Source organism: Terrapene carolina, unplaced genomic scaffold (assembly GCF_002925995.2).
Source record: "Terrapene carolina triunguis isolate 2854851 unplaced genomic scaffold, T_m_triunguis-2.0 Scaffold67, whole genome shotgun sequence".
NCBI classification, from domain to species: domain Eukaryota; kingdom Metazoa; phylum Chordata; order Testudines; family Emydidae; genus Terrapene; species Terrapene triunguis.
This window is the reverse complement of record NW_020664418.1, coordinates 17,933,438-18,062,679: the sequence shown is the minus strand read 5'-3', so window position 1 is coordinate 18,062,679 and position 129,242 is coordinate 17,933,438. Positions and strand designations below refer to the sequence as shown.

General features: G+C 42.0%; 2 protein-coding genes across 2 annotated transcripts in view; both read right to left on the bottom strand.

The window, feature by feature from the left end:
• Positions 1 to 17,291: 17,291 nt before the first annotated feature.
• On the bottom strand, positions 17,292 to 90,957 carry DAPK2 (death associated protein kinase 2). Its single transcript, XM_024200575.2, has 10 exons — positions 90,891 to 90,957; positions 81,061 to 81,158; positions 49,450 to 49,671; positions 36,320 to 36,458; positions 30,192 to 30,321; positions 28,941 to 28,989; positions 28,270 to 28,296; positions 21,991 to 22,143; positions 19,719 to 19,764; positions 17,292 to 18,629 (listed from the first exon to the last, which is right to left on the bottom strand). Exons 2-10 carry the CDS (start codon positions 81,135 to 81,137, stop codon positions 17,979 to 17,981), a joined length of 1,494 nt encoding a protein of 497 aa, XP_024056343.1. The 5' UTR covers positions 81,138 to 81,158; positions 90,891 to 90,957; the 3' UTR covers positions 17,292 to 17,978.
• A 13,453-nt stretch (positions 90,958 to 104,410) lies between these two features.
• The window catches only part of TBC1D2B (TBC1 domain family member 2B), a 63,437-nt gene continuing 38,605 nt past the window's right edge, over positions 104,411 to 129,242 (bottom strand). The window contains exons 4-13 of the mRNA XM_024200572.3: positions 124,993 to 125,156; positions 123,702 to 123,928; positions 121,324 to 121,716; positions 118,146 to 118,256; positions 116,440 to 116,633; positions 115,195 to 115,689; positions 110,145 to 110,262; positions 109,644 to 109,829; positions 108,115 to 108,236; positions 104,411 to 104,807 (exon numbers count right to left, since the gene is read on the bottom strand). Of these exons, the coding sequence (XP_024056340.1) occupies positions 104,612 to 104,807; positions 108,115 to 108,236; positions 109,644 to 109,829; positions 110,145 to 110,262; positions 115,195 to 115,689; positions 116,440 to 116,633; positions 118,146 to 118,256; positions 121,324 to 121,716; positions 123,702 to 123,928; positions 124,993 to 125,156 (2,206 nt within the window). The 3' untranslated portion in view covers positions 104,411 to 104,611. The remainder of the gene's footprint in view (positions 104,808 to 108,114; positions 108,237 to 109,643; positions 109,830 to 110,144; positions 110,263 to 115,194; positions 115,690 to 116,439; positions 116,634 to 118,145; positions 118,257 to 121,323; positions 121,717 to 123,701; positions 123,929 to 124,992; positions 125,157 to 129,242) is intronic.

The following is a 129,242-nucleotide window of genomic DNA, read 5'->3' as shown; positions in this document are numbered from 1 at the left end:
ATGCACAAAGCACTGCCATGTCCTTCAAATCACTATCAGCCAATTCTCCTAAAGTTTCCCGGGCATGTGGTTTGAAAGTGGATATATTTAGGGACAGGACTGAGTGCCCAGTTACATATGGCTCAGCATGTGTAACTGCCCTTCAGATTCCCCACAGAATCAAAAGCCATTCATATTAAAATGCCAAACTAGATAAACAGATGTTGCAAGGTGATGCAATTACCTACAATGAAGTAATTTAACTAGAAGAACATTAACTGCAAGCAGTACTTGGAATCAGCAAAACCATTGGGCTTCCTTAAATGTTGTAACAGGACCAGAATGAGAGATCTAAATCAGTTTGTACAGCTCACCCTGGAACCTGTTCAAACATTTCCTATCACTTCAGGCAGATAACTCCATTTGCAATGCAGATTACACTGATTTTGCTTAAGTAGCTGCAGAAGACTGATCTACTGTATAATTCATCTCTCCGGATGTCATGCATGTTAAATCAACTAGGTCAGTAATGCAGACTCTTAGAAGGGCCTCTGAACCAATTCTGACAACTCCCCTCCCCCACACCATTTTGAAAGAACTAGGAAAGGGAACAAGAGGTGGCTTCATCACATACCTAATCTATCCAATACCCGCCACTGACCCATTACTACGATACTGATGGACCAACGGGGAACAGCATAATATTTCGTAGGAAGCAGTGATGGAAATTGAAATGGTTTGTGAAAGAGTGGAAAAAGTAAATATTTAAATATGTAATTAAAACATGCATTACCTCTTCTCTCACATACAGGTGCTGTAGTCATCATGAATAGGTCGGAATATGAACAAGAGGCTGCTAGACAACTCTCTGACACCACATTCTACAGGCCATTACCCTCTGACCCCACTGAGGATTACCAAAAGAAACTATACCATCTGCTCAAGAAACTCCCTAAAGAAGCACAGGAACAAATCTACACTGACACACCCCTAGAGCCCCAACCAGGGGTATTCTACCTGCTACCCAAAATCCATAAATCCGGGAATCCTGGATGCCCCATCATCTCAGGCATTGGCACCCTGACAGCAGGATTATCTGGCTATGTAGACTCTATCCTCAGACCCTACGCTACCAGCACTCCCAGATATCTTCGAGACACCACTGACTTCCTGAGGAAACTATAATCCTTTGGTAATCTTCCAGAAAACACCATCCTAGCCACCCACTATGGATGTAGAAGCTCTCTACACGAACTTTCCACACAAAGATGGACTACAAGCCATCAGGAATAGCATCCCTGATACCATCACAGCAAACCTGGTGGCTGAACTTTGTGACTTTGTCCTCACCCACAACTATTTCAGATTTGGGGACAATTGTCCTCACCCACAACTATTTCAGATTTGGGGACAATTTATACCTTCAAGTCAGCGGGACTGCTATGGGTACCCGCATTGCCCCTTAGTATGCCAACATTTTTATGGCTGACTTAGAACAACACTTCCTCAGCTCTCGCCCCCTTATGCCCCTACTCTACTTGAGCTACATTGATGACATCATCATCATCTGGACCCACGGGAAGGAGGCTCTTGAGGAATTCCACCAAGATTTCAACAATTTCCACCCTACCATCAACCTCAGCTTGGACCAGTCCACACAAGAGGTCCACTTCCTAGACACTACACTGCTAATAAGCGATGGTCACATAAACACCACCCTATACCGGAAACCTACTGACTGCTATACTTACCTACATGCCTCCAGCTTTCATCCAGACCACATCACACGATCGATTGTCTACAGCTAAGCTCTAAGATACAACCGCATTTGCTCCGATCCCTCAGACAGAGACAAACACCTACAAGATCTCTATCAAGCATTCTTAAAACTGCAATACCCACCTGGTGAAGTGAAGAAACAGATTGACAGAGCCAGAAGGGTACCCAGAAGTCACCTACTACAAGACAGGTCCAACAAAGAAAGTAACAGAACCCCACTAGCCGTCACCTACAGCCCCCAACTAAAACCTCTCCAGCACATCATCAAGGATCTACAACCTATCCTGAAGGACGATCCCTTGCTCTCACAGACCTTGAGAGACAGGCCAGTCCTCGCTTACAGACAGCCCCCCAACCTGAAGCAAATACTCACCAGTAACTACACACCACACAACAAAAATACCGACCCAGGAACCAAACCCTGCTACAAACCCCGGTGCCAACTCTGTCCACATATCTATTCAAGGAATACCATCATAGGACCTAACCACATCAGCCACACCATCTGGGGCTCGTTCACCTGCACATCTACCAATGTTATATATGCCATCATATGCCAGCAATGTCCTTCTGCCATGTACATTGGCCAAACCAGACAGTCTCTATGCAAAAGAATAAATGGACACAAATCGGACATCAGGAATCATAACATTCAAAAACCAATAGGAGAGCACTTCAATCTCTCTGGTCACTTAATAACAGACCTAAAAGTGGCAATTCTTCAACAACAAAAACTTCAAAAACAGACTCCAACGTGAAGTAGCAAAACTGGAATTAATTTGCAAACTGGATACCATCAGATTAGGCCTGATTAAAGACTGGGAGTGGTTGGGTCATTACAAAACCTAATTTCCCCAATACTAATTTCTCCCTACTGTTACTCACACCTTCTTGTCAACTGTCTGTAATGGGCCACTCTCTTACCACTTCAATAGTTATTTTTCCTCCCTTGGTATCCTGCTGTTAATTGATTTCTCTCGTTAGACTGACCTCACACTTGGTAAAGCAACCCCATCCTTTCAGGTATTTATACCTGCTCCTGTATTTTCCACTCCATGCATCTGATGAAGTGGGTTCTAGCCCACAAAAGCTTATGCCCAAATAAATTTGTTAATCTCTAAGGTGCCACAAGGACTCCTCGTTGTTTTTGCTGATACAGACCAACACAGCTACCACTCTGAAACCATACACAAAATTAAATAGCTTTCCTGACCCACATCCAAATGTAAACAGTATTAACTTTTGAAAAGTCACTTACACCAAGATATGATCAATGTGTTCATGCAGGGTTCACAGCTAGTAATAATAGAGCTTTCAGTTACTTAAAGGTTGCAGACTGAAAAATGTAACTGAGGATGTGAAGGGTTTGCCTGATGTCCCACAGCTTAGTGGTCACATTCCAGTCCCAGTACCACTCTCTTGCTCCTTGGGTTGGCAGGAGCTAGGTGCATGCTGGAGGGAACATGTGCGGTGCCTGGGAGGAGGCATGCCTTGCATCATGTCACAATGATCCTGCTCTCCAATGTAAGTATCTCTTGTTATCCCCCGCACATGCTAAATGGGGGGAAAAAGTGACTTTACCTTTTTTGTTAGCTTGTTTTTCTGACTCATGCAGCACTGCTGTGCTTTCTCCAACACACTCCCACTTCTGCCTGCTGTCCTCAGTGCCCTAGGTCCCCACAACTCCCCCAGCCAGCCAGCTGCTGGACTGCATTGGTGCCAGGCACCAGCTTTGGGGTGTAACTTTGACAGGTCAGCAGCGCACGTAGAAAAGAGATGAAATTTGTTCCAGGCAAATGTTGAGGCAACTCCTCTAGGAACTGGCACTTGGGTGTCGGGACTTCATATCCTCTGAGCCCTACCCCTCTCCAAATGGCTGCATTCTGCAGCAGACAGAATAATGCACCAGCCTGCAGTGCTGCAACACTTCTGCCACTTACACCTCCAACCTGACTGGCACCCTAAATCAGCTCCTCCAAGGCTGCCAGCAGCCTAAATGCTCTTGCATTCCATGCCACATCTTGAGCCCGGCAGGCTTAGTGGGTCAGCCTCCTCCTGCGCTGTTGCTATTTTGTCGCCTGTCTGCTGGCATTGCTATGTTTGATATCATAGGACCTGTGTAACACTTGCTTCTGAGACCCTTAGGATCAGCTTCATTTCCTTGCTGCATAAACATCCGGCCCCCAGGTTTGCAAAATGGACAAACTCCATCAGCTTTACACAGCTCTCTTCAGCATTTACCCTCAGGTACAAATCTGACCGACTGCAGAGGAAGAGCGTCTGATAGCATTTCTAATATGGCAGCAGCACAGTAGAAAATTTCTTAAATTCTCTCTCAGGTATTTATATGGCCCCCATTACTCTAATATCTGAACACCTCACCATCTTTAATTTATTTATCCTTGCAGCACTCCTGTGATGTACAGAAGTGCTATAATCCCCATTCTACAGATGTGGAACTGTGGCACAGTGAGGATAAGTGAGTTGCCCAAGGCTTCACAGAAAGCCTGTGGCAGAGCTAAAAACTGAGTCTCCAGCATCCCAGTTAACCACTGGACCATCCTTCCCTCTCTATCCCTAAAAATGCACAGGGAAATAAAGAGATTACACACATTAATATTTTGCAAAGTTTTATTCGCAAATCAGAATGACAAATATATTTAATGCGTTCTGATAGAGTTTGTATTCTTGCCAGGTACTCAATAAAAATCTGAGTATTTCTCCTAAAAAACATAGGTACAGAGGTTAAAAACAGCACGGGTGCGCCAATAATAAAATATCCAATTATGTCAATTGATTTATAATAAAATATTTATTTATTCTTTAGTCAGACTATTGCATCCCTCTTCTTCAAATTCCCAAGGGGCCAGGCATTCATTAAAAATATAGATCTTCTCCCAAAGAGGCAAGTCCTGTAACATGTGCAACCATTATAATGAAGTAAATTCTTACATTCTACTTTCAGTATCAAGGGGAAACTCAAGGCTGTTGTACTAGGACAATTGTATTTAAGATTCCAAATCATTAAGAGTTAAATTCACAACTATGCACAGAGCCAGGACGAGCACTATGAACCACGTAAGTCTTCTAGATAGAGCTTAACTAAGTGGTGCTTATGCCTTGTACTGGCCCTTCTGCACAGGAGTGAATTTCACCCCAACAGAATATATAGGTATAGACTTCAAAGTTACAAATACATTTGGAAGGAAATGTACTAGTAAATCAGTGACTAGAGTTTGCACTGAAACCTCCAAAATATACACAGGCATTGAATTAGTATTTGAAAAAAGATCAGGAAATAGTTTTGCTCAAATATGAGTTTTCTATAATACCCCCTGGTGGTTCCCTTGCACTGAACGCCACATGTGAAGCTACAGGCTCACAGAACATAGTAAGGAAAGGAGGGAAATGCTGTTTTATCTGAGAGTGACAGTACAGTTGTGGTTATTACTGCATACTCATGTCCTTAGTTGCACAGGAGTACAGCCAAAACTAAAGGCCAAAATCCTGAAAAATGCTAACTCATATTGACTTCAGTGGGAGGTGAGGGCATTCAACTCCTCACAGGACTGGGCCCAAAGCAATGTCTGATGTTATAATCCAGGATGTTACTATAACCAGGGCTCAGGGACCTGATTTTCATGCAGACTTCAAATTAGAGGTGTGGGTGCTCAGCACGTCTTTAAATTCTTTCTGATAAACTCAGGCTAATCTGAGCACCATCACGTGGGACAGGACAAAGAGAATCCTGAACTCAGAAACTGGGAGACAAGTGGAGGAACCATTGATTTTTCAAATATATATTTTTAGTGTTCTCTTTATAAATATTCCTCTATAGAATGAAAAGAAAATAGTTTTCCTATGCACTATTCTCTCTTTATGTATCCATTACTACAGTGCAAATTCACTTTTAGTCCAATGTTTAAGTCTACACAAGCTGATATATTCTATTTTTTTTTAAAAAATATAAAAATAGGTAACTGAACAATACACTGAAGACTTGGTCTCCATTAGCTTGTAAACACAGAGGTATTGGGTGAGTGAGTAGAAGAGCAAGTATAATTTAAGATGTGGAACCAGGAAAATAACAATAATATTAAGGCAATGGTACATTAAAATATCAGCACAACAGCTAATAAAGCTATATATATTTATTTGAGTGTGGTATATTATAACATATAGAACCCACTATGGACAGTGTTGGAAGTCCTCAGTATGATTGTACAATATAATTTATCAAAACCTAGGTTTTAATATTGAATTTGTACCATTTATGTTAAAGTAATATTATAATCCCCTTTCATCCTTAATAGTCAATTGGGCTATCTAGAATACTGCATAAAAACAGAATTGATATTTTGCTTGGTCCATGTGATATAGGTGCATTGTAGCCAGTGTTCAGCAATTACTCACTGTCGGGATACCTATTTAGAAAAGTGATAACGGCTCTGGACTTTAGAAGCTGGGAGAGATGAAGAATCAGATATAATGCAAACTGCTGTACAAACAGTGTAAACTAATTAAGGAGGGTTTTAAAGACGTACATATGACCAAGTGGCTCGGATACATGAAACATCCCTCTCCTGAAAGTGAACACAAAAATAAATTCCTTGTACACTGAAATAAACACGAATTCTTAGTGACCTAAACTGTAATCATTAGAAACTTACCTTAATTTGGGAGATATTAAATATTATACACAGAGAACTGTAGAGAGTAAGCAAAGAAGAAAATGGGTAAAAACATTGCTCTGTTGGGTACCTGGCTGACTCTTCAATATAAAAAGTGCAAAGAGAAGTGTTTGTTCTGCAAAGTGATAAAGTAAGCCAAACCCAGCGTTCCTCACAATGCCATTCTGGTGTTCAGATGCTGCTGCAGTACCTGGTCTAGCTACAGAAGGCAGCTGTCCTCAATTAAAAACAAGGCTTAGTACTCAGGGAACAGTTGATCAAAGCAGAATTAAGTTAATTTAAAAAAAAAAAAAAGTAGGCAAGCAACCTCAGATTTTACAATAAACATTCCGAACAAGGCTCAAGTCCATATTTCCAATCACCTACCCTAGACTTTTCTCCAGTGGCCTAGCAGCATAGTATCTAAGTGCTGGTTCAGATTTTTCACGCACAATGTCTGTCTAGCTCTCAGTAATCTAACTTTTACTTCACTATCATCACTGTTGGGAAGCAGGCACTACTGCTGTGATAAGTGAATTTTTGGAAGCAACTTGTAACAAAAACAAAGATGTAGCACTTATTTCTCTGTGGGGAAAGAGAAAAAGGAGCTACCAAGACAATGCCAGTCACTGAGGCTAATGAGAGAGCAAGGAAACAGTAGAAACACTGAGGCAGAGCCTCAGCTGGTCTTAAATAGCCATAGCTCATTAACTTCCATGGAGGTAGGACAAGTTATGCCATCTGAGGCTCCATCTCAAAGAGTTTAGAATCAGACTTCTGAACAAGTAGAACAAGGTAAGGGAAGTCAAGAGCAGCTAAGAACGTATTGTAGAAATCTAGATGAGAGAAAAAGATTGCTGCATAATTCTGATACCCCATAATTGGTCAGTTAGGCATTGTCTTCAATAGGAAAAAAGGTTTGTTCTTAACATGAATTAGCTATCACAAGGCAAAATCCTAGTAAAGACAAGGCACTTGTAGTTTTATCATGAGTTAGCAGATCAAGATAAACCCTCGCCACCCCTGTAATCTTAACCTCAACCAGCTAACGTGTGCAAACAACAAACTGCCTTGTCTTCACTAAGGTTTTACCTTGTGTTTGCTAACTCAAATTTGGAACACACCTTTTTATCCTAGTGAAGACAGGCTTTACAGGCTGAGGATCACCATAGACTTAGCCATGGTCTAGAGCACTGTTGAACATGAGGTAGCCTATTTTTTACATCAGCTGCTTCAGACTGTGGTCTGACATTTGGTGGAAACACTCCTCTTTCCGTCCCTTTCCTTTATAATCCTCTTAACCCTATTTTCCCTTCTCTCCTCCGGTCTTTTCTAACCTCCCCAGTGCTTTATCTATCCACTCCCTTCCTAGCTGTCCCTTTCAGTCATTCCTCCTCACTGATTACTTCCCACCTGCTTACCATTGTGCCTCTTCCCTCACACTTTCCTTTCTGCTTCCACTTATGCTACCTCTTCCTTCTTGGATGCTGGATATTTCCTCCTGATGCATGTACTATGCATGTTTTTATCCCCACTTAAAAAAGGATATAAAGCTATGACTCAAACTTGATTTTTAATGCTTTGCAAAATGTTCACAGTGAAACCTGAAGCCAGGCAAAATTCACCTGGGTTATGTTTCAACACAAACTTGCAATTCTAACCAGTTAAAATCTCAAGCTTGGGATGACTGATACAAAACTGTTCAAATCAGGTGAAATTTTGTAGAACAAACAGTTTGCTTTGTGGTTTTAGCTACATCCAACCCAAAATAAAGGGTTGGTCTCCACATATTTTTGGTATCAATTTAACTATATTGGCTTAGAAACCAATATAGTTAAAGTGGTGCAACCCCCTAGTGTGGATGCAGTTATACTAGTATAGAGCTTATTTTCACAGATTTATAGAGAGTGGTCCCTAGGATAAAGCACAAACAGTCATTGGTCCAGGCAGACAGAGTGTGGGACTGACTCTATAGCCGGTGGCTGAGGCACTCACATGGGAGGTGGAAGACACCAGATCAAAATCCCTGCTCCAATGACTATTTAATTATTTATACACTGTAAAACTGCTTCAACAGGAGAGACTGAGCGAGCTCAACATCAGAATATTCCATAGCCCCGTGGCTAGGGCACTTTTTTGCATTGAGGGAGCCCCAAGTTCAAATCCTTTCTCCATCTCAGGTAGAAGGGGAACTGAATCCGGGTTTGGCATGAGTGCCCTAACCACTAGGCTAAAGCTTATAAGGAAGTGGCGGCACCGCCACTTCTCCAATGGCATCTCAGTCTTTGGAAAACAAATTTTTTGCTGAAACTATTCAGTCCTTTGCGTTGATTCTGTGAATAGTTTCAGTTTGTTGAAAAATGCGTACTGTTTGCTGCAAAAAAATCCACCCAGGTCCACTCCTTACACCATTTCCATGCTATCAGGCTAGTGCCTTCGATGATAAAATGGAAAAATATGATGACTTTTCATCACGACAAGGACAGCGGTATTATTGCAGACAGCTCTCAGACACGTGTATCTGTGTTACTGATAACAACAACAACAACTATTTGTAAAAGTTTGCTTAAGAAGCAATAACAGCTTCACTGCCATAACGGCTGATCCTTTGGTATTAATTCACACATTCTTATATATGGCTCAGAATGTGAATTGCGCTACACTTAAGGGAATGTCAGTGAAAACAATGTTCTGGATACAGGTGATATCACAGTTCACAGATGAATTTGAAGGAGAATGAAAAGCTCTACAAGTAAAATTATTCCGACGGTGTCGGTGCTGCCGCACTTCTCAGGGAATCCGGACTCCCCAGTTTTGTAAGTTTTCACAGATCTTGAATAATATTATGCAGGTGCTCTGTGTAATTTGAAAAGTGAGCAGCACATCATCACTGAATCTGACCATAAACCAGATCTGCTGTTAGGGCTGCGTTTTTAGCCAAGATGAGGTTTTCCTCCCATGTCTCTCTAGTGTGAATACTAGATACACTAAAATATGCTGCTTTTCCTCAGATGAGTGCCATTTTTTTGGGAAAGATCTTCTTCCTGGTCACTTTCGCAATTTCTCTGAAATAAAGAGGCTGTCATGTTTCAGTCTGCTGAATGAGATACAGAGCTCCTACACAGATTAGCAAACACATACTTAATCAGTCACCTATGGGGGGATAAGCAGGAGAGCTAAGAGAAACATCACTGAGGTTCTCTAAGCTGCATTGTGGATATTTTCCCCATCAACTGGAGGCCACAGCAAGACACAGGATTCTAGACGGGTTTGTCCACTTTGGGGTGGCTGTTCCCAGATGAGATTATTGGGCCAAAACTAAAATAAGTGACCTCCCAGCCAAAGTACAGCAGATGGCCTGTAGTGGGGTTGTTGATCTGACCCTAAAGCAGGAGATCCTTGTTCCTATTTTTCTATATTGACTAAAGCTCACAGTCAAAACAGCCTGACAGAAACCCCCACTTTATCTTTGGCTAAACGGAGACTGGGCAAATGCATGTAAACAATAAATCATTAAATAAATAAATAAATAAAAATAAGGCCTACTAAAAAACTATAGATGGTATAAGAAACTATATAGAATAGAATACTTAGACAAAAGTGCACCAGGAGTACATAAGCTTGTTATACTTTCAACCTAATGAATTTTTCGAGTCACGTTTCTGCAAACCTAAAGTTTAAGCAATACAAACCGTCCAGCGATGTGCTCTCATGAGAAGCCATTGAACACAAGGGTTTTCCCATTTTAGATAAGACCTTTTATATTCAAGTGCTTCCTTAGTTCATGTTTGCTCACATAGGGAGCTTCTACTGAAGTCTATTGCAAAATCCCACTGGCATCAGGAGTGCAAGATTGGCCTTTAGCATCAAATTCCCATTCCCTATGCAAAGCCCATTTACTTTGGCTTTGCATGGGGGAAACTACAATACATAGTAGGTTTTGGGATGAAATCCCCCCTTCCCCACCCAGCCCAGAGCAACTGCACCCCTTCGCCTCTCTCAGTTAAGGGTTTGATACCATGCTCATCACTATGGTAGCCATGTACCTAGTGCAACTTTCATACTACTCCCCCATACCATAATTTTGGCCAGTGAATACAGTTTGCAGAGCCACTGGCCACTCCTTGCTCCCCATTTATGCCACAGATAGCACTGTTGGAGCAATGGCCCAGGGTACACAAAAAGTACAGCAGCTCATAGTATGGCTTCTCCTTGGGTTGACTACCCATGGCAGTTCTGATGCTTTTTGGACCGTGGGTGCCCAAGCTAGGGAAGCAAGATTCACGTCGCAGTAAAATGGTTGCTTTTCCCTTCTCTCTTCCCCTTGTTTTTTCAATGTACCTACCAAACTTTCATCCTGCATCAGTGGGACCTTTCTCATCTGTGAGCGAGATAAGTGGTTGCACAGTGAGACAATACTGTAAGAGAGCTGGGGGAGGGGGAGAGATGAGAATTAAGTGACACTTGCAATGTAGAAATCCCTAACATACTTAATACAGCTATAGTGCTTTACAGCTTCAAAGCACTATGCAAACATTAGCTTGCCCTCCAAGCCCCTCAGGATAAGTAAGTATTACCACATCAGTATTAATGTCCCAGTGCCGTACCTTCCATCGCCTTCTGGCATATTGCCTTTTGAAGTTTTCCAAGTTAATGACAGATTCTCGCCTCACCAGGGCCTGCCGCTTGTCCATTGGCTGGAAGACAAGAGATGACAAGTTTATTGCTTAGCTTTCCCTAGGGACAGAAAGTAAACATGACTCTGCTTGTGTCAGTTACACACTGAACTGAGTTAAAAACCAGAGAGAGGAACTCAGCTGAGGGAGAAGTTCTTGACTGTGCTAATTCTTCAGAGTGCTTCCCTCTGCTGACCTGTAGCACCTCTGTCTTATCTGGATTGAGCCTGAGCCCGCTGGCTTTCATACAAGTCCCTTTCTCTGAAAGGCATTGGGAGAGCATGGAAAGGGCTCCATCGGGGCGGTTGAGAAGGAGATAGAGAGCTGTTGTCAGCATACTGATGACATTTTAGCCTGTAGCTTCACAGCCTTCCACAGGGATTTGACAAGTGTCTCTTAGGAATGATGACAGAACAGAACCCTGTGGGGTTCCTTAGTCAAGGCCCTTTAGGGAGGGAAAGAGGTAGCCCAGCTCTACCTCTGACCCCTTTGGAAGGAATGAGCATTTAAAATTAATTCCATCCAGCTGCCATAGTTAAATGCATAAGGAACCCTTACAATCCATGGTGCTGACAGACCAAGTAGTATTAACTTGAACATCTGTCATAGGGAGCTAGGAACTGTCATACCAGCTCAGACCTGTGGTCCATCTACTCCAGTGTCCTGTCTCTGACACGCATCCTGTATCGGTTTAGCTTTTTAAAGCCAAGCCACTGTTTCAACTCCTGAGAGGGTTTAAGGTCCCATCAAAGGCAAAATCTCAGCTCAGCCTTAACGCTAGAGTCACTATTAGTTCCTCCAGAGTAAAGGGGAAACAGAGGAGTGTACTTCTTTCATTGTTCAAGCGGAGTGTGATGCTAAAAGTAAACAGCATAAATTGATTCTCTGATCTAATGTGCACAGCTTTTTCTAGAGATGAGCCTTAGTGACAAAGTTCAGATCCTAGATCTCCAGCTTTGGATGTGTTAATATTTAGGGTTTCCACGTTGGGCCCTTTAGAAAGCTAAGCTTCAGCCAAAGTTCAGAGTGGACCTTTCCCTAATTTCAGATCTCTTCCCCCCCCCCAGCATGTCTTTTTGGTGTGTAAGTTTACTGGGTTTACTATTTACCAGAAGGATTTGATAACCCCACCTCGATAGTGCTGTTTTGTGCTACCAATCGACACAGTAACTTTTTGAGGGCCTTACTAATCCAGTTTTGAAACTGGAGACTGTATACCATATGAACAAGAAATACTGAGAAACTTCAGAGATCTACATGTCCTCTGCTACTCACACATCAAATTGTAATGCACCAACAGTGCTGCTTCTCCGCTGACCCAGGAAGTAGGTCAGTAGAGTACTGAAGCAATGGCAAAGACCTGAATAGGCTACAACTATGAGGGGTTTGCTGAGCAGTGAAACAGGACATAAGAACAAAGTTATAACAAAGATAGCTCTCAACTGGAAGTGATTTACAGTACAAGAGCTGGACAGTTAAGTAAGATGGATTGCAGGAGGTGCTCATTTAGGTTGTGAGACCAATAGGTTTGATTCAGAACTGAACAGGAAAAGTAACCAAATACATAGGTTTCATTTGTATGGGGCCTGTCATGAAGTATCATTTTCATGAAATAGTGCAAACTAAAAATGGGAACTTTTCCCAAACTCCTGATAATAAAATGAGAGAATGTTAGCTGACATTCAATATCAGTTATGGTACACATGCTACATCAGTAAATGGGGCCCAGGGAACTTATGTTGTAAGTAGATGTTATGGTGGTGGGAGACCCAGAAATGCTTAGATTTAATTGGACTAGAATTAAACAAGAAAGGAAATAGAAGCACCAGAGCAGGATGGAAAGTGCACCCTCAAAGATTTAAACATCTTGTCAGGAAACTGGTAATATTGTTGAGCAGACACATTCGCTTTCACACAAGCTATAATGCTGTTAAACAGCCAACACTGTTCTAAACAATACACCTATAACAGGGTACAACACCACATCTTTTCTTGTCAGTTGTTCTGCAATTTGGCTGTAGCCCGTCTGCTGGTGTATTTTACAGAATCTTGATAAGAAAGGGAGAGAGAGCAAGGAGGTGCCATAGGACATCAGCGTCAATGAGGGACTCAGAGTTTTAAAGCTTTATGCACATGTATTCTGAGATACTTGTCAGCCCAAGGGCAACCTCAGAGTCAGCAGCATCTAAGTGCAAGTTGTTCAGCTTTGGCTCAAAGATTTTAACAAACATTTTTATGCAACAGACAAAAAGTATGTAACACCTTGAAGATATGCTGTTAGATAGTCATGGCTTGATCATCAGAAGGGTTGAGGTTTCACAAATCCCTTTCAAATGGAACCTTTTAGCGCTCAGCACTTCTGAAAAATCAGGTAATCAATGTAAAAACGCCAGAGGATTTACCATAGTATAGCAGAGCACGACCTGACCGGTCCTTCAGTCTTGGCCAATACCTGATCCTAGCCCTTCTGGGCCACCAGAGGACAGGGAGGCCATATGAATAGGACCACAAGTTAAATGCATACTTTTTCTATAGAGCAGGATGTGAAAATGTCAATTCTAAGAACACTTTTTGTGGGAAATCCAGGACAATTTTCTCTGTTGCACAGAGAAATGTTTAAAGCCTAATGGCAAACACCTGAACCATTTGCACTGCTTCTGCTTCCCATCATTCTCCGAAGCTGTCCTCAGCTTTGAAACCTGTACAATGAATACAGAGGCTGAGATTTCATCTCCAGTGGCAAAGTATGTCAATACCTCTGAAAGAAAGGACCGGAAATTATCAGCCTGCCCTCCTTCTCCATTAAAGATAGACAACATCTGTGCACAATTGACCCTGGATATTGAAGCATGAGATGTCAGTTCCCCACATTATAAGGGGCTAGGCAGCATGCCACAAATGTGCTAAGTCAAAAGGACTGGTGAGAAATCAGGTAAGACCTACAAAATGTCACTGTTAAATGTCAGTTGTACAATCGTCAAAAACATTTAAGTGCTCGTTCAATGGCAGAACCCTTGAAGCTCCACCAAAATAATTAGTTTTATGATACTCCAGACTGTTGTTAATCAGTTGCCCCATATTGCTAAGTACCTTGCAAAGTCCTGATCTTGTCATTCTCAGCTGGACATGATTCTTTCTCAGGAGTGGTACAGCAGGGACCTTCTTCAACTCATGAAAAAAGCACAGGCCTTGAGGAGTGGGTCATAATTATACTAGCCTCAGGCAGACATGCTAAAGAGCAGAGCACCTGCTCTAATGTCCCTTCTGCTCTGTGCCAGTATATCCATACGCAGAGATAATCCAAATGGACAGAAATATTGGGCCAGGGATGGGGCAGACAGATTCTGTACACTGAGGGTCTTTTCTCCAGATTTTGAATCTTACTCTATTTTCTTATTTTTCAAAATGAGGGGAAGAGAACCTCGATTCTGAAAAAGCTGTCTAGTCCCTCTGGAAGTGTCCTCTTCAACATACCAGGCAGCACTGGGCAGAACTCTAGGTTTGGACTCTCAAAGGAGCCTGACACTCAGTGACAGTTGAGCACCTCCCTCCCTCAGGTTCCCTTGAAAATTACAAGTGAGATATACGATTTATTAGGTCCTTGGTAAAATTTTCATTTAAGCACCCAAGGGTACGTCTACACTTACCTCCGGGTCCGACGGCAGGCAATCGATGTTCTGGGATCGATTTATCGCGTCTCGTCTAGACGCGATAAATCGATCCCGGATCAATCCCGGAAGTGCTCGCCGTCGACGCCGGTACTCCAGCTCAGTGAGAGGAGTACGCGGCATCGACGGGGGAGCCTGCCTGCAGCGTCTGGACCCGCGGTAAGTTCGGACTAAGGTACTTCGAATTCAGCTACGTTATTAACGTAGCTGAATTTGCGTACCTTAGTCTGAAGTGGGGGGGTAGTGTGGACCAGGCCTTAGTGACTTTTGAACCTGAGTCCCTTTTTCAAAGATATTTAGGCACCTTACTCTCATTGATTTCAGTGGGAGTTAGGCACCTAAATATCTTTGAGGATCTGGGCCTTCGGGGGGAGGGATAGCTCAGTGGTTTGAGCATTGGCCTGCTAAACCCAGGGTTGTGAGTTCAATCCTTGAGGGGGCCATTTAGGGAACTGGGGTAAAAAAATCTGTCTGGGGATTGGTCCTGCTTTGAGCAGGGGGTTGGATTAGATGATCTTCTGAGATCCCTTTCAACCCTGATATTCTATGATTCTACTTAGCAGCCTCAGTCTCATTGAAAGACAATGTCACTTATGCCCCTAAGTCACTTAGAAACTTTTGAAAATTCTACTTCCATCCTGTCTAATGTAGAATGTAAGTGTCTCGGGATGGGGTGCGTGTCTATTCTCTGCCCAACACCAGACACAGCTATTGTGCTACAGACAGGTGTAAAACATAAATATATACATGTGTGTGGTTTTTCACTAGTCTCCCAAAGTCACTATGAGAACATGGCACTTTCTGATTCATCATTCTCTGTGAACTGAATGAGAATACATTATTGCTTTGTAGATAAAAATAATAAACAGGATTATTCGTATAATCTTATGACCAGCAGCCCATTACATTTAAATCATTAGCTTTTCCAGAACAGAGGAGTGGGCTTTTTGGGGGAGGGCGGGGCGGACAAAGAGAAAAGTCTGACATATCATTTCTCCCTTTGTCCTCCTCTTTGTTCAGAGCATGATTATCAGAAAAGGGGGATTTCGGCCACTAGGACTGGAGAGTTTGCCTGAAGCTGTACAGAGTGACTCTCACTTTTACCCTTTTAGGGAAAGCAACTGCATCCATTTCCAAATGGGCTGCTAGAAGCAACACCGAGCGAGACATGGTATGGCCATGCCATAGCTTGAGAGCCCAGGGAGGAGGGATTCCTTGCTTGAGCATGTTGTTTGTATTGTGGTAGTGCACAAAGGCCCAATCAACATCAGCCCCATTGCAATAGCCGGCCCTGTACAAATCTATGGGCCTGGCCCCAAGAGACTTCCACTGGATGTATCACAGAACTGGCCATGCAGATATTCTCTGACAATCTGCAATCTTTATGTCAGGTCATTAAAAACATGGGTTTGATTCCTGCATTGGAGCCCTGCTATGGCATGATCAAGTTCCTATTCTTTGATTCTCTGGGCCAACTCTGGATCTGAAGCAAATTAGAGCTGCTTCCAGCTCTAGGTTGCACCACTGGTAATGGTTCCTTTGAAGGACACTATGTCAGTCAAGGACTGCCATGTGAAACACAGATCCACCACACTCCTTCATGGCCCATGACACACCCCTTATGCCTAGGGGGCAGGCAACAGAGGGAAAGAAAGGAGGGGTGTGTGTGTGTGTGTACACGAACTGTGGTACAGATGCCCCAGCAAGGAATTCATTTTCTCTGCAGGGCATTTGCCACTGGATTACAGCCCCTTTGCAGTACCTCAGCCACACAAAGGAGCCATAAACCAGCTAGAGAATCTGGTCCTATAATTACTTCACTAAGTAGATGTTTAAATACCCCATTTCAGTCACAGACTTCCCCATCAGAGACTACAGCATCGTGAATAAGAGACTATTTATTGTGTCCAAAACGTGACATGGTTACATTTGTGCACATAAATACAGCCTGAGCAAATAACCTTTCCTTTGAAACACAGGAAAATGGTGCATTATTCAGTTTAAACATTGACTTTTTTTCCTTTTTCATAAGTTTCTAAAATGACCTTTGGAACAAAAACATGAGTCTCAAGTTCTACCACATTGAGTCAATGAATTGTTTCCTTTGACAAACCTTTCTTATTATGGAATAAAAGTCAAAGGTCTATTGACACTGCCTGATGGATCATCATCCTCATAAATTATCTAATATTTGCACAGCAAAATATACATACACAGTTCTCCAGTCATTCCATTACAGATTTATCATTCTGTCTTTCAAATAAAATATTTCTGGTACATGAAACATAAGGTACCTGTTTTTATAGCAAGAACTTCACATTAAAGGACTAAAAAGTATCTAACACTGGTCCCCAAACTTTTTACTTCGTGCCACCCCTTACCCCTGTCTGTGCCCCTCCTCCCCCAAGCCAGGTCTGAGAGCAGGGCTCCGGCTCTGGGAGGGGGGGACCCGACAGGGTTAAGGGGGCCAAGGCTGGGGCCACAGCTGGGGGTGGTGACAGAGCCTTCCCCCCCCCGGACATTCCTCTGCACCCCCATAGAGGGGGCATGCCCCACAGTTTGGGGACCTTTGTTTTAACATGTGATGACAGTGAAAGAGAGACTGTATCCTGAATAACTAGCCTATAAAATAACCTTAACTTTCCTTCATTAGCTGTGATTTTCATGGTGTGAAATGATAAATCACTGCATCGTTCACTCCATTTTAAAGGGCTGCAATAACCTTCATAAGTGTTTTTAATTATCTGCTGTGCAGAATTATCCCCAGCAAGTCTGCAAGACTATTTCCCCCATCCAAACAAGAATGCTACCAGGTGATTTTATAGTCTTCAAAGCATGTGTAAGCTGGTAAATAAGGAGTGAAATACTATTTCATTTCATGGGAATAATTTTCAGGACCTATATGTCTACATATTATTATAATGTTATTCTGCACTAATTGCAGGGTTGCACATGCCCTAAAACAAAGTGATTTCTAATTCTAAGGGTTCAGGAACTGAGCTGGTCACAACGTCAGCACAAAAACCACTGCAGAGTATAGGCTTTTGGTCAATAGTTTGTGCAACATTTCCATATTTCTGTTTTAATGCATAGGTGGTGGTTTTGTGCTGAAGTTACAAACCGAGATGATTTCTTACAGCTGCACATTGAGACAGACAGACAGCAAGATAGGGGTTCTAATGCAGATTTTTGCCTATTAACCAATATTACTGACTTGATTCTGCAACATCAAGATTCAAGCCCGCAAGGAATTCTTCACAGCAAGATCTATTTAACAGCTCCATTACTGATTCATTAATATCTTTGTTGAAAACAGAGCTAAAGTTTCCATTCACACATGCATCATTTCCATTCTCCAGCTGAAAACTACTCATTAAATCCTGGATCCACCTGAGTTCCTCAGAAAGTTCCTGACTCAGAGATTCATACTGAGACTTTAGATCAATGTATTTCCCAGTGACACTTGCAAGACTAGAACCTACAGTCTTGATGTCATCCTGCAGATGTTTCTTCAGGGATTCAATTTTACGGTGCTCATACTTCAGCTGTGAAAGCTTGTGTCTCACATTTTCATTTTCTTCTTTGTACCAAGCTTCTTTTTCATTATATATGGAAACCAGAGCATCGATGTCCTCCTGCAGGGAGTCGTGGGACATAGCCAGAGTGCTGAAACCACGTTCCGTCAGAGAAATGTCTTCTACCACCCGGGCAAAGCGCTCAAAGTTGATGTAGGTGTTATTTGGTGGCATACTTGAATGGCACTTGATGGTGTACTCTTTCAGACGTTTTGTCTTCAGCTGACTGTTCTCAGCCTTCTTGTTTTCTTGGACTTTTGTTTCTTCTATCAACTGGTGAGTCTTCAGACAGAAGAACCAGTATTATAGATTGTTTATCAAGACTGCAAGATATTGCACAAATTTCAACTCTACACAGCAGACAAGGGATGCAAACTGCATTTCCACAATGCTGGGGAGAAGCGTCGTTTCCAGTCATTCTCCTTCATGCATTTGATTAAAATAAAAGGGGTGATGTGACAAGCACTGAGCATTCATTCCCATGGGACAAGTGTAAATAAATAAAAGGGTCGTGAACTATTTGCATGCTACAGTTTGTGCAGTTAAATTCTCAAAACCATCAACATTTGTGGGGAAAAAATAATCCTGAAAACACTCCACTCAATGTTTTGTACAATACATAACAAAATGAGAACAATCCAGTGTTTAAACATCCGTATTTGCCATGCTGAGATTGCTAAATGTATTTTCACTAAGAGATTTATCTACGGAGGCAAGCTTTGCTTAGAACAAAACAACACACCCACACAATTCCAAATACCAAGCAAATCCAGACAGCTACTAGCTCACTACACCAATGACATTTTGAAGGAGCTGATTTGTTTTCACATTTGGTATGGTCAGCTCTCAACACCCAAAAGCACTACACCAGATGTATGGTTTGTGTCCATGCAAACAGTGATTAGAGATGAAAACAACACAAATGGTGTTCTAATACAGAATACTGTATGCCTGTTTATTTATATTCCAGTCACCCCTCCTTTGGCTTTATTGTAATAACAGAAGTCATGATTAAAGCTTGCAGAAATCCAAGATTTTGGAAGGAATTGCACAGGTTTTTACTACTGTTTGTCTTGCATCCAGGGAGCTCAGAGTGTTTAGTAGCCAATTATTTCTCATAACTTACCTGTGAAGGAGTATTCTCCCTGCTTTGCTCATGGGTGAAAGTGAGACATGGAGAGGTTAAGATTCACTGTCTGATTCAAACTGATTTCTGAAAGCCATAACCATGATGAATTATCTTGCAATTTAGGCACATAGCCTTTAGTGTGGAAATATAAATTCCCATACAAATTCTGTACTAGTTTATCCCGAAGCAAATGTCCATATCCCGAAGCACCACCCATATTCCATCACTATCTTTGGCCTTACCGTTATCCAAGGATGAGTGAGAGCTTCTTGAATTGTGAGCCGTTTCCTGCAATGAAACAGACTTAAATGAGAGCCAAGCTGCTTACCATACATTTCTCTCAGGGTGTTTATGAACCAACATTTTAATATTGTACCTTGTACCTATAACCCTGTCACCAGTAGTGCCAGGATTACTTACAGTGAGGTACAACTTTCCTGGCTACTTTACTCTGTAGGGCAGCAGGGTTCATAACAGTTAGGTTTCTGGCTTCAGTGTTAATACAATGCTACCCCCCAGAAGAGCTGTCAGCTCTACTTAATTTTCATTTACACTCAATCAAAATCTCTCCCTCTCTCATTGTTCTGTTAAAAAGAGGTGAAACGCTGCTAATGTTTCATGATATGATCTGTCTTACTAGTCTAACATGCCTAATGAGTGAATTCTTCCTGCACACACTTGGTCTGACTTTTTCTCTATATCAATTGATATAAGATTAATGTAATCGAAAATGTCTTTAATGCATGAGCTATTAAGTCACTCTGGAGCTCTTGCTTCCTCAAAGCAGTATTCCTGGGTGGGATGCTTCAATACTAATCAGAAAATCTAACTTTCTCCTACCCCCTAGCAGCACTGCGAACAGTACACTATCACCTTCAGGCAGGATGGGCATAAACATGGTATTGCCTTTGCAGCTGGCTACAGCACAGATATCAACATGCCTGATCTGCCCTGCTTGAAAGGCACTTGCTAAACCTGTGCAAAACATTCACATCAGACTCCAACATGCCCCAACATATCCTGGGGTCTGAGGTTCGTAGAAATATTTGCTGATGTGTTTGGACAGATACCCTAGCTGGCATCCTTCTCCCAACAACCCCCACTATCTACCTTCTCCCCCAGATGTCTTTAGACGGCACCCTAGTGACCTGCCTTCCCACATCTTTCTGCAAGTGGCCCCCCACTTTGTTTTCAGGGGACATCCGATGACCACTCCCACTAGTACAAATAGACTCTTCAGAGGGCTCAGCAGCACATAACCCACAAGGATGCCCTTTACTCTCTCCACCCACCCCAACATAGTGCAGGAAATGTGGCAAGGTAGTCCTGCTGCATCCAGCTCATTAAAAACTTCAGGAGCAGAGATCCCTCTCCTATAATCCCTATTGCAGTAGCTAAAGAATCTCTGTTGTTCCCTAATCACCATGAGGTAGGGGAAAAGCCCCATATAGCTGCTAGAGAAGTGCCAGGTGTACCTAGCTGATGCACAAGGGTTAATGGAGCATATTTGACACTAAGACAACTGAAGAGCAAGGAGTCTGCAGCAATAACGGGAAAGGGCTAAGTGCATCTCACTTCCTAGAAGGTTCCTTATGGCTTGGGGTGTGGGAGCAATTACCAACATCCACTACAGACCTGGGATAAGAGCCATCCTGCCTCAAATGATGGACTCCATGAAGACAGCGAAGAGAAAATGGTGGCTTATAGGTGTGAGTAGATAGGGTGTCCCTCTGGAGGTTTGAGATTGATGAACACAATCCTCCAAGTGAACACATAGGAGCTGGTTTCCTGACAATCTCTGCAAGCCAATTTGCAGGCTTTAGCATGTGATTAATAGATTCCCAAGCCAGAAGGAACCATTGTGATCATCTAGTCTGACCTTCTGTGTAGCACACGCCGATAGAACTTCCCCAAAATAATTCCTAGAGCAGATCTCTTAGAAAAACATTCACCCTTGATTTAAAAATTGTCAGTGATGGAGAATCCACCAGGCCCCTTTTATTGTTTCAATGGTTAATTACTCACTGTTTAAAATGTATGCCTTACTTCCAGTCTGAATTTGTCCATGTAGAGCAGCTGTTTTTGAAACACTGAATATAAAATCAACTCTCTCTCTCACACACACACAGACATACCCACCCACCAAGGACACATGGATTGTGAGATGTCATTAGAGGCAATAAAAAAAATTTAAGAATTACCAGACACAAGAACAGCTTCTAAAACCCAATAAACTCCAGTAATTTGCACTTCACAAAAAAAAAAAACCAATCCAACCCTACTGGTGAAAGAAAATGCATGCCAAATTTTGCCACATTTGGTGAATTTTGGCACGGCATATTTTTAGGGCCTCTGTATATAGACATTTACAAGGGACACAGCAATACACCTGTACTTAATGACTCACTCTGGGACAGTGACCTACTCTGAAATGAAACCTCTTAGCTGCTCAGCGTGCTCATTTTTGCCTGGGTGGCATGAAAGGCAGCCAGTCATTTCTGTACATTTACTTACCGCGTGTCTTTCACCAGGAGTTTCCGGATAAAGTCTTTTGCCAGATCACTGGTGTGACTGAAAAATTCCTCATCAAATTCGTAATTCACGGCTGTGATGTTGGCGAGAGTTTCCTGCTTTGTTTCTCCAAGGAAAGGGGATGCGCCGCTGAGCCTGAACAGGTCAGACATGAGGATCATGTTTTGATTGGGGAAAGATAAAGTTACTTTGACGTGATTCTGAGATTGTGAAATGACAACGTTGGAATGTGGGTCTCTCTTTCAGGGCAGCCAAGAAGATTTGGAAATAAAAGGCCCAAATCTGTGTCACCATATACATATGGCTACAAAACAGACTCACAAAAGCAGCATTAATGTGTTTCCATGTGCGACAGCAAAGACTCTATTCACGGACACTCCCATCTCTGAGACACACTCAGGTTATTGCCGCCCAGGGTAAGAATAATCCGCACTGGAGGAGAGGTCCAGTTGCTATGAATATATCGGGGGTACATGCACAAATACCCACAGGCTATGTCAGGGAATGTCCCCCCATAGTTCCCATCAAGGAAGTCCTGTTCAGTGACCTCTCTGTAGGCTTTTTGGAAAAACTCCTGCCCCGTGCTGTTTTTCTGCCTGCAGTTCACTGGCAAGCATCTATGCACAATGTGAACCTAGAGTTAGGCCCAAGAGGTCCACATAAATAGAGACGATTAATTGTGGCCTTGCTCTGATTTCTGCAGGGTGGGAAGAGGACATGGCATTGATTAAAACTAGCCCCCAGGACAAGCCAGAGGACTTACAGTGCAATAAAATTGAACATAAAGAGCTAATTCTGTCGGAGCTCAGCTCCATGATTAAAATTGCAAGGATACAATGCAGTCGTCATCCTCATAAAACACTATTCAGCAATCTTTTAGATGGAAAGGGCTGTGATCCTGGCCTGGCATTTCTCTCAAATGCAATTGACATCCTTCATCTTAGACTCATATTTACCTCAGTCCCACAAAAACCTGGGGTTAAAGCACTTCTATTAGAGTTCCTTTTTTTAAATACCATGAATGCTGAGTCAAGAGAGTTAGTATAAATAACTCTTGCTGGAAATCTAAGTGTTCTTTATACTAAGGAAATTGATCTAATCCCATTAAAATATTACTACTATTCTTGCCTTCCCTGTTTGGAATTTGGTAGTGGAAGTTCTGGATGCAGTGGGCTCAAAACAGAACTGCAGCAAACCCTTCACAGTGACGTTGCTTGGTTAAGTGATTCTGCTCACAATAGGCCTTTATCGTCCAACACTGTCACACTGACCAAGGATCTTTTGCATTACACCTTAATAACGGTGATTATATCTGCCCAGCAAGGATACGAGAAACACAGAGGCACTATGCACAAAAACAGGGAGCTCCCGAACTTTTTCATAGTGTGGACCAAATCTCGACAGAGAAATTGCCACCCCTACTCCCAATCTGCAATCATGTAACAACCCAGAACTGCCACACCTGCTGACTTGGGAAGGTAATATTAGGGGAGTATTTTTAGCTGTCTTTGGTGCTCTATGCATTGCTCTATTTGACTACAGTCAATTGTTCTGACTACGTCCACTCTTCACTCATCCCCGCTTGTCCCTTTGTTCCATTTCACTCAGCCAGAAACAAGAAGGAGAGCAGGCAACACGTGAGAAGCCAGCTCTTTGTGGCCCACCAGTGGTCACAAAACAGCTGGGGAATCCCTGCCCAAATGTCTTCGGCCATATTTTTTACCCTTTTCTCAACATCATACTGTGGGGCGCTTGGCTTCTCTCCTCCCACCCACTGCCCCCTCAATTTGTGTGTCGTATGGTCCTTTGTGACCTGGGCAAGTCACTTCACTTCTCCATGCCTCAGTGTGTACACATGTAGAATGGGGATGATTCTCTCCCAATTTTAAATCACTAAATGATCCTTGAAAGTCACTGTATGAATGCTGCTTTAGCACCTTGGCTCTATGAGAGTAATCATGAGGATGTATAGAAACTGGAAAGGATTCAGAGGCAAGCAACAAAGGTGATCAAGGGGATGGAATGCAAGCCATATGAGTAGAGGCTGAAGGAACTGGGTATGTTTAGTTTGGAAAAGAGGTGATGGGGCATGATAGTGGTCTTCAAATACTTGAAAGACTGCCATTAAAAAGATGGAGAAAAGTTGTTCTCTCTTGCCACAGAGGGCAGGTCAAGAGGCAATGGGTTCAAATGACAGCATAGCAGATTTAGATAAAATCTCAGGAAAAACTTTCTACTTGTAAGAACAGTAGGACAATGGAACTGCCTAGGGAAGTCATGGAAGCTCCTTCACTGGAGGTTTTCAAAAAGAGACAGGATCGCCATCTGTCCTGGATGGTCTTTAGACACAAGAAATCCTGCATCTTGGCAGGGAGTTAGACTAGATGACCCTAGTGGTCCCTTCTAACCCTATGGTTCTATGATTCTATGTCCCCATCAAGAGGCTGGCCCCAGTGATGACAACAGCCTACTACTTAGAACTAAATTAATTATTCCTTTAGCTCCGATGGTAGGGCCTTGTGCTCCTGGGGCTGAAAGACCTGGGTTTGACCCCTGCAGTGATCTTGGTGTCCATAAGAATGTGGTCATGTGTGTTACAGTAGGTGGTATTATATATACACTCTGCGTTTGCTAAGCATTTTGGGACCCCTTACAATGAGAGGCATGTACAGTCTCAACGGAAGTTGGTAGCAATAAAATTAAGAAACAACTCTAGAAAAATACAAAACAGGCTTAAGAGTATTATAGCAAGTGCAGGGTCAAACCCCTCCCATTCAAGGGCTCATCTCCATCCCTTTTTAGAGCGGGATACTATTTTTATGCTAGTTTACTATGCTAACCATTGCTACATGTATTAGCCGTTCTGGAAGCTACTATTGTGTGTGTGGGGGGGAGATATATATTCACAAGAACCAGGTAAGATTTTTTTTGATTTGTAAATGCTGTCAGAGGGTTGGGAATATTTGATCGGGGGCCTTAACACTGATGTGCACCCTGTGATGAAATGGAAATTTTCTGTCATATTTTTATTAAGCCTATGCGTGCCTCAGTTTCCCCCATATGCTGCATTGTTACCCCATTGGATGGGGGAAGGACTATTTGCTCTCAGGGCTTGTCACTTAAAATGCTACAGCAGCACAGTGCCGCTGTAGCGCTTCAGTGTAGACACTACCTGCACCGACAGGAGGGTTTCTCTTGTCTGCATAGTAATCCACCGCCCCAAGAAGTGGTAGCTAGATCACTGGAAGAATCCTTCCATCGACCTAGCACTGTCTACATGGGGACTTAGGTCAGGTAAACTACGCCACTAAGAGATGTGGATTTTTCTCACCCCTGACTGATGTAGTTATAGCGACCTACTTTTCTAGTGTAGACCAGGCCTAAGAGAGACAGATATGAATGTCACCTAGCTGTCTGTGCCTTAGTCCCCATTTCCAATCGCCAGGACATTGACGCTTAGCAACCGAAAACCCAAAGGGAGACAGACGTTCCCACCTCTCAGCAGGGAAGCTGAGCAACATACCCCTGCTCGAGAACAAAGGACTGGGGAACAGTGTTCCCTCTAATTTTTTGTGTCCGTGTGCAGAATGAATTTTGTTATGTGCACCAATAGGGAGGTGATGTGTGGCAAGTCACCTTCCTATTGGTGCACATAACAAAATTCATGTGGTGGGGGTTCGGCATGTGGGAGGGGGCTCAGGGCTGGGGCAGAGGGTTGGCGTGTGGGCGTATGAGGGCTCTGGCTGGGAGTTTGGGCTCTGGGGATAAGGGGTTCAGGGTGCAGGAGTGGGGGCTCAGGGCTGGGGCAGAGGGTTGGGGTGCAGGGGCTCTGGTGTGGGGCCAGGGATGAGGGGTTTGGGGTGCAGGAGGGGGCTCAGGCCTGGGGCAGAGGGTTGGGGGGATGTGGGCTCTGGGGTGGGGCCGGGGATGAGGGGTTTGGGGTGCAGGCTGCCCCCGGGCTGCGGTGGGAAGAGAGAGGACTCCCCCCAGCCCTCTCTCGCCACAGGAGCTTGGGGCCGGGGGAGAGGCACCTCTCCCCGGCCGTGGCAGCTCCGGCAGGGCTGGGCCGGGCTGAGGGATGGGCACCTCTCCCCACCATGGCAGGTCCGCGCTGGGACCGGCAGGGAGGGGCGCCTCTCCCCGCCATGGCCCTGAACCCCTGCACCGGGCTTAATAGGCAGCTGTGCAGCTTAAAGGGAACTTAACTGGGGAGGTATGAGGTGGGGGAAGGGGGTAAGAGTTGGCTGCTGGAAGGAGTCAGGGTTCTCACCTGGTATCTGACCAAAGAAGTCAGACTGAGACACACACACAGCTTGAACAATGGAGTTCACTAGAGCTTGGCTGGGGGCTCTGGGCTGACCAGAATGGTCTTGCTTTAACCTTCCGTTCTCTATGTTAACCTAAGGACTTCCTATGCTATGTTCCAGTTGACTAATAAACCCTACTGTTTTGACAACACTGTTTGAATGTCACTGCAGAGGCTAGCAGATGTGTATTGATCGCTGGAGAACGTACAAGTCTCTACCAGGAATCTATCTCGGTTGGACTCACCAAACAGAGCTCACAGTATGAAGCAGGAGTGCTGCAGACCCAGAAGTCCAGTCTAAGGAGGCGGAGAAGCCAGCTGACTTACTCTGGAGGAAGAGTGAGACCCCTAGCGGGTCTGGCACACTGAAGGGATTCCTCCTAGAGCAGTGGTTCTCAACTTGCGGTCCAATCAGCACACAGGGGCAGCCCATGTGACATCCTCAGGGCCATGGATAGTATTGGATGTGGCCCGCAGTGGTAAATAGGGTGAGAACCACTGTCCTAGAGACTGTTTCAAAGCTGGGGGCATAGCACTTATCTCGTGGATCCGTGACACACCCCAAATACATTGCAATACAACAGAGCCAGGATTAGTGGAAATCTACAGGGACACATTGTTTGCATTTCTCTTTTTTTTTTTCCCCCCAGTGGAGATTTTAGGTATAAGTAGAGATGGGTCGGACAAAACTCCTGTTCTGAACAACCTCCAACTTTGGGGAAATTTGGATCTGGAATTCATGGCGCAAGCCCATCTCTAAATACAAAGTTATTGTTGCAGAAGCTTTCTAGGTCATTTCAACCAGCTGGAGCAATGCAAAAGCAAAATCAATGCTTCTATCTCTCTACAGAGCAAAGTACACAAGTAGAAAAGAACTGCCCTATTGGAACAGAGTACTGCTCCACTCCCTGTATTACCTGCCTCCAGCAAAGGCCTGTGTATGCAACACTTCAGAGGAAGGTGAAGGCCTCTCAGAACACCTGGCTATCTGTGCATTACTGTAATCACAGGGTAAGCATTCTAGCCTGTGTCTTCTCAACATCCAGTCTCCCTTCCCATTCATCTATAAACAGATGTAAATAGCAATTTATGAAGACTGATGTCCTATCAGGTTCAGATGTATTCGCTGATGACATGAAGAGTGCAAATAAGGATCAAGGATCTAGACAATTTTAGAATTGTTCTTTAGATGCTGGTGGGCTGCCTAATGTGTCTCGGACGGTATCCATGTGCCCCTTATTGTACCCCAGGGCATAAAGGACTTCATAGCATTCCGACTATGTTGTCAGCTTGCAGCCCTTTTATAGTGGGCGGGGTCTAAACTCAGGGATCAATCCAAAAGCTTTCAGCATGGCCTGAGTGTGTTTAATTCTGCTCCACTTGGCTTTGCCCATCAGAAAGAGATTCCTTTTTTAAGCCTCTCTATCTTTGTCGGGCCCGATGCTGCAAAGCTTGCTAAAGCAAAATTCCCAACGAGGCTAATGGGAGCACTGGGTAACGTCTGCAGCATGTAGCCCATTGAGCCCAACCAGGAGAACCCCAGGGCTAGAGAGGCTGAGATTTAAGTGGGATTTTCAAAAGTCCTTGGTGTTGGCCTAACTCTGTTCCCACTGAAGCTGATGGGTGTTTGACGTCAATGGCAGCAAAATTCGACCAACATTTGGTGACCACTTTTGAAAATCCCACCCCCAAAAACATAAGAGGCACAGGAGCTTCTGGTGCTACGTCGAGGCATTTGCTGGTCATTGGTCCTATCGCCTCTCTTTTAGTGTCACTTAATTTTCTTTGCTTTCTCTATTTTAAAAGGCCTCTGGATATCACTTGTCCATCAATCCCTTGCCCCATTCCTGCTGTGCAGCTCCTTCCCTAAGGGACTGATGAGAAGAGCTACTTTTCACTAGCTTGCTACAACTTTTACAGCTGTTCCATACAAGTGGATCGAATTCTGTACTTACAGTATGTAGGTGATGACTCCTATGCTCCTAGAAAACAAAAAGAGCAACTAATTGTAGGTTTTATACATGTGTGTGACATCAGTCAATTATAGCTGCTAGATTGGCAGATGAACCATGATATTAGCAGTCAGACAAAACCTATGTAAAAGTCAGTGCTTCATAAAAAGGAATATGAATTTTGGATACAGGCTCAAATGACATGGATATCTGGGGTTTCTTTATATGGGTGTCTTAAGTCATGTTGGGTTCACGGTGGCTAATTAGCTATGGTACATGTCAGAAGCATGGAGGAATATCTGCAAGGATGTTTTAGCCACTACGACCATTTTGGGCAGAACAGCTTGGTATCGAAGCGTGCTCTATTCACAGCGCTTTTATAAAAGAAAGCTATCACAAGGCATTGCAGGGACAATGGTGCCTTTCAAGAGGCTCTCTCTAAAAGGTGGCAGCTAGTGGCAAATTCTTAACTCCTGTTTTATATAATTCAATTTTTTTTATTATCATGAGTAGCAGTTTATTATAAACAGCAGGTAAAAACTGAAGGAGCAAAAGAACAGCTATTTACTGTATGTCAGCATTGTCTGATATGTAGAGAATGGATTTTACACAGAGCACCCTTAAGAAACTAGCAGTATAGCATCTTGGAAGAAAAGTTAATGCCGAGAACTTACCACATATCTGCAGCTAGCCCAAGTGGTTCGTAGTTCACTATTTCTGGAGCTGTAAGAAGCATTTATTCAAACATTAGCAACAGATTGAGTAAATTAATTTTAGCAACATGAATCGAATGCGTAGGTCAAGAATTACATCAGTCCTTGGTAAAAAGCAGACCAGTAGTTATATGAGGTAATTTCTGTTTGAAGTTCTACAACGGTGTGTGCATGTGGCGGTAGGAATTTAAGCTCCCAAACAGAGGGAGAGCTAATTTAGAGTCAATGGAGAATGAAAAGGGATCAAAGAATAAAGGACAGGAAGATATTACCATCCACCTACAGTACTAATTACACCTTCAACAACAAATTATTTCATGTAACAGCATCCCTAAGCAGATGGATCTAAGCATTTTCTCCCAAATTATTTCAGAATGGCAATAAACTGATACCATTAATGCACAGTCTTTATTTAGTAATTGGCCAGTCAGGGACTGCTCTAGCACAACTTGCCCAAGGTTTCTTTCCAGCCAACACACCATTCATTACCATTGTTGTCAGCTGTTACTGTAGCTTCTGTAGAAGAAACACCTTCTGGATGAAAAATATCCATATGGAGGACTGAACAAAGGAAGCGATAAATGGCAATGTATCGAGGCTTGAAGAGGTGTCTATAACAGGGCAGCAGGGATCAGTGTTTATTTAACAGCTTCATTTATTATCCGGAAGAGGAAGTAAATTAAACTGAATAGATCTCTGATTGGCAGGTGTAAAAACCAATATGGACCAAGAGATAATACAAGCAAACCTAGAGGTTAGAAACGTGATCAGGAAGTCACAACATGACAGTCAGCCTGAAGTAACGAAAGGAAGGGAGCTATAATCCAAAACAGGTTCAGTGGGAGGGAGTTATACTTAGAAAGCAGTAACATCAACAGAGACCGATATTACTCTATTTTACAGATGCAGAGTGACTCTGACTTGCCACAGGGAGAGTAAGTAGCAGAGCTGGGATTAGTGCTAGGGGGTTCCTAAATTTCAACCCTGAATTTATCTCTTTAGCTCAACAGCTACAGTTTACAGAAGGCACGACTCGGCTGCTCCTCTGAGAAGTTTCAAGCAGGCCCTCTAGATGCAGTGCACCCAAATGGGGTGGCAATTTTAGGGGGCTGAAAAGGTGGAGGTGTTACTGGCTTCTCCCTGAATTCAGGAAGGTGTTGCTGGCTTCTCCAGTGAAAAGCTGCAACACAAAGGAACTGCTTAAACACTCACCTACAAACTCTGGTGTTCCAAAAATATTCTTAAATTCAACTCCATCTTCTATTTTATGAGCTAGGCCGAAGTCAATGACTTTTATGTGTGGAATGGGAATATTCTTGTCTAGAAGCATAATGTTTTCAGGCTAAAAATAATGAAACAAAGATTAGTTATAAGAGCCCAAGTAGTATCCCTTGAGTCACCTTTTCATACTTGTACATGTTTGCAATACTGCAGAACAGGTTAAAACCACAAACCTACTCCTGGCAATGCAGACTTCACTGTTTTGATAAATGGAACATATTTATGTAATGTGACATTCATTGTCAAATCAGAACTGGACAGCAGCAAAATTAACACTCCTCAGTGTCTGAAGCCTCCTGCTCAAAAGCAATAATTCACTTCACTTATTGCCTTTATTCTTTTCTCACAAAAGCTGCAGCATGTCCAGGTTCCTAATAAGTCAGTACCTTCCTTGTTCTCTTCACCAGTTGCTTTCTCTCTCTGCCTGCCTGTGTTTATTTTGTTAATTATAGTTGTTATGGCAGGATGAAGATAAAATATACCTGGTTTCCAGGGAAATGATGAGACACCAGAGTTATTCACATAACCGTAAATAATTGCATGACTCAAGTAGATGCGTTACAAGATATGTTATGAGACTGACATGCTGAGCATGGTGGTACATCACAGAGGGTGAGCTTACCATGGCTTGGCCTCTTCCACAACACTGGGGTAGGTTCAGATCCTGGGATGAGGATCTGAATGGCCCTGAAATTGGAAGGGGCTAGGATTGGAGATTCTTGCCCACCTCTACTAACAAGCTATTCTAAGAACACATGGAGAATTTCTGACTGTTATGCAACCAAAAGCACCAGGCCAAACCTGATAGAATTGTGAAAAGAGAACTGTTAGCAGTCCGTAAGCAGCAGGTTTGACTCCATACTCTGTGCAGTATCTACTCATTATTTTTCCCAATAACTTTCTTAGCCCGTCATTCCTCCTTTATTTTATAGTTTTTAGAGCAACATGGCTAGCACAATTCAGCTCTGATGAAGAGCTCCAATGCTATTAAATTTTCATGTTTTAATTATAGCCTGGAAGCAACAGTCAGAGAGTTTGATTCCCTGCTGGCAGCTGCCTGACCATTTAAGAACTAATTCTCGTGTGCAAGGAGCTACTGCTAACACACTCTCATTCTGCATTACACTTGCAGACAGGCTACATGAATAATTTATTTTCACAGCCATTGGACTAAGATGTTTTTAGCTCCAGGCTAACTATGCTGGTTTTCATTTGAAGATACACTGCTGGCAGCTGTATGCACTGAATGCTGCTGACATGTGATGCAGACCCATTTAGAACAGACTTGTGCTAGAGGTAGCACAGTATGAAACAAGAAGTTATTCAACAGTCATCTCTGTTCATCGTCTCTGCATCTTGGTGCAGATCCTCACCTGATGTAAATAGGTACAGTTCTGCTCCAAGCAATGGTGCTGTGCCAATTTACACCAGAGAGAGCTGATCCCTGGTGTTCTCAGGCCTGCATCTGGATTTCAGCAAGTGACAAGGTGCAGACTATACCAGCTGGAAGTAGGTCATGAGAACAGACTAGCAGGAAAGGGGGAACAATAGGAAAAGTGGTTGCCTGGCTAATATCAAAGGAATAAAACACTTCACTCTAGTCACATATATGTACATGTCTGCCTTATACACAGTATAATTAACGTTTTCATTATGTCACATTCTCCATCCACCATCTAATCCTCTTACTGCTGCAAAATATCCCGCAGTATGTCCTGCTACTCCACTGATTTCAGCAGAACATTAGCAGAGGCATGACAGTGCTATTATTATTGATATTGCACCAAGCTCTTCAGGGCAGGGTCTAGTTTTATTGTGGGTCTTTGTACAGTGCCAAGCATACATCAGTGCTTGTAAGGAATTAGCAAGAAATGGTTATATATTTAAGCTTCCTTCCCCCCCAGAATCTCCGTGGGGAGTGCTAGGGTTTATGGGCCAGTTGGGAGAAAGGAATTTTCAGTTGTTACAATGGCTATAAAATATTTTAAATGTGATTTCCCTCTTTTACATCCCCCTCCCTCCTTTGGTGTATTGTCCATCTCCAGCTGTTCAGTGGCATTGTGTTTTGAGTTTTGTTGGTTTTTGTTTGTTTGGCTTCAGCAGCCTTTGCTTTTGCAGACACTTCCACAGTCAAATCTTGGCAAGGCGACTAAACAAACAAAAACAAACAAACACACACCTCCCCCACCCCAAAACCCCTTCCAAATTAGTTCCCATTATATGTTCCCCAGCCGCCTTTTTTTTTATGGCAAGATCGAAGAGATTGATAAGAGTGACAAGATAATTATGGATCTCCATTTCCCTAGTTGGATTATTGCTTAAAAATACATGCCTGGCTAAACGCTGCAGACGCTCTAAAAATAGTCCTATAAAAGCCAGATGAGTGATATCTTGAATCCTGCTTTAAATGGCTTGTCAGTGATTTATTTATTGCATTTATGAAATGGTGTCTGTTCAGCCCCACATGCACATTTCTTTTTGCTCTTTTTCCAACATCATTGTTGACCACTGAACTTTACTGACATGGAACATGTGGATTTCAGTAGCCAGAACTCACCCTGGGAAAAGTTTCATTTATGTTCACATAATTATATTCCATCACTGAATGTTAGCATATTTTTCAAATGCACAGTGTAAACCTTTGTTCGTGGGCTATATGGCTTCAGGGTAACCCCAACACACTCACACCCATAAAACAAACAAACATATGGACAGAAGTTTGATGAAGTGTATTGAATTGTTGGGATATATGCAATTGCAACAAGAAGAATATATATTTAAGAAAAGAACTTGGGCATACATCTGTCCATGTAATACTCATCACTGCAGTAACTAGGCATCACACAATTCTAGATCCAAAATGATGACAAACAGCATGTGATCTACTCTAGGCGTCCCCCCCCCTTTTAATCTTCTCAAATTCTGTCTTTCCTCTACCTTCCACCTTGCTCTGAGGAGGGATGGAGCCATGTTTTGTACATAGTCCTGAAAATGGCAACGTTTGTGAAGCGAGTTCCATAGCTGCAGACCTGCTGCTGAGAATGCTCAGTCTCCCAGTCTTGAGTTTCATCCTTGTGGGTGACAGAATCCTAGTTCCAGAGGCACATCATGGTCTGGGCAGATCACAGTCATGGACAGAGACAGAGTCTCCCAGGAAGTTTGGGCCAGTTCCATGAAAGGCTCTGAAGATAAGGACTGAAACTATAAATTCACCTGATAGTACATGGGGAACATTGGGGTGATTTGCTTTCAGTGACCTGGATGACTAAGCAGGCCAGCAGCCATATTCTGAACCAACTGATACTCGGTGTTGGAATGACAGTGCCAACTAAACCAGTGATTCTCAACCAGAGGTATGTGGATGTAAGCAGAGTCAGGATGAGCTCTACCCTGACATCTGGTGGTGAATTATGGTGAGTGTGGAAAAGAACTCCAGGGGCTGATCTTGTTTGCATAGGCACACCCAACCGCCTGGCATGAAACAACAGCAACTGAAAGTGGTTACTTTGGCTGGTGTGGGATCCCCAGTTTCTCTGTTATTGGGGCAGGAAGAATAAAGTTTTGTTACCTTGATTCAGTGAATCAAGGCCAGTGGAACTGTTGTATGACAGAAGGACTCACCATTACCTAAGTAGCACTTGCTTGACAAGGGGCATGGGTTACAAAACGCAGTGAATTGAGAGAGGATGGGAACAGGTATTTGTACCTGATGGTATGGGCCTCCTTTGAGGGTTTGAAACACCAATCGTACCACCTTCTCTCTCCACTGTTGAAGGTCAGAGCTAACTTTGATTCCATTAGGAGTCTAGTTACAGGCTGCTGAGCTGAATTCACTTCGGGCCAATGGTGCACCAGCACTGGGGCTCCCCTACTATGAGCTGAAATCATTAAGAGCTGAAATCACAAATGAGCTAAAGTTATTAAGAGCTGAGATCACTGAGTGCTGTGTTAACTAGTGGGGGAGGCTGAAGCTATATTGCTAAGCAGCTGGCGGAGCAATTTGCGGGGATGACTGGAGGAGCAGCGAGTGGCGCGGAGCCTTGCCGGGACGGTTGGAGCGGCCCAAGGAACGGCGAGCGGAGCTGTTTGTGGGGATGTCTGGAGCGGCTCACAGGTCAGTGAGCGGAGCAGCTCGTAGAGCAGAGCAGTTCGTGGGACGGCAGGAAGTGGACTGGCTCGTGGTGAAGGCTGCGGCGGAACCCCACGGAGAGATGGCTGGCCGGCCTCGGATCACGTAAGGTGCCCCTTAACACCCTGCGTGCCCCCCTTTTACTCGGGCTGCACTGACCAGGGACAGAGACTTTGGGGGTTGCTGGACCCAAGAGACTTTGGGTGATTTTTGGGTTGCTGGATTCAAGAACCAAAGGGAAAGGACACAGCCCAATTTTCTGGGGTGGGTCTTTTGCTCATGGTTTGTGTTATGAATCCTGTTTGTGGTGTTTTTCCAATTTAATGCTGATGTCGTTTACCTCATGTTATTAAACATTTTCTCCTACACTCAGACTCCGTGCTTGCGAGAGGGAAAGTATTGCCTCTTAGAGGCACCCAGGGGGTGGTATGTAATTGTCCCAGGTCACTGGGTGGGGGCTCAAGCCGGTTTTGCATTGTGTTATTGAAACGGAACCCCTAGATACAGAACCCGGCCCTTATTGCTGCCAACTTAGATGGGCAGAAGGGTTAAATGTACACCTGAGGGTACACAGAGGTCTTCCAGGGAGTACATCAACTCTTCTAGGTATTTGCCTAGTTTTACAACATATAAAAAGCACTAGCAAAGTCAGTACAAACTAAAATTTCATACAGACAATGACTTGTTTATACTGATCTATATACTATATGCTGAAATGTAAGTACAATATTTATATTCCAATTGATTTATTTTATAATTATATGATAAAAATCAGTAAGTAAACAATTTTTCAGTACTAGAGTGCTGTGACACTTTTGTATTTTTATGTCTCATTTTGTAAGCAAGTAGTTTTTAAGTGAGGTGTAGCTTGGGGGTATGCAAGACAAATCAGACTCCTGAAAGGGGTACAGTAGTCTGGAAAGGTTGAGAGCCACTGAACTAATCTACCTCTTGTTTCCTGGTCAAACATACATTGCCGAAGCTGTTTGAACTCTGTAGTTTCAGAATAATGTTCCTCATAGAATTCTCAACACAATCACTGTTTTAGTCTGTGCTATGTTTGGTAAAGAAAGGAACTGGACAGGACTAGAAGCAGCATGTAGTACTCACAACACATATACTATAACTTCAACCCAGATTGAGTGGATCTCTACATAGAAAATGCTTGTCAGAAGTGGGAATTAGAGTCTAATATTTACAAGGCAAATGTTATATTGACTGTTATTAATGTTTAAAAGTACACTTAGACTAATTTGCTTTGATGGAGTTAGCGATTTCAAAGGAAAATTACAGTACTTAGAAAAGGACTCATGATGGTGACTAGTTTGTGAGCTCTCTGGGGCAGGTACTGTACATCTTCCTATACGTTTGCAAAAGCATCCATCACGTTGTGGGTGCTATTATATAAACAATAAATAATAGTGGCATTAATTAAAATATCTGACCCCCACAAGATGAAGATTTTGTTGATTTCTCATTCTCATCATTAAAAGAAATACAAGGCTGGACATTAGGAAAAACTTCCTAACAGGGTAGTTAAGCACTGGAATAAACTGCCCAGGGAGGTTGTAGAATCTCCATCATTGGAGATTTTTAAGAGCAGGTTAGACAAACACCTGTCAGGGATCATCTTAATTCTTAGCCCTGCCATGAGTGCAGGGGACTGGACTACATGACCTCTTAAGGTCCCTTTCAGTCCTAGGATTGTATGATTCTAAAATCTTGGGAAATACTATTTCTGCTTACCACCGAGTGCTGTCATGTCCATCCAGCACAACAAGCCTCCGTTCAAAAAGCTAAGCATTTTACTCTTCCACCTTCTCTATTATCAAACATATTTTATATACCATCACATTTAAATGTATCACATATGCTGCATTATAGAATATATGCTATAATTATTTCTTTTAACTAGATCAACGTTTTTTACCTTTAAATCAAAATGAGCAATTTTCTTGGCATGGAGGTAGTTAACACCATCTAAAATCTCCTTAATGAATCTGGTTGCTTCCTCCTCACTCAGAGACTCTTTCTGTGCCAGGAAGTCAAAAAGTTCTCCTCCGGACACTCTGCAAGACATACAGGGAAGCCTTGGGTTAGCTACAGCAGGGCAAGGCACACACACATCAATATACGTGTAGTTAAAATGGCAAACAAACAAAATGTCACCCACTCAGAACAAGCCCACTCTGAAGTGTGAATCAGGAGATCTGGGTTCTAGTCCCAGTTCCGCCACAGATTTCCTCTGGGATACTGAACAAGTCACAACTTCTTTATGTCCCAGCTTCCCCTACTGTAAACTAGGTGCCGAGAGGCTTAATTCATTAACATTTGTAAAGCACTTTGAGTCTCACCTAAAGAGTCCTATAAAATGCACAGCATTAATAATATATAAACACAGATATATGTACATACATACACTACAGCACTGTTAACAAGTTACTTTTTTACTGTCCACTTTAATAGGGATGGAGGAAATTGAACAAACTGTAATATTGTTGTCCTGATGAAAAAATGTTTTCCTTATCTTTCACCATCAGTAGTATGACGCAATGAGATCTGCCAACAGAATCTGCTTCCTTTCCCAGGACCTATTAGTGCTCTTATGAGAATGCTTGTTTGATATGTAACTGACAGAGAAACCTTTATTTTGCGCCAGATTTTAAATAAGCAAATTAAGCCTGGAAGGTATCTTAAGCCGTTTCCCCCAAACAAGGAAATATAAAAATAATAATCTAGTTACTATTATGATCTTTCAGACCAATAGTAAAAAAATACTTACCCCAGACAAGAATTCTGCGGCCATTTTTGTTTTCTTATATTATAAACCTCGGGACTGTTTTCTATATTGCAACATGGCAGAAGATCAAGATAATGACTTAGCCAACATCTCTAGTGTTATTATTTTACAGGGCTGATATTTATGCTATTATCTTCCTAGGGATGGCCCTGCCAATGACTTACAAGTGTTAACTGGCACTGAGCAAGGATGATTATCAGTTGTATTTCACAGCTTCCTCATAGTCAGAATCATAGGCAGTAGGAGGCAGGACATGGAGCATATTGATTTGGGAAGGAGTCACTCAATACTTTTGCTTTTATGAATAAATGGCTGGCAAACAAAACTTAACTTCACATGACCCAGGAGTCTGATACAACTATTGTTTCAAGAGCTGCATTTGCTCCTCCTTCCTACTAGTCTCAATCTCCTCACCATACAGTCTTTTCTCATTTGATCTTCCGTCTTCATTTTAGGTGATGTTTAACAAAGACATCCTAAGCACTGACACCACGCCAGGTAGGTTCTATAACAGACAGTTTTCTTTCTACATTGAACATTTAAGGAGCAAGGGAATGTTGGCAAGTGGTAGCAGATTTTAGGGCCTCATAGATCAGTTTAGAGGTGCTTGGAATGTGCGTAGACGGTGGGAGGAGAAAGCAATGTCAGATATTTTCTTGGAGCAATTTGTTTGTTTACCAAGTGTACACAAGTCCTATTTCCTTGAACAGAGACAAACCGTGCCCAGGCAATGCCGTTTTGCAGGCACCACTGCTCTGTCACCAGGAAGCAGCTGTTTTGGGCCTCTGTCATGAACTCTTCTGGAATTTTACAGTTTGAACACACGTTCTTCCTCAGACGACTTGGGCTGGAAAAGTGAGCGTGGGCATCGGTCCACCTTTGCAGCTGCTTTGTAACAGGGTGCCCTCACCTCTTGTGAGTGCCCCCTTGGCCGAGTGTATGCCTGCACACTCTCTCCCTCTGATCGTCCCTACTCTGGGATAGAGCAGCACCCCAGGGCTCCCTTTCTGGAAACAATGTCTTCACCCTCTTGGGGCTTCCTGGCTACAGCTCTCCAGCTGGGCCACTATAGTTCAGTTCCCCCCTGTGAGATGCCTCACTGTTCAGGCCACTTCCCCCAGTGGCTAATGGGGGGGACCCGGGTCCACCCACTACTCTGGGTCCCAACCCAGGGACCCTGTAGATAGCAGCTGTCTGCTGTGTCCCTTTATCTAAGTTGCGCTGCTGCTCTAATTCCCTGGGCCACTTCCCCGTGGCCCTGTGCCAACTTCACCCTTACCTCAGGGCCTTGTCCTGATGGAGTCTCTGCAACCAGCTCAGGGCTCCTTCTCACTCTCCCTGGCTTCTGTCAGCACTACCGCATTCGAGGTCCTGTAGCTCTGTCAGCCAGCCACACACCATCCACACTCGTACAGCTCCAGCCAGGAACTGAACTCCCTCTGGCTCTGCAGCTCTTCTTATACTAGGCTGCTGGGCCCTGATTGGCTGTGTCCCACACAGCCACTCTAGGCAGCTTGGAGGACCCTCTCCACTGCGCTTTTTTGGGGGCAGGGTGTGGCAGGGCCACAAGGCCTCCAGCAGGTGGCCTCAGAGGGTCAGGTATACCCCACCACAGTAATACAAAGGAATCTTAGAAAAGGGTTGACTGCCTACACAGCGGATACTTTACTCCGCATGATCTCCTTACTAGCTCTCACTGCACCCATCCTGAATGTTTATGCATCAGTGACTTAGAACATGCATGACATTAGCACCTTCTGCACTAACAGGAACATCAATAATATCACGATCCATTAGCAGAACCTTCGTTGACACTGAAGAAACTGCCAAGTTTGTGAGAATGGGAACCATAGATGTATGTTGATTTAATTTCTCTTTTCTGGATTTTCCTTTTTCATTATAATTCACACTGAGCTTGGTTCAGACTGTGACTTTAGGGAATTAGACTGTGGAGAGAAAATTTCTGAGATAGAGCATGCAAAGGCAAAACAAACATGTAAACGGAAGATTTGTGAGGTAGTGAAACTAAAGCCCCTCACAGAGCTAGTTCAACACAAAAAAACACCACAGGAATATAGCATCCTCTAAGAAGCAAAGAGTACTTTATAAACAGTAATGATTTAATCTCCAACACCCTGGTAGGGTAGGAAAGAACTGTCCCCACATTACAGAGAGTTTAAGTAACTTGTCCAGGGTGACTTGGTAAGTCAGTTGCACAGGTGTCACTAGAATCCAAGTCCCCAGACTAACAGACCTGTGTTTTAACCATTTGGTCCATGTTTCTCTAAGGAAAGAACTGTAACTTGAACCCAAATATTTCCGGAAGGGGGAAAATACCTTTGTTAGTTCAGTAAGAGATATATCACCTAACTTGGAGCTCAAAGAGACAAAATGGCAGAAGAACCTACTCCTTCTCAGCTGCACCTGATTTCCCAAACATTTCTGAAAACAGTGCCTTTAGACAGCCACAGGTGAACCCACAGCAAAATGCTCTCAACACTCTTACTCTTTTGTACCACAACACCTAGATACACATTACAACATTTGGATAGCTGTATGATTGTATTTTTTAAAATGGTGCCACACACATCAGACTGTGAGTTCCCTGTCTGCCCTAAAAACCCTAGCCAAGAAGAACATCCCCAGTCTTTCCCTCCACACAGCTTCTTCTCTCCTGCATTTGGCAGCTGGCACCTTATCCTTGTTGTGAAGTATGAGGCTATTCCAGCAAAAGCTAGTAAGAACTGAGTGATGCTATCCTCTTATCCCTTGGAAACAGCTGATCACTTTGTTGTATGTACACAGACTTCAACGCCCACCACAAACACAGACTGTTGTTTCAGGGCTGAGAGCTGGCAGGACCCAAGAGGCCAAGAATGGAGGAAATGGAACAAAGAGCTGCAGCCCCAGGGTGACCCCCAGGTGCAAGGGCAAGTTGTGGAACTGCTGAGCTGCACGTAGAAAGTATCAGCTGCCGACTTAGCAGAGTTCTTCCTGTCCCCTTGTCGTTGATGGAACATATTCTGCAGAGGAGGAATGGCAGCAGTCACATTTGCTATAGGAGGGGGCCATGGCCACAGCAGAGCCAGCAAGTTTTGGTTGGGGATAGGTTCATCTCTCTCCCCAGGGTACTGGAAATCCTCCTGTAAATACCCTGTCAATAAATCAAGTGGGGGGATGGGGTGTGGTGGAATTGGGTGGAGTACAAGGGGGAACAAGGGGAGCTACTGAGACTGGGTGGGGACAGCCGGCTTCAGGCTGGGAATGGGCATCCAGGCAGTTCATACTGACATTCCTATAGCAGTTCCTCAGCAGCTGGTGCCTTGTGGTCCCCTCCCTACTGCTCTGTGCACTGAAGCCCCCTGCCCCTGTGCCAGTGCATTGTTCCTCACCCCATCCCAATGGCCTCTCCAGCCCCTTCTCTGCGTCCCGCTCTCCCCTCCAGCCCCAGTGCACGCACGCGGGGCGGAAACATAGCCAGGCCCTGCTCTTCCCTCCATGAGATATTGTGTGGATGGAAAATATTGTGGGGGCAGAAACATACATCAGATCCCCAACATTTTCATTGGGGAGGGGAGGAGCTAGTCCCCTCCCCCAACCTTTGTCTCTCCCCCTCCATCAAGGATATTGAGTCAGCCTTTGAAGCCAAAGACCCAAAGTCCTTGCCCTGACAAGCTTATAATTTAGGTAAATTTGGGTCATTGTGTCTCAGTGAAAATAAAGCTGAAAATAAATTAGACAAATTACAGTTTTTTCCAAATACTCAATAATTACTCTTAAAGGGGAAAAGGTGTTTGATGAGCCCCTAGCCAGGCACCTACATTCTTACAGTGCCCCCAACAGAGGCAGATGGGTAGGTGGGGGAATGGCCAACTTTTGTTCCTTTTTAATTTTTGTTGCAGTCAATCACGCAGCTCAGAGATGGGAATGATACTAACTTGTCCCCTTGTGCACAGCTGCTCTCTACTGCCATGGACTCCGAGACACAGGAAGCCTCTCTCTCCCACCATGACTTCAATCCAGGACCTTGCAAAGCAGGTGAAATTCACTCCAGGGCAAAGGGCCAGCGCAAGGCCTATGCAATGACCCTGAAGTAATATTCTTTGTGCTAGCCCTCTGCACGTGGTGAATTTCACCCAGCCTCTACCTGTTAAAAGAGCTACTTCCACTCATATCATCCTTCTGGGTCTGACGTGCATGCAAATGCAATTCTTCCACTCTCCGCTTTCCCCTGCTTATCATTTATCAACTTCCCGAGATCAGGAGTGTGGCCAGACACTCATTACAGTTCCCCATTTCCCTGTGGGATAAGGACTCTGCTTCCTCAAAGTGGCACCTTTTAGAATAGATTTAAGGGGCTGGCGTTTGACATACTCCCTTGTTGCTCTATTGAACTCTGATGATTCTGAGGGCTTGTCTACACACACACACCAGCTCTGAAATAACTACATCTGTTTTACCAACTTGAGTTACACTGAAATAAGAGGGGCCACTCAGAGACTTGCACCCAAATAACTAAAGGTCTGAACTCAAACTGATTTAGTTATTATGGAGCCAGTTTGTGTGTAGACAAGCCCAGATGCTTTGAGCATCTCCCACCCCTGTTGTAAAAAAACAGAATTATTTTGGGAATGGGGGATTTCTTCTGGCTCAGTAATCGACAATAAACAGTTGCAAAATTTTCTTGAAAATGACACTGAAACCAGCAAATTGATGGCAAATCTCTTAAATTTGGGGAGAAACAGACATGTTGTTCTGTACTCAGCTCCAACAAAGGCAGCACAACATGGACTTTTCTATGGATCTTTAAGCTGTGATGACTGGCTTGTTCTGAGTCAATGTCATACCAGTTACAGCACGTCAGAGCGGCTGACAAACAGTGCTGAGATGGAACAGACACTCTTGGAAGCCACTAAAATCAGCAGCATGTGACCACTTACTGCTGCTAGTTGTCAGCTTCAGCCTGTGGAGAGTTTCACACCATTATGCGGTGAGCTGTTTGCACAGTTACAGGATGTATCTGAAAAAGGTCACAGTGACACATTTAGGGGATGATTTTCAATAGTTCCCAACACTTACATGCATTTGGTCAGTCAAATTGCTTGATCAGCTACTTATTCTAATACCCTCCCCCTGCTTTGTGCAGTGGGACTATCCTGGACAACACTGTCGCTCCTGTATGCACATAGCTGTGTTGTATGTCTGTCTATGCTTCCTCAGTAGCACTACAAGAACAGTGCTGTGCTCTGCTGGGATGTCATTGGTGGGCCTCCTACCAAACCTCGGCCTATGCTCACCTCCACAGCAAGTGACACAGGGAGAGAGAGTTACTGCTGCTTAGGTCATTTTGCATTACGTGTTACATTGCCCAGATTGGGATGGGGGGGGGGGCAGACATGCTGTGCTGAGTAGTGAATGCCCAAGTCCTCCCCATGTGCTACAAAAAGTGAGCTCTCGTGGTGTGGCTGTGGAAGGACATTTGTCCTGTACGTGGTCTTCCTCACCTCTCTCCCTACCCTGTTTTGTGCTATACAAAGGGAAGGAAATCCCTGATGTTGACATTTATTTGCATGTCTGTGGTGCTCACCTTGAGTTTACTACCAGCTTCACAAACCAAACCACCCACCTACCCAGCCCAAGTATATAACCCAAACAACTTAATCATTCCTGGAGCACTGTAAAATTACCTGGCACCTCACACACACAGAGCGTAAGACAAGTTCCTAGACCTGCAGAGTTTACAATCTAAGGCCAGGAAGCTGAAGCATTTCAGTTTCAAATTGTCACACATACAGTGACAATGGCACTGGGAAGCAGAAATTAATGTGGGCAGAAGAATGTGTGTTATAGAAAGGCATGCAGTACCACCCAATCCACCTACAAAAGGGGGCTATATCAACTATTTGGACTTATTTTCCATTGGTGTAGGAAGGGCAATGCAGTGTTAGAAATAGCTGGCTGGATCCCGCTGTCATTTTGCATCCAGAGATGTTGCCTTGGGAGAAGTATTTCTAGATCAATGGGTAAAGCACCACTAGGAGGACCAGATTGCAAGTGTGAAAAATTGGGACACTTTTTTTTTGGTGGTGGTGAGGGCACAGTTGCATATATAAGATAAAGCCCCTAATATTGGGAAGGTCCTAAGTGCCACCGGATCAGAAGATGTACAGCTAATTTATTGGTTATTTATTGGTTACTGTTGGTACTAGGAATTTTGATACTGTCCTGAACCCCATTAAAATGACAATTCTTTAACGAATAAACTCCCATGAGAGGGATTTTCGCACTCCTTTATTGTCAGCAGTATTAACCTTACATCGAGGGATTGCTGATGACATGATGATTAACCTTACACATAAAGGGAACTCCCTGAATGCAAACTCACAGTTCCAAGTCATGCCACATGAAGGCTTCCTACTCAAGGTTTTGTTAACAGGATTCCCAAGCGCACCACCAGCTTGCCGCTGCTGTATATTGGTAAAGTATACAAACACACAAGTAAAAGTTTGTTGTTATCCAAGCCAAGAAGCAGGTGAAGAAGTCAAATTGTTTTCAGTCCTTTTAAACAGCACAAACTGGTCTGCATTAAAAAGCAAAATCTGAAGCCAGATGATGTTTAGCCTTGTTCTGCAAACCATTCTTTCCTTTTAGGTCACACACTAGATGAAGAGTACGTTCTACACAATCTGTGCAACTGGTTCTTGGGGGAGGAAGTTTTTTGTGTGAGGAAGCTGCAGAACCCCAAGGATCCGCATTTCCCCTCAGCTATTCTGGATATTATCCTTCTGGATAAGGACAGAAACAACCACAACCTCTTTTGCCCATTACCTTCATCCTCACCTGTACCCCTAATCAGACACAGGAGTTTCCCTCCCATTCATTGGCCAGAGACATTCTGGCAGCACTCCCAGCTCCTGCTGACTCAAGGAGAGAAAGTACATGTCACTCTCAGGTCTACCACATGGTGGGGCAGAGCACCACAAAAGGCTAATTAAATGGAGCTCATTGGCAGTTTTCCATTGAAAATGCAATTTCTGCAAAATCAAATTTTTTCCATGGAAAAATCTAAACAAAATATTTTGTTTTGGGTCAGTTCGACATCAAATTGGTGTTTGCTGGAGTTGTTGCAATGAATCATGGGCGCTTTAGTGCAAGTGCCTTATGCCCTACATTCTCCTCTATTGGCCAGGCTCTCTGATGGGACTACAGATGCACTGCAGTCTCTCCTCTAGTTGAATCATCACAGTGCATCATGGGAGACCAGCTTTACTTATTAATAGGATTTCACAGCAATTCTATTGTCCTTGATTCTTCATCAGGTTAAACTTCAGATACATTGCAGCAGTTCACCCAAGGGTTTGACTCCAAAGCCAACATGCATGTGACACACTGGAGGCGATGCAGAATTGGACCCTAAAATAGCTAAGGCATCTAATTTTCTCCTTGAAGATAAGGACAGACATCTTGAACTTGATTCAATATTCTTTGAGAAGTGTCAATATAGAACAGAGGACAGTTTTGAGGTTTTTGTGATCGTCTGAGTTGCTGAGGAGACATGCTGCAGCGTTTTGTACTTGTTGGAGTTTCCTAATTGCTGATGGCTTCATGCCCGGATATATCACATTGCTGTAATCCAGCCAAGAAGTGACGAAGGCATGAATAACTGAGGCTAGGTTGTCATTCTCCAGGATGGGACAGAGGCACTTAGCCAACTAGAGATGGTATTAAGTGTTACTCTCAGATGATGCTATGCAAGAGTTTAGCTTTAGCAAGGAATCCAGGCGCAGTCTTAAACTATGGACTGAATTGACCAATTGTGGGTGTGAACCTTCAGCCAAAGTTGACTGCATTGTGACTGCAAACTCTTCAAAATGCTTTCATATGCCCACCAGTATCACCTCTGTCTTGTTGTGGCTCAGCTTTATATATTTATTTTATTTATTTATTTAGCGGTTCTTCATCAATGAGCTGATCTCATCCAAAGCACGGGGCTATCTTGGTGGCACTGGTGTGGTCATACATGGTGAAAGATAAGGAGCTATAAGCTATCTGCATACTGTTGGCTCTGGAGTGCACATCATCTGATCAGTTCATTTAAGGGATGCATGCAAGCAGGATCTGTTGTAATGACTGGGCCTACCCATTTGCCTAATTGTGAGTTCTACTGTAAGAAGTGAGTGAACTTTTAGTAAATGTCACAATGACTTATAACAATACATTTTGATGGGAAAAAGTACAAAAGGGAGTCAAAAACTTAATTAGTCTATACAAGAAGGCCTATAAATATAATTCAAGGACTGCGTTAATTCCTGGTACTCCAGAGAAGCATGAAACCAGAAACTAATGGATCAAAATTGGTGTGTCAGAAGCTAGGCCTTACTGATGAACAAAACAAGGAGAGGATGGGCTATCCTGCCCATTATTCCCTTTTGGGACCCTCAGAAAGATATTGGAGGGAAAGTTGGCTAACATGACACTGGCTGACTGAAAGAAGGGGAAGGAATGAACGTCACCATCATGGCTGCCACCCTTTAGCGCAGTGACGACTCACTGGTGCAGCGCCTCCTGCTGGTCATCCTGGGAATTAGCTTGCCAGCCTCCGGCGTGCCCTCTGCAGGCCAGTGTCTTGCCTTGCCGCTGGCCCCAGTGTCCCTCCCGGACCCTGGTACCCCTTGTGCCGGGGTTCTGCTCCCTGCAGTACCCCTCCATCTGGGTCTCCCCACTCAGGGGAAACCCCAACCCCCTATCCCCACCTCAGTGGCTACTGCCAGTCACCATCTAGCCCCCACTCACTGGGGCTGACTGCAGTCTGTAAAGGCCACTCATCATTGGCAAGGGGGGTTTGGACCTGCTGCCTCTGCCTAACCTTGGGCTGCCCCTCTGCAGCCCCAGTACCTGCCTTAGGCCTTCAGCTAGGCCCGCAGCCTGGGGATTTTCCAGGCTGGAGCTCCCCAAATCCTCTAACCTTCCCCCAGCCCTGCTCCACTCTCAGTACCCTGCTCAGCTCCCCAGCAGCCAGGCCCTTCTCTCTACAGGGAGAGGAAGAGAGAGAGAGTCTGAGCTCCTGGCCCACAGCCTTTTATAGGGCCAGCTGTGGCCTGATTGGGGCATGGCCCCAGCTGAGGCTGTTTCCCCAATCAGCCTAGGTTTTTTCCTCTCACCCCCAGCCCTCTCCCAGGGCTGGCTGTAACCCTTTCAGGGCTGGAGCAGATGACCACCCCGCTACACACCCCCACCATTTCCTGGGACCCTGGATCTTTGTTCTAATCCTGAGAGATGTTCTGACCACTCCAGGCCAGAGAGAGGGAGCCAGATGACCACTGCTCCAGCTAATTCCTGAATACCGCCTGGGACTGACTCTGACAACAAAGCAAAATAAAAGAACCACTGCAGCAAGTCTCAGAAACCAGGTTAAATGATGTGGGCTTGAGGGGGTCATGCTGCAGAGCTAAAAATATTAGTGTGGATGTTTGGGCTTGGGCTACAGCCCAGGCTCAGAGATCCACCCCCTCACTGGTTTCAAAGCCCAGGCTCCAGGCTGCTTTTTTAGCCTTGTAGCACAAACCCTGAGAGCCTGAGTCAGTTGACCTGGGCTTTGAGACTCACTGCTATGGATTCATAGACTTTAAGGTCAGAAAGGAGCATCATGGTCATCTAATCTGACCTCCTGCATATTGCAGGCCACAGAACCTCACCTGCCCACTCCTGTAATAGACCCCTAACCTCTGGCTGAGTTACTGAAGTTCTCAAATCATGATCCACCTTTTACGCTAGTTTAAACCTGCAAGTGCAGAGGAAGGTGAACCCTCCCCCCAGCCCCCGCCAGGGTCTCTGCCAAACCAGCCCCAGGGCAAAATTCCTTACTGGTCCCAAATATGGCGATCAGTTAGACTCTGAGTATGTGGGCAGGACCCACCAGCCAGAGACCTGGGAAAGAATTCTCTGTAGTAACTCAAAGCCCGCCAATCTAGTGTCCTGTCTCCAGCCGTTGGGGATTTTTGCTACAGGCAGTAGCCAATGGGCTATTTTTGCAATACCCTTTAGTTCCTCATCCCTGACTCTCCTCCCAATGGGGTCTTTTCCTTCCCCAATTTATTTCTTCTCTTTCCTATCCTTCTCCTTCTTCCTATTACGAGTCTAGCTTAGCTGGCCAAGACTGCACATTTTGCAACATTACTGCAAGCCCGTGACCAAAAAGGCAGCTAGAACTAATGTCCTAAACAGTCCAATACCGGTACAAGTTTGCCAGGTCTCGAAGTGCACAATAAGACCGGGTGCTCTGTCTGTGTTTCTCCAGCAGCAAGCTTGCAAGTGAGAGTTAACATCAGAGACAGAAGCTGCATTTTCTGTCTTTGTTGTTCTTTTTGTCTCCCCTTTTGTGTGTGTTTGTCTTATTTTGCCTTCTAGGAAACTGGACTGGACTTTAACAGCAGCAGCAACAGCTCCAGCCCATCTCAATTACCTTCTTTTTTTCCCTCACAAAAGGACAGTTACCACCGTCTTAAACACCACTGTCAGACAAGGGTTTTTCCCCTCTAAAGACTCTCTACAGCTAACAGAGAAAGGAACACGGGGTGGTGTTAAATGAAATCATTCTTTAACGCAGTGGTTCTTAACCTTTACTGCAGCCTGCACCCCTTTGGTTCTCAAAATATGTTCTCACACCCCTTATCGAAAATTGTTGAAGTAGGTCAGTTCTTTAAACCTAGATATATTTTTTGCTTGTATATTACAGTCATTGTTAAAATATGTATAATGTGAATAAATACATAGGTTTGATGAAACAAAGCAGTTGTACTTACGTGCCTGTGCTTAATTTGTGTTTTCGATGATTTACCTTCTAAAAAAATCTGGCATGTCTTGCACCCCCAGAAAGGGCATCTCGCACCCCTAGGGGGTGCGTGCACCCCAGGTTAAGAACCACTGCTTTAATGCTTTACATTTCAAATGCTTTTTCTTTCTTTTCTGTATCTTTAATAAAAGGTTAAAAAGCTTTTGTAATAATGTTTTTGCCATGGTACTAAGCAGGCTGAGGTCTCTGTGTACCAAACCCTGAATCTTATTTAAAACTGTTTAATGTTGGACAATACCAGGATCATGTTAACATTTTTGACTATTTGGGCCCTTTTATTCCATCTAAATTAATACAACAGATCCTTGCTTTACCCCGATCCATTGGGTTCCTTATAACCTTTGAGATTATTTGTTTATTAGACAATTCTGCTTTAAGAAATCTTTGAAGGAGCCATCTAATTAAAAAAAGCCAGATAAGGCAAGTGAGACAGTGCACAGTGCTACCTGGGGCACTACAACAGGCTCAACCTAATCAAACCAGTCAGCAATGGGCTACAAACACAGTACCAAGTGTGCACTGCTGACAGGGTGGGATTCTATTACTACTGTGTAACACCTCAATAAGGGATGGGCTAACAGGTTTGGAGAACATTACAAACTGGTCCAAACTTCTGCCTGTCTCCCTAACAGTTCTGACAGGTTTGGAACATGAGCATTCCTTCATGCTTCAACTCCCACCATACCCACAAATAACTTCCTCCCTCCTTCCCCGCTCCCAACTCTCCAACCAAGGGAGAAGCAGACACATTTGTCTATAATCAGATTCCCATCACCGGCTCACCCATTCTCAGCTGCATGAGTGAAAAGAGCGAAGGCAGAGCTGGTGCTAGGGAGTCGAGAACAGTGCCAGGCGATGCTTAGTGCTCCAGAGCAGTCAGAGCTCTAGGGCTTGGGGCACCAGCTGTAAACTAAAGTTTTCTTTTGTAAAGTAAGAAAAATATGGGCCTGGTGAAAGAGGCAGGAGCCTCAAGAGGATGCAGAGCGTTTGAGGAATGGATGAGCATTGGATGTTTCTTGGGGTGGGCAGAGCAGGAGAGGAACTGAAGAAACTGAGCCCTATTAGAGATACTCGTACTTCCTCTAAATGTACATGTTAGGCCAGCAGAGAGCAAACATTAGACAATCTCTGTGTTCACAAACCAACAGGACTCCCTGGTTCGGCAGCAATGACCTCAGATGACTATCAGGCACATTTGTCTCTAGAGTGTGTGCTGATTTATTAAGGGGAGACTGTTTACTGGCGACCTCATTCTATTTTCCTGTCTAGGTCTGCTGATGGTTTCTCTAGTCCGATGGCCCAGCAGTTCCATTTTAAGAACACGCCTGTGCTCAGGAGGCCTCCACAGCCCTTTCCTGTTCCCATTTGCCTCATCCTATAGCGGAGAATAGGAAATCCCTCTACTCACAGCTCGAGGATAAGGACCACATCTGTCCTGTTCTCGTAGACGTCGTGCAGCTTGATGATGTTGGCATGCAAGATCTGCTGCAGAATGTTCACCTCCCGCTCGATTTCCTCACGTCTCACCCCCCGGCGGCTGGCCCGGCTCTGACGCTTCTTAATGAATTTAGCAGCATATTCCACTCCAGTGCTTTTCTCTCGGCATTTCTTCACTATCGCAAACTGGCCACTGTAAGGACAAAGTTATAACAGCAATTACAATTAAAGCTTTCACAAATTGCATGGGCAATAACATGAAGCTCCCAGAATTAGCTTGCATAGACAGGGTCTGAACCTGTAAATCTTTTGGTGAATAACCCTTATTCTTACCTCTATAGTAACAATTTTCAGGACTGGGTTAATAAATTGCATGCTGTGCATTCCACCATACTTTAATGCAGTGCTTTAGACCATGCAAAACAAAGTAACCTGTCTGAATGGAAGGGAGGATCCTAGATACAAGCATCAAAGAATTTTTTTAAATCAACAAGGTCTGAGAACTCAAGTCATCAAAAACCAGAAAATTTAAAGCGAGTCCAAACTGCCCTTCATTTGCTAAGTGAAGTTCAGGCACGGAAGTACACAAAATATAGAATGCAGTCTGATGCTCTGGAGGGGTAGGTAATACCTACTGCACACATTTGAGTCAGACCTGTAGGGTGTAATTTTCAGAAGGCTCAAAGAGTACACCAGCCTTTGTAACTGGAGAGTTAGACACAAGTGTCCAGTTTGCATGTACAAGTACAGGTTTGTGTGTGTAAGATGCTGGTCCACACACATTATTGCACTCGGCTTGAAAATCTGACTCTCAGCGTTACTTGAAACTATGCCCGTTTCTTAATGTCAGTTTAAACAAAGGAGAAAGTTTCCCTAATACTTAGCAGGACAATGGTCTAATTCACTGCATCAAACTTTTAAACAGCAGGCAATTATTTGCAGTTGCAAGCAGACTTTTCCTGACAACAGCTGCTAGATGTAGAGGTCATCATTCCAGTCCCAATTTTAATATTTTCTCCCATCCCATAAAAAGGAAACACTTGGAGATCAGATCACTAATACAGAGCATAATGTCCTACATGTTTCAGTCTCATTTACGTGATGGGAGCCTTGTGAAATGAGACATTTCCTTTAACAGGAAAGTGCAGGGGAATTCCTCGTTTTAACCTGCATGAGGTCATTATCACTGACTCCGTTCCTCAGTTAGCTCCCCCAAGACGCATTGTTAGACCACAGAGCTGCCACTTTGGGTACACAGCTGATAGCTGTTCCATTTCGTTTCTCTTTATGAGAGGTTCTCATAACTGGACAAAGTGAAAGACCATGTCCGAGGCAGGAAGATTGCACAAGATGGAGGGGTTATTCATGTGACTCTCTGACCAGTTCTTTTTGGTTCTAATAACTTATTCTGGACAAAGAAATCAGTGGTGTGTGAGTATGTGTGTATATATATATATGCTTAGCCATGCAAAAAACATAATAGGTTTACAAAGCAGGATAGGAAGGTAAGGGGATAGCCTTGGACTATGCAGTTAGTCTGTACAGGACATGTACATGAACCACTGATGTTTACTCAAATTTTTTTAATAGAGAAACATGGAAGGAGGATGGTCTTGTGGTTAAGCCAATGGAGGGACTCAAAAGATCCAAGTTCAATTCTTGGCTATATCACAGACTTCCTGTATAACCCTGGTCAAATCACGTAAACTTTCTATGCCTCAGTATCCCCATCAATAAAATGGGAATTACACTTATTTTCTCCTACTTGTCTTCTCTATTTAGATTTTATGTTTTTAATGCAGGAACTCTCTCAATATGTGTTTTTACAGGGCTTAACACAAAGGATCTTGATTTCATTTGGGTGCTACCAAAATATAATTATTATTAATAATCTATATAAGTTTCCAGGAGTGTCACTCCAAAGCCTAGAATGTCTGTTGAATCAGTGTGAACAATGGAAACAGCTACAAGCATGGCTGAGAGCTTTCTGTTTAGAATATTACCATGGTCAATTGTCATTGGGACTCTCAGACTGTTACTTTCCAATTTTTAATTTCTCCGCCGTTTTGGGCTTTTTTTTTACACCCTACAAATTACAACCATACAACATCATGGACTTTCACCTAGCAACAATAATAAATGGACTTTGGCAAGCTAGCAAGATTCCTCTTAAAATCAGCTTCCTTTAATTACTAACACTGCTTGTATATGATGTAGTAGACTGTCACTTCAACTGGATCTGAAAAGCAGACTAAAAAAATGTGCTGTGACAAAAGTGTGTTGCTTTTAATCAAGGATAATTTAGTGGATTTAAATGGAAACACTTATTACTTATTATTTGGCTTGATGGAAATTTGCACTGTTTACATTAAGCAGAGAAAGCAGCAAGCACGTGTATGAGCATATATTAACCTTGTGCACAAAACGTTGGTTGGTAGGTAGAGCCATGAAAAATATTAACAACAAAATCTGAAACCAAGTGAACCTTGCCAGACTTTAGGTTTCATTACAAACTTCAAATTCAGACAGGTTAATCAAAAGGGTCCCTGAATTTCACAAGCCTGGCCAGATTTAAGGCGCCACACAGAATTTGTGCAAAATTGTTTAGTTTGGATACAAATCTCTCATATTTCAAGTTGTTTCACTCAGATTTTTTGAAACCAAAACTCAAAGCTGAACTTGGGGCAGGAGGGGAGAAGAGCGAGCAGGATAAAGCCAGATAAAATGCTGGCATAAACCTTTGCCAACCAAAAGGACCAGGCTTCACACAGCTCTTCTAGCTAGTACCTGCACCGCCTCTGTTTAAATTACAGTGCTGAATAGGTATCATTTCACCAGATTCAGATATACCTCCATATTAGGCTGCAGGGAATTCAGTCACAATTAGAAAGAGGAAGTGGTCAGTCTACTCTACTCATAGTGGGTTTAATTTGTTTACTGGCATCACTCAGTTCAGCAGAGAGTTAAGTTTACTGGTGAAAATGCTGAACTTTTATACAAACAGGCAACACCTAAACAAAGTTATTTTTTAAACTATTAAATAGGCCATCTCAGGGGCTTCTCCAAGGTGATGGTGCTTTCAGGAATATTTATTTATCTTTCCATTATCAGCAACACATTGCGGGAACGTGGAGACCTGGTGAGACAATGCTATCACGTGGAAAGTACAGGATGAAATTCACTTCCCAATATTAGCAGCTACCTTTTGTTACATAATTGCATCCCCACTGGAATTCACAAAATATTAATACTGATTTATGGCTGGGGGGAAAATAGAATGAATGTTTAGAAAAGGTGCTGTTGTATATGTGCTGGGATAGTGACAAATGAACCCCATTATAGGGATACAAAATATTATGCAATCTGAGGCTTGGATCTGTAGTTAACATCAAAGGCTTGGTGTTCCATCCAAGCACAAGAGGTATAAAAAATGGTGACTTGTATAGAAAGCAGAGTGGGTTGGAACATTTTTGGCAAAACTAAGTTTTGCCAAAATATGCTGAATCATGAAAGCCAAAACATTTTGTGTAGATGTATTGGTTTAAACTAAGTTTTCAATGGGAATGGTGGGTGGGTTTTTTTGGGGAGGTGGGGGAGCAGAGGAGAGATACTTTAACATTCTATAGCCTCCTGGTTAAAGCACTGGCCTGGGATGTGTGAGACCTGGATTCACGTCACTGCTCTGCCTGATGCAGATTCATCTGGGATTAAAAACTCTGCTCTGAATCAGGCAGGGTGGGTCTCACGCATCCCAGACGGTGCCCTAAATGCCAAGAGACAGGCAGACTCAGACACACATTTCCAAAAGCTCAAGTTTCAATCTGCAAATGGACATTTCAACATGATTCCGCTTTTGCAGAAACATTTGAAAGGTTTTGTTCCAAAGTGGTACAAAACTTGAAAGTTGCGGCGAAACAGAATTGTCGTCCTCCGGTCCAGTCAGCTCTAATAGAGTGTGCAGGGGGAACCTGATCCTGCATTAATGAGAGCACTTCTGTGAAGACAAAAAAATTACTCATGCTTAATAGCAGGAGTGAGGCCTACAGAGGAGTTCAAAGCTATGGTCTCATTAATAAGAGGAGGATCAAGCTTAAACCTGTATCTCTTCAGAAACTCCCACTCTCTGCTCGTGCCCTGCCCCCTTTTCATACAGTGTACTTGCAAGAGCAGGGATGCAAGATTTCATACTGCACAGAATAAAAGACAATGCCCGGCACTTCACTTTTACCCATGAGCAGCATCCACTCCCCCCTGTGCTGGCACGCTATAATTTTGAGCACCCCACTGAGCATGAATTGGTAGGATCCTTGCCCAAGTGTATTTGTTCAATATCAGGTCTATCCTTGTTCAGGGTACTATACCCCAAGCTTGCAGGTAGTTCCATAGTTTCTACTATGAGCTTATGGACTACGCTCTATGCAGGGGTGGCTGTATGTTTTTTGCCGCCTCAAGCACGGCAGTCAGGCGGCCTACGGCGACACGCCTGCAGGCGGTCTGCGGTCACGCAAATTCGGCGGCGTTTCTGCGGGTGATCTGCCAGTCCCGTGGCTTCGGCGTACCCGCTGCCGAATTGCCACCGAAACCGCGGGACCAGCGGAGCTCCTGTAGGCACACCGCCGAAGGCTGCCTGAGTGCTGCCCTCATACCGACCAGCAGGCTGCCCCCCGCGGCTTGCCGCCCCAGGCACGCGCTTGCTGTGCTGGTGCCTGGAGCAGCCCCTGGCTCTATGCAAGGATCTCTTTATAACAATCAATCACAAACCTACTCATTAAATGCAAACACCTAAGATTACAGGCTTTCACTTGCATTGGAGAAGCTATGAGCTGCAATGATTTTCAACATTATTATATCCTTCGCTGGCTTGTATGCAAGTGCAGTTGGGAATATAAATTATGCAGCACACACTGCAATTACACTCAGTACCTTATAATGAAACACTCTAAGTACCTGATATAATTAACACAGAAACAGCTGTTTGGAGTCAGTCTTAAATCTACAAAAGGCAAGGAAACCAAGAGTTAAAACTTGCCCTTGACCCTAGCTTGCCCTGGAATGCCTAGGTAGTATGGGGTAAAATCTCACTCACTAATTTCAGATTCTTATAAAAAGATATTGATATGTTTATGAACCTTAGAGCCATTCCAAACATTTCTGGTGTGGGCTAGAAGATTTATTTATTTAGAAGACTTTTAGTGCATTAGACCTGATGTATGATTAGACTAATCTACAACTACTTGCTTAAAGAATTTTGACAACAGACTACTAGTGTTAATAAAGTTCTCCCTTCTTTAATTTACCATTATGCAAAATCCCCACAACAGAACTTAATAGAGAATAAGATGCCTGCTTCAGAATACCATAGGTTACTTTAAAAATTCTATTACAAGATTTGATAGAACCCGATTGTTTTAATTCTATTAAATCCTCTAGGACTCATCTACCAGAGTATTCTTTTCCAGGCAGGATTTTTTGATCATGTGTTTTTAAAGGAACTTGGAACTAGCACTAGTTTTGTTTACTTCCTTGTCTTCATGGCTGTGTCATCAATTTTATTAGTACAATTCTGGGAAGAGAAATCACTATGTAACCACTGATTCAGATGTGTACGCACCACACACTCTTGTATTTATCCTAAATAAAACAGTGGTGTTGGGTAGCTTGGGGTTGTTGTTTTTTTAAATCTTTCAAGTTTTCAGTTACATAGCACAAAAATTGTTTTCCAATAGGTATTTATAATCCAGGGGGGTGCTGACTATTACAAAAAAAAAATTAAAATGATGGCTTCCTGAGACATGGACTTTATTGAATATAGGGACAGTCCAAGGGCTTGAGACAGTTGAAAAGAGGATAAAAATAATGAAAAGGGGGCATAAAGGAGCCAAGTACACCATTGGTTAGCCAGAGATGTTCAGAAAAAGTTGATGTAATAGCACTGACGTTATGAATAGCCCATATACATACGCTGACCTTGGAAACTTTTTCAGGTTTTTTCTCACATTAACATCAAGTGTATCCCCTTTCCCACTCTCTGCTTCTTGCTATATGGTGCAAATATATTCACCTTATATATACTTGTTGCCAAGATCCCATGTGTCTTCATTACTGTATCACTGGACAATCAAAGCATTTTTGGACCGTTCTTGAAGACTAATGGCACAAAACAGCAGCTAGTGTTTAATGATTTTCTGCACCACCAGTTCATTTCTTTTATAAGGGACGGATATTCTTCATTATATTAAGGCAAGAGCTAAGAGTTGGAGGGAGGGATGTGGGAAGACAAGAGAACAAAAATCTCAGTCAATAGTTATAAAAGCCAGCCTGTTGCTCTCCTTACACACTGACAGAACCTGTGTCTCAGTTACTCAAAGTGCATATTTCTTGCAAAACCCCATAAAATTATCTTTTATGATGTCAAAGGGATTTCCTCTCACCATATAGCAGTTGACATTCACTGCCAGGAATGTGTTCTAGCTTCCTTGTTAATGATCATAAAAAATGACAGCATACAGCCAGGAAAAAAAAAATCTGTATTACAGTATTTCCTTGTGACCGTGACCAAAATAACAGCCCCATCTCCCCTGCACCATGTAAGAAACAGTGCCTGCCCCAAAGAGCTTGCAATTTAGACAAGACAAGGGATAGGAGAAAGGAAATATGACCTACATATGTGGAATTGAAGCACAGAGAGATTAAGCCATTTATTTAAATTAACACAGAATCTTTAGTAACTCTGAGAAATGAATCCAGATCTCTCAAGTTCTAGCCAAGAGCTTTAACACAAGCCCACACTTCCTAGTGCATCAGTGAAATAAGGATGACTGAAGTCCTACATAGCGATATGAACAGCACACACACAACATAATCCCAGATACAGACCCTTGCTCCTGTTTTTTTAACCTAGTGAAATTTGTTGCATTCCCCAAATATTTGGACAGCAGTACTACAGTCCTCTCTCCCCACCGCAGCTCCGGGGCAGCCTGCATCCACAACCGCTCATCCCTGGCCCCACCTCAGAGCCCTTACCCCCAGCAGGCGCCCTCAGCCCCCCACACCCCACACCCCAGCCCTTTGCCCCAGCCCTGAGCCCCCTCCCACCCACTCTCCAAACCCCTCAGCCCCACCCCCGCCACACATCACCTCCATATGGATGCACATAACAAAATTCATTCCGCACATGGATGTAAAAAATTAGAGGGAACACTGACAGTGCTTAATGTATTTAGAGTCCATTTTAGAAGCAAAATTTAGATGAGTACAAAATGCAGTTTATTTTATCATCCTATAGTTTATGGGCAACAAAAAGACCAGAATGATTGACACCACCAGTTTGGTTTGCTCTTTTTTAATGGTTATTTTTAATTCTGGTCTCGGAGGGGCAATCTTAAACTGAGTGGAGTGAACGAAATGCTTTGTGGCATCCCAAGAAGGCAGACAGCAATGCTAACAACAGTAACATCACCATGAAACATTAGAATAAAAATAGCCTTTCTAATAAGATGTAAATATACATATGGGATGGCACCCCCCCCCCTTCTTCTTCTATTCCAGGAATATTGCGCCCTAGAGTGGCCATCCTGATATGTTGCAAATGCATGAATAATATTGAAAAGACCCTGTTAGACACTGTTAAAAAGACACCTCTTTCCCTGTTTGTGGGACGGGGCTGTCAGGCAGCTGACTCCTCTTGTGATTTGAGAAGAGCAGATCACTTTTTTAGTTCAAATATCACAAACATACATTTGGAAGTGATTAAGTTACAGTTTTTATACATTGTTTTTTAAAAATGCTACAATTTGGAATATCTATAAGATAGTCGGGAATGAATTTACAGGGGCTTCTAGACATTGGTATACTAGTGAAAGATGTGATATGAAGCCAAAAGAAAACACCTACCGGTATATCATATATTACAGTTTGACTGTAGTCAGAAAATGACGGACTGTGCAGTTAAGGCAATGGGCTGGGACTCAGGAGAAGGAGGATAGTCCAGTGGTTAGGGTGCTAGATAGAGACTTAGGTTCAAGCCCCTGCTCCCCCACAAACTTCCTGTGTGACCTTGGGCAAGTCAGTGTCTGTGTGTCAGCTCCCCATCTGTAAAATGGAACTGCTACTAAATTCGAACTAAATGATAACATAATTATCATTGGTTATAACAAAGGGGCCTGGATTTCAGTTTGGGCCCCCAGGCACTACTGTCATACCAATAATAATTGTAATAATTCTCATTTTTATTTTCTCTCAATACCTTTCTATTCACATATGCCCAGCCTAGCCTAAAAGTCACAAAGCTGAGTTCTCGTATCGTCAGCCCTGCACACTCAATCTGGGACACAAGCATTGAGCTGGGCTTCCTTCTGCTTCCACTTCTGGAGTCAGAACATGGCTGATAATTCTGTTGTTGCACAAGGCAGACCAGAACTCAGCTCGCTTTTTTATTCAGAAATGTTAACAGTAAGTTAGCTAAGCAGAGGATCTGTAAAGAAACGCTAATAGTAATTTAGTTCAGCAGAGGGTCTGTAAAGCCAGCAGATATGGCTCAGGACATACGTAAGGGAGCACACAAAATATGTTGAGCAAAGCACAATCTTCCAGTCATTTTTCTGACCCTTCCTGCATCTGAATGGCACCACAGAGTAAACCTACTGGGCCTTTTAGAGACAACAGGTGCAGAAAGTTGAACGTCCCAGTTTCCCTTGACACGCCTGAACAGGCTGTTCTTTCCTTTCCACATGAGACAAACAGAGTGCGTCAGACTAAGGGACAGAGAAATGATAAGCAGTAGTGTGCAGTTGTAAGTAATTTTGGTGTTTTACCTCTGCCTGATGCAGTGATATTATACATGGTAAAGTTCAATAAACTCTGGTGGAGACAGAAAAATGTGCCTTTTTAGGGAAGCAAAGATGACCTTCCCCCACTTCCTTTTTTGTGTGTGTTTTGTTTATTATGTTTAGCAAGGTTAAACTTAACTTCCTACTGTGGTCCAGTTCCTGCTCAGATGTGCACTTCACTAAAGATAGAAGCTGAGTTAAAGCAATTATGCTTGGTATGCCAGCCAGCTGGCTTTAACACAGTTCAGTCACATTCTGGGCCAAGGGACTTCAAGTGAACTTCGAACATCAGAAGAATAAAAAAGTTAAACTGAAGATTTAAATGCAACAGAAAGCTTGGAAGGGGATACCACAAATATATACGTCTTTTTACTTTGCAGCTTCTTTACACATTTATTCTCCAAGAGACTATCCCCAAAAGATAAAGCCGCCAAATCAATAACATTGAATGGGAACACTTGATCAAAGATCATTTGTAACCAATTAAATGTTTCTACTCCATATTATGGATCTCTGTGAAAACGCAAGGACAAATCCATTAAAACCAAATCACCTGTGCCAGAACACATAGTTATTTTTACATAGGCTATACTGTGCTGTTAAACACTTGCTACATTTCACCCCAGCAGTGGCTGCACATCTACAGTGGGCAAAGGAATTACACAGTGATATAGTATATGCAGTTTTTAAAATGTAATCTGGGATCTATGTAGATAGAGAGGCATTATATAAATTTTAATAAGATATTTAATCTTTTAGAGAGAAAATACTTACGACTTTTTACTTTAATAACTTAACCTCTAGGACAAAGAAACTTCAGAAACTAACTGTTAGGCCACTGTTTTACATATTTGTCCCTTTAGGGGAACTTTTAAAAAAATTTCTATTAGAATATTGTATACATTTTTAAAAGACAACCACTAGAAGCACTGAAGAATGGAAAGTATGTATGGACTTCCAGCTGTCAGTTAGATAACAGTACCACAAGATCAATATACATGTTAGATTATTTCCAAGAATCATCTTGATTGTTGGCAGGGCATCCATGTGGCCCTGGAAAGCAGGATGCTCTGATATTTCAATACTGTGCATATTCCCAAGGATGTGTCAAGCAGAAGAGGCCTTTGATGCAATTCACACTCATGCTTTACCCAATGCCTGTGACAGGGCTAATTTTAGGGTTGCCAGACTTTTCAGGATTTGCCAGTTGTTGGCTCTCTTACTATTTAGTGGAATAAAAATAATGTTTGGTCTCTTGACAACCCTGATCTATAGAAATGTTTTTAAAAAATCCCATCCCATGCTATATATCCTCTGAGTTAGGAGATACTATTTTTAATCTGAAGATAAACATATCCATCTATGCTTATGTTTACTGACAGCAACCAATTAGTTCATTTTATACTGTACATTACGGGGAAGATTTTCAAAGTCAGTGGCAATCAGGTAACTAATACCTAATAGTATCTAGTATCATGTAATGTTGAGAAGAATCCCATCATGGCTATGCAGCATTGCATAGTACCTAGTGAATTATATATAATGACTTCTAGTTATATTTTTGTGTTGTTAGAATAATCTGGAGATCTATCGATAGCATGGAACCCATTCTAGTAAATATAAAATGGTTCACTATGCATGTTTAACATTTTCCTGTGCATTTAAAAAAAACCAGATAATTTAAGTGAATTTAATGCTAGTGAATGGTGCCAGAATAACCGAGAAGCAGGGCTCATCTATGTAACTTGAAAAGACCACCACTAGAGGGGAGAGGGTAGTTCAGTCTTTATGGCCCATGCATTCCATGCCAAATTCAAATAAGGGACAATTAATATCAATTATGGTGGTAGTTTTGATGCCACAGATTTCAGATATGGACTTTTTGTTACTACTGACTCGGCTCGATTTGAATGGGTGACTTGGAGTTGAGAAATTTCTATATCCTATTACCATTTCCTCAGTGTATCAGGCTCCATCTCTTTGTTTCTCCTTTGCTTCTTTAGGAGGTGGGAAGGTTTACATAGTTTTATACCTCAGTAATTACTATAGTTGCCTGGCTTTCAAAGTTAAGCCCTTAAGAACCTTTGTTCAAAGCCTTTTTTTTAAAAAAACCACAGGAACTCTAACACTGCTGCCCTCTCACAGTTAAGTAATCTTTCTGGTGCTCTTAATGGAATTTGTATTATTACGCTACTGCTGGTCAGAAATTCTCCTCTCTCTTTCTCTGTATAGCCTGAAAGCTGCCTAGCCAATTCTGCTGGTAATTTTAAGTGGCATGTTTTTCCCAGCAGAGAGGCAGCCATACCTTTTCATAATTCCCCACTAGCTGTTCCTTCAGTTTTTGTTTTCCTATGACATGTGGCTCAGCCATAAATCATATATGGTTCACAAGCTACATATGTAAAAGGACTTTCCTGGAAGATCTCTGTGGTCACACTTATGACTTTCTGAAAACAGAATGCCACAGTATTTTTAACACATTTCACTTTTAGTGATCACAGACGGGAAAGCACCTCAGCAAACTATATAGTGAGGTCCAGCAGTCCATTTCAGGCTAAGCTACTTAGATTGCAAGCTCTTTGGGGCAGGGACAGTCTTTTTGCACAACATCTAGCACAATGGGGTTCTGGTCCACAACTAGGGCTCCTAGGAACTACGGCATTACAAATAATAAAATTAATAAATAATAATAATAATTGCATCAATGAGAGTTTAATCTGACCACAATACATAGTAACAATCTATATCATGGTATTTGAGACAATGGAAAATAAATCCAAGTAGTGGAAGAGTTGTTGAACAAAGTGTCACTTTACTCCCATGAAATTTTATGGAACAAAGACCTTATAGTAAATAGTAAAACTGGATCTATCAAACCTGCTGATAACACTTCAAATGAATGCATAAGCAGGTTTAAAAAATGAAATGTTACACATTTCCTGATAATTCCTGTGAGCTATGAAGAAATTAGTTTCTCTGGAAGAAATATGAATGGAATCATGCAAATGAAGAAAGCAGGCTAAATATCATCTATAGGGCTTAAAATAACAGCCAGAAAGCAGATAGCATGCCATGACAGACAGTGTTCTATACAGATAAAACACCTTTCAAAGATCATGGCTTTATGAGGAATTTTGTTTGACTACTAAAACAGAGAGAGAGGGTGTGTGTGTGTGTGTGTGTGTGTGTGTGAGTGAGAGAGAGAGAGAGAGAGAGAGAGAGAGACAGAGAGACAGAGAGACAGAGAGACACACACACTAATAAAACTCACGAAATACTAATAAAGCTTTGAATTTCTATTGAACCATCCATCTAAGCATATCACAGTATTTAATAGACAGTGAACTAACCCTCTCAACAGACCTTTGAGATAGGGAAGGAGAAAACACCTATGTAGGCAGTAAATGACCAATCCGTTTTTACTTCAGGTGTCTTATAGGCATGAGGCAGTCAGAATACTTCCAGCCAAACAAGGTAAGGTGACATTAGGCTGTGTCATTGCACCCTGGATTGCCCTATTACTCTTCTAAAAATGGACTGGCTTTTTATTCTGTTAAAGACACATTATTTTGTTCAGAAAGATCAAAAATGTCAGTTGCCAGTCAGTTCCAAGTATGGCATGGCATTTTCACTGACAAGTCATATTTTTACTTTTATTAATTCATTTTATGATGCAATTTCAAGTCTTCTTGTTTTAGATTAAGATTTAATATAAATGATTGAAAATTCCTGGTGCCATCCAATAAACTCGGTGTCTGATAATACTGACTGTCATTTCTATAACATCTATCTTCCAAAGACCTTTACAATCTAGGCAAAACTATCACAATCTGTATTAAAAAAAAGGGATCACTCTGCCCATCACCAAAATGTAGCCACTGCTGTGGCATACAAAGCCTTTAAAAGAGAAGCACTGAAGTAAGCTGAATAGGCAGAATATAAATCACCCATTTATAGGGATACGATTTTGTCATTGAAGTCATGGAAATCGTGAATGTGAATAAAGGCCACGCAATCTTGGAAATGGCTGTAAAATCCATTTGATTAGGTGCTCCCTTCATTGCCTTTCCAAAATGCAGTCCATGTCATGCGCTGAAGTCAATACAAATCCGTACAGATAATTGTTTAGCTGTGTACACACACAGTAGTGACAGCAGCCATGTACATATTATGAATGGTGTGTACCGCTGGCAGGGGCACCAATTGGGAGGTAGGGCCAGCCGGGAGGGAGAAAAGGGGCAGTTTACGCTGGGCTCCCATTTGAGAAGGTCCCCAAACCGAGTGGCATGGCAACCTGGCACATGAGGTTGCAGTGCCACTCAGATTTGACCCAGTGGTCCCTTGATGGGGGAGCTACTGACACAAATCTGAATGGGGCTGTGCCCCTGTGCCAGGTCACACACCCAAGGGGGGGCGGGAGGGAAGGTGGGCCCCACCCCATTGGAGAGAAGCCATGCTACCATTGAGGTGGGAGTGTGGTTCAGTTGTGCGTATCACTTGTTTAGTTGTGTTCTTCTGTATGCTGATGTTCTGTATGTTGATGCAGCAAAAATTACATCCTTTGGTTAACTTTCTGTGACTTATCACTTTTTTCCATACCTGTGTTGTGAAATGTACTAAAAATTTCCATGCCAAAATCGTAGCCTTACCCATTTGTAATTTAAATTAGGACACTGGGGCTAATACCGCCAACTCTTTTGAGCAATGCTATGGATTATTAACTGCCATGGATTAAGTGGTAGGGATATTGGCTTTACAGCACTCAGCTACACAACACCCAACACCACACTGGGACACTGTCTGAATAGTGACTCGAAAGGAACAGTGCCACCTACTGAATCACCAGCAGCATTTTCTTTAGTAGCCAGGTATTTCTTGGAAGTCTCCCAACCAGGTAATGACCAAGCAGATTTGGCCCTTCTCAACTTCTGAAGTTGCAGGAGTAGATCACAGGCTGCAGTAATATGCTCTAGTCCAGCAATTCTGCCCATTTCCTGATAGCCTGACAAGTATTTTATATAGTCTCAAGCACAAAAATAAAACATGCATACTAAAATATTTTTCACTTCTCACAGTAAGTGATGAGGAAGAATGTCAGCAACTGGAATGACAACTAATAGAGTCCAGAGAACTTTGGAAGGCCAGCGCTGACACTTTTAGAAGTAATGGATGGATTGATAGGGGTAATCTCTCTCTGTTGCTAGGCTGAGCATGCTAGTGTATAGATAATATTTGTGTAGTGGTTCAGTATAATCTTTTTGTACCTTCAGTTTAAAGGTCAAAAACTGTTTAACATGTACAGGCTGCATCACTTATATAATGCACCTGAGAGCAGAAAAGATAGAACCAATGCTGTGCTATGAAAAGACATTCAACTATCAACAACCCCTTGGTTCACATGGGCCAGAGCTGGCTCAGGTAGAAGTGAAAGGAGAGGAGAAATGTTTTTAAAAAGCTAGCAAACAATTCAAGTCTTTAGAAAAATCCACAAGGCCTAGAGTGAGCACATTTCTTTAAGCTGCCAATTTCTTTGTTCATCAGGGATTTTTCTGTTCTTCACTGTAACTTTCTAGTCTCATTTAAAATCTTTATGTTACAAGTAGCTGATGCGAATCCACCCTCGGTAGCAGGACAGCACATTGCCTATGCTGTTTATTCCCTCTGCAGCTCCAGTGCAGAGGGGAGGAAACTTAAGGGGGCAGTGTGGTAATAAATCTCTCATTACCACTGTTCTGAGCACATAGGGTGGGATAGTCAGACCAATATTGAGTTAGTTTCCTGGGAAAACGGCAGGTGCTGTGGTGGGAAAGAATTAACAAACTCCTTAGCATGCAATTACAGAGCAACACTGAACCCTCATTGAAGGCTGCCTGTCATCCAGTGGCAGAGTATTGACAGGCATAGAAACAACTGTGAAGAGAGAAAGGTAGCCCTGAATTAACAGAGTGGAGAGCTCCATAATGGATCCTTTAGTTAATGAATTGATGAGGACCCCTTAAAAAAGGCACATACACTGTGTATCTTCCAGTGTAGGAAATCCTATGCCGGGGATTCCTTCATGCAAGAATATGGCAAACAGTTATTCCAAAAAACACCTCCTGCAAAGTCCATGGGTAGCGTGGTAGCTTGCTCCCCATACATCTGAAAGAGGAGGGGATGGCTTTTAGTTGCATCAGGAACACAGCCTACTGATCTCTCCATAAACATGGACCAGTTACTCCAAGCAACACCTTCAAGCAGCAGGGCTAGTTTAGCTGTTTGAATTATTTTAAACTTCTCTCCCCTCTAAAGTGTTCCCTGAGTCATCATTGGCTGTAAGGCTTGGCTGTCATATCAAGCTCTTGCCTTGGCTCAAATGTATTGGTATGGGATAGTGCCAATGATTAATAGATGTTTCCCAAAGTAAATCAATCCTTGAATATCACAGATGAGAATCTACAGACACACTAATAATTTGTCCAGTGCTTCTAACACTATCTATTCAAGGGGCTGAACTATTTTGACTTGCCCCATTACTAGTATTTCATTATTTCAAACAGCCTGGAAGGAACATGCTATACTGTATATTTCCCCAATGGTTTCTGTTCCCAATAGTTGTGAACTGAAGCAAATAGCTTTGCAGGGAGAGAGGGAAAGAGGTTAGAATTAGGCCTGTTTAATTTTCAATGGTAACATGAATGTTTCACAACTACATTTGGAATTTGCACTTTTCTGATGACTACTGACTCAACAATGGTCTCTAAGCTATGATCATACTTTTGTTTTCAATGACCCAACATGGACAGAGCTGGTATGTTTAGCATCAATGTATGACCTTGTTATTAAGCACTAAACAAGAGCCAATTCTTCCCACAATTTTCTCTGTTCTTTCTTTGTTGCAGCAAGTCAGATTTTGCAAGGTATTGAAAGGAGACACTGAAAACTAGCTGGGAAAATCTGTCAAAATGCTTTAAAAGCCCACAGGCCATACTTAAGTTTGTTAGAAACAAGAATGAATGAGGGAAAATCCAGAATGAACGAATGATGTAGACTCCTGATCACAACTACACATATGGTGGTGAAAGATCCGAGTGTTAGAAATGCTCCAGCACTAAATTCAAGCCACACCTGCACGTTCCCTTCACAAACACGTAATATTCTTCTGGATTCAGTAGCAAAATATTAGAGAGGTGCTGGTCACACTAGAGTATGTCAACACCGCACATTAAGCCCAGGATCTGACTCAGGTTTGAGCCCAAGCCTCATTTCCATCTTTGCTCAAATCAGACTCGGGTCAGCAAGCACTTAGGTCCCAGGTCATAGGACCATGCAAGGGGGTGGGCCAGAATCAGAGTCCCACTGTGACTGACTGTCATTCTGCTGTGCGGACACAGGTGAAGCTGCAGACCCAAGTCAGAAAGTCTGCACAGTGCCGTATGGACGCAACACAGCTGTGAGATCCAGGTCCAGCAATTGTAAACTCGGGTTTACAACACAGTGTGGTCACTCAAGCACAGTCTTGGAAACACTGAGTCCACAAGGCCCCAGTCCCACAGACCCAGGTTTAGTGTGAAATGTAGATATACCCACAGAGTTTAAGGCCAGAAGAGACTACCATATAGTCTGACCTTCTGTATATCACAGGCCACCATCACTACAACTCAATAGTTAAGGTAGAGTTCCATTATGCATTTAATGCAGGGAGTCAACCTCTGTGCTTTGCATGAAAAATACAGCATAACCTCCCCAAATTTAAGCACTCGCTCTGAATACTGAATGGATTTAAGGGCAGAGTTAAAGGTGTTTGGGTACCTTAATTGTGAATTTCTGACCTTAATATGTCTGAATTTCTTTTAAGTGTAACCTCAACTCTAAATTTCCTGGGTTTGTATTGCTTGGCTTTGGGATAATTACAACATCCTGAAAATGCTTTTTACCCTTACGTTCACAAAACGTACTCTCATAACACCATCCTGACAAATTCCTAGAAAAAAAACTATAGAAGCATTAAGATCTTTGCTGAATAAATTTTCTTGTGAGGGTGGTACAACTTTAAGCAGTACTTATTTTATTGGACTTTTTAAAAACATGATTTTTTTTAAATTGTCAAGCGTTTACTCTTAACATTTCTCACCATAGCTTAATTTAGAAGAAATTAAACCAAAATAATTAGCACTCTTTTTTCAGTTCTATAGTATACTAAAGATCAGTAGACATCTCATTTTCTACTTACTTTGCACCTGATACAAAAATATGTCTAGTGTGCAGTTATCTTTTAAAATCAAAAAGACATATTCTAGAAAAAATCCTCTCAGAGAGATAAAAATATTCTTCTGAACCATATTTTTTCCTTTAAAATTTTACCATTCCTGCCTCTTTCATGAACGAGTGTCAAAATCTGTCTACATCACAAATTTTCTGGCATAACAAAACAAGGCCCCTTACAAAATGTTGAAAAGGAGCCATTTTAAAGTCTTTTAATCTCAAAAAGAACTTAATTTAATCAAAATTTTAAGAAAATGTTCTAATTGCCAATGAGAACTATCCCTAAATAATATCTAAAATTAGGAGTTCTCTTTTTGTTAAGAAGATATTTTGAAAATATAAAGGATCTGTTTTCTTCTTAAATGTCCACAGGTCCCTTTAAGAGAGAGCAGGGTCCCTTTAAGAGGGAGCAGGGTACAATGCCCAACTGGGCTTAAGGGAAGGCATCTGAACCTTATAAAGGAGGACACCACTGAAGGCAGGTGCCTTCAGGGAGTAAGAAGGCTCCTGCAAGGCCCTACACAAGCAGGGCAAAGGTAACAGCTGGGAAGGCCAGTGGAGAAGGCCAAACACGAGGCAAGAGATGTTGGGAGAGAAGCAAAGACAGAACCTCAGAGTGGTGGGGTTGTGCCCAGCTTGGAACTGGGGTGGGGAAAAAATTAACTTAAAGGGACGATAGACACCAGGGGGAGAGGGGGGTAAGCTGGGCCCAGCTAAACCTGGGATGAAGACTTTGTAGGCCTGTGTTCTATTTTGAAAAACTTTGTGCAGGACTTAATAAATTGGACCCCAAAGGGGAAATGTTTTGAATGTCTAAACTGTGTTGACATTAAAGGGACCTGAGCGCAGGAGAAACTGAGAAAGACCTCAGTAGAGCCATGCTTGACCATCAGGGGGAGCTACAGGGCAGGCACACCCATTTGACCCCTGATCAGATCAGTCCTTTAATGGGACACTGGTTTTAACATTAACCATGGGTAAGCTATTACTTTTCCCATACTAAAACACATACACCACAGAGTTGAACTAGAACCTGGTCCTACTGCTCCAAACACGCTGGTCTCTACCATGTGAGTTAAAGGAACATTTCAGTTTCCTCTCAACTACAGCACTGCAACCCACCAATAGAGAGAAACATGCTCTTTCATACATAGCACCCTACCTTGTTCCCAGTAAAGCCACTAGTAATGAAAAAAACATAATCCATTGATATCAATGGGAGTCCAGTTCGGACCAAGGCTGTGTGTACACGTACACGTACACGTACACGTACACACACACACACACACACACACACACACACACACAATTTTCTTCAGATATAACCGCTGCATGAGATTTCAAGGAATTGTAAGTAACATTTGCACTGAAGGGGCATACAAATGTTTAGCATATCTGGCACGTAAATACCTTGCAACGCTGGCTACAACAGTGCCATGCAAACACCTGTTCTCACGTTCAGGTGACATTGTAAATAAGAAGCAAGCAGCATTATCTCCCATAGATGTAAACAAACTTATTTGTCTTAACAATTGGCTGAACAAGAAGTAGGACTGTGTGGATGAATAGGCTCTAAAGTTTTATATTGTTTTGTTTTTGAGTGCAGTTATGTAAAAAAAATAATTCTACCTTTGTAAAATGCACTTTCACAATTAAGAGATTGCACTACAGTATTTGTATGAGATGAATTTAAAAATACTATTGCTTTTATCTTTTTACAATGCAAATATTTGTAATAAAAATAATAATATAAAGTGAGCACTGTACGCTTTGTATTCTGTGTTGTAAAGGAAATCAATTAATTGCAATTATTTTTTTAAATTGTTTAACAGCCCTAAAAATATTATTGACCTGTAACTCAATACCAGCTTGTTGAATTCTCTTCAGACTTTGCAGAAACATTCTCCTTTGCCTTCAGGGTAAATCTGACTTTTTTGAGGCTAAACCAATTTTCCAGGCCAAAGTTATAGGTGGGCTAAAATAAGATGTTACAATGGAAGCTGGCTGTAATCTTAGCCACTCCCTAATACACAAACACACGCATGATATATTTTTCATACATATATGTATGTATATACACACACACACTCACTCTTTCCTAGTATTCATTTGGCTGGCCGTCCAGAAAAGACCAATGTTCAAAGAATTAAACATTGCTTTGAAGGATTTTCACAGCTAGAAAAAATCAAAGCCCTGACCTGAAGCTATGACCAGAATGTACATTACTGGAAATTTCTCCCAGTAGTAATCACATCCCTCTGTTCGCTGGGGAGTATCTGTGCATAACACATGTTTAAACTATGACACCTTTTCTTATCATGGGTTGGCGGGCTCCTCCCATGTGTAGAATACCCCAGTTATCTCTGCTTTTCGGTTTCACTACTGTAAGTAAATATTTGCTAGCCATGTTACTAAAACACTGATTATATGCCAGGTTTCAAGGTCTTATTGCTGGTAGTAAAACACTGAGTTTGATGTCCTTTAGTCTATTTAATCAGTAGTGAATTCCACTGGAAAGGGCACTAAGTCAGTGGGAGTTGAAAACTCAGCACCTTCTAAAATAAAGCCCATTGAAGTCAATGGGAATTGAGGGTGATCAGCACTTTGCAGGAGGCACTCAGCAGCCTGAGGGATTGGGCCTTTCAGAGCAATTAACGTTTCAGTTGTCATCATACAAGTCAATCCTGTTGAGCCTACTCTAGTCACCTAGAGTATGGAAGGAAACAACGTTGGCCAAAATAAATACCTACAGTAATTATGGGTATATTTTCAGAGCACACTTCCTGTTTTATTCTTCCGTGGAAGATCAGGTATGTAAGCTACAATGTTGCTTAACTGCAGAGAATCTTGTCTGTTCTCCACAGAAACTGACTGTGTGTAGAAATTAAGTATCTCTGTTACAATGAAACGAAATAATTCCATTACCACCTGAGGCGTGTGGAGAGAGTCATCTAGTTCTCACACATTTAAAAAACCACAAGAACATTTCATCTCCCATCAAAAATCTCACAGTTCAGAGACAAGTAAAAAAAAAAAAAAGAGAGAGATTCAGAAGCAGCCTGAAAGAATGTTGCTGATACAGTAATGAAATGACAGTTCCCAGCTGGACACCACAAGAACAAAATCTAGCTCATGCACTGATCGGACCTTGTAAAGTCGGCTACTGAGCATGGTGACGTATCAGTTTTTCAGGATATCTAACAATAAGCGACTGCATAAACCAAGAACAAGATCAAGCCTTCGGTCTCAGGGCTTTTCAAATAAAGCCAAGCAAATTTCTCTTGTGAAGCAGGAGAAATAGCCACTGTTAGTTCACCCTGCATGACCTTTTACTTAGCTCATTAGAGTAGCAGGAGGCTGATAGAGGGTTTCCTTTTTCTTCCTACTGACAGGAAAGCAGATTTCCACAGCACTAAAGATATGAACATTCACCTGAGTCTTATTCTTTTCCTTATTATTAATCATTTTATTATGATAGTGCCTAAGGATGAGGGTCCCATGGAGCTAGGTGGGTATATCAGCAGAGTAAGAGACAGTCCTGGCCTTGAGGAGCTTATAATCTCAATAGACAAGACATGCAAAGGGTGGGGAGAGGAAGTATTGGTATCCTCATTTTACAGATGGGGAATGGAGATGCCAAGCAGTCCTGACTTAAATCTGCAGAGAATAAAATGCAAGATAATAAGGCAACATACAGTGGTTGTAATTTTTAAAGCAGAGACGCTGTACACGGAGTACAGTATATTGGGAGCTTTATTAAGGGGAGTGAACAGCCCAACTCATTAGCAAATCATGACTGATGTTTCGTAGCCCTGTATTGTATTAAACTCCTTTGTTGTTCAGACATTTGGAGAACTGGATGTTGAAATCTATCTTTTGTCTCATTTTCCCCCTCATTCAGGACTTCCCAGAAGCGGGCATACACTTTAATCTGTGAAGGACAAGGTAGCACACACTGCCCCTTCCACTACACCCCTAAACAGAGCCCCACTGAAAATAATTGGTCTTGAAGATACAGAATGGTCCATTCCCCAAGCTCTGAACAGGAATACCGGGACAGATAGATGATTGAGTAAGAAATTAACCAGATGCAACATGCAGTTAGTGACATTTGAAATAACTTCGCTCCAAAAATTAAAACACAAGAAAAATGAATAAAAAGAGGATCCTAGCAAATATGCAGGAAGTGAGGATTTCAGCCACAGTCTCTCTTCTCCAACCCAGTTTGAAACCCTTCAAGAAATGCAGAGAAATGGCATGCATGTGCAGCCAAACTTGATCCCCCTAAGGTCTGCAGTCTAAGCACAGCACTGACTGGTGATAATGCAGGAAAGACCCACTTGGATTCAGCACAGCTTTTTGTGTCAAGTGAGCGTTGCTCTGACTAACCCATTCTTGACCTCTCTGGGCAGTATGTGGTACCAAGGAACAAGATGGCTGTCTCACCACTCCGATTTGCATGCCTTCAGCAGGCTGTATGTGCTTCTCCAGTCAGAAGAAGGTAACCTGTACCATGAATGCACATCTGTCTGCCCCTTCGTAGGCCAGGGTGCAGTATCAGCAGCCACATCAAACAGCCAGTGATTTCCTGCTCATTCCTATGGCCAAGAGGATTTCAGACACGACCGAGTCTTTACTAGCCTAAGTTGGCAGAAGCATTCGTTGTTTCTCACACATACTGAGCAACTTCTGGTTTTGATCCCCTTCTGACACCAGCTCAGCTCCTGCCCCCTAGATCTGTGCAAAGAGGGGACCCTCCCAGAGGTGAAAGTAAGCTGGTATGGTCCAGTACAGCATACCGGCGGGAGCAGCTTCCCCAGGCCGGCAATTCAAAAGGGCCCCTTGCCCTTTAAATTGCTGTCAGAGCCCTGGGATAGTGGTGGTGGCTGGGAGCCCCGGGCCCTTTAAATTGTCAGAGAACTGGGAAGGTCCAAGCCAAGAATGACAGGCCGCTGGAAGCACAGGGTCTTTCAGAGAGCTATCAGATTTCGAGGAGGAAGTTGTTGCCCCACCACCATGACCGGACAAGGAGGTGGGAAAAGGAGACAGGATCTACAGAGATTTCTTCCCCCAGAATTGCCTCCCATGGTAAGGATATCCTGGGCCGCTGCATGGATACTGTCCCAGAGACCTGACTCATGCCAGGCACCACAGAACAACACTTGAAGTTTCTACCTTTGGCGTTCCTGCAGTGCTCTGTGTTTGACATGCCTTCTTAGGGGAAAGACTTCACACAAAGCTTCCCCGTGAGCCCCGTCACACTTCCTACCCTCTGCAACACAGACAGCTCCATATGTGTAATATACAAGGTGGAACAATACTGTCAGGAGGGCACAAATGACAACATCAGCCTGTGGATGAGACTATGACATATTTAGGTGACAGTCTAATGACTCTATAAGATGCACCCTTCCATTGATTTTGTTGTTGTTGTTATTTAAACAGTAAAAAGTCACACATACTGGAAAGCCCTTGTCACCGTAAAACCATTAATCAGAGGAACAGTGGTCTTTAAATACAAAACACTTAACATAGTTACTCCTTTTGCCTCCATGCAAATTTCTTTTAGCTGTTATTTTTGCTTTGGAGACAATGAGATTGCAGGCCTGGAGCATTTAATACCCCAATGTTTCACGTCTATTACTAAGGGGTGTGGGGGTGCATGAGAAAGAGAGAGAATGCATGTGTTGTGGTGTTACTGTGGCTTTAGGGGGATGAATAGAATCTTCAGGGCATGGGAGCCGGCCGTGGGAAGAGGCTGTTGGTTTTAGTTTAGTCTGATAGATTGACTGAGTTAAGATGCTCTGCATATAAGTTAACTATGTATGTAATACAGACTGTTGTTAAGTTACTAGCAATGAATTATTATTAAGATTTGTGGATTACCTGAATACAAAACAATACATGTGTATGTATGTGTGTATCTATCTATCTATATAGATATATATGTGTGTGTGTGTGTGTATTGACTCTAGGGTAATTGCTGGAATGATTTTACCAAGAGATATGGTGGATTCTCCATCACTAGAAGCCTTTAAATCAAAATGGGACCTCTTCTTCTTTAAAAATATGCTCTAGCTCAACCACAAGATATGAGCTTAATGCAGGGACTACTGGATGAAATTCTCTGGCCTGTGCTATGCAGGAGATCAGACTAGGTGATCTTAATGGTCCCTTCTGACCTTAAAATCAATGAATAAATACTGCAACCCACTCTAGAAGGCCGCGCTGTTGATGCTATTAATACTAGCCTTTATGCACCTTTGATACTGCACAGTGTTAACAATATAATTTAAAAAGGACAACTGAGCCCACACTGCTTCAGACAGAAGAGTCTGTCAAGCCCTGTCTCATTTATGTGGGCTCTTTGTGGTTAGAATGATCTGCCATTGCACTGCAAGCACATCTGTTCAACACTTACAGTAGGAAACAAAAAAATGGACAGGAAATGCTCACCGACAGCCTGTAGTGGACTGTACCAAACTGAACAACCAAAAGGGCCACACAATTTGCCATTACCTGAATAACAGTGACATTAAGAAGTCAAAGAACCTTTTATATACCCCTGAAATGAATCCCGGTGATGAAACTCTGATTCCTGGGTGCTGAGGCAGGGATCCCTCCTCCAGGATTGAAAGGACACAGAGCATCTCAATTAACTGCTATTTCTAGCTTCATCTTCAGAGCTCAAAATAGAAATGCAGGCTTTGCTTTGCATCTGACTGCAAGAACCAACTGAATCTTGGAACTGAGGACTCAAAATGCTGACTCTTAACTCTGCAGTATGTTCTGCACAGGAAAAAATAGATACCTGATTAAGCACTAAAAGTCACATTCTCTAATCTCTAGCATAAGCAAATGTACTACATTTATACCTTGTAGGTGGCGCAAGGCTAAATCTCTGTGTGTCTGTATATATAGATACACACAGAGATTTTTATATACATATTTAAAAATACGACTTTGCAGACTTTTCCTCAACAGCTGCTTTCGCTAGCAAACAGACAAGTTCAGATAATAATATACTGAAAGCTTCAAAGGTTAGAACTGAAATCCCAAAACATCTCACTTGATCCAGAGTTCTAGAATTAAAGTGCAATGCATCCTCATTAAGCAGCACCTGTCATTTTGCTTTTTCCAAGTTACAGAGGCATTGTAGGGATTGTGACCCTTGAAGATGTATTAAGATTTACGCTTAGAGCATGACTCAATTTAGTTTCCATTTTATACACGCTAACTCTTCTAGAACAACAGAATTTTCTACACATTCTTCCTCTCTGCTCCCGACAAAATTCATTTTGAAAGAGGAAACATTTAAAGACCAACCCTTCCTAAAATTTGGTCCTGAGACTCTCAGTTTTCTAGGGTCCCTTTTAGCTAAAGAACCACAATCACCACAAACTCCAGTCTTCACACGTACACTCTGATGACATATTGAAGGCAGCCTCTTTGAAAGTATTTATATCAAAATAAATTATTCCTCTTATTTGGCATAATCTATTCTAGCTTCGCCAGGTGTAACTAATGGAACTATCAAGTACCATCAGCTCCTTCATTTTTCCAGTGCTGCCTGACGGACCAGCTGTGTTCTGCACGTTGCCGTAGGGGGACAAGTTGGGCAGCACGGGTGAAGCGGGTGTCAGATTTCACAGGGATGCGCAAGAGGCCAAGGAAAAGGGAAGGAGAGATTCTGTGCACAGGAGCTGGGGAGACTGGGACATGCTATGGAACTGGGAGTGCAGGAAGCTCAGAGCCTTTACTGCTACAGCACCAGCACATGAAGGGCTCCACTGATATTACTGTATCTGCTGCTCCTGTAAATGAGGAAGGCTGTTGTGATTTGTACGTTGTGAATGGTTCCACGTTAGAGCTGAAAGGGATTTCACTGTGGAATCAGCGAGCGTATTCAGGCAGAAAGTTATGCTAGGTGAGATTGCTGTGGCTGTGAACGTCCTCAGCTGCGGGGTTATGGCCAGTTGCTGTGGATGTGCTGATTGATGACTGTAGGGAGAGGTCCATATCACTGGTGCATATTTAAGGCTTGTAGAGAAGCGCCTAGAGCAAAGGACAAGTGCTCCCTTTTTTAAATGGATGTGTATATAAATAAATAAATGTGTGTTTGCTTTACTCGCAACATCCTGGATTTTTACTGAATGTGCTGGTTGAGTCTGAACTGGAACAATCTTAACCCTAGGTTAATGAAGATTTTTGTTCTGAAGTAATAAATAATAGAGTCAAGGAGATACAGTTAGAAGTTTAACAACTGCCAAAGCATGGAGATTACATTTGATACAAACCTCTTTGTTTTGCCAATGACTTACCTCGTCACTACCCCGTAAAGGAATCTTTTTATCCACCTGTATCTGCCAGCATTGAAAGCTGCTGCAAATACAAAATAATTAAAAGCAGCTATTGGCAAAGAGCTCCATCAGCCAGCATTGGAAGAAAATTTTCTCTTAAAGTTGCTGGAACATGTCTAGTATGTTACTTTACTTACAATAAAGCAAGTAATCACTTGTCACAGACCCTGTAATTACTGCTCAGAGATAGAGGCATGATAACCAGCTCAAACTACAGAGTCAATGCACAGCTGGAACAAGAAGTCTGTGAAGCCCTCACAAGATCCGAAAGAGTGAAAATAAAGCTAGCATAGTAAGTCAGTGTGACATTATATGCATTATAATTCCAAGGATACATCCTGAAATTGTTAAGAATAAAAAAGCAAATCCAATGTGGAGCTCCCCTGCTATGACTGTTTACAGGTTAAAAGTGTTTACTTACAAAGTCTGAACTGGTAACAGAAAAGCAAGGACTCAGAGTCTAGGCTTATCCCTTAAAGTCTTTCATTGAACAAGTTTTCCCTGTTGCAATCCTAGCTAAGTAGACCCAAATTTCTCATCTGTACAGAGAGAAGATTTCCTCCCCTGGTAACTAATCATGATCATTCGGAACACTTGGAAGTCAGATGTAAAAAATGTACTAAAATGTTAGCTAGAATAGTTTTGCAGTGTGCATTTCCTGGCTCCAGAGGATGAAATCTCCTTACGATATGCTGAGAGTACTTCCGCACATACAGGAGTTCCTTCTTCTGGCTGATCTAATGGAGCAGTTCCTGTAGCTCACAAGGAAAGGGCCATGGTTTTGGATCCAAAGTCTAAGTACTGCATATGATTGTCAGATAATCATGGTGCCACTATGTGAAAGGTTATGGGATTGCTACACACCAAAAAGGGATGCCAATTTTTACCCACAATGTTATGACAATTACAGCACATAATACTAAGATATAAAGTGACACTATATAAAAGATACAGTAAAAAATTCTGTACTGAGTAGAGAACTAAACAATATTAAAGCAAGGATGATACTAATGGCTATAGTTCAGGTTACTTATGCATTTTCATTATAAACACACTCACACAAACGTCGTTTCAGTCACAAATTTTCACCTTCCAAGCTGAAATATCCTAGACCCAGTCTCTGCCCAAAATTAATCTGTTACAGAATGTTTGAGCATTTCTGAGAGAGAGGAGAATGGGAGCACTGGAATGGCTGGCGGTGAAGATAAAGATTTGGTAGGTGTAACTAAGTGGGAATTTTTTGCAATATTTTTATGAACCCTATGTTTGTCTCAGTTTCTTCTATATGCTGCATTGTTACCCCATGGGGAGAAAAGAACTGTTTGCTCTTGGGACAAGCTAGGAGATAGAGGTGTGGATGTTGCCTAGCTGTTTGGACCTTAATCCCCATATCAGTGGACCTCTTGAGAATACAATGGCAGATCCAACTGCCCGGACACTTAGCAAGCATTGACTCAAAGGGATATGGACTTCCCTGCCTCTCAGCAAGGAGGCTGAGCAGCATTTCCCAACCTGGAGAACAAAGGACTGGAGAGGTGTGAGGTGTGGGTTAATGTGGGCTGTGGGAAGCAGTCGGGCACACTTGGGTGTCTGACAACGGAACTCAGATGGACAGAGAGAGATGGATCTTGAACAACGGGGTTCACTTCAGCTTGGCTTGGGTCCATGTTAACCAGAATGGACTATGCTTTAACCTTCATTCTTCTATGCTAGCCTAAGGACTTCCTGTGCTGTGTTCCAGATGACTAATAAACCCTACTCTTTTGATAATGCTGTGTGACTGTCACTGCAAATGCTTGGAGGGTGCACTGATCCCTAAAAACTCTACAAGTCTCCATCAGGGGTCTGTTTCAGTTGGACTCACTGACTGGAGTTCACAATGTGAAGCAGAAGTGCTTCAGGTCCAGAGGTCCAGTCTAAGACTCGGTCTACACTGGCGGGGGGATCGATTTAAGATACGCAAATTCAGCTACGCGAATAGTGTAGCTGAATTCGACGTATCCGAGCCGACTTACCCCGCGGTGAGGACGGCGGCAAATTGACTGCCGCGGCTCCCCCATCGACGGCGCTTACTCCTACGTGGGCTGGTGGAGTACGCGCGTCGATTCGGGGATCGAGTGTCACGTCCCGACGAGACGCGATAATTCGATCCCCGAGAGATCGATTTCTACCCGCCGATCCAGGCGAGTAGTGAAGACAAGCCCTAAGGAGGCAGTGAAGCTGAGTGGACTACCCTGGAGGAAGAATGAGTTCCGTGGCACACCAAAGGGCTTCCTCTTAGAGACCACTCCAAAGCAGGGGCCATAGCACTGATCCTGTGGATCTATGACAGCAGGGAAACAGCCCTTAGTGAGGAGTTTTAATATGACTAACTTACGGGCCTTTGAAGAACACAGTATGCACATGCACAGCCATTTATCAGAGACAACTGCCTGATGTCCAGCAGGAAGTCAGGCTGTGCGATAACTTAGCTGCATGTTAAAAAATTATTGGAGGTGTGATCTTTTTATGGGTATGGGCTTTCTGCATTCAGTGCACGGTGAAGTGCAAATTTAGTGGAGGAGACTTGCCTCATTCAGGCCCCAAATCCAGCAGAGCACTTAAGCATATGCTTAACTATCAGCATGGAAGTAGTCCAATTGATATAATGGTAGTAATACTTCAGTGGTAGTTAATACCCGTAAAGCCCTTTGAAGACTGCAAGTGATATGGCGGTGCTAACTACTATAGCTTAAAATTTGATTTTTGCAACACTTTATTGTGATAAATGTTAGAAAGCAAAATAGGGGGATTGGAACAGAGAAACTTTCTAAAGACTGGAAATAAATTTTATGCTAAAGAATATGTTTCTGTTGTAATTTATTGGGAATAACACCAGTTATCTGGGACCTGTGCTGTTCAACTCAGAGTGGATAAAAAGCAATGATTTTTTTTTTAAATAAAAAAAATTGGATTTTTTTTATTTAAATCAGATTTTTTTTATAAAATGCTTTTTAAGGAAAAAGCCTATCTAAAGATAGTTTTAATTAAGATACATTATAGCTCAAAGATATCTCATCATGGAATAGGGATTATAAATTCTAATTCTATAGTATGAGACAATAGATTCATGTAATATTTAAGAAAAATTTTGTAAATGAGTTCCAATAGTTCATGGATTAGGGACCCAATCAGGCCGGCTCTGGCTTTTTTGCCGCCCCAGGCAAAAAAGCCGCTGGCCGCCCCCTCCCCCCCCCTGGGGGGGGGGAAGGGCGGCGGGCCCCCGCTGGGGCTCGCCGCTCTCCCCCCGGCGGCCGAGGGGAGGGCGGCGAGCCCGGCCCTGGCCCCGCTCTCCCCGGCGGCCGGAGCGCCGCGCTGCCCCCCTCCAGGTGCCGCCCCAAGCACAAGCTTGTGGGGCTGGTGCCTGGAGCCGGCCCTGGACCCAATCTTATGGGGTTCCAGGGGCTTCTGTATAGATTATTTAGGTTAATCTTTCTATCTACCCAATGGGTCTCAGTGCTCAGTCTAGAAGATACCATCAGAGATGCTTAGTTTTGCAGTTCTCAAACTGTGGATTTGTGTCTCCAGAGATAACATGCTTGTTAACAGCAAAAATGTTTTTAAATAAATAAATAATATAGAGAGGTGAGAAATAACAGACTCAATCCTATTGTCCCTCTGCAAATTTGTGTACACAGAGTCAATCCCTTACCTCTCTCTAAAAGTGCAAAGTTTCAAAAAGTTCAATGACTAGAAGATTGTTGGGGGCGGAATAGATCTGGACAAGGAGAAGACGTCTGGAGATAAATGTGAGAAGGGGGGGACAGGCAGTAGAAAAAAGTGAAACTGTTTGAGCAGCACATTCCAGAAGTCTTGAGGTCTTTCTGAGCGGAGCCTTCATTGATTTGAGATCTATCATACCATTCTCTCACTAGAAGGGAAAACCTATAATGGCAGCAGGCCATAACTGAGACCCAGTTTGGGAATAAGAACCATTCAAAAAATATATGTTTGCTGATGATGTTTTAAAGAAAGTCACACCAGTGAACTGGTAGAAGTCACTTAAGCACTTGGATTTAGAGACTGTTGAAGTGATAATCTCACTTTTAACAGCAGTATCTTCTTCTGCCGGTGTAGAAAGAATATTTTCTTCCTTTAGACTAATTCATTCCAAATTGAGAAATCGTTAGGAACTGAAAAAGCAGGAAAGCTTGTTTTTCTTTTCCAGATTATGAACAAACAGGAAAATGAAGGTGAAGACAACTAAGTTAGCTGCAGAAGCCAATATTTTAAGTTTCTCATGTTGACCTGGCTGACACAGTCGATTTAATTTTTGGTGGTTTTTTTTAAATATTTCATTTAACTATTTTAGTTAAAAACAATTTTAACAAAAACAAAGCTTATTTTTAAAAACTTGACTGTTTAACTAAATTCAAAAATTCATATGCTTGTTTTGTTAAAATATTATATGTTTGCTGTTGAAGAAAAAATCCAGAATAAAATAATGTTATTGTTTTAGTTAAATAAAACATTTAAATGTCTGTCTGGTGATGTTCTCCTCCTAATACAGCATGGCAAGAAAATCCTCCAAATACTAATGATTAACCTGTTGAATTGGAGATAGTTCACCTCCCAATGATTTCATAAATATCTGCTTCAATTACCTTTGGTAAATGAAATAACCAAACAATCATTCATTTTCTGATATAGCTATAAAACTAATCTGAAAAGTTTTCAGAATAAAACACTTTAAAAATGTACAGTACCTTCTAAAAATGAAACCTACATCTATCTCTGAGTTGTGAAGAATATGTATTAAGGTTATAACAACCAACAAGAATGCACTTTTATGTAGAAATCCATGATTAAATCGAGTCTTCCTGACTAGTGATTTAAATCATGATTTAAATCAATTTGATTTAAATCAAATCCACCCTGGTTCAACTTATTCATAAATGATCCAGAAAAGTGGGTGAACAAAGAGGTGACATTTGCAGACAATACAAAATTACTCAAGACAATTAAGGCCCAAGTAGAATGCAAAGAGTTACAAAGGAATCTTACTAAATTGGGTGACTGGGCAAGAAAATGGCCGAAGAAATTCAATATTGATAAGTGAAAAGTACGGCAAATTGTAAAAAATAATTCCAACTATACATATAATATGATCAGGTCTAAATTAGCTGTTATCACTCAAGAAAGAGATTTTAGAGTCACTGTGGATAGTTCTCTGAAAACATCCATTCAATGTACAGCTAACTATGTTAGGAACCATTAGGAAAGGGATAGATAATAAAACAGAAAATATCATAATGCCACTATATAAATCCATGGTATGCACACACCTGAATACTGCATGCAGTTCTGGTCGCCCCATCTCAAAAAAGATTTAGGCTCCAGTCATTACCTCTGCCTTGTTGCTTTAAACTCAGAGTGAGGACTTTGTTTTCTTCCACAATTTATTAGAATTGGAAAAGGTGCAGAGAAGGGCAACAAAAATTATTAGGGATATGGAACAGCTTCCATATGAAGAGAGATAAAAAAAAACCTAGCAATTTTCAGTTTGGAAAAAGACCACTCAGGAAGATATGATAGAGGTCTATAAAATCTTGACTGGTGTGGAGAAAGTGAATAAGGAAGCATTATTTATCCCTTCACACAACACTAGAACTAAGGGTCAACTGATTAATAGGCAGTAGGTTTAAAACACACATAAGGAAGTACTTCTTCACACAGCACACAGCCAACCTGTGGAACTCCTTGCCATGGGATGTTGTGAAGGCCAAAAGTATAACTGGGTTCAAAAAAGAAATAGTAAGTTCATGGAGGATAAGACCATCAATGGCTATTAGCCAAGATGATAAGGGATGCAACCCCATGCTCTGAGTGTCCCTAAACCTCCAACTGCCAGAGAAAGGGACTGGACAACAAGGGATGGATCACTCAAAATTGTCCAGTTCTGTTCATTCCCTCTGACGCATCTGGCACTGGCCATGGTCAGAGACAGGATACTGGGCTAGATGGACCATTGATTTGATCCAGTATGGCCATTCTTATGTTCTTATCAAGCAGAACACCAGTAAAATAATTCATTCATTCTTACAAGATATTGCAAATATCACTGCATCTGTCACCCTCTGAAGTGTGTTGGTGCCATCTGTATGCACTTACCTTCCTAGCTCTTCCCCAATTTCATAAACGTCTTCCACCTTCTGTTGTTTGAATACAGCCATCCCTGGACTCCTCATTGATGCACCTAGATAATGTGACTGCAATATAAAATACAAAGATGGTAAATTCATTGTGCAGTTTAAGAGTAGCACAAGCTCAACCACAGTAAACAAAGAATCATTAAAAACACACTTCATTTTGAATCTATTCCAGCTCACTACGTTCAAAGTTACCATCAGCTGATGGCTGTTCTGTGGACTGTATGAAATAAACGTGGTGGTCTGAGTCCAGTGCCAGGATCTGATCCAGGGAAGTGCTGAGTACCCTCCACTGCTATTGGCTTCCAGTAGCGTACAGCACCATGCAGAATCAAGCTCCTGGGTCCTCACCCAACAAAATGCTTAAGCACATGCTTAACTTAAAGCATGGATATAAGACCTATTGACTTAAATGGGACTAGTCACATGTGTAAAGTTAAGCACACGCTTAACTGCTTTGCTAGATCAGGGACCCTAAGTGACCATATCACGGAAAAAAACACCATCAGAATTAGCAAAATTGGCCTCCACATGGGCAGTCTCAGCAGAGAGGCTGAGGATAGACTGGGCCAGGAAACTGAAATTCCTTCTTCCTGCTTGAGATGGTCAGTGTTGAAGCACATTGGTGGAGCAGCATGGGCAAGCTTGCACTACTGCTGTGCAGATCAACAGAGGGATTTGGTCTCCAGGCACCTCTCAAACATGAGTCATTTCAAAACAGGGGGAAAAAGCAGCAAGGGGCAGCTCAGCACTTGCATACCTATTGCTCTGCACAGCCATGAGATACAATCAGGTTCATTTCCCAGGCCCACTCCCTTCCTGGGTAGCAGTGTCTGAGAGATCTGCAGAAGTAGGGCCCGACACTGGTGGGTTTCAGGATCAGGAGCGCCTCACATTGCTCTGTAGTGACTGCCTCTGACTATTTTAAGAGCAGTGATGGATTTTGAAGGGTGTCTTGCCCAAAGGAAAGTTATGGTAATATAAATCATAGGGCTTTGACAGGGTGGTAAACGAGAGAAGTAAGTGGCTGGGTGACCTAGGAGGAATAGTCCTTAATTTCTGTGCTAGAGGTATTGGGTTCAAATTCCAGGGTTGCTCTGGTGGACAGGAATTACATTTTAGGCTCCCAATTTTTTTGGGTGGAGGACGACACTAAGAACAAACCACAAGTGACAGATGTTAGTTACATCATTTAAGACACTATTGGAAGGTGATCATATCTACAGGGATGAGGGCAGTGTAAGAACCTATACAGAACAGAATTCTCCAACACAGAGCTCCTAGATTTTCATTTTACATTACAACATTTTTGAGGCAGCTGCTGTGTGAAAAGGAACTGAAAAGCCTATCTGAAAAACATTTTTTTAAGTGTTCATATGGTTCAAATTCCTGTGTAAGCAGGTGTTTCATCCCAAAGAGTTTTCATAATAAAATTAAAAGGATGATGCTAATATGAGCGACTCTGATTAGGGGAAGAAATTTAGGCCCAAACAGGGTGACCAGATGTCCTGATTTTATAGAAACAGTCCTGATATTTGGAGCTTTGTCTTATATAGGCACCTATTAACACCCCCCCACACACACATACACATCCTGTCCAAATTTTTCACACTTGCTATCTGGTCCAAGATCCAAAGTGTGACACTGAAGTTGTTAGAAACTGGTCAGAATGCCCTATGGATTCTATTTTTTTAAAATATCCCCCCAAAAGCTGACCCCCTTGACTGGATCTCTTTTATTCACAATGTTGCTTTTCTTACCTGTCCACTTAGTTCAGAGACTGCTACCTCCCGAGTGGAAGTACAAGATCACGGATCCTGTTCCTTAGGGAGGGCAGTGATTCTCAACCAAGAGTTCACTTACCCCCAGGGGCAAGCAGAGGCCTTCCAGGGGATACATCAACTCATCTAGATATTTGCCTAGTTTTACAACAGGCTACATGAAAAGCACTAGTAAAGTCAGTACAAACTAAAATTTCATACAGACAATGACTTGTTTATACTGCTCTATATACGATATTAGTGTTTCTCAACCTGGGGGTTGCGATTTATTTTATAATTATACAGTAAAACAAGAAAGTAAGCAATTTTTCAGTACTAATGTGCTGTGATACTTTTGTATTTTTATGTCTGATTTTGGAAGCAAGTAGTTTTTAAGTGAGGTGAAACTTGGGGGAATGTGAGACAAATCAGACCCCTGAGAGGGAAACAGTAATCTGGAGAGGTTGAAAATCACTGTCTTAGTGCACATTCCCACAGTAAAGATTGCTAAGTTTTAACATGGGAGCATGCTGAGCAGCTTACAATATGGTTTCGTCTTTCCTGTGTAAACAGGACCCCAAACTTTTACTCATGTCATGGACCCATGCTACAGCCACTATGCAGTTCATTATTTTTAAGTATGTTTTCGCATCCCTTACAAATATTTATAATGTTACAGTAAAAATGTAACTACCCCAAACTTATCTACCAGAAATTCTAGTGCACCCCTGAGACAAAGGTATTTCAGGCACAGCTGTCATCACCACACCTCTCAATTCAACTCTCATTTGCCCATGTGGATTAGACCCAATGCTTGCAAGCAATACATTAGGAACTTCCAGTTTCTGTATCTCTGTACAACTCTTATGAGCTTTTTAAAGAATGTCCTTCACTCTACAATACTTTGGCACACTGGAGAATTAGGAGCATAAGCACATCAAAACCTATTTTGATCCTTTAAAATTATGTTCCATCTAAATGCTGCAACAAGACATGGCTATTTAGATAAATTAGTAGACTTGTAATGTCTTTAGACACTGAGTTAATAGCTTTGAAATACTGAAAAACTATTGAAAGGGACTCTGCCAAATTGAAACTCATGTTCCTTTAAAAGATTTCCCTGTGTTCCCAGCACTATCTTAAATCATAGCACGGAAAGAGTTGTACAAATCTAACTGCCTTGTCACAGTTCATGCTGTTAGTTTGCTTTTGCCACTGCATAGACTAGCCAATTTATTCTCACTCTTTTTGTTTTTTTGGGGGGGGGGGGAATTGTCAGGTTTTTACACTTAGGAAACAAACACTGCAGATTACTGGGATTCCTTTTCAAGGATAGTGTTTCCATTTAAACTAAGAAAGAAAATAAAGGAAACATTCCCCCCACCGCCATGTACTGCTTTCTGAAAGCCTGTTTCAACAAAGCTTATATGTTGGTCCTACAATTACTTCTCAGTGACCCCTAGTCTCAAGAGGAAAGATTCTTGCCTTAATGTCGCATCAACCCTTAACCTGTATAGTGAACTATGACTAACACTTACACTCATAAAACCTTATCAGTAAATGAAGGGATGCAAATAAGATTACAAATCCCTTTTTTAAAAGTCCAACTCAGCTGATCCTTGCAAAAGGAGGAAGAGAACCAGTATCTAGTGCCCTCCTCTGCTATTCCAGTCTTTCCATAACTATTTAATACATTCCAATAGCTCTCACTAGATGCTACATTTAACATCTTTGTTGTGCATGCTTTTGTGCAATACCATTTTCTTAGTATTTTGAGATCCAGATGAATTTTGTGATCATTTTCCTTTGCTTACCGTTTCAATAACATATGATAAGCACTCCAGCTGTCTAACTGAGCATGACTGCCCTGTTATATGCACATGCCAAATGTCCATTATCCATTCATGGTTTAGTAAATGCTCTACAGAATTGCCTTTCTGCGATTCCCAAGTTTCAGATGCTGAAATGTAGCTCATTTGTTCCCTAAATCCTCTTTTGACCCTTTCCCAAATAATGATAGGTTCTACTACACTGTAAAATAGTGACCCAAGGGAAACAATGGAAACCCCAACACTGAAGACATTTAAAACTAGAATGGGTAAAGCACTAGAAAAATAAACAGTTGGGAACAATTCTGTGCTTCTGACAAGGGTGGACTAGATGAGCAAAAAGGGCTTCTATCTCTGATTCCCCTTTCTATCTCCATTCACCTTCAGAGATCTTCTCAAGCTCCCTAATTGATTACTATTGAACATTCTGAAAGGGACAGTAATCTGGTTGAATCTGTTATTTTGTTCATTGTTTACTATTTTGTTTTCTCCTCCCCAAATCTAATCCCATTACTGGCATAAAAACCTCTCTCCTCTAGCTGAAAATAAACAGCTCACTAGCAGCTTCCCCCAAACTAGTACATCCCTCAGGCAATTCTTTCATCTCCTCAAAAAAGTTCTAAGATCAGCTCTGCTTAGGGCTTGAGGAAACAAGTTTACTATCTTGTTGGGTATCCTAAAAAAAAGCTTGTAAGGCATGCAGTGTAGAACAGTACATGTGTCCATTCAGAGAAAATATTTTATTCATAGACGTTAAGGTGGGATTTTCAGAAGTGCTCAGTGCTGACCTAACTCAGCCCCCCTGACTTTAATAGGAGCAGAGTAAAGGCAACTTGAGGACTTTTGAAAATCCAACCCTTATATGGTGTTCATATCACTTTGCAGGAGAAAGTTCTAGGTGTGTGCAGCAGTACGCAACTAATGGCAAGGCATTTCTGGGAAGAGGCTTATCTACTACAGTACTAGAGTCTGCTGAGACTTGTCAAAAGAATGTAATTCCCTTAGGTTGACTGCTCCCTTTATCACAATCCAAGATGTATGCCTAAAAACAACATTACTGCAAATACCCCTAAAAGAATACCATTGCCCTGAAAGAGACACTGGACTGTGACATTGAGGGACAAGTTGAAAATACTGCTCTAAGAATGAAGAACCTGCCCGAGACATCTCTGGGGAAACAGCTAGGTCCTGTTCAACTGACCATTTACTCATCTCCCCTGAGGTTATCAAGGGGAAGTTTTGCTCAATTTGAACACATCACAGTGGTAGCCACATACAAAAAGAAAACCCATACTCACTGTTTAGAGTTTCCTTGTTTCTATAGCTCTATAATTTGCTCAGCTATTTCTGAAGTGACTAAAGAAACCATCTTCTCTGTTGATCTTTGAAGTATATCTTTCTTCCAGAAGGTCAAATCATATACTGTAGTAGCATCCAAATGTCTCAGTCCCATTTTATAAACTGCCCCAAAGAGTTTACAACCTCCAACCTACAAACCTTACAATCTTTGATATGTTGGCATTTCCCATTCTATCACTACAGCCTATTCTATAAAACCCTCTGCTCCCCTACTGCAGATAAGCCTCATTGGCTCTCACCCAGCTGTAACCGTAGTAAAAGCCCAAAATAAATCACACACTTGAGGAACCAAATTGCCTGTCATTAGCAAATATGGAGGCGTGGGGGGTGAGCGAGCATAAAGCACATTTAAAAGTTGATGGGAGCCTATTGACTCCCAGTGGGCTTTGGATCAGGGCTACTTTTAAACTAAGATTCAATTACTGATGTTTGAAAGGATTTTATTGTGAGAAAAAGGTTATCCAGATACCTCTGCAGCATCTAACGTGCAGCAGTGACCTCAGCAGAGGATGTAGCTTTCTTCATTCTTCTCCGCTGGTTTTGTTGGACACTGTGTGTGAATAAATGCATTCTCTCTCAGATTTTTTTTTCTGTGCAACAAGTAGCACCGTATGTCCTGATATTTAGGTAAAAGGCGTTAACTAAAATAAATACCAGGAACACGTTAAAAATAGATTTTAATCTGCAGAATAATCTCTATTCAGCAGCATAAATATTGGTAACAGAGCTTTAATACTAATTCAGAGTATTATATTACTTTTCAACTCAGGAATTCAAAACACTTTACAAACAAATAAGCCTCCATATCCCAGTGAGTCAGGACAGTGTTATTATTCTCATTTTATAGATGAGAAAACCAAGGGAAAGAATTTAAGTGATTGGCCTATGACCAGCAAGTCAGTGGCTAAGACCGAACAGAACACAGACATCCTGACTCCCAGTCCCATGCTCTAACCACTAAAAGATATCCCCGGCCTTTTTTATTTTACATTCATGAGTTTTATTATATCATAAATCAGGCTTTGTCCACACAGGAAAGCTTTTTCTGTATAACATAAGGTGTGAATTTGAACAGATATCGTTATCTGAGTATTATCCCGGTGGGCAGACACTATTATTCCAGTATGCGACTCATTTTCCAGTTTATCTAATGTTGCTTGGAAAGGGGTTTAAACTAAACCGAATAATGCACTCATACCAGTGACACGAGGGGGTTATATCACAGGACTATGCCTGTGTAACTGGGGAAACTTTCTCATGTAGACAAGGCTTCTTTTTGGAGTCACTTAATTATTCTAGGGATGTGACAAGTAATGACTGGCCTGCACATGATAAATCCAATAAATGACAACCATTCAATCCTACTGGGATTATAGAAATTAGATCTGGAAAATATCTAAACTCTATTAGATCAATTGGGCTGACCCCAGCTGGTGCAGGATTCTTCCCTTGGATATGTTCTCCAGTTATTTGCCAGTCTGGAGTGACTCAGGTAACAAATTTCACTTTCCCAAATACACATGACATGAAGTCTCTCTCTGAACCTAGTGCTGAACTCAGAGAAGCTACTTCTGTGGCCTCATTTTACATTATATATGGTAAACAACCACAATAATTAGAACTAGATTTTTCCCGCATGGAATTTTTCACAGGAAAAATATCTCCATCGAAATTTTGGGCCTGAACACATATTGTTTCAAACTGATATATTGAAATAAACATAAAATTTCATTTAAATTTCAAATGTCATCTACTTCTGTTTTTTTAAACTCCAGAAATAAGATTGTAACATTTGAGTTTTTGGTGTTCACATGCTTCTCTCACCTCCATTTACTTTTCCTCCTTTTTTCCCACTGGAAAAGGTTGGAAGACAGTAACACAGTGAGAGAAAATGGGGAAAACCTATTTAATTACAACAGTAAACAGTGTGAAAAAGTAGTTTTTCTCCACTTTGTCAGTTTTCTAACTTTTGCAAGTCAAAGATGTTTTCCCATGAATAATCTAGTTTTCAACAACTCCCTATTTTTCTATTAAAAAAAACGTTGTCAGGAAATTTTCAGCCACCTCTACTACTTATTATCCAGACATCTCTGAATGGTACATTCCAGACGTGCCAGTAACTCAATTTAACCACCAAGTCTTGTTTTAGACTCACCACTGTTGTTGCCACTAGTTCTCAAGAGACCCCCTTTCCATTCTCCCAAGTTATTCTGGGATATTTAGCTCAGTGGTGGCTGACTACAGACTGCAGTTCCAAACCCTTCCATTTCAGCAATGAGTGGCTAGTGAGTCATCTCTATTCATGATCTTGATCTTCCACTAAAGCAAAGATGGGCAAACTATGGCCTGCGGGACCCTCCTGCCCGGCCCCTGAGCTCCTGGCCCGGGAGGCTCGCCCCCGGCCCCTCCCCTGCTGTTCCTCCTCCCCCGCAGCCTCAGCTCACTGCGCCACCGGCACAATGCTCTGGGCTGCGAGCTCCTGGGGCAGCGCAGCTGCAGAGCCTGGCCTGAAGCGGTGCTCTGTGCTGTGCGGTGGCGATGGCGTGGCTGGCTCCAGCCAGGCGGCGCGGCTTTAGCGCCGCCAGCCGCCGGTGCTCCAGGCAGCGCGGTAAAGGGGCAGCGAGCGGGGGGGTTGGATAGAGGGCAGGGGAGTTTGGGGGTGTGGTCAGGGGGCAGGGGTGTGGATAGGGGTCGGGGCGGTCAGAGGGCGGGGAACAGGGGGGGTTGAATGGGAGCAGGGATCCCCGGGTGGCAGTCAGGACTGAGAGGGGGGGTTGGATGGGGCGGTGGGGGGCAGTCAGGGGTGGGGATTCCAGGGGCAGTCCGGGGACAGGGAGCGGGGGAGTTGGCTGGGGCAGGGGTCCCGGGGGGGCCCTTCAGGGAACAGGGGGGGTTGGATGGGGCAGGAGTCCGGGGGGGCGCATAAGGGGTGGGGGATGGGCCACAACCCCCTTCCCTAACTGGCCCTCCATACAATTTTCAAAACTCGATGTGGCCCTCAGGCCAAAAAGTTTGCTCGCCCCTGCCCTAAAGCCAGACAGCCAAGGGTGTTCAGTCAAGCGTGCACTGTGCTGCATCCTGATACTCTGACTCACTGTCCCAGATACCATACCAATAATCGTACATTTACTGTCACTGTTTGTATGGCAATAAAGAATGAAGGGATCCACCCCACATTCCTTCAAGTCATAAACAAACAAGGCTGAGGACACAAGTAGAATTTGTGAAGAGATCTCAAAGAGTGGATGTGTGCATAAGGTCACCACCACCCAATGGCTTAGAAACAAAGCCAGTGTATTAAACCAGCCTAGTCTACAACACACTTTTTAAACACAGTTCTACCCCACACACTGGCTAGCCTATCAACCTATGCTAAAAACAAATCTAGTTGGAACAACGTTTACGTATGGGTCCTTAACTCTGAAGTCCAGCATAGATGGGACCTAGTAGCAAGAATGTCATGAACCTGTACAGAAGTGCTTTTCCACAATGGCTGCTTAAAGGAAAATTGAGAAGCGAAAAACCTCTAATTTGAGAAAAAGCTAAAGAAGACAGACAGAGGAAAACTATAAGGGGCATAAGTGAAGTGGGACAAAGGCCTGAACAACAAGGATTTTAGTAGGACCTATCTACATAACGCTCATCCTGAGAATGCATGGACTAGCAAAACAGCTTTTTTTTTTTTTGGCTAGCCCTTTGCATTACCATGCTGCAGATCCATTTTTCACCCATTGCCATATCCTAAAGTTACAGCATATTGGCATAGTAGGTGCATTCTAAGTGTGACACCTGTGCAGAAATTATTAGGACGATGCTTTAGCCCAGGGGTCGGCAACGTTTCAGAAGTGGTGTGCCGAGTCTTCATTTATTCACACTAATTTAAGGTTTCGCGTGCCAGTAATACATTTTAACGTTTTTAGAAGGTCTCTTTCTCTAAGTCTATAATATATAACTAAACTATTGTTGTATGTAGAGTATATAAGGTTTTTAAAATATTTAAGAAGCTTCATTTAAAATTAAATTAAAATGCAGAGCCCCCGGACCGGTGGCCAGGACCCAGGCAGTGTGAGTGCCACTGAAAATCAGCTCGCCTGCTGCCTTCAGCAGCTATACAGGATTGGGTAACCCCTGCTTTAGCCCAATCCTGCATAGCTGAAACCTCTTAATTTGGAAAGCTAACAGGATGATAGGAAACAGGTATGATGATGATCTTCCACCTTCTAGGAAGGGCTTTATGAAATCCAGCCTGTTAACGTCTCATGCTTTTCCTTTCTTGGCTTTGTCAGTTACTGGCCATTCCTGTGAGCACCACATGCACAGCCCACACGTTGTCCCTTTGCACCTCTGCAGAACCCACCGGTCACCGACCTATTTCCTTTCCTCCCTAAAAGTCACAAGCAGGAGAAGGCACCAGATGGATAAATCACCACCACCCCCGCCCTAGGTCCAGCCTCACCCCCTGGGACGGCACCGCGCGGCGACTGCTCCAGGGCAGACGGTCAGGAGGCGAACCCGGCGCTGTGATGTCAGGGAGCTGGCGGAGCCCTGCCGGGCTGAGCCCTGCCGCACCTGCAGAGCCACCCACCGAGAAAACCCAGCAGCAGGTGCCGACCCAGGCCGGAGGGGCAGCCTGCCACGCCGCTCTCAGCCCGGGGAGCAGGGCGCCCTGGGGACGCAGGCTGGACAGCCCCCGCCCGGGGAGCTGTTCCAAGGAGACCCAGGGATGAACCCTCGCTGCTTCGGCGGGGACCAGGCAGCCAAGCCTCCCAGCCGCCTCCACCAGGCTCCGGCCGGAGCCGGGAGCTGGGCAGAGCGCGGCGGGGTCCGGGGCGGGCGCTACTCACCGTGAGGAGCCGCAGTGTCCAGGCGCTGATGCTGCCGGCTGCTCTCCCTGCGCGCCGCTCCAGCCGACTCCCGCTGGCGGCAGCGGGGAGGAGCCGCTCGGGCCAGTGTCAGGTCGCGGGAGCAGGCTGCGGGCGAGCCCGGCGGGCTGGGGAGCTGAGGGCGCCCCCTGCCGGACTGCAGGTGCGGCGAGCAGCCCGTGTCCCACCAGCTCAGGCCCCGCGCCCCCTCGCTAAGCTGAGATGCCCCAGAAAGCCCAGCTGGGCGGCTGGGGGAAGGGCAGTGCCAAGAGGTTTGTGGCCCTGTGCACTATGGAAATGAGGCCCCCACCTTTCTGCCCGGGCCTGAGGACTTCTCTTTGGTGCCTGGTTGCAGTACCAGTGGTGGGGCCAAGTGCCAGGTTAGCCAGGCCTGAGGCCACCCCTCCATCGTGCCGGGGGCGGCCAGGCCACGCCGGCTTCAGTGGTGTTGGAATGTGGCAGATGGGGTCACAGCGCCGCTCCCGCTTTGTCTTGGTTTTTTTTTCTTGTGGCCAGGGGCCACCTGAGCTGGGACCCTGTGCAAGTGACCCAAATGCACACTGGTCAATCCATGCCTGGGGCAGAGGGGGTGTTATAGAGTGGCACCAAGCTGGTCATTCAAGGGTTTTTTAAACAACTAGATGATCAGTGTTAAAAGAACCTATTTTGTGAGTTCCTGATAATTAAAGGCAGAAATTAAACTATTTCCCCTCTACCCACATTGGTGAATGTCTGTGTTGTAGATTAGAGACACAAGGTAATCTCTTTTATTGAACCAACTTCTGTTGGTGAGAGAGACAAGCTTTGGAGGAGCCACACAGAGCTCACTCTCCCAGGCAAGGATTTTCTCTCAATTTGTGACTTGTGCAATAGAGAGCACTTTGTTGGTGCTCAACAAATACCAAATGAGAATAAGGCTAATACAACTTCTGCACATGCCCACTTACAACCTTATGCAGAACTGCTATGAAAATTCACCAACCCAGGCAAATGTGCCCAGGCACCCCAGATTATCGTCTGCTGTTCCTGGAACATCTTTCAGCATATCTGCAATGTGTCATTTCACCTATCAAAACATATGGGTTGCTTTAGAACTACAAAATATTTGTTCAGGATATATTGGTATACAGATAGCTAGGAACAAACAACCCCCTGGAAGGAATGCTCAGTGTGGGAACCATGCTTGTAGGGAAGAACAGAGACAAATGACCATTGACCCCATCAGAACAGTACTTTAGCTCAAAATGCAGTGTTTTGTGATGAACTCACTCAGAACGCTAATATAGTCTCCCTTGAGGAATATGCCCATATCACTTGTGAATCTGAAGCTGCAATAGTGACATCACACGCCCTTTTTAAAAAGAGTCCTTTTGTGTGACTATTTTACAAGTGTCCAGTTCCAGTATTGCTGATTCCATGTGTTCAAAAATCATGAGCTAGGAAGTGCCACAAAATCATGAGATTGGTTTAAAAATCACAAGATTTTAAAAATAATACGTTTTAGGTTCTTTTTATTTGCTTTTTGGTTTTTGAGCATTTAGGGTTGATGTTTTCAAGCTTTTCTCTGCAACCACGAGAGCCAGAAGCATTGTAGGTTAACATCCAATCCCAGAAAACATTAATAATACATATGCATCATTTGTAATTAACAAGCTGGGAACTGAACATCAATGCCAGTTTGCCTTCATTTCCAATTGGATACATATCAGTTTTAGAGAGAAACTTGCATGGGGCATGCTGGCTTCTGTCTCTCCAAGCATTGGGCTTATTCCCCTTCAAGAATTTCTAGGATCAGATGTAATGCATTTGAAAATCATTTCACTCTGTCACGTTATTGAACTGGAGCCAGCCTCGAGGCAGTGCTCTGCATTGCAGTTCGAAAGACTTGGCTTCAATCCCAGTCCCAGCCTCTCTCCTTCCTCCAAGTCAGCAGAATTCAATTGTGACTCCTTTTAGCTGATTAAGGAGTGGTGTTCATGGCCTTTGAGTGAGTTCCACCCAGTTCTCCCAATCCAAAAGGAAAGAGGCTGCATCAAATGAGGTTGGAATGGGGAAAGATGGAGGGGGAGGAAATGGGAGGGATTCTAAAGCCTCCAACAGGCCTCTGGAGGAATCCAGATTTCTTTAACAAGGAAAGTCTACAGGCTCTCTCTCAAACCTCAGTGCTGAGGTTGTCATCTGATAGCATGAAACACCCCTATGTCAAAAGCCATGTTAGTTACCAGAGGAATAAAGACACTCGTGGAAAACGTTTGCCTTTTGTTTGGACATGTCTGGAATGGAAGGTGACAAAATAACATGCCTTGTACTGACACTTAAAATTGCAATGGCTTTTCAAACCTGGGTGAGCTTTCCCTACCCACTCTATTACACTGAAGAGTGTAACTCCAAGGCCTGATCAAGTTGGCACCTATAACCTACATTGCAAGCAGGGGTGGACTGGCTCTAAACAGATCTTTTCCACCTCTAACCTCTATACTTTAATCCAAAGCAATAATTATAAAAGATTAGGGGTTAGAATAAGGAGCTCCCCTCCTCTCTGGGGCTTGTATACACTCCCCCTTCCCTGGCTGCTGCAGTGAGAGCTTCTGTTCCTATTTCAGTCCATTCTGACCACTGCAAAAGGTGCATTTCTGTGAAGCACATGGTATTAATCTTAATTTAAAAGAACACTGTGCAACCATAGCCTTAGATCTCAATTAAATTGATCTTTGACAGCCTGCTGGAAATGAATCCTATGCAGCCCCCATGGTCCAGTGGGTTTGTAAAAAACAATCTAGATCTTTCATCAATAGAAAAAATTGCCCTGCTATCATTTATATAAACCCATCAGACGCTCTGAAAGCCCTTAGATCAGAGATTTTCAATCTGTGGGGCACGCTCCCCAGGGGGGGCATGGAGTAATGTTCAGGGGAGCCCAGCTGGGGCCCAGACCAGCCCCCACATGGGGCAGGAAGGTACTGCTGCCCAGCTCTGTTCCTCGCTCCAGCCCCAGCTGCCAGCCCCGCGCCCGGGCTGCCCGGGGATCTGCACACAGGGTCCCAGCTGCCCAGCCACCGTTGCAGGCCGAGAGTCCACTCCCACCCCCAATTGTGGCCCCAGCATCAGCCCCCCTACCACTGTCTGCATCCCCCCCTCCCAGAGCCATGGTCTCACTCCTAGTTGGGGGAGGGGGGCGCAGACAGGGGTAAGAGGGGGCATGAGGTAAAAAGTTTGGGGACCACTGCCTTAGATAGATATTAGCAAACTGCTTTAAGATCCAGAGATGCCTCTGTATGACACGTTATTCTAACAAATCTCTAATGTTTCATGGCAGTTAAGGATCCTGTGAAAAAGACTTAATTGTAGAGATTGTGCTCCAATTGCAGAGATCGTGTTGCAATTGCTGAGAGTAGTCATGTGCATGCAAGACAATAAGACAGGAAAGAGAACTGTGCAATTTGAATGGATCTCAAAAGAGAAGGCACTTTTCTGGTACTGCGCAGCACCATAAATCATTGAGCTTTGGAGGTCAGCATTGCTCTCTCTTCACTGGGCATACTCTGTCACACACATCCCTTATCTCATCTCATTTAGGAAGTGACAGAAAAGGAAGCACATATCCTACATTCCTAAAGGAGAGTTCAAACTTGATACGGACTGACCAAGAAAGCATCATCTACACTTATACAAAGTGTGTCACTTACAGAATATTGACAGTGCCTTTATTGCTTCAAGTGTAATTTCCCTCTCTCGTATTTGAAGCTGTTGTAAAAGATTATGTTGCAGATGTTACACATTATACACACACACACACACACAAAAGCTGTGTTAAAACATTATTAAGGTTGCAAAGTCAAGCATTCAAAAGTTACAAAATGCCAAAACAAAGGTTGCCTGTGCAATCTTATTTTAGTCCCCTTGTACATATGCATGATGATACAGCCTTTAATTACATGACCACATACTATCTTTTCCACAGGTCCCTGCAGGGAAAGTCCTGCTCAGCCCATCTTCGTCTGGAGCATACTCAATGTGGATAGAATCTTAGGGAATTAAGATGCAAATCTCTAGCAAATCTCTATTGAGGCTTATAACTAGGCCAAATTTTGGCAGATTTTCGCTAAAACAACAAAAGGCACATCTCGGACACAGGGGCCCTCTTTCTCCACAGCCAAATTTCAAGTCCCTGCTGCACCAAAGCAGGGGTGGGGTGGGGTGTGCTAGAGTTTTTAAAAAAATAGGTCACCAGACATTTTTAATATGGGCAAAACAATGAATTTTTCCCTAGTCTCAGAAATGGCTGAACCTGAACCCTTTTGGCTGAAATGATTAAAAAACACATCAGCCTGAGGCAGACACCCAGCATGGAAAATTTCAGCCCAAACAGTTTAGAGACTGACAAAGTTATAAGCAACTAAAACCAGTGTCTTAAAATAGGAATGGGCAACATTTAAAGGAGGAGATGCTAGCAACCACGCTGCAATCAATGGGTATAATTTTTCAGAAATATAGCTCCTTCCTATGATGATGAAATGCCAATTTGGTAGCTTGCCTTTGGATTTTCTTTAACCTTTAGTCTCTCTGCTTCCCTGGGAAAAATAGTCAAGGTCCATTATGCCCTTTGTTTGTACTATCTGAATGAAATAAAGACTTCCGGTACTGGAGACTTCACTATAATTAATATGATCACACAATTGTTTTAGTCTTTTATTTTTTTATTGAAAGTCTAGTTTGATAGCCCACCCAACCTTAAGGGATAGGATTTTCTAAAGCACTGAAGTCAAGTGGGAGCAGAGTTAGAACAATGCTAAATGCTTTAGATTAGAAAATCCCACCCTAGGGGTGAAATCCTGGTAAATGAGATTGGTATAACGAGGTCCCCAGTGGACTTCACAGTGTCTTCTGCTCTTCTCCAGTTAGAAGTGACTCTTCCCTTTCACCCAAGACACTGGGGCAGATCCTCAGGCTAACTATGGATGGTTTGTGCCACTCCAGAGGTCTGGGTTACCTACAATTTTTAGACAAAAGTGCATAACAGCAGTGGGCATATGGATAAGATCATATAAAAATAATTCCTATTAAGGGTACAATTATTTGTCACATATGCTCAAATACTAGTGAAAATCATATTTGCGTTGCCCATTTATTAGACATGTTCATGATAAGAGCTTCAAGGCAAAGTATTTGCATAAGTAAACATGAGCATCAAACTGCAGTTTTGTTTTTTAACTGAACTGGCCTACATGGCTCCTTAAAGCACTGCAATTCTTAAACAATAATGACAACTCTGGCTGCCTATTAAATCTAAAAAGACTCAACTTTTCAACATGAAAATTCAGTCACACACTAACCCAGGATGTTTTCAGAACACAGGTTGTATCCTCCAGACTTTCCTAATATAACATCCCCAAAATTCTGATGCTGCATTCATTAGCTCTCATGACACTAATGCTCATCTGTGTCCACTCTTCTTGTACGTTCTTTTGGCAGAGGGTTTTTCCCGGCTGTTTTACTTCCTCTTCTTTCTAACTCTTTTAAACCAAGCTGTAAAGCCAGTCAAAATTTTTTCATATAAAAATTTTGTCTGTACAATGCCTAGCACAATGCGATCCTAGCCCAACACAGGGGCTCAGAGGTGCTGCTGCAATACAAATATTTTTTTTTTTAATTTTGAAAAATGGCTTTTCAACTAAAAAAAAAAAAAAAAAAAAAATTCAGAAAAATGTTTGTCCTGAGTCAGGACATCACCTCTGTATACTTTACTGATGCATCTGAATGCCAGAGCTGGTTACTCCTTATCCCTTCAGATTACCATCTTCAGCACACAAGATAGAAAGTCCTTAGGCCACCTACAGCCATCTTCTGTCTCAGATGCTCTTCTTTATCCTTTACCCTGTTTTGTGATTAGCATAGATTTCCCAGTTGAATGAGATCCCACACCTTAAGAGCCTGCTGTGCTCTGACAAAGCTAACGGCCTATCAACTGCCAGTGATATGTGCTATTATGTCACTATGAAATAAAGTGCTAGGCATACATCAAACTGGCTGCATAACACTGTTGAAGGGAACAGCACTAGCAAAGGGTAACATTTTCAAAACTGCTGAGTGACTTTAGGCTCCTAAGTCCAATTTTCAAAAGTGACATAGGCGTTTCAGAATTTAAATCTCATTAAAAGTCAATGAGACTTAGACTACTAATTATTTTTTTTTAAAGGGGGCTTAGGGACAGATTTTCCAAATTTATTTAGGAAACTAGTAGTATTTTCAAAAGCACTTAAGTAGATTAGGCAGCTAACTAGCGCACATTTCAATGAGAGTTAGGGTCAGATTTTCAAAGGTATTTAGGTGTCTATGGGATTTTCAAAGCCCCCTACACAGGTTAGGTTCTTAACTCCCATTGAGATTATGGTAGTAGTTAGGTACCTGACCTGCTTAGGGATGTGAAAATCCCACAGACACCTCAATATTTTTGAAAAATCTGGTCTAACATACACATTTGCAGTTTGGATCTTCCAAGTTCAAATCCAAATTTGCATGTTTGTTCTTCTATAGAAACTTTTCCATACCCCACTGCATCATGCACAAAACCCAGACTTTAAATACTGAATTTTTCAGTTCCAAACTAGCTTACCTTACAATCAGTGTAAGAAACACAGAATGGCTGCATTATTCAAGGAAAATTAGATTACTGCAGAATAAAATTCTCTTCTTTCCCTTCTGCCCCCTGGATCAATCACATCCACTATAGCTGTTGGTTGCAAAACAGTTCCAACTTCAGGTAGATGTTTTTCAAGCTCAGACTCTGCCTGCAGATGAATTTTTCTGGGAAGCTTGAGCAAAAGCCCTGTAGCCATTTTAAACTTAAGGGAAAGTGAAAACAGAGAGAGAGAGAGAGAGAGAGAGGGGTCTAACCATGCTTACTGCAGAAAGGTCAACAGAAAAAAATAGCTGTTTGGGCAAAAACCCTCCTCACACACATACTTTGCAGGTCTTATAGATTTAAGTTTATAAAACTAATTTAAGGCTGTAGATTGGTTTAAGATGCTTATGCAGCTTTAAAGCCTTCCATCAGTGTAACTGTAAACTAGCTCCAAAACATAATTTGGGGAGGAAGCTAAAAGCCTTGAAAGTTGGTCAAGGACAGAAGACACTCATGTGTCTTAAACATTGAACGTATTGTACTAGTACATGCATGCTCAGGCATGAAAATACATATTCAATCTACAATATAAACATGCCTTTGAATGACTAGTACCTATTATGCGTACAGGTGCATGTGAATGATAATCACATCGCATTGAATGTTTGAAGTCTATCTAGACTTCAGACTTTAGTGTTGCATTGAGGTTTGTCACCTTCTTGGCTGACAGAACCCTTCCCCACATCCTCAGTTCTTAAGGCAAGAAGTTTGCACAGCAAAACTCAATAAGTGTGAGCTTATTAATTAGCCAATGCTGATTTAGGAAGGTCCGTTACTATTTTATGTATGTGTGTTATTTTTAAAAGGGTGCAGAGGCACTACTGTTAGAAAAGGTCATGTTCCTATGATCAGGAATGGATGGTCAGACACTGCACAATTTATAAAATGCCATCTAAAGCCAAAATCAGAGTTGAATGTTGATTGTGTATGACTGACAAGTTGAGAAAAACAATATGACAATGCCACAAAAGTCCTTCTGTCCCCTCTCTGTTCTTTCACTGAAAAAAGAAGAGCTCAAGACACAGGCACCAATTTTTTTCTGTGCCGGTGGGAGCTCGCGCCCCCGGCCCCGTACTGACTCCACCCCTGCCCCAACATCCCCGCCCTAACTCCACCCCTCTGTGCCCCTATTGGACCCCTCCCCAAATCCCCGCCCGGCCCCGCCTCCTCCCCCAAGTGCACTGCGTTCTCCCTCCTCTTTCCTCCCTCCCAGGCTTGCTGCGCAAGACAGCTGTTTTGCAGCGCAAGTGCTGGGAGGGAGGGGGGAGAAGCAGGACATGGTAGTGCGCTCAGGGGAGGAGGCAGAGCGGAGGCAGAGGTGAACTGGAGCCATAGGGCGGGGCGGGGAGCTGCTGGTGGGTGCAGAGCACCCACCAATTTTTTCCCGTGGGTGCTCCAGCCCGGAGCACCCATGGAGTCTGCACCTAGGGCTCAAGAGTGGCTTTTATTTATTATGAACCAAACTCACAACTTGATGGAGACATCTAGTGTTATATATCATTTGAATTCCAACCATAATCAGAAGAGACAGAGAAAAATCAGATAGTGACCTCGCACAGCTGGGAAAAATGAACAAGATGGTACTATCTTAAATAAGGCACCTACCTTAAATAAAAAGTTTCATGTTAAGAATCTCACCCATTACAAGACTTTTTTTTTGGGGGGGGGGAAGGGGAGTGTGCATGAATTTACCCCTAGAAAGCGCAGGCCACTGGCTAAGGCCCTGATTCAGCAAGGAGTTTTAAACAGATGTTTAAAGCATAGCACATGCTTAAGTGCTTTGCTGAATTAGTAAATACAAAACCAAACCATTATGTTCTAGAAGTGTAAAGCTTGTGTGTAATATTCTAGATATAGAACCGTACTGCACATTAAGCAGGGGAGGTCGTTGTTGGACTTATCAGAGGAAGGTGTGTACCTCTTTAAAGGGTTAGAGAGGCATGGAGTGATTTTTACAGCAGCCATAGAGCAGGTCAGCATCCCTCCCCACCAGGTGACCGGAAGAGAGGGGGTACTATATAGGTCCATGCTCGGTAGGAAAAGCCCTCTTTTACCTGGGCCAGCCAGAACAGCATCCACCATCCCACCCATGGAAGTGGTAAAATACCAGGTTGTCAGGATGTGCTATGGGCATTACACTAGTTGCTCCTTTCTCAAGGAGGCTGGGAAGGAATTTTTCCCTCACCGCCAGATTGGCCAAGGCAAAGTGGGGGTTATGTCACCTTCCCTAGAGAGTATTCAGGGGAGCTTAGTTGGAGCAAACATTAAATGGGAGATGGGTTGTGATGTCACAACCCATTATGTAAAGGTGGGGCAGATGTCCTGTGCAGGTACTGCATAGGGAAGGGATACAGCGCTCAGATAAAATGGATTGATAAAGGATTTAAAGGAAGTATTCATTAAAGGAACAGAAACGAGGGGTTTGGGACTCCTATGACTGTCACGGCAGGGAGCCAACCCCTCCTCCTTTATAACTCCCCCCAACTCTCATTCAAGGGAGGGGATGGTGAGGTCCCAGCAGCAGGTTGGCAGGGGTCCAGGACGGGTTAAGGAGAGGGCTGACGGAATCCCTCCCTCCATGGACAATAATGGAATTACTTTCACTGTACACTTATCTGCTGGGTACTCCCAGATAGTTAAGAATAAAGTTGTGGCCTAATTAAGCCATATCAAGTGCCTCCTGTACTTCTGGGATAGGTGGACAGCCTTCAAAATTGCATCAAATGCCAGTTGTTTTGATTAATTCAGCCAAAAGAAATTTCATTAAAGAGAATTCCTGTAATATGATTCTCACTCTCATTCCTTTGTTCTGTTTGCTTTCTTTTCCTTCATTCCAGAACAATTGCAATCAGACAATACTTGCTCCATCCCTAGACAAGAGCATTCCACTAAAACTAAAAATTGGTGATCTGATTTTTAAATGAACTAGTGTCAAAATGTATTCCTCTTCTAGATGTTTTAATGGCTCCAGCACGTACGTCTGTTAAAAATAACTCAAGCCAAATTATAATGCAAAGTAATAAATGGTTTATTTTTCTTTCAATCTTACAACAATCTTTAGCAAAACAAGATCAGTTAAGTTTTGCGATTGAAAGTGATTTATTATACCATACGCCATTGATTTTGTTTATGAAATGTGGTACTTAAGTTTTATTTAAACATCTGTATATAGCTCCAGAGTGGAAAAGTGACGAGTTTCATTTCTCAATAGTTTAACAGAACAAACTAGCATGGATGTGAACATGACTTATTTGTCAAATTAAAGAATGCTCTTACTCTAGCTTTTTCAAACCACAAAATCCTATTCTTATTGCTCAGACACCCTACCATGTGTACATACCTGTACATCTACAGAAGAACAATGAAAAAGCAAATTCTGTCTACTTAACTACATATATACTTTTAACTGGTAAAAGAAACTATCCAATAATAATGGATTATAATACTGTAGGCATAGGTGGAACTGGAATACTGTGCAGTACTAATAATAGCTAAGATGTATAGTGCACCATATTTCTCTGTGTAATGTAATAGAAGATAACATTTTTTATAAGTAATTGGAAAGATACTTTGTATTTTGAATCATGCATAATAGGTGAGGGAAGAATAGTCTGCAGGATTTTAATTTAGTGGTTTGGTCACATAAAATGTGAGCCATGCATAACAAATATTTTGCACATATGTACATAACCTTGAAATTATTTATTTTTTAAAGTCTGTAAAAGTGTTGTAGTGAAGAGATATGAAAGCACTAAACAAGATGTTAAACATACAAAAAGACGTTTGGTCACCAATTTTAAGTTGATCTGTATTATTTTCATTAAGGGGTTCATTTCCAAAACAATGGCAGGGATGCACACTTAAATCCTCATGCATTGTTTTGAAAGTTGGCCCTAAATGTTAACATTATTTGTTGACACATTCCAGTTTTGCAGGTTGCTCTGTATTTGTCTGGTGTCACCTGGTGAAGATACTGAATGTGTGTAACCTTGCATGTTCATTTAAAAAGGTGAACATTAGTGCTCTTGAAAGCTACCAGATTAAGCAGCACTCAAAATCCTTTATTTGCCCACAGAGCAGGATGGACAATAGTAAAGCAAGCTTCCCCTCCCACTGCCTCCTACTATTTGCACCTCACTCCTGTTCTATCGGGATTTCTAGGGATGAGAGTGCAGTTCAGTCTTTATTGCCCATTTAAATGTTTGGCCCTTCTGCCCAAGACAGCAGCAAGGATGCCAACTGAGATGTAAGCACCAGGCTACGGGGAACGTGACTGAAGCCATCAACTAATTTCACATACGGTGCCCAACAAAACAATTTGAACAAACGGTATCTGTGTATCAGATTTTACATACTTGCAGTTCAAAACAGTAAACAGTCATTCAATGTTACTGTACAACTTTTACACCCCCGTAATAACATTTAATACAAACTGCAGGAACACAAGAAATTAAATTTAACCATCAGCAACATCATTTCTTACAAGGAATGGGCCTCCAACATTGCAAGTCAACTCTACTCCTCCATACACTTGTCAGCTATGGGGAACGTCCTGAACAGCGGTTCAAAAGTCTTCATCACCTGAGGGCTTTTGTGCATTCAGTCTGAAAACGTTTATAACGTCACTAAACTGGTCTGTAATTAAGGCTCAAAATAGCAAGATCTCCACAAATGGTAGGCTAGCAAAATGTTCTAACCTAGTATTTTCAATGTTGCTATACTAAGGAAGAACTTAAACAAGTTTACAAAAATGGACGGATTTCATTTAACGCTTGAAAACAATTTTCTTTTTAAAAGAAGAGACACAGATCTGGTTAGAGACCAGCTCCTCCAAGACACTGACAGCAAACAATCAGAACATTTAAAAAGTTGGTCTGATTTGTATATTCAAATACTCATTATATTCAAATACAAGGGTAACAGGAATACAGAACATGCAATAATATGAAAAACTTGCCTAGTAAATTCAAGTATAAGGTAAGAGGTGCAAGTAAGAAATTTACTGCTTGTACTATGCATGCTAGAAATGTTTTAAAACTCAACTGAAATAATTCTGTGGCTCATTCCAGGTTTCTCTAATAAGCATAAGGGCTTGTTGCATATTTGAACTTACATGTTTTGCTAGTTAAACAAACAAACAAACAAACATGTCTTTCAATATATATCTAACTAAGATTTTCAAGTTACATGATATGCGTTGATCTTATTCTGTTTAGGCTTAACATTGGACAATTTCTTTATAAAGGAAATGTTTATTGAAAAGCAAAAATATCTTTAACCAAGTTTCAGTAAAGCCAACAGGAAAAAAAAAAAAGTTGTGAAACACCACCCCTGTCCTCCCCACAATCTTCTAACCTTTTTTACATGAATAGGACTGAAATAGAAGAGTCCTATCCAATTCTAAATAAATATACCATCTAACAGCTGAATGGAAGGTTATTGAAAGCTGACACTTTAAACTGCTACTGCAATTCTCACTGCTTTATTGCCAAGAAAAGGAAAACACCTTTGAGAGAGAGAGATATTTAATGACTTTTGTTTGAATTCTTGTTTTCTGTTGCTCTCAAAAAGGTAACGTTTAGATCAAACGGACATTCTGATGATTGAAAAGCTTGGGAAAGAAGATTATAAACAAACCTAAACAGAATGAGAACAAAGTAAGAAAAATCCATCAGGTCCTCTAACAGCATACATCACAAAGTGAAATAACAGTGGTATCCAACAAGCTTTTCATAGTAACAATGTCAGAGACAATGCTAAGTGAATAACACTGTCTGTTTCCTGAGCTCTCTCGTGGATACATATGCATACAGCATTCACAGCAGCATGTTTCTTGAAGTGTGTTATATGGTTTATTTCCACAAAAAAAGAATTTTAACCAACTTCTTCACAGGCTCTGTGGCCTTTAGGCTTCTCTGATGAATGGCTAAACATTTGTTTTTCTTTCTAAGAATACTGTAATGTAAACATTGCAATATATAGATTATATTCATGAAAAAAGTTGTTCCCTTGGGTGCTTTTCTAAAATCCAAACATCATCCTAGTTTAGACCCCAAACTGGGAGAAGAATAGGACTTCATAAAAAACAAACTTTACAACATAAGCAACAGAATATCTGCTAGATGTTTGTGGGACTCCTGTGGTGAACTCCATCCTCCTTAACAGCTGCTTGTCATTTTTTGAGAAGTTGTGGCCAGAAGAAAAACAAAAAGATTAAATAACAGAACTTGGTGGACATTTTCCTCTGCATTAAGGGGAATCTGATAATATAAAACAGCTGTTCAAAATAAATACAACCGTTATGTTTTGCACTGTAATTAAAGTAGTCTGAAAGATTAAATGATTGTTTTCTATTTTAAGTGTATATATATATTTATATATATATACACACACACACACACACACACACTTTCTTTTTAGCTATCCCATTTTCATGCTGCCTTTAAAGAAACAGAGCAACATGAAAGCTCTTGCTGTGTTCCATTCCATATCCTCTCAGCTGTAACACAAATAATGGCTGATTTATTCATGACAATACTATGAAAGCCAGTTTTGTGCATCTGCCGAAACTGAAAAATGATGTCTTTTCATGTTGTGGGGCTGTGCTATAAAAATGTATAACTATGTTCTGTATAATATACAAGTTCAGAAATGAGACAAAATGGTAGATTAAAAGAGCAAGGACTTTTCTATGCTACTTCTTCACATACAGACACTGTGACGAGGCACTTCAGAAGAACAACTGGCAGCTCAGCTGTTTAACTGATTGAAAGAGATATTAATTTTTAAGTGCTCTATACAGTTGCATGAACACAGGTGTAAACAGAACTGTTTGGCCTCCGATACAAAACAATATTTTTGAAAGAAAGTGCTGAGGTTTGGAAATCTGTCCTGCATATTTCCAAATGCCACTATTTAACATTCAGTTTTAAAGGATTAATAAAATAGAAGTGTATTTGAAGTTAACCCACTCAATAAGCTTTGGTCACGATTCCAAAAGAGAGTAAGTCAATGAATTCTCTCAACTATCTTCTTCGTCATCACTGATAAGGTCCCTTTTGTCTAGGCTGGTCTCCCGTTCACGCAGGAAGTCCTCACGAATGGCTTCAAGTTCAGTTAGCTCCAAGCGCACTTTCTCCAGGTGGTAGGTCCTCCGGTTCCTGATCTGACGCAGCGGGAAAGGATTCAGATCTCCAAAAGCAATGTTGATCAGTTTCCTGAAAGATTACCTAGCATTAGATGATCACCACTGGATCTATGGCTTTTAATGGCAGTTTTAAGCTTCATTCACTTTAGTCCTTTATACATGATGTGAAATGAATCTCTGGCATAGCCCTCCCCATGTACCTAGTGTGTCTTAGATGAAATGTTGAAATTTTAAGGTAGCTTTGGAAAAGAAGCAGTTTTAAAATGACCACTTTAGTTACAGAATGTCCCCTTAAAAGCTGGCCAGACCGCAGAAGCAGCTGCCAAGTCTACACTGTACTATGGTTTTATGGACATTGAAACATTGTGAGCCGGAGGTGTAACGAAGCTTTAATTAACAAGAGTTTCATCAACCAGGGTGGTTACTGAATATTTACTTCCTAAATATTCCTTCTTTCAGATCTTCTGCTTTAGTTCTGCTGAAATTAATCCAATACTATTGCCTTGAGAAATCTGACATTAGGTTACTGTACAAGTCCAAATGCACTGCACTTTCAAAATAACTGGGCTACAACAGTAGTTACATTCTGCATTTCATGGCTCCAGAAAGTACTGCATCAGTTTCCTTATTAAAAAAAAAAAATACTATAATTCTATTTAGCCTATCCTTGTAGGAGAATAAGCAATATTGCTGATCTGCAACTGTGATAAAACAGATCTTTAATTATTATATCTGAAGTTCTCTTTTTCCCCTTAATAGCTCATTCGAGCACCTGATTAATTTCAATAACAATTGGGATCAATTTGTTAGCTTTTCTTAAGATGGTCTGCAGTTTACAGATTGAAAGGCTGGGATTTTCCTACATTCATATTGTATAAGACTCAGAGGTCTTACAGGTTAAAACAATAATTTCCTTGTTTCTATGCACACGAACATCAATAACCTCTCACTAAATATATACTCTAAAACAGGTCATCTGAAGTACAATTTTTATCATAATGAGACAATTAGATATACACCTCTACCCCGACATAACGCTGTCCTCGGGAGCCAAAAAATCTTACCGTGTTATAGGTGAAACCGTGTTATATCGAACTTGCTTTGATCCGCAGGAGCATGCAGCCCTGCCCCCCCGGGAGCGCTGCTTTACTGCGTTATATCTGAATTTGTGTTATATCGGGTCGCGTTATATCAGGGTAGAGGTGTACAATTCTTATTTCCCTGTACATTATTCTGAAGTTGCACCAATGCACATATTAGTCGGGACTTTTCCAATTAGGCAGCTTAAACTTCAGAAATGTGTTAGTGCCAATTAATTATTCCAGCCTCTGGAAAATGTCCAGGAATAACATAACTGAATGTCTATCTTTCCTGTACTATGAATAGGATGATGTGTGTTTTTCCACAAGACTGGACTCACATCTATAACAGTCATTTTTAAACATTTTTTTTTTATCACTTAGCTTTACAAGTTCAAAAATATTTGTTATAAGTAAATTGTTTGTAAAATGGTGAACTTGAGAGGCTAGAAGGGCATGAATCATATAGCCTACTTTACAAAGATTGATTTTTAAATTAATCAATTCAGCTTAAATCCACGAGGTGGCACTATACTACTATAAAATATTTTCATACAAGTGTCAATTTAAAAGTCAAATACAGAATGGGATTTAAAAAACAGAACGCAGTGTGTATGTATTACGAAGCTTTTCTACACCGACATGTGCCTATAATTTTAAAAAAGTAAATAGTTGGGGCCCCAAATTTTACAGACTTAAGCCAACCTGGTTTAGTAAACATGCCTCGGTAATACAAAAAGGTTTCTGTGGGAGCTGCAGTAATCCAATTTTAAAAATCAATATTGAATTCCATCACTAGGTGTTAGACACATTTATAAAAAAAGAAGGTCCAGCTTTACAAGTCTTGTAAGCCTCAAGATTGACATTATCTCAAAGAAAAAAGCACTACTGTTGAAATTAGGGAGAGACAACAATTCAGTCTGCACACATCAGTTTCTGGCAGTGTTGTTGTGGGAAGTCATTTTAATTCAAAGGAGATTATAGGTTAAAAATTCCTGGAATACTCCAAAGGCTCAGATTTAGTAAGCACTATTTATCTTTCTGTTGCTTTGTGTGTTTAAAAACATTTCCACCCACCTCCCCAAACCCACACACACTTTTCTCCACTTGTAGGTTGGGAGTCATGATCATCATTTTCCTTTGGCCACGAACTAAACACAACTCTCTGCAATCATTCCTTAAATCATCATCAAAGGGGTGGGGTGAGGGAGTCAATGCTGAGGCACACAAAAACATTGTGTACCATCCCCTCAGAGCCATTTTATTCTGGGGAGCCAAAGCCAAACTTCCCTCTCTTATGTGGAAGTGCAGAAGATTTTCACTGGGTCAGCCCCTCACATTCATCTTTAAGCACTGGGTGAGACTATACAGACAAGTTAGTCTTTTCTTCCATTCAGAACTCCCAAACCATACAGGGAGCTCTGAACAGGAATCAGATTTTAAACCCTAATTCACATGCAATTTATTATAGTAAATAATACCCCACCCGCCCCCTCAGTTTAGCTGTTATCAGAGAACAGCCAAGAATGTTTAAAAAGTTTCAAGTGTATTACTGTTGTGCCAAATTCTAATCCAAACAAACTGCTATTTTATGAAAAATAATTTTTGTTTGCTGTTATTTAACTTACCACCCTCCCTGTATCAAATATTTAAGAACATTAGGTGCTAATTTATGCTGAATACAGTGCACATAAACTGCACTACCTATGCAAAGAAGAATTAAGGACAGAATAGCACTTATAGCACTGTCTAGTTCCCATCATCTCAAACACACACATGCCAGAATATAAAATTTTCTGACAACCCAATGCTTGCCTATGTACATGTATTAGTAGTACACAAGATAACCTGGATTCAATAGGACATGTCCATATCTCTTAACAACTTATAATCTAAGCATAAAGTAAGGGCCGGGACTATCTTTATGTGTGTTTCTACAGCACCTAGCACAATGGGGCTCTAAGTGCTACTATTTATTTTATTTGCAATACAAATATCAGTAAGAGTAAATGGCAACACTACATAGTAAATATAGTCATATGGGGTTAAATTGCAGAATTGCTTAGAAGATGATGCTTTTATCATTTTATCAGCAGCTATTTTTTTACTTTTGTATTCTGAATGGGGGAAGTCTTTCACATACACCTTTTAAGGAAGAGGATAGACAAAAATTAAACCAGTGACTAGAAATCTCACTAGATATTCTTCTGAACAGATGTCATTCATCTAGGTGAAATGTCTCATTTGTGCCCCAACACAAAATACTGTTGATATTAAATATGTTTTTAAAGTACTTACCTAGCATCAAGAATGGTGCGAGTGAAATATCGGAGGTACTTGAATATGGACATTGAATCTTGCAGTTTTAAGATCTCCTCTTCTTTGTATTTAAAAAGAGCCAGGGCAAAACGGAAAATGACCTGGATATTCAAAAAAGATTTATATATACACACACACATTACATTCTGAATACACTTTTATAATAAAACTGGTTTTTAGAAATATTGTGGTCTTCCTGCATTAGTGTGTGCTGTTTAGCATAATGGCAGCTTTCTGTAGGGGAAACAGCTCCATTTGTGATGTTCAAACATTTTTTCCCAGGTACAATAATAATTTGGGCACCATCAAAACTAATGCCCAAAGGCTTCTGAGCTCCTTACAAAAACTAATCTGTAAAGCAAAGACAATATGGCCTAATAAACCACCAAAGCTGTTTCAGAGTTGAAATAAAAAAAATGTTCTGCATCATATTTAAAAAAAGTAATTGGCTTTTCAGTGCCTGGGACCTCACAATCTTGTCTTGTGGGGTATTTGAACACTTGGGAATATATGTTATAGGGAACTGCAAGCCAATTCAACTTTTGCCAACAGCTGCTCAGTCAGTCACTGGTAGGAGTTACAACAGTCTAGACACTCTGTCTATGATGGAATGGGTTCAGCAGGCCTAGCACTTTGCAACTCTGTACAGGTATATCTTATCACAGTATTGTGATCTTTTGAAAGTTATTTTACCCAAACACACACACACACACACACACACACACACACACACACAAAAATAAAAAAAATAAAAGCCACATTGTAAACTGGAATGTTCACTTAAGAGAAGGTTATGGTAGTGAACTTACTACTCTTGCCTATAGCCCCCCCCCCATCTCTCTTTCTTCCCCCTTCCCCTATTTGCTTAAGTACTGTGTTCCTGTTGTATCTATGTCTGAGAAAAATAAAACCTTTTAAATAAAACTGTCAGTTTTATTCAGCTACCATTTCATATGCGAGTTTCTGCTGAGGTACATTTATAGGCAGCTGTTTGTCTCTTTTTAATGCTGCAATTTTTAATTAATGGGTTACGTGCCCCAAGCACTAGATGGGTGTCTACAGAAATAAATTAAAAAAAATTGCTGTAGGGTGACAGGAAAACAAATGCCATCTCCCTATTCTGAGCCAAGTCTTGCACTTTCCTACACCTCTATTTTAGAATATTTGTAACCCAGGAAATACTGGTTAGATATCTGCTTATTTCTCAAAAAGGACTGTGATGCATTTAAAGTGTTATGAAAGGGAACTATCTAAATACTTGGTTTTATTCTGCTTATTGAAAGTTGTGGAAAATTTCCAAGTCCCAAAATTTCGACTTAAAATGGAAGAATTTGTTGGCTGGAAAAGCTGTTTTGTAAATTTCCTCCTCACTCCATTTTTTGACCAGCTCTTAGAACTAACATATTCTTGTGAAATACAACCATCCCCCACCTTGAATTTCTCAACACCACAGTGTCTTGTTACAACATCTAATACGAACTGAAAAACATCTAGCTCATACAACTCACCTTTGATCCCTCATATAGGAAAGAGTCCCATATTTTAAAGAGGATGTCACTGACCACGCTGTCCACAAATACCACCAGAAACCAGTTGAAAGTTATGAGTGAGTAGTCAAGTTTGTATTGTTCAAAGTGAGCATGCAATCGTGGCAGTTTCTCACTCATTAGATCCTTGAACACTCGCTGGTCAACCTAAAGACGACAGACATGCTATTACTGCTGCTAAGCACTTACATAGCTCTGTACGTGTTTCAAAGCACACCACTTTTTATTAGACATTTATATTGTAGTAGTACTTAGACGTCTCAGTCAGGTCTGGGTCTCCATTGTACAAGGCACTTACATATACTAACCAATCTATTCTCACAATAGCCCCATTGTTGGAGGCAAGCATTATTACCTCCATTTTACCCAATTTCTAAGAAGTAGCTTTCAAAGTCAGGATTAGATTGAAACCACATTTCAGCAGCAGTTTTCAAGACTGTTTTATTTTGGCATAATGCATACCTGAGAGCCTAGCAGAGTTTTAGTATAATAATCACGAGGCATGAAAACTTCCACTATTGTGACCAGACACCAAAAAGCATCTTCCTGTTCCAAGTAGAGAAGTGCAATTGCTACCAATCTAAAAATAAAAAGAGACAGTTTTGAAAACAAGCCCACTAAAACACAAATCAAATCTATTAAAACTAAGTTTTAAAATAAAACTACCTTACTTTTTGTTCATCAAGGAATAATGGACTACATTAACCAATTTGCTAAATACATTTAAAATTATTAGGATAGCTCGAACAGGAGGCATGTCTTGGGCGTCAGTACTTCTATTCAGCTAAATAAGTGGACAAATTAAGGCAAAAGGAAGCAAACTGATTTGCTGGAAGCCATTCTGTCAGTGGCTTGGCCAAATTAAAGTATTGGGAATCTGTTGGTTTCAAGGCCATTGCTGTGGTTCCTAATCTGCACAGCCTCCTTTAATGGCAGAGTTGAAAATAAAGACCCTCCTACACATTATACACAAAGGAAGTCCTGTGCATTATTTAAATAGCCTTCTGTAACAGAATTAAAGGAGTTAACATTTCTTAAAGCTATTGTTTTATGTACAACACTGCCAACTTGAAATTTACCATAATTTTAAAAATGAGCTAAAAGTAATTCTAAGGGCTATGCATGCCCGAGACCCCACGCCAATATTTATGGATGTACTTAAAAAAAATTCTCCCCCTTTTTGCTGTGTGTTTCACACAAATAATCAGAAAAAACTAACTGACTATATAGGGGAAACTGTGACAATGATTACACATAGTTTGGCAGCAAACTCACAAAATAAATTAACAGAAAAAAGGTAAAATCAATATTTCTCACCAATCCCTTCCAAGTTATAGTCATTGTAGGTCTTAGTTGAGAAATTAGGCTAAAAAATTTCCAATTGAAGCATGATATTTTCCTTTGATTTCCAAGTTATTTAGTGAGCTTTCCAAAAGTATCTAGCATCGAAAGTGAAATGACTGTGCAGCTTTTCAAGGTATTTTGTGATATACTGAGGCCCACTCCTGCAAGCTGCTTTGGCACAGGAGAACCTTTGTGCCTGCAGAGAGCCCCACTGAAGTCAATGGAGCACCATGCGCTTGCAGGGATCAGCCCACATAGAGCATCTTGTAAGTTTGGAGCCTTAGAAGTTTATTTGCCAAAAGCTATGGAAAAAAAATACATTGATTATATTTTGTTGTATAAAGTGATAATCGTCTCTCTTTTCTGGTAACAGAGAGAACTGAATTTCATTTTTGCCTTTTGTGAAGAAGCTGGGATGGCCACTGAATCAGAAAAAAACCACAATTAAGGAGTGAACTGTTTGAGGAAAAATTCCCCTAGGGCTGTACTATAAAGCATTCTAAGTGAAGGAGCTTTCAGGAAAGTAACAGCAAGTGTGGCATATTCACGGCTTCTGAAAAAGTAACTGCTTGGGCTGTGTAGTTTGAAAAATAAAATAAAAATACTAATGTGTCTGTCTTACTTTTCCATTTCATGAAAACCATAACATGATCAAAGGACATTTAGCTGCATTTCTGGTCTTCCTGTTTGCACAGTCAAGGGGAGCGATGAAAACCAAAGTTACATTAAGTGCACCTAATATCAGACTTGACTTTTCTTTTTCAAGTCAGATTGCCTTAATCTAACATCACTTGCTTGTTGAAACTTCTGAATGTGGAAACAGTAACTGCTTAGGACATCATAGAACTATGACAGCTTCTCAGACTTTGCAAGGTGAAGGAAACTACAGTGAGGGCATAGATATTAACTTTACCTTAAGTTTTGTGAATCTGCTGAAGTCTGAGAATTAACGTTCAAAAACAGCAAAAACATTTTATAATTATTTTATTAAGTTAGGTCACACTCAGTCTGAAATTCTAATTCAGCCATGAGGTTTCTTGCATTGTCTCCTTAATCACCTGGTGTTGGCCGAGAGCATGATGGCTCTGATCCAGAATAAGCCATTCCTTTTGTTATCTCCAAGGGTAGTTCATTTTTGAGCACAGTACAATTACCTTCAGGACCCAAGTTTTTCTAAGCACAAGTGACTGATAAGCAATCAAAAGGGAACACTTCTGTTCCCTGTGCCCTCCACCTTTGTGTGAAATCCTATAGACCTTGTTTAGGCTCCCAATCCTTGGACAAGTCCAGTGGCAAAGTTGTTTAACTAGTTATTTCTTTCATTTATCTACCACTGTAAGCAAAACTGACTAACACACTTCATTCCCCAACTCCACTTTTTGCTAGGTTCTTACGTCAGCAGCTATCTCTTACTATTTAAGCATTCCAAACCAACAGATTTCTGGGCTTTCGAGATAGCAACCCGTCTGCCTTAATTTAGGAACTTTGTTTTTTAAATCTAAAAAACAAACAAACTATACAGAATTCTCTCTAATTTATGAGGATTTCATTTCATTACAAAAATATGATTTTATATAATTTTTATATAATTATATAATTTATGAAAATTTCTGTGTCACACAGTGTTATTAGATTCACCTACATATGAACCAGATTGGATTGCATTTCCCCATTCTCTCTTTTTGCCCTATCTCTTTCTTCTCTTTACTAACTGCCAGGACAGCAATATCCCAATTAGGTGTCTCAAAACAATCAAGGAGAAGTGACAACTTTAAAAATGTTGGTTGTGGAGACAAAAGAAAACCAGGAAGAAAGTTACAGAAGAGAATATCACTCCCCTCCCCCACCTCGCGGCCCCACCGAGCCAGTCTCCCCTACCACCAGATTCCTGCAATCCTTGATTTTATTTTATTTCTGGGTCACATTTTCTTAGTAAAAAAAAAGTAGAAGTATCTGTTGCATAGTGAATACTAAACAGAATGTTCTTGCCCTAGCTGAGGCTTATGTGAAAATAACTGGGAAAATTTTGGAAACATTTTGCACACATTAAGACACAAGATTAATTTACTACAAATTCCTCCCAGAGAGGAATCCTTTTGGGATTGTCTACACTATTTTTTGTTGTTTTTCTTTTATGCACACATGTAGCTTCACCAGCTTCATCTGGTACAGATTTCAAACCAGGACAAAGCTGTACCAGGCAAGTCACTTTACACCAATGCAGTAAACTTACTAAACTCCACAGGTGTTAGCCAGTGTAATTACATCAGTGAAAAACTATATCAGTGGGGGAAAAAAATGCAGACAACCCCTTCTTTTACAGAGGACTTTTATGGATCCTGAATATTCTTCTGTACTTATGTTAGGAATGCTACAAACTCTTGAAATGTTTTTTAGAATGGAAACACCAGGGTCAGGATTTCCTGACTGGATTTATTAGCATAAGATGCACTAGGGCAAATGATAGGGTCTGTGGCCCTTTACTCCTGGGAGAATTCTGTGTCAAAAAATTAAAAATTCTGCGACCAATATTTTAAAATTCTGCAAAATTCTGCATGTTTTTTGTCAAAATAATGCAATATAATCCAGCTAGTTTCAATTATTTTGGTAATTTATTTAAACTACAATACAGTGGATGGAGAATGGGAGCGTGGGGCATTGGAGGAAATCATCAAACCCTCTTCCCTCCCCCCGCATCTAATAGTAATGTAGCTAGTATTGACCCTTTACATCTAATTATTAGTCAAAAAATATATGCACCCATATGCTCAGTGTTACATCATAGGCAACTGAAGAGCAAGTGAGGGCCAGAGACTCAAACTCACAGTCTATACTGGCTATTGACCATCTCCAAAAAAGTTAGTAGCAAACAGTTCATGGAGCACATTGTGATAGGAAATTTTTTCAGTCCAAAAATTTAGACCAATTCTAATCACTAAAGCACCATAAGCATTTATAAGGCCACAATGTCCTTTACAATAAGGCTCCTTTACACCACTCTGGCAATGTAAAGGAGTCTTAAAATTTTTTACACCTGTTTTATACTCCTGGGGAAATTCGCTAAGAACAATGGGAACAATTAACTAAGCAGGCAGGCTGCTACATTCTCCTCTGCCAGAGGGAACAGAGCCTGCCCTACAACTACCTCTTCAGAAATACCCCAAAGCCCTGCCCCCCACATCAAGCATGCTGCAATAGCGAGTGAGAGGGACAAAGTGTCTCTCTCTCTCTCTCACACACACACACGACTACCTAGCCCCCACACCTCCAGGCCGTGATTTACATCTCTACTGGCTGCTTTGGGTGCCCAAACTGACCTGTCTGCACTGCCAGGGAGTGGGCGCATGACCACTCTTGCGGCTTCCCTTTGCTTCCCTGTCAGAAGTAATTTTTCTGTGGGTAAGCAAAGAAATCTGCGGGAGCAATGAATTCTGCACATGCACAATGACGCAGAATTCCCTCAGGAATAGCCCTTCTAGTGCCAAACGTTTTTAACCATCAGCCAGAACTTTCATTTTTTTGTTTTAAACTAAAGACAGACATAAAAGCAACACAAAACTTCAACTCAATTAAACACCACATTCATTGTACAAGTTCCCTCCAATCCTACCTCTTCTGCAAAAATCTATTTTACAGATTTCTGTCAGTCTAGGATTATGGCCCAAGCATGGATTTTTCTCCTCATTAAAAAAAGCCAACAAATTAAAGCACTTGATCAAGTTGTCAACTCCTCTGAATAGAAAAAAAACCTGTTATAATCTAGTGCATGTCTTTGAAAGATGAACAAGTATGCCACAATATGGCCCTTAGATGAACTTGTTTCTCATATTATAGGAGGGAGAATTAAGCCCCTTATTTTTCAGGAAATTATTTATCAATTTTATGATCACTGTCTTAAAATGGCACTTTTAAACATTATTTTGAATGACTTTTTTTCCTGCAAATTCTTCCTGTTACATAATTCAACTATTTGATACATTTACTCCCAAACTGTTACCAACGTTTGAAACAGCTTCCAAATTAGCAAATCAGCAAGATGAGGAATTTCTTTAGTGAATCAACCATAAAAAAATTCATCTTCCTGAGGCACAGTGCTATCCTTACTGTACAAGTCTACTAAATGTTTCACTATACAGCTCTTTTATTTATCAGATTTGAAATATAATACCTATTGAGACCTTGGCAATATCCTATATCAGGATTTCTCCATGAAAATGCCAGAAGGACATTTCTTAGCTTCTGGATCCCTTCAGAAGTGGGGGAAGAGTAATGCTTGTTGTTTGGCAAAGTTCGCAAGAGATCCAGCTCTATTTGTTTGGATGCAGGATTCTGTTTTTCAAGGGCATTCTGAAGCAGGGTTTGGAAATATCCAGGATCAGTGCTGTCCTTGCATTTTTTAATGTGGAGGTTGATGCACCACTTCCACATCTTGGAACGATGTTCATGTGGGATTCCAGAGCGGATAAGGGTCTTCAGTTCTGGACAGCATATCATCTCCCTGTTCATTGTGCTTGCAAAATAGTTTTCCCATTTTACCCCTGTGGAAATCTCCTGGTTTTCAGTGAGAGAAATGGATTTCAGATCTAAGGCTCGCACCTTTGCTACTAATTTCTCTTCCTCATCGTCTTCTGGGACTGTCTGAAACCCATAAATATCATGTTCACTGTAAAGAAAAAAAAAAAAGAATATGATTTCTACAAAAAGTTTGCAGTCTGGTATGTTCTAAGGAAATTCCAAATAGTCATTCTTAAGTTACTTTGGCAATAGTTTATATAGCAATATCCTTAAAACCATGCCAGAGCTTTCATACTATTTTAATAAAAGTGTTAAAGTTCCCTATTCAGTTTATTACAAAATATATTTTACTTTTTGAACCATTCTGTATTCAAAGGCTGTATCTACATTTGGAATTAATGTTATGTAAGTCACTGCAAGGAGTTTAAGCCACAGAATTATGGGTCAACCATGTTGCATTAATATCTGGAATAGTTAAATGTATTGGATAATTTTGCCGATATTTAATTTGATACCAAATTATTTAATATAATTGAAACAAACAAAGTATTGTGCTTACAAGCCCTGTTATGTGATTTCACCGATATAGTTATGCTATTATTCATGGAAGGAAAGTAAACTAGAAATTAAAAAAAAATTACCACTATCAATTTTCATATGCAAATATCTTTGGCCCAGCAATACACATCAGTCAAGAAGCCTAGGGTATAAGTGTACTGTTCAGAGGGGAAACGGAGGATGAGAAAACATTGTATATTCATTCTCCTGAAGTACTTTTAAGATACTTAAGACTTTACAATATATATGAAGTTTCATATCTGAAATCCATTCTCCGCCCATGCCTCCCTCCAAATACAGACTGGATGTCCTCAAAATAATTAATTAGCCTAAGGTTTACCTGACAAGGAAAGGTTTAAAGAAAGCTTGTTCTGGATGCTCACTGCTGTCCACTTTCAAAGCATCTTCAAGCAATCGAGTAATGACATCACGAGCAGGGCTCTGTTCCTCAGAGCAAACAGGATTCTTCATTTCTTGAAGCAAGATCAAGTATTTACTTTCTATCTGACAAAGTTTGGCTTCCAGGCTAGCACACTGTAGAGAATAACATGCCAAATTACTGTACTAATTTGAAACACAAATACATGTCACATTAAGTATTTCTAAACATCTGGTTCAAAATTCACACAGCCTAAAGATCAAAAGGATACAAATCTATAACCTGAAAATAGTCCATTTTCCTCTCCTATTTTTACATGCCCAGAATGCACAAAATGACACAAACATTTGAACAAACATTCTGAAATGGATTTTATTTTATTATACTGTTTATGATAGCAAATACTATAATTAAATGCTGCATACTCAGACTGGAATGGATCTTTACAGTCACAACTTACTGGTGGGGGAGGGAGAGGGTGTCTTATTTTGGGCTGAGTTGTCATATGCCGAGTATCAGCACAAAGGTGATTTTTTGGGGGGGCTGCGGGGGGAGGAGGGCACTTTGAACAAAATCCATTCAGCCACTGATGTGTGATATGAGTGGTAGCACCAATCTTTTATACTCTTACAATTTAAATACAACTGACATTTTAAAAATGTAAGATTGTGTGTGCGTGTAGTCCTCAAAGTTTGATAGATATTGGTTATATATCTTCAAAATTATAAAATGTTTCAAAATTCCTTGCTTTCACTCTCCACATACAGACTCCTCTAGAGTCCAGAAATTATGATCCTGCACCTCCATGCCAAAAACCTAGCCCCACACATACTTATATCATCCAGGCCTGACTACAACTTCATGGAATCCACATATGAAACATACAAAAACGCACTCCACGTCTGGACATGTCCTACTCAAACAGTATATCCACATACATAAACATACCTAATTAGCCCCAAGCAAACAATAACTTGACCACATTCATTCAAATACCCTACTCATCTGTACACAAATGTGCTCTAAATCTACATACGCTGACACAGGCTACAAAAAAAATTTATTCACTCTTCCCACTCACTAAAGCTTACTGTACTCAATGTGACATATTTAGTGTACTGTTGCACATGACAATACAGTCTCATCCTTAACTGCATTTCCTGACTTGTGTGTCCTGAAAAAGCAAAATGTTGCAATCTTAATGTTGCATGAAATATTCTGTGCTCATAAATTAAGACTGCAGTTTTTAATTCACTGGTAATGTCAAGTCATACAAATCTCTGAGAAATCATTCATGCAGCAAGATTAAATAGATTGTAACAAGCACAGTGGCATTCATCAGAGAGTCGCCATACAAAACATATCTAAACAGTTCCATTTCTACTGTAGAGTGGAGTTTCTTGGGCAGATTTACAAATGAAATTGCAACACAATGGAATATAAACAGCGTGTGTGTGGGGAATAAGTCATGCCCACATTACCATGTGTCACTCTTCAAGAAAACTGAGAAATAAAACTTTTAAAAAGACAATGGATTTAAGGAGCTGTGCAGTTCTGAGTGCTGAAAGGATCATTTTCACTGTTTAAACATTTCTCCAATATCTATTTTAGACATTTTCAAACAGAAGTGGAACCCTTCAAGTATAGCAAAACTGAGTTAATCTGACCTTTGCATTCAAGTCTCTCTCCCTTGTTTCTGCATTTCTTCGTAGAGCAGAAAGTTCCAAAATCTCCTTATTTAAAAATTTATTCTGGGTTTTGTAACCCTGAAGATTGTCCTGTTAATAAAAATAAAAATTGAAGTTTACCATCTATAGATATTGACATTTAAACTTCTACTTGACAATATACAGTAGAATATAGGACAAGCAGTCACTATTAGATCTTGACTTGACCTGAAGAAAAGCTCTGTGTAGTTCGAAAGTCTGTATCTCTCACCAACAGAAGCTGGTCCAATAACAGATACTACCTCGCCCATCTTGTCTCGCTATTAGATCGTGTCAGTTAAATATCACTACCAAACCACATAATATTATTTTCTAGCCTTGCACAAAAAAAGCCAAACTTACATTGCCAGTACAAATCTCCAGGAATAGGTTCAATCAATTGGTACCATATATATGATTACTTCAAAGGCTATGTCCACGATGCAGAAATACACATATCTAGCAAAAAGCTCACTCACTTTAACCTGTCTAAACCCTGACCTCCAGAGCTTGAAGTTATGTGGTGAGTGAGAGAAAGATGGTACTTTTCAAACAAACAATCATCTCTTGCTACTCCCACATCTTCAACATTCCTCATCTGCTACATCCACTTCTGTTAGTAGATAAAATACTATTTGCTTATTCATTTCTGTAGTTTAATCCCTTATTATCAAGAATTCCTTATGCTCTGATGTAGGAAGTTGCGGATGAAATGACAAAAAGGGATTTTCCCTTTGAAAGTTTTATTTAAATAGGAACACAATCATATTCCAAATTGTTTTGGAGTAATTATCCAATGGCAAGCAAGCTTAAATGGTAGTTTACCAAAAATACAAATTTTGTTTGAACCCAAACTCCAATATCCTATAAAACTGTGAAAGGAGTTAGGGGAGAAAGTAGGTCACTAGCAATAGGGTCAGCACTATTAATTCTGACTTTATTGCTGGTCTATTCCTCCTTTTACGTCTAAGTCACCTTTCCGTCATTTTACATTGGTCTTTTATTTCCCCCCCTTATTCCTTTTACTCTCATTTATGTTTACCATCTCTTCTTTGTTTCTGACTCTTCTTGTTTTCTCTTAGAGCTACCATATGTTCGGATTTCCCCGGACATGCCCGGCTTTTCAGTCTATAAATAGACGTCCGGGGGGGATTTTTAAAAATCTAAAAATGTCCGGGATTTCCCCCCGGTCGGCTATTTATAGACAGAAAAGCGATGGCCAAGCGCCGCTGGGAACCCAAAGCCCCTTCCCGGCTCCCCCCATCCCCTGCAGCCTTACCACGCTGTCCGGCCCCGCAGCTGTCTTCCCCCTCCTCCACTCCCCTGAACGCTCCGCCCACCTGCTCCTCCCCCTCCCCTGCTTCCCGCGAATCACATCTTCGCGGGAAGTCTGAAAAGAAGCAGGGGCAAGCGGGAGGCAGCAGCAGGTAAGCTGGGGCGGGGGGCACGAGAAGGAGAGCTCCGGGGAGGCGCGGCCCTGGCTGAGCGGCTCCCTCCGGCCCGGGCCGAGAGGCGCCTGGCGGCCCCAGCCCAGCTCGGGCCCCAGCGGCTCCGGCCCCGGTTCCGGCCTCAGGGCGGTGACCCCGGTTCCGGACGAGCACCCCCGGCCCGGCTCGGGCCCCAGCAGCGCCGGCCCTGGTTCCGGCCGAGCGCCGGCCCAGCCCCGGCCGAGCACCCCCGGCCTGGCCCGGCTCGGGCCCCAGCAGCGCCGGCTCCGGCAGCTCGGGCCCCAGCAGCGCCGGCCCTGGTTCCGGCCGAGCTCGCCAGCCCAGCCCCAGCCGAGCACCTCCGGCCCGGCCCCAAGCCCCGCAACCCAGGCCGGAGTGCAGCCCGATTCCTGGGCTCTTTAAAACCGGCCCTGGTCAGGGGACAGGGAGGGGGGGTTGGATGGGTTGGGAGTTTGGGGGGGGGGCTGTCAGGGGGGCAGGGGTGTGGAGAGGGGTTGGGACAGTCAGGGATAGGGAGTGGGGGGGTTAGATAGGTCGGGGGTTCTGGGGGGCTGTCAGGGGGGCAGGGGTGTGGAGCGGGGTCAAGGCAGGCAGGTAGCAGAGGGGGTTGGATGGGTCAGGAGTTCTGAGGGTCCTGTCAGGGGGCGGGGAGCAGTTGGCTAGGGCATGGGAGTCCCCGGGGGTCTGTCTGGGGGTTGGGGTGTGAATATGGGGTGGGGGTGTGGATAAGGGTCGGGGCAGTCAGGGGACAGGTAGGGTCGTAGGGGGTTCTCAGGAGGGGGCAGTCAGGGGACAAGAAGCAGGGCGGCTTAGATAGAGGGTGGGGTCCTAGGGGTCAGTTAGTGGCAGGGGTCCCAGGAGGGAGCAGTCAGGGGACAAGGAGCGGGGGGAGGTTGGGGGTTCTGAGGGGGGCAATCAGGGGGTGGGAAGTGGGAGGGAGTGGATGGGGGCGGGGCTCCCGCCCCCCCCCCCCCCGTGTCCTCTTATTTGCTTGTGGAAATATGGTAACCCTATTTTCTCTCTACCCCCTATTTTTTCCCCGGTATTCTTGATTACTTCTCAAGGTATTCTTCCTCCATAGCAATTACTGTATTCACAGGCGCCGACTTTCCAAAGTGCCCGGGGGGGATGGAGGAGGGGTGCTCAACCCCAGTTCACCCCAGGCCATGCCCCCACTCCACCCCTTCCCTCAAGGCTCCGCTCCGCCTTTTCCTGCCCCCTCCCCTGAGCGTGACGCATCCTCGCTCCTCCCACGCCTTCTGAATGCAGCGAAACAACTGATTGCGACAGGCGGGAGGTGCAGGGAGGGAGGGGGAGGTGCTGGGGGCGAATTGATGGGGGGCTGCCGGTGGGTGCTCAGCACCCACCATTTTCCCCCCGGGGGTGCTCCAGCCCTGAAGCACCCATGGAGTCAGCGCCTATGACTGTATTACTGAAAACACAATATACTGTACTACAGCAGAATGGACCAGCACAACACTTTAGTGGCTATGGATTATATTGTCCTGCAGGGAGCAAAATGTAGATCCCAAGCTCCACTGGGAAGAGAAAAAAAAAAAAATTTCATGGGTGTGAGTATTCTAGAGCAATGCTGAAGGTTCTAGTGATCTCCTACACAGGATGGCCTATTGTGAAGCATTATAGAGACTAGGGATTCCTCTACCCCCAACGGAGAGACACACTGCTCTTACTTTTAGTCTGTCCAGCTCCTGTAGTTCCTTGTTAAAAGAGGATGACATGGAAGAATTTGCTGTTCCACTTTGGGAGGATGGATTGTCCTCACATTCACTGAGCTGACGAGAGAGTTTCATGATCACTTCATCTTTGGCTTGAATTGTTTCCATTAACATACCCAGCTGCTCATTGAGTTCTCCAACTTTGCATTTCAGATTCTTTACTTCCTGCTGAAGACTATCTTTTTCCAGATTTAGCTTTTCAAGCTGGTTGTTGAGACCCAAAATCTGATCATCTTTTTGGTGTAGCAGCTCTAATTTGTCTTTTGGAACCCTGTCACAAAGATGGCTTGCAAAGTATTTATCGTACTGGGAAGACCGGACTGTCTGCTGCAAGAGTCGCACAAGTTCCTGAAAAGAGTAAAGTAAAGTGAGGGTGGAGAAAAGGCAGGCGATATTACAGCCTAAGAATATAATTATGTAAAACGAAAAAAAAAAAGACTTGGAATATTACATAAAGTAACAAGTGCAAATGGAATACAGTCAGTGGGTTTTTGGAGGCCACTGAAGCAAAGAACAATAATTCTAAGTGGGTACATACACCTGGCACACCATTAACTGATGTATGTATTAAGCTATATTATGTGTCAGGCTTGCAGAAAGCAGTGTCAGCTGTGGCCCATTAGGTAGCTGAAGAGTGGAATTGAGCTCATTAAGAGGAAGCTCTAATAGGCTATATATTTCAATAGAATGTAATGGGGCTATACTTCTGGGATAGAGGAATGGAACTCCTCCCCTAAACTAAGATGAAGGGTAGAGCCTGGGAATGAGACTCTCCTGTGGGGCTCTCCTGGGGGCCCAGTGAAGATGGATCTGGAAGTTCACAGTGGTTTGAAGAAACATGTAGCTGTGTCTAGGTTGAACCAGGGCCTCACGACAGTGGAGATACTGGTAGATTATTTTGTTCCCTAGAATAAAACAGGATACAGCAGAGAGAACTGTGCCTATAAGCCTACCTATCAAGCCTGAGATCCTTGGAGGCGTTTGGAGCAACCCTATGGATTTCGAGAGATAGGTTTCCCATGTAACAGGAAAGCCAGACTCTCTTTTCTTCATCCTCCCCTGGGGTTTATCACCTTTCTTTGGGTATTTTATTCCAAAGAGCCTGAACTGCTGAAGAGAACAGTTGGAGCCCTAACCCAGCTGGAAAACCTCAAGTCTCTTACAAAAGTGCTCTGCACAATCAAGGAACCAATGCTGAATTGACTGGTCAGAGATGAGGTCACTGATAACCTAATGGCTATCAGCATATCACATCATCACCTGGGGTTGGTAGTCAATAAGGAAGCGGATGCTAAGAGAATCTATCCGTATACAGTGTTGACTCCAGGCTTGATTATTTTAACTCATATCTAGGAATGAATGTACATACCCTAAAAAAGTTTCAACTGCTACAAAATGCAGACTGTTTAATCATATAAGTTACTGTGAACACACCCTTCTGGTGCTCAGCTCCCAAAGAACCCCAGTTCAACATATCTGTCCTGATATTCAAAGCTCTCTGCTAGATTAGCCCTAGCTTTCTTTAAGATAATAATTCTTGGCTACGTAAGAAGTAGCTATGACAGCTATGTTCTATTGGACCAATGAAACTATCAACCAACTGGGAGGAGACCGGTGAGTGTAGAAGTAAGAATTCTCACAGGAGCTGGATCTAGAATAGGGAATTCACTCCTACGAGAGGACTGACTGCTTTCCACAAGTAAATGTGGAACTCATTTAAATTTAATTAGCTTTCCCTTCAATAAGGTCACATAGGAAAATTCAAAACAACCCGCCTCATAATCTAATAAAGTTGGAAAGAAACAGAGTTGTTTCTACTAGCTTTAAATATGTGGAAAACACTCATTTACTACAACAATAGGGGCTATGTAAGTACCTACACAGTGTGTGGATCAGTACTTAAAGCTGCTGGTCTAAGCCTTGTACCATGCTCTATCAAACCCTGTTGGTGATACAGACTGTATCCAAATTAGGCATAAATGCTTGTTTTTCTCTAATGTGATTAGGAAAGAGATGGATCTCAGACATGAGAAGTTCTCTGAGGGAGAACAAAGGGGGACTGCAGATACAGGGGGTGAATAGTCTTTAATTCCCTGCAGACATACTCTGGAAAGCTGGTTTCAATGGGTAAATAAGGGAGGATATAAAAGCGAAAAGAGCAGTTACTGAACCCTATGCAACCTAAAGACTTTTCCATCTCTTGGTACTCTGTTTTGAGATTTTCAAATGCACAGGTACATTTAGCATTGGTGTTTGTAGTTTAAAAGGGTGGATTTACTCTCAGTTGTGGACAGGCCTGACAATGCTGTGCTTGTCCTTCTTGTGTGAATTACCTTTTGGCTCGACAAATCTTTCTTTAGCCTTTCCAACTCTTCTTGCTGGCTTTGAAACTTCAGTTGCATTTCAGAAGCTAGTTTGTTGCCATTCCCAGAATTCCATTCAACTGGAGATGTGTCACTGCTATTCCGATTTTTGCTTGATCCAATCATTTCTTTCAATGGACGTCTTGCTTTGTGTGGAATGCGGCCAAAATCAAATGGAAAGGCTGAACTAGTCACTCCTGTGTAAAACAATTTGTTCTAGAGGTTTCAATGCATTCAAAAAGTTTCTTTATAAAATATATGTCTGCATTTGCTCATTAAAATTAGACTTATACCAAAGTTTAAACACACCCAACACATCATTGTTGAGTATGACTCATTTTCCAAGTTGCTTCCTTTGACATCTCTTTTGGCATTAAAGGTCTTTTTTTAGAGAGACCATGAATGTGAGACTGAGGAAATACGCTTGACGAATTAAACAGAATTTTACATACTCACTACAAAAATGAAAGACTTTCCAAGCCACCAAGTTTACTTTGCCATGGAAGCAAACTACAGTTAACTGTTAAGATTTCTTCTGTTTTAAACAACTATGGCCCTAACCTTAAAATCAGACCCAACAGGCAGCCACACCTGTGCAGCACCATTTAAGCTACTAGTGTTCTCCATAGGTGTGAGGGTCCTCCTGAATGGAGCAGATTGCAGGGATGAGTGCTTTTGTTTAGACAGAAGGATGCTATCTCCTACGTTAACTAATGCTTCAGGACAACCGAAGAGCTCTAAAGAGTTGTGCAAATTTTCATGAAGTTACTCCAAAAACTTATGACTATAAGAATTAATCAAAGCATAGATACATTTCCCATCCATTATCCCCCTCCCTCGTCAAGTAGCAGCAACCAGGAAGTTGCTTCATCCACTTTGGATGAAGAGTGACACCTCTGAAGTCTGAAGCCAGTGACTCCCCTGAGTGGCTGGCTCTACATAAGATTATAACCAAAGATCTTGACTCTTTCCTTCCCTCTTGTAGCCCTGCGTCTCAACAACAAAACAAAGACACGCCTGCCCACGGAGTCAAATACAAGAGATCTCTCGTATACCTTCGTCACATGCACCACAGAATACAGTACTATGGACAAACCACTGTTTGACCCTTGAATACATCACAAGGAGATAATTTCATGTGCAAAGGAATGGTTGTAGATACAAAGATTTGGTTTGCAAAGAAATGACTGAATTCTTGTTATATTTTCTGAAGATACAGCTAACAGTGTGGTATATTAACAGAAAAAGAATCTTCTGGTACCTTTGCTTCCTTCTGATGCATGTTTCCGCCTTTCTTCCAGTGCCATTGACTCCTCTAAGTCCTTTTGGGTTGGATCTAACATCTCCCACTCTTCGCTGGTATAAAACACACTCTTACGATTTTCACTGTTTCCTTTTCCAGATCTTAAGGAAGACATTGAATTTCTGTGGAATAAAGAAAATAATCACAGAGATGCCATTTTCTCTCTTGAGGGGGGAGTATATTTTTTTTAATTTACCTTTTTAGTCACATCATACATGTACACCTTATGAAAATCACCCAAACAACATAAACTTTCAAAACACATCAATGAATCCTCTTTGTTAAACAGAGCTTAAATTAACAAAACCAACGCTAAATAAAATGCAAACAAAAACCAAGTAGTCGTGTCCTGTAATACCTACCATCAGTATTTAAGCGCTGATCATAACATATTCAAGGGCCAGGAGAGTGGCTTTGCTGCAGCACGTGGTACTGTGAGGCAAATGACCAAAATACATGAGATCCCTATGGTCTTTCACTCCTGGCCCTGCTCTATCCATTTGTTTTGGCAGTGAAACATTTGGTTTTTCTGGGGAGTGGGGCTTTGTTTTTTTTGTTTTTAATCTATTTATTTAAATAGTTCTTTATTTTAAATTTAGGGTAAACAACTGCTAAGTGTTAAACAGAATAGGGAGTATGCAGGTCAAAAGGCTACTGTGTATTATCGTATCACAAACTGAATTAACATAAAATTGGGGTCATCCAAAAGCGGAATCTATTGTAGTTACACAGATGTTGAGGAGAGAATCTCCATGCTAGTTAGAATGCTGCCAAGCTATTTGCAAGGGACTTGCAAAAGGCAATCTCTAGAGTCCAAGCTGACAGTTTTGTAGGAAGCGTAACCTATTTTTCATATGAGTAAAAGATTTTATGTTGTAGAAGCACTGTAGTCACAAAGGCCTAAACCAACACTGCATATCAATATATTTGTGCACTTCAGACAGATCTGAACATTGCATCTCAAGTCTCTTTCTAAATGTAGCACCGCTACATTTTAGGATCAGTTAACTTGTCAAATACAAGTATGTTTAATCTCCAGCCTTTAAGGATGGAGGTCCCATCTTCACCCTTCCCTGGAAGCAGCTCACCTCCCGTTTACGGAAAAGTAATTGACTTACAATGCGTATTTGACCATATAGGTGTCTCACTATTGAGACTATTTGCTGGCTTGACCCAATGCTTCCCTAAAGTTTAACAGGAAATCTGTCGTCTGAGCTAAGTGATCCGATACACTATACATATCACAATACCATGATTCCAAATAATTTGGTTCAATTAAGCAGTCTGATAATGATCATTTTGATACAGTTTTTTTAAACCACAATGTAATCCTTCATAAAGCAAGGAACATCTGATTTGCAAACTTGGCTGGGATTTGATTATGTATTCAGTAATCTTTTCATGGCTATTCTTTCTGTGTGTGTAGGACTACACGATCCACATGGGAAAGTGAGCCAGTTATTTCTAAGTCACTGGTTCAGATCCAGCCCCGGTCCTTAGACAGACATCTACAAAGTCTGTGTGGAGTGAATGTGGCAGTCTCCGACTAGTTCCTGGTGAACAAGAATCCACATCACAAAACTCAGAGACATCTCTCTAGGAATTCTCAGTATAGAAGCAAAGGATTGAGCTATTCTCTTTCCACAAGAGGTGAGCTTTCCACTGTCCATGCCTGTCTTGTCCTGTGGCTGGAGGACTTCATTCTTAAAGGCCATCAAACCTCCACCTTTCCAGAGTTTTAAGATAACTATGTTTAGAAAAAAAAGAACAGGAGTACTTGTGGCACCTTAGAGACTAACAAATTTATTTGAGCATAAGCTTTCGTGGGCTAAAGCCCACTTCATTGGATGCACAGAATGGAACATATAGTAAGGAGATATATGTTCCATTCTTTGCATCCGATGAAGTGGGCTGTAGCCCACGAAAGCTTATGCTCAAATAAATTTGTTAGTCTCTAAGGTGCCACAAGTACTCTGTTCTTTTTGCAGATACAGACTAACACGGCTGCTACTCTGAAATCTATGTTTATTTAGAAAGAGTAATGAGGCAAGAGAAACAATAATAAGCAAAAGGTACTTGAGAATGTTTTTCAAATATTCCCCATGAGGGCAAGTATCATCATAGTTGGTGTTCAATTTCTACATGTACTTTTCATAAGGACTTTGTTTGCTGACTCTTTGAGGATTGAGGATTAAGAATGTGCTATTGGACTACAAATTAAGAGTAGAGAGTAGCTGGTTGAATTCCTTTATAATATGTATTTAAATAATTAAATACAGCATACCTCCCCCCACCCCTCCCATTACTGAAATTTATGTAAAGCAATAGTACCACAGGACTTTAGGTTTACAGAGCTACAACAGCAAACCAAGGTAGTTTATTCTTTTAAATAATATTTTAATTATATATAGTTACACAAAATCTGTGAAAGTTCAAAATGATCTACTGGCTCATTCTATATTATGAAATCCCATCATATGATTAGGTAACTCAGGGGTTAGTACAGTACATCCTTTTAAACAAACAAGACTCTACATAAACAAATGAGGCTGCAGGAACTGTCAGCATAAGAAGGAAGGACTATTCAGCTCTGAACATTTATCTGATCCAATTAGTTTTTGGTGGCTTTAATTGTTGAAAGCTGATTTAAAATGAAAGCAACTTCCAGCTTAGGCAAGTGCAATTAACGTGCACATATAGTACATTCTTTATATGAAACATACTCTCTTCACTTCCCTCTTGTTATTTCTTTACTGTTGCTTAGGGCATATGCAGATATTACAACAAGCCCTTGCTGTCAAGCAGATGTTAACCATATGTTAAAGCTCTACACAAAGAACTACTGTGATGAAATTGTGCTGCATAGCTAAAGAAGCAAGAATGGTCTTGTGTTTAAGACACTGACCTAGGGGACTCAGCAAGTATGGGCTCCCAGCACTGCCACAGACTTCCTCTGAAACCTTGGATAAATCCCTTCATCTCCATGCCTCGGTTCACTTTCTGTACTATAGAGTTAACAATAATTCCAAATTCACATCCATGAAAAATGCGTCACGGACCATGAAATCTGGTCTCCCCGCCGTGAAAACTGGTCTTTTGTGCGCTTTTACCCTATACTATACACATTTCATGGGGAAGATTGGTGTTTCTCAAATTGGGGGTCCTGACCCAAAAAGGAGTTACAGAAGGGTCGCAAGATTATTTTAGTGTGGTCATGGTATTGCCACCCTTACTTCTGCGCTGCCTTCAGAGCTGAGTGGCCGGAGAGCAGCGGCTATTGGCCAGGCACCCAGCTCTGAAGGCAGCTCCCCACCAGCAGCAGTGCAGAAGTAAGGGTGGCAATACCATACCATGCCACCCTTATTTCTGCCCTGCTGCCTTCAGAGCTGAGCTCCCGGCCAGCAGCCACCGCTCTCCAGCTGCTCAGCTGTGAATGCAGCCAGCAGCGCAGAAGTAAGGGTAGCAGTACCGCAACCCTCCCTACCACTTCTTTTGGGTCAGGACCCCTACAATTACAATACCATGAAATTTCAGATTTAAGTAGCTGAAACCATGAAATTTATGATTTTTATAATCCCATGACTGTGAAATTGACCAAAATGGACCGTGAGTTTGGTAGGGCCCTACTAATAGTGTGCTGCAAGAATTAATTAATCCATCTTTGTATAAGGCACACAGATACTAAGGTGCTGAAAACCACAATATGACCTATACAAATAAATAAAATTGTTTAAAGTTTAGATACTATCCTTCCCATTCCTCAACTATATTAGCTCTGCATCTTGGGTATTTCTAGGTTCTCTATCATGTCAATAGCCTGCTTAGCCATCATTAACTATTATATTACAGTAAAACTCAATTCTAATCAGGTGAAAAACTGATTTTTATTTGTATTTTAAGTTTATGATTATGAAGATGTCATTAACTACCCCTTAAGGATTGGATTCCGTAAGCACGCTATAAGCAGAAATTGCTTACAGCTAATCAGAGTTCTATCTTACACACAAAAAACTATGTTAAAAGAACATTAAGATTGCAAAGTCCAGCACTCAAAAGTTAGGAAGTTTAAATAAGGTTGCCTATGCAACTTTCATTTGGGTCCCTCATGCATATGCATTATGATACAGTCTTTGCTTACATGATCACATACTATATTTTTCCCCACAGGACGCCACCTTATTCAGTGTACTGAATCGACAGTGCTCAGT

What these genes read in the sequence shown, in the direction of transcription:
- DAPK2 (XM_024200575.2), bottom strand. Translation starts at nt 81,137, where the DNA reads ATGAGGAGTCCAGGGATGGCTGTATTCAAACAACAGAAGGTGGAAGAC. An exon ending in GGGCTAGCTGCAGATATGTG is followed by an intron (nt 28,297 to 28,940) that starts GTAAGTTCTCGG and finishes TTTGTTTTCTAG; the next exon opens with GAGCATAGGAGTCATCACCT. An exon ending in TCACTCATCCTTGGATAACG is followed by an intron (nt 18,630 to 19,718) that starts GTAAGGCCAAAG and finishes TTCTGTCTGAAG; the next exon opens with ACTCACCAGTTGATAGAAGA.